Source organism: Loxodonta africana, chromosome 3 (genome assembly GCF_030014295.1).
Source record: "Loxodonta africana isolate mLoxAfr1 chromosome 3, mLoxAfr1.hap2, whole genome shotgun sequence".
Classification (NCBI taxonomy): domain Eukaryota; kingdom Metazoa; phylum Chordata; class Mammalia; order Proboscidea; family Elephantidae; genus Loxodonta; species Loxodonta africana.
This window is the reverse complement of record NC_087344.1, coordinates 67,945,196-68,060,698: the sequence shown is the minus strand read 5'-3', so window position 1 is coordinate 68,060,698 and position 115,503 is coordinate 67,945,196. Positions and strand designations below refer to the sequence as shown.

At 47.4% G+C, this 115,503-nt stretch overlaps 6 protein-coding genes across 10 annotated transcripts; 3 read left to right on the top strand and 3 right to left on the bottom strand.

Moving 5' to 3' along the window:
- Positions 1-8,247: 8,247 nt before the first annotated feature.
- Positions 8,248-32,576, top strand: BSDC1 (BSD domain containing 1). Of its 3 annotated transcripts, none has more exons than XM_010595169.3 (11): positions 8,248-8,296; positions 8,559-8,619; positions 12,300-12,416; positions 14,499-14,666; positions 17,303-17,357; positions 19,373-19,488; positions 19,904-19,972; positions 20,140-20,218; positions 22,588-23,067; positions 29,461-29,564; positions 31,026-32,576. In XM_010595169.3, exons 1-11 carry the CDS (start codon positions 8,286-8,288, stop codon positions 31,056-31,058), a joined length of 1,293 nt encoding a protein of 430 aa, XP_010593471.1. In that variant the 5' UTR covers positions 8,248-8,285; the 3' UTR covers positions 31,059-32,576. The 3 variants fall into 3 exon arrangements, with proteins under 3 accessions (XP_010593471.1, XP_064137714.1, XP_010593469.1); XM_010595167.3 differs by lacking the exon at positions 8,248-8,296 and adding an exon at positions 8,309-8,405; XM_064281644.1 differs by lacking the exons at positions 8,248-8,296; positions 19,904-19,972 and adding an exon at positions 8,308-8,405.
- Positions 32,577-32,585: 9 nt separating this feature from the next.
- TSSK3 (testis specific serine kinase 3) lies at positions 32,586-35,009 on the bottom strand. Its single transcript, XM_003415466.4, has 2 exons — positions 34,580-35,009; positions 32,586-33,837 (listed from the first exon to the last, which is right to left on the bottom strand). The coding sequence occupies exons 1-2, from the start codon at positions 34,722-34,724 to the stop codon at positions 33,176-33,178; spliced, it is 807 nt and encodes a 268-aa protein (XP_003415514.3). The 5' UTR covers positions 34,725-35,009; the 3' UTR covers positions 32,586-33,175.
- Positions 35,010-35,293: 284 nt separating this feature from the next.
- FAM229A (family with sequence similarity 229 member A) lies at positions 35,294-36,018 on the top strand. The gene is made up of 3 exons (XM_003415465.3): positions 35,294-35,430; positions 35,512-35,658; positions 35,896-36,018. Exons 1-3 carry the CDS (start codon positions 35,294-35,296, stop codon positions 35,996-35,998), a joined length of 387 nt encoding a protein of 128 aa, XP_003415513.1. The 3' UTR covers positions 35,999-36,018.
- A 24,024-nt stretch (positions 36,019-60,042) lies between these two features.
- On the top strand, positions 60,043-62,463 carry MARCKSL1 (MARCKS like 1). The gene is made up of 2 exons (XM_003415464.4): positions 60,043-60,316; positions 61,176-62,463. Exons 1-2 carry the CDS (start codon positions 60,230-60,232, stop codon positions 61,686-61,688), a joined length of 600 nt encoding a protein of 199 aa, XP_003415512.3. The 5' UTR covers positions 60,043-60,229; the 3' UTR covers positions 61,689-62,463.
- Positions 62,464-63,206: 743 nt separating this feature from the next.
- HDAC1 (histone deacetylase 1) lies at positions 63,207-101,865 on the bottom strand. Of its 2 annotated transcripts, none has more exons than XM_023554487.2 (14): positions 101,640-101,865; positions 93,833-93,945; positions 74,384-74,501; positions 70,533-70,607; positions 68,849-68,987; positions 68,251-68,392; positions 67,042-67,134; positions 65,657-65,765; positions 65,435-65,575; positions 64,761-64,869; positions 64,535-64,665; positions 64,126-64,278; positions 63,585-63,633; positions 63,207-63,319 (listed from the first exon to the last, which is right to left on the bottom strand). In XM_023554487.2, the coding sequence occupies exons 1-14, from the start codon at positions 101,848-101,850 to the stop codon at positions 63,292-63,294; spliced, it is 1,611 nt and encodes a 536-aa protein (XP_023410255.1). In that variant the 5' UTR covers positions 101,851-101,865; the 3' UTR covers positions 63,207-63,291. The 2 variants fall into 2 exon arrangements, with proteins under 2 accessions (XP_023410255.1, XP_003415511.1); XM_003415463.4 differs by lacking the exon at positions 101,640-101,865 and adding an exon at positions 101,462-101,593.
- Positions 101,866-103,532: 1,667 nt separating this feature from the next.
- LCK (LCK proto-oncogene, Src family tyrosine kinase) lies at positions 103,533-115,303 on the bottom strand. 2 transcript variants are annotated; one of them, XM_010595165.3, is made up of 12 exons: positions 115,194-115,298; positions 114,859-114,940; positions 114,578-114,668; positions 114,204-114,302; positions 113,959-114,062; positions 113,582-113,731; positions 113,138-113,290; positions 112,845-113,024; positions 109,341-109,417; positions 109,098-109,251; positions 108,882-109,013; positions 103,904-106,093 (listed from the first exon to the last, which is right to left on the bottom strand). In XM_010595165.3, the coding sequence occupies exons 1-12, from the start codon at positions 115,296-115,298 to the stop codon at positions 105,891-105,893; spliced, it is 1,530 nt and encodes a 509-aa protein (XP_010593467.1). In that variant the 3' UTR covers positions 103,904-105,890. The 2 variants fall into 2 exon arrangements, with proteins under 2 accessions (XP_064137705.1, XP_010593467.1); XM_064281635.1 differs by having other exon boundaries at positions 103,533-106,093; positions 114,578-114,940; positions 115,194-115,303.
- Positions 115,304-115,503: the final 200 nt, after the last annotated feature.

Below are 115,503 nucleotides of genomic sequence, written 5' to 3'. Positions count from 1 at the left end.
CCAATTCCGACTCATAGCAACCCTATAGGACAGAGTAGAACTGCCCCATAGGGTTTCCATGGAGCACCTGGTGGATTCAAACTGCTGATCTTTCGGTTAGCAGCTGAACTCTTAGCCACTACGCCACCAGGGTTTCCATGTAGTAAGTAGTACACCATTATATGGTGTTTCCACTATATAGATACAAACAAAACCCTTTGCCCTCAAGTCAATTCTGAGTCATAGCAACACTATAGGACAGAGTAGAACTGCCCTATACAGTTTCCACGGAGCACCTGGTAGATTCAAACTGCCTTGGCTCTTAACCTCTACACCACCAGTGTTTCCTATATAGGTAGAGTAAATGTAATGAGCCTCAAGGGCATAGATAATGAAATATAAAAAATATTAGAGATGAGTTTTGGGTATTTATTACTTCTGTTTTTAATATAATTAATATAATGTATTTACTCCTCAGTTTATATAATTTAATTGTTGATAATGGGTGTGTTCAACAACTAACCCAGAATCCAGAAATTTTAATAATCACCTCTAGAAAGCTGGTAAGAGTCGGCTCCAGCACATCACTGAGCTGGAACAGTTCTACTGGCTTATGGGCATGCCCTGTACTGCCTCTGCCAGCAACTTAGGCATTTTCAGTTTCTTCTGGGTTCTGCAAATTGTGTAGCTGGTCCTGCTGCCAACTGTAAGCTGGCAACCCCACAGCAGAACCAGGGTGGACTTGGAACTTGGAAACTCCCAAAAGGTCTAAAAGGATAGAGTCACCCCCCTGGATCACCCACAGCCGGGCTGCCTTCCACTGAGGAAATCCACTCTCTCCAGAGGAGTCAGAAGACATCCTAGGACCTCGTCTGCCAACTCTGCCTGAACTCTGGGAGCCAGCTTCATCTAAACGGAGCCCACAGCACCATCTGGTGACATCCAGGTGTCAGGGCTCCCTGGCAGCCAAAGCCAGGTTTCTTGGAAAAGAAATAACTAGGGTATGAGGGTCAAGGATGGCATAGAATTTACACGCACTCATACTTTGCCTAAGAGCTATAGGAAACCTTAGAGCCCCTGAGCACAATGAAAAAACTGAAGTTCCAAGCAAGCAAGTGACCAGTGCCCACACACCAAGATTAAATCTAGCTCTGCTGACTCCCAGTCCAGTGTTCTTTCAACATGCTGTTTAATTCCGTAGATGCTTAACAACCCTCTGCCACTGCTTTAGTGCTGTGTTAAGTCCTGAGGACAGGGTACGGGGCTAAAACGATAATAATTACCACATTAGGACTTTGTGCCATATGATTACGTGTTTTACTGATTTTATTTGATCCTCACAACAACCAAGATTCATATCCTCCATTTTAAGGATGGAGACGCTGAGGCCTGGGGAAGTTAACTTGCCCAAGACCACATTGCTGGTAAGTGGCTGAGCTGGGCTTGGAAGACAGATCTGCTTGACTCCAGAAGTCATGGCAGTGAAGGCAGCCAGGAGAGTAAGGTGTGGGGATGACTAGCTCCAAGCAAAGACTCCTGCTCAGTCTTAAAAGACCAAGGACCTCATGGGCAAGTACTGTGCTAGGCCTAGAAGTGGAGGAATGAAATAAAGTAAATATGAAGAAAAAGTAGATGCAGTCCCTGCCTGCCTGCAGCGTATTGCCTACACAGGACCTAAGGCTGGAAGAAGTTAAGACATAACATGTGAAGTGTGCAGAAACTTGATTTTATTAGACAGCCTTGGGTTCGAATCAGAGTCCTGCCATTTCCTGGTTGTGTGACCTTGGGAAAGTCATTTCGTCTCTCTGAATCTCAGCTTCTTTATCTATAAAATGAAGATTTTAAATAGCTCCTATCTCTGGAGCTACTGGAAAGATTACACAAGGTACACTGTATAAAATGCTTACCTGTTTAATAAATGGCACTGTTAAACCTTTTAATTGTGGCACTTGGCCACTTGATCATATGATCTGCACAGCACAAATCATTTCCTCATTCAAAAACCTTTTATGACTATTTTCTGCCCATGTATTAGGTTCAAATTTTTATTTCTGCACTCAAGGCTCGCGGGAGTCTAGATGCTGATGACCCTTACGATCTCATCTCCATCATCTCTGATGCCCTTTCATTGTAGCCACTCCAGATTACTCCAAATTAGCCCTGCCTTTGTCCTCACTCTCCTTACATTTGTTCTTTCATTCATTCAACAAATATTGCGTGTCCGTTGTGTGTCTTGGAGCCCTGGTGGTGCAGTGGTTAAACATTCAGCTGCTAACCAAAAGGTTGGCAGTTCAAACCCACCAGCCACGCCTTAGAAACCCTATGGGGCAGTTCTATTCTGTCCTATAAGGTGGCTATGAGTCAGAATTGACTCGACTGCAGTGGGTTTTTTTTTGTTTTTAATTGTGTATCGGTTAAGGAGCCCTGGTGGTGCAGCGGTTAAAGCACTCAGCTGCATACCAAAGGGTCAGCAGTTCAAACCCACCAGCTGCTCCTTGAGACAAAGATGTGGCAGTCTGCATCTGTAAAGATTATGGCCTTGGAAACCCTGTGGGGAAGTTCTACTCTGTCCTATAGGGTCATTATTGTTACTCGATTGGGGTCCGTGCCCTGGAGCAGTTAAGCCAATGAAAAGTACTCAAAGTCAGAAAGAGAGAGAAAGTTTACTATGAGCTGACACCGAAGGAGGGGCCCCAAGAGCAACGCGGGCTGTCCTTTATGGAGTCCCCCAAAAGCAATTTTTTTTTTTTTTAAATTTTTATTAAGCTTCAAGTGAACATTTACCATTCCAATCAGTCTGTCACATGTAGGTTTACATACATCTTACTCCCTTCTCCCACTTGCTCTCCCCCTATTGAGTCAGCCCTTACAGTCTCTCGTTTCTTGCCAATTTTACCTTCTTCCCTCTCTCTCTATCTTCCCATCCCCCCTCCAGTCAAGAGTTGCCAACACACTCTCCCGGGTCCACCTGATTTAATTAGCTCACTCTTCATCAGTATCTCTCTCCCCCCACTGACCAGTCCTTTTCATGCCTGATGATTTGTCTTCGGGGATGGTTCCTGTCCTGTGCCATCAGAAGTTCTGGGGAGCATTGTCTCTGGGATTCCTCTAGTCGCAATCATACCATTAGGTGTGGTCTTTTAATGAGAATTTGGGGTCTGCATCCCATTGGTCTCCTGCTCCCTCAGGAGTTGTCTGTTGTGTTCCCTGACAGGGCAGACATCGATTGTGGCCGGGCACCAACTAGTTCTTCTGGTCTCAGGATATTGTAGGTCTCTGGTTCAAGTGGCCCTTTCTGTCTCTTGGGTTCTTAGTTGTCGTGTGACCTTGGTGTTCTTCCTTTGCCTTTGCTCCCGGTGGGTTGAGACCAATTACTGTATTTTAGATGGCTGCTTGTTGGCATTTAGGACCCCAGGTGCCACAATTCAAAGTGGGATGCAGAGTGTTTTCATAATAGAATTGTTTTGCCCATTGATTTAGAAGTCCTCTCAAACCAAGTTCCCCAGACCCCAGCCCCTGCTTCGCTATCCTTTGAAGCTTTCATTTTATCTCGGAAACCTCTTTACTTTTAATCCTGTCCAATTAGGCTGACCTTCCTTGTTTTGAGTGTTGTCTTTCCCTTCACCCAAAGCAGTTCCCATCTACAGATTGATCAATAAAAAGCCCTCTCCCTCCCTCCCTCCCTCCCCCCTTTGTAACCACAAAAGTATGTGTTCCCCCAAAAGCAATTTTTACATCAGAGCTTATGTATCTTTTTGGCAAGGATTACCTAATGTTTTTAAGCACATAGTCCCCAGATGGTCATATACATCACAAAACAACTATAAGAAACTCTTTATTAAACTAAAGATACGCATGTTGGACATCTGGACTCTAATCTGTATGTTCGTAACAGGCTGAAAAACTTACATAAGAATCTCTCAGCTAGTGGAACTGGCCTGTCAAGTCCAGTCCGACTGAGATAAGGAGCAAGAAAGTTCCAGACCAAAAGCACCAGGCAGCCTTCCTAGCTGCCGTCTTGCAGGCTGAAGGGCATTTCTCAAGAGAACAAAGAAGAGAAGAGAGACCAAGGCCACAGATGCCGAGAGGGCTCTGCAACCCTTTGGAAAGAGACCAATGCAGCTGGTGCAATAAAAACATGCTTTATAGATTACTTAGAGTATCATTATGGGGTTAATTATGTCAAGCTCTCAATCACCCATTTTGAAAAGGAGAAAACATGTTGTAAGGTATTAGGGTCACACTTTGAGTCAAATTGGGCCAGGCACTGTTTTAGGTGCCAGGGGTAGCAGGTGAACAAGACAAACAAAAGCCCCCGTCTTCGTGGCGGTCACATTCTAGTCAAAGGGAGGTAGACAATAATAAAAAGTAAAATATATAGTAAGTTAGATAGCAATAAGTGGAGCAAATATTATGCTGGGCAGAGAAATGAGAGTGCTGGAGGTACAAGTTGCAATTTTAAATAATGTGGTCAGGATCAGTAAGAAGATGACACTTGAGCAAAGATCTGAAGGAGGCAAGGGTTTGAGGTGCATAGATACCTGGGGTAAGACCATTCAAAACAGAAGAAACAGCAAGTTAAAAGGCTCTGAGGAAGGAAAGTAGCTGGAATTTTCAGAAAACATTAAAGTCGCCAATATAACTGGAACAGAGTAACTAAGGGAGCCAGTAGTTCAAGGTCAGAGAGCTTACAGAAGGACAGATCAACTATGGAGGGCTTTAAAGGAGGTTGTGAGGATTTTATCACTTTTCTCCAAGTGAAATGAGAAGACATTGAAGAATTTTTAGCAGAGGTCAGTCATAATCTGATTTACGTGTTCTAAAAAATCACTTTCAGGATGAATTAAGTAATTAAGGATGAATTAATAAATTAAGGTAGGCAAGTATGATGAAATGAAATCCTTTATGTGGCCTTTTGATTTGACTCTTTGGAAAAACAGCTTGAGAGATTTGTCCCCTTTGCCCTAGTTTTCTACCCCAGAGGGTTTGTTACTTTTGTCCAGGTTGATTGACATTTGCTGGGTAAATTGTAAACAACTTGAAGGTTTGATACTTTTTGTCTGGCCCTGGGCTGCAGCCTGCCCTGTAATTGGTCCATTTTACACACCTTGCAGGGATTGGTCAATATACTACAGGCTATGCAAATGAAGTGACTACGGTCCACCAATGGGATTGGTCAGCTTGGGGCCCTGCTGGGCACGCCAGGCCTTGAAATTGACAAGGAGCTAGCTTATATACAAAGCTAACCCCACTGAAATTTCAGAAAGAATAGTTTAAAAAAAAAGCAGAGAAAGGTAAGGAATTGTTTAAAAAAAGTTGTAACATAGGTCAAGGGCTGTAACACTAAAGATAGCAAGAGGTCCAGAAGGGGCCCTAGAGCAGAGCTGGCGATGAAAGGTCTGGAAGGAGCCCTGAAGTAGTCAGTGATGACAGCAGGAACTTGGTATTAGGACTGCAGCTATGAGAGCTGAACAAAGCTGCTACACTGCTTGCGAGCTGGAGAACTGAGTGGGAGAAAAATATAGAACAAAATTCAAATTCATGAAAAAAACCAGACTTAATGGTCTGACACACACTGGAGGAACTCCTGAAACTATGGCCCCTGGAAACTCTGCTAACCCAGAATTGAAACCATTCCCAAAAACTACTTTTCAGACAAAGATTAGACACGCCTATAAAACAAAAGATAACACACATGTGCAACATGCTTCTTGATCAATCAAATAAACGAGACCAAATGGAAAACTGTCCAAAAGCAAGAAGAGAAGGCAGGAAGGGACAGCAACTGGACAAATGAGCATGGGAAACCCAGGGTGGAAAGGGGGAGTGTGATGTCACATTGTGGGGATTGCAACCAACGTTACAAAACAATATGTGTGTAAATTTTTGAATTAGAAATTAACTTGGGACTGTAAACTTTCACGTAAAGTGCAATAATAAATAAAAGAGGCCTGTCCTGAGGGAGGCCAGGAGGGGACCTGTGCTGAACGGGTTGAAAGGAGGCCTATGTGGCTGAGAGGGGGCATACAGGGCCAAGATGCCTGTTTTGAGGGGGCTGGAAGGAAGGCCTGCATGGCCAAGACGGGGATATGTATGGCAGAGAAAAGGGCCTGGTTGCTTGCTTGGGCAAGAGTAGCTGAGAGAGCTGTCCTGCGCTGAAGAAGGGAGGTATGTGCTGCCACTTTAGGGTAGTCTTCAAGAGTTTGCCTACATGCTTCCTGATCCTGATCCCCAGTTGTAGCCTGTTGCTGATTTAATAAACCACTTAATTGTAAGTATAGTCTGTGAGTTCTGTGTGGCCATTGCAACAAATTATCAAACCTAGAAGTAGAGAGTGCTGTGGGAGGGACTACTGGTGTCAGAATTAGTGGGAGGGTTGGAGAGCAGAGGTATGCCTGACCTCGACCTCATAGGAATCAGCTTTGGGCTGATCCTGGTCTGATCCCTGAGGAATCTAGACAAGTTTTGACACTACTACTACTGCAGTACAGCAAGAGCAGAATCGAAGTCAGGAGGCTCTTGCAATTATTCAGGTGAGAGATGATAGTGGCTCAGACCCACATAGTAGCAGTGAAGGTGGTAAGTGATGGGATTCTGGTTTTATTTTAGAGACAGAGCCAACTGGATTTGCTGAGGGATCAGCTTTGGAGTATGAAAGGAAGTGAGGACTCAAGGGTGACTCCCAGGTTTTTGGCTTGAGCATCTGGGCAGACTGAGGTTGACACTTGTAGAAAGTTTGTAGGAAGTTGAGGTAGGTAACATCAGGTGTTTGAGGACATGTTAAGTTTAATAGGCCTATTATAGATCCAAATAGACATAATGAATTTGGTATTCAGAGATATGTGGCTTGGAGAGAAAATTTGGGAGTTGCCAGCACATAGATGGCATTTAAAAACCATGGGGCTTGCCATCATCTGGAGGGTGATTAGAAACAGAGAAGAGGGCCAAGGACTGAGCACTAAGATAATTCAGCATCAAGAGATGGATGAGAAAACATCAAAACACACTGAGAAGAGCTGCTGGTAAGGTAGAAGGAAAGCCAGGAGGGCCTAGTGTCCTGGAGGTCAAGTAAAGAAAGTGTTTCAAGGAGAAGGAAGTGACCAACTGTGTCAGGTAAGATGCTGATGGATCAAGTAAGAGGACTGACAACTGCCCAATGCTCTTGGCAACACGGATATCTGATTAAAGCGAGTTTAAGAGCGAGTGAGAGGAGAGAGGAGTTGCCAACAGTACTACTGTATAAGTAACTCCAATTTTGCTGTAAAGGGGAATAGGGAAATGGAGAGTCAAGAAAGTCGTTTTTGTTTTTAAGGTGGGAAAAATAACACCATGTATGATGACAGGAATAATCCCGTCAAGAGTGGAAAAACAGGCGCAGGAGAGGGTGAAATACTAGAGCTACGACCTTAAATGGACAAGAGAGGATGAGATCTAGTGCCCAGTGAAGAGGCTGGCCTTAGCTAAGTGTATCCTTGTAGAAGGCAAAGTATTTGAGCAGATGCAGTTGGGTTAGTATGTGAGGCGGTGGAAGCGTGTCCTCCTCCTCCAGAAAGTTCTCAGCTCTCAGTCTGCCTATGGAAATCAATCGAATTTAATCTCTCTCCTCCAGGCGGTTCCCGGATTTCCCTTGACCGCTCAGCTCGCGTAGTTCTAAGCTGGGTCGCCGACAGTAGGAGTAACTGAATCTCTGTCTCCCCAATATCCTGGGAGCTTCCCAAGAGGCTGCATCGAAGTCACCCCAGAATTTTTCACCACACACCTCCAAACCCGCGTCCGAAGCCCCGCAATCTGCGCACGGTGAATTAGCCCGGAGAAACCACCAACGCCTGCTACGCGGCAGGTTTCACAAAGGGGGGTGGTGCTAGCCCTGCGCTTTGGGATCCCAACGTTCGAGCTCCAGTCGCGCTCCCTCCCTTCTTCCCCTCTGCTGCCAATTCTCCGCCGTCCAGACAGCTGGCTGATCCTGTCCCACAGCGGCCACCGTACCGGACGTCAGCGTTAAGGATTTCAGGTTGGTGGGGGTGAGGCTAACGCTCGAGGTGGGGCCTAAGGCTGGGGCTGAATTAGGATTAGACAGAGCGTTCGGGAAGCAGTTTGAGGGCGAACTCCGGACGGAGATAGGACCGAACCCCGGACGGAGATAGGACCGAACCCCCGGGGGGCGGGGCCTAATGGAGTGGGGCGGAGACTGGGCCGAGGGCGGTGCCCGTGCGGGGATTGGGCCGAGCGTTCCAGGGCGGTACTGGGGGGCGGGGCCGTGTCGGAAGTCAAAGGTCAGTAAATAGTGGTGATGTCAGGCGGGCAAGATGGCGGAAGGGTGAGCCAGTCGTCCCGCTCCCGGGCGTTGGGGCCTGAGCTCTCCCAGGGTTGGGGTGCTGGGCCAGGGTCCTCATGGGGAACAGGAAATCAGCCCGGCTTGGACAGAGGTGAAAGGGTGGGGTGGAGTCTCAGTGTGAGGGGGCGGGGAAGCGGCCGGCGGAGCCTCGGCCCGCGGTCCACGTCTCGGGGAAACTGAGGCCGGATCGTGGGGCGAGCAGGGTTCGCACCGCAGGGCCGCCAGATGTGTCTGTCTTCCACAGGGAGGACGTGGGCTGGTGGCGGAGCTGGCTGCAGCAGAGCTACCAAGCAGTTAAAGAGAAGGTAAGCCGGGCCGGCGCCCTTTCTCCGGCAGGGCCCCGCGCTGCCTCTGCAGCCTGGTCACCGGCCCTGGCTCGACCAGTGTGAGCGCCGGGCCTTAGGGATGAGACAACCGGAGCACTGCTTTCAGCCCCTGCCGGTGTATGGCAGGACAGACCCTGAAGCAGATCGGTGTGATACTAGCCGGTGTGAAGTAAGGATTATTTTAAAGGCAAGAACGACCCTTTCGTAGGAATCCACAGCAGGGAGCAATTTATTGCAAGTCGAGAAAGTGAGAACTTCGTCTTAGAAGACACGGAATTTGATCTAGGTTTTAAAGAAAAAAAGAATTAATGGTAAAACTTATTACTTTAGTTGTTCAAATATAGAATATACGCCACAGACAGCACACTGACAGGTCCTAAGGGTACAGATGTTAAGAAAACAAATGTAGTTCTGAGTCTTACAAAGCTCACAGTTTAGTGGGGAGACAGCCATTAACCGAATAGTGAAACAAATAGCTGTTTAATTACAATTATGGTAAGTGCTGTGAAAGAAGAGTACAGGAACATGACATCTAGTCTAGATAGTCAGGAACACACCAGGGAAGACCTCCAGGAGGAAGGAACCTGATTGAGTCCAACCCTGCCTAGACAGGACAAGTAGCAAGAACCCAGGCTGAAAGTGAGCATGAGCCACAGACACTAGTACCTGATGGGTTCTGTCATACTGAGCTGTTGGCAGAGGAGGTTAGGGAGGGAGAAGGTTGATGGCCAGAAAAAGGTCCTTGAATTGCTAACTCAGCAATCCCTGTGGGATGAGTGATGCTTGGCTCTGCCAGTGGAGAGTGCCAGTATGTTCCTGTTTCATTCCATGTTGGTTTGTCAAAAACAGCCCCACTGAATTGTGGGAAGAGTTAGTTACTATACTGGGGCAATTCCTGCCTCAGGGTGGACTCCAGGAGGCTTATGGCCTCAGATAAATTAGTTCTCTACTCTGGGAGTATTTTTATTCCTCCCCACCCTGGGTACTCCTGGACCAGCCTCTCACCTACAGCCTAGCAAGTCAGAGACCCTGGGCGGCTTTATGTTGTTGATGAGGACTGAGAGAGGTTTAGTAGAAGAGGTTTAAGCCCCATACGAGTTTGGTTCCTGCTGAGCCATCGCCTGGAAGGAGAGTAACGTTAAGCAAATGTTGAGCCAGTGCCTCTATGTGGTGTCCTCAAAGTTGGTCCTGCCATAACTCATTAAGAATAAAAAGATGGTCAGCTTTTCATTCTTGTCCTTGTGGGACCTCCCAGTTTGAATCGGGGTGGAGGGCGGGGGGTACGTGTTTTTTCTGCCTTTGGCGATTCTTTAGTTGAAAAGAAAAAACTTAATTTGCATCTTTTAGGTACTTTTAGATGAACTTGGGCAAGTTATTTAACGTCTTTAGGCCTCAATTCCTCATTAGTAAAATGGGAATAATACTAATATACCTACCTGGTAGAATCGTTGTGAGGATTAAATGATAATATCTGTAAAGCACTTAGAACAATTTTAAGTACTATTTAAGCATTAGCTGCATTTATAAGTGCTAAGAGTGATGGGGGAACTTCATGGACACTAGCAGTCCATTGTTGCTTCCAGTTTTTCTTGGTCTTTCAGTGCTTTCCTGCCCTTGCTTCCTTCCCTTCCATCCTGGATCCATCGGGATCACTTAACTTCTTAACACACTCAATTCCTTTGTACCCTTTATTTAGGGTACATTGCCCCAAAGACTACAACTCAGAGATAGTGCTATAATCTGCCTTCCTCTATGCCTTACTTTCTCCCATTGGAAGTTGTGTGTGTGTGTGTGTGTGTGTGTGTGTGTGTACCACATACTGGTGGAAAAAGTCACATTGCTCATTGACCCTACCACAGATTCCCCAGCCTCAGTACTAACCCCCCAACAAGCCTGTTCAGTCTCTAATTTGCTTCTCCTCCCCTTACCTGCAGAAACTTTCCCAAAACCTAACTCTCCTGTTAAGCCCCCCATTTTTAGCTGCTTGCCTTTTCACCTCACCTTCTACTTTTTAAAATTTGAAGTCAACAAGCATGATCTCTCTTAACACCCTCTCCCCCTGAAGCCACCACTTACAAACTTATCTGTATTCACACTCAGCTTCATATACTACTTGCTAAATCCAATGGGTAGTTTTCAGCCCTTATCTTCCTGGACTTTTCTGCTGCATTTGGCATTGGTGATCACACCCTCTTTCTTGAAACTTTACTCTTGGCTTTCATGACATGATTCTCTTTAAGTTCTCCAGATACTTCTCTCATCTTTCCTGACTCCTTGGTTCATGAGTTTCTCTACCTCTGCCTGCCCCTTAAAGCCAGTGTTCTGCAGAGCCTTGACCTCAGCCCACTGCTCTGCTCACTCTACACACACTTCCTAGGTGACCTCTGCTTTCCTGTTTCCACCAGTCTTTTCCCCTCAGCTTCAAGTTTGAGAACCGCTTCTCCGGGACAACTGTCCCAGATGTCCCTACATTCTGCTCTGGCATCTACAAAGCTCCCTGTGGCAGTCATGAGCAGAAGGAAGGAGAAGTGTCAGCAGTGCAACCTGAGAGGAGTCCAGGTGAAAGAGCAGGGTGACCTGGAGTAAGGTGGTGGCAGTGTGGATGGAGAGTGTCAAGTAATAAATGATCCCCCCCAACTCCAACTAAGGAGCCCAGAATCTGATAGAGAGGAGCCCTGGTGGCACAATGGTTAAGTGCTTGGCTGCTAACCAGGAGGTTGGCAGTTTGAATCCACCAGCTGCTCCACAGAAGAAAGATGTGACAATCTACTTCCATAAAGACTTACAGCCTTGGAAACCCTATGGGGCAGTTCTCCTCTGCCCTGTAGGGTCGCTATGAGTCAGAATCGACTCAACGGCAACAGATTTGTATTTTTTGGTTTTTTAGTCTGATATGGAGGCATGATTCCCACCCCCAGAGAAGCCCCTGGCTGATAGGTGAGACTGTCCCACTCAGAGACTTCCCCAGCTGATGAGAAGTAGGCAGGCCTTTCCCAGAAGGAGAAACCACCAGAACACTTACTCAGAAACATGCTAATTTAAAAAATGCACGTAAATATCCCCAGTTATGTCCCCAGAAGTGAGAGGACTTGAAGGGGTGAGCCCAGAGATAACCCAGGAAGGCATCCTAGAGTTTCTGAGTATGAAAGAAGACAGGGTGAGACTTAGAAGAGAGCCAAGGGGCTGTGGGCCCAGGCCAAGTGGAGTGCAGGGCAAGAAGCAGGTTGGTTTGACAGGAGCAGATATGAGTTCTGTCCAAAGGAGCTTTCTGGATAAGTAGAACCATGGAGTGGCGGAAAAAGAAGGCCTCAAAGAGAACCTGATCCAGTGTTTCTCATAACTGCTTTCCCCCGCTTTCTTGAATGTAAAAGTCGCACACCTTTTCATGTTATTTGAAATTTGAAACAAATATTATGACTTAAGTGCCTGGGCTGAGACTCAGTTCCTGTTCTCAGAGCAGCAGGAAGCTCTCTTGCATGCTCTGCTATCAGGTAATCCCAGGTCACAGAATTGGGACAAGTGAGCATTGTTTCTGAGCCCAGGCTCCTCCTGTCACTTGCGTTTTCTGTGTGTCAGTCTGCTACTGAAAAAGCACGGGGAACAGGAACAAGGCACGGTGGAGCCAGCTGGCTCTGACGTCCCTCTCTGTCTTCCCATAGTCCTCTGAAGCCTTGGAGTTTATGAAGCGGGACCTGACAGAGTTCTCCCAGGTGGTGCAGCATGACACGGCCTGCACCATCGCAGCCACAGCCAGTGTGGTCAAGGAGAAGCTGGCTGTGAGTACCTCCCACACCCTCCAAGGGACTGCCCCCCCCAGCTTCACCCACCTGGGATCCCGATGTGGGCTCCCAACCTTTCTACAGCTAGGTGATTATATTTCGCCATGTTGTTGTTAGGTGCTATGGAGTTGGTGCCAACTCATAGAGACCCTATGTACAACAGAATGAAACACTGCCCGGTCCTGTGCCATCCTCACAATCGGTGTCATGCTTGAACCCACTGTTGTAGCCACTGTGTCAATATTTCTCCCCATAGGCTCTTATTTTGAAAGATTTGTGTTAAACAAGCTAGGTAATTAAGTATTAACTATCTTTCCCGCTTGTGTATTGTGTTAGCACGTGTTTTCTTTTTAGCAAAGTCATTCATTGTAGACAATTCAGGAAATACAGATTAAAAAAAAAACAAAACTTAGAGACATCCATAATTCAGTCTCCCAGATAACCACTGTTAATTTTTCGGAGTATATGCCTTATGCACACTTTGTTTTTGAAAATGGGACCAACTGAATACAATGTTTCGTAACCTTCTCTTTCACTTAATAATCGTTGTAACTTCATCTACAGTGTCATAAATGGGATGGTAGTCCATTAAGTGGATTTACCCAGTTCCGAGTTTCCTATTTCAGTTTTTTCCATTATTGACTACAGAGCTACAGTGAGCATCCTGATCGCTAACCCTTTGCCCGTTGTTGTAATACTTTCTTTATGTTAAAATATTAGAAGGGCTCATAAGGTGAATACAGTTTTAGGCCTTTTAAAATCTATTATAAAACTGCCCTCAAGAAAAGTTGTGCCAAGTTATATTCTTACTGACCCTTTTTTCAATTAATCAGTCCTCTCATGAGGTGGGAGTTAGGTTCCAAAGTCAGTGTAAAAAGTAAAAATTGTGTATGAGCAAAGATAGCCCTGTAAATGTTAAGGTTCCAGTGAAGCACTGTGTACTGGTTTGGGATCCAGTTTTTCCTTTGGCACTGGAACAGGTTTTAGATTTCTTCATTTAAGCACCAGCTGAATCAGTTACATCGTAATAAGAGGCCATGTTGGAATACGCATTTTGGAGGTTTTGATTTTTTTTTTAAGCCAAGCTTATTTTGGTGAATTCTCTTGTAAAATACTGTCTGCCTGCTAACCAGCTACTGATGAGCGCGAATGATGAATGGTTTCCCCACTGATTGCTCTAAGTCCACCCAGTAGTAGACACACCACTTGTTTCTTTCATTCAGTCATTCCTTTTTTTTTGTTTGTTCAGCAAATCTGATTGTATTTGTACCAGCATGTGCCAGGCACTGTGGTGAGTTCTAGGTTTAAAATGCCTGGGCAACCTAATCAGGAATAAATATTACAGTTTTCTGTGACAGCCTGAGCCTCTCAGTACCCCATCCCTACCGGCTTGAGGGCATCCTGACCAGTGTGGCACAAGCTTTGTCTCCTACTTGCCACTTCCAGGAGGTCCATATGTTGACCCCAGACTGGTCCCAGGTTGACCTCAGGCAAGGCTACTTGTGCTTATCCTGCCCATATTTCCTCAACCTTTTCCACAAAGTATTCTACTTCTGAACAACGATAATGATGAATTATTACAATACTGCAGTTTATTACGTGCTTGTTGTATGCCAGGCACTTTACAGGCTTTATCTCCTTTGTTCTTCACAGTAACCCTCTAAGAGATGTATATTTATGCAAATTATATCAATAAGGAAACAGGGTAGAAAGGTCTCACAACCAACAAGTGATAGAGTTGGGATTCTAGGCCTGACTCCAAAGCTAGTACCTTTTCCACCATTCTATCCATAAGCCCTTCTCCCCACTGAAGTGTCTGTGGCATGGATCCTCTCCTGTTTTTTTTGATTAGCCCGACTAGCCTTGAAATTTTGATGGAACAGCCAATCAAGGATCTCTGCCCTGCCGTACACAGGCCTGCTCCCAGCCCCAGAGATGGGGTGAAAGGTTGTCAGCACTGCCCTGGTCCACACACACACAGTATACCTTCACCCCTGATGCTTCCGCCCTCATACGCCATACCCCAGATCCGATCCTGCCTCTGGGGCACTCGTTTCCTCTGCTGGCTTCTCTCTGCAGACTGAAGGATCCTCGGGGGCAACGGAGAAAATGAAGAGGGGGCTGTCTGACTTCCTGGGGGTGATCTCAGACACCTTTGCCCCCTCACCGGACAAAACCATCGAATGCGATGTCATCACCCTGATGGGCACGCCCTCTGGCACAGCCGAGCCATACGACGGCACCAAGGTATTCACTGAGGGCTTCGCCTGCAGATGCCCACCAGCTCGCGGTTTTAACGTCCAACCTGTACTCACAAAAGCAATACGTGTTCAGCCTGGGGAGTAAATATATGTACATAACTCAATTAGAGAATATGAAAAGCAAGGAGAAGGTAATTATTTCTAAACCCATACTTCGATCACCCGAAGAGAACCACTGATTTCTCCTTGGCGTATAACCTTTCCATTTCTTTTTGTTTGCAAGAGTAAGGTAACGACAAAAGCTTGAGTTTTATTTATTTTTAAAAGGGCACTTTATACATACAGTTTTGTAACTTGCTTTTAAAAAAAGCTTCACAACAGACTGAACGTCTTTCCTAATCACCATCATCTTTAATGACTTTAAAGGTTGCAGTGAGTACAGCATAATTTATCCCACCATTTCCCTAGTGTCACACATTTCACATTTGATTCCTTTCTGCCTTCAGCCCTGATAGGGAAGCTGTGGGAAGGAGCATTTTTGGAGGATACTCTATACATTGGGGTTAAGACTGATTTCCAGTAGAAATAAATGTGAAGTGGGGAGAGTATCCTCAAGAGCACTTAAATCAACAGCCAGGGTAGTGTATTTCTATCTCATTGTATTTTCTCCTCATTCTCCTGTTTGATGTTTTCCCCTAAATTAACAGATTGGCCTTCTTTGTAGCATTTTATCACATTGAATTTCCATTCCAAATGTGCTGATTTTTCAAGCATATTTTTCAGCGCTAGCATTAGCACCACCACTTAGTGGACATTTGAATGGAATTGTGAAATCTTTAAATTATTAGGTTGCAAATGATATCTGTGAACATCACCCAAACCAGTTGGAGAATCTCTAGTGCAGACAGACAGCCGCATTCTTGAGGTGATGCTGAGGAAGGAAGGTGGAGCTTTCTGTTTTCCAGCTAAAGTCTGCCATCCCTGTGGCACCAGTGGGAACACAGCTTACAGTTCACTTGGCAGACTGGCTGTGAAATTAAGAAATTACTAATGGTTTTAATTTGGGGGGGAGCTGTATTATTTCAAAATTTGCCCATGAATTTGGGCTTTATTAGTATGTTTTTTATTTTGTTATGGAGACCATACACCCCAAAACATGCACTAATTCACCAGTTTCTACATGTACCATTTAGTGACGTTGATTACATTCTTCGAGTTGTGCATCCATTCTCACCCACCTTTTCTGAGTTGTTCCTCTCATTAACATAAATTCGCTGTCCCCTAAGGCTCTTATGTAATCTTTCAAGTTGCTATTGTGAATTGGATCCCATATAATCAGAAACCAAACCCTTTTGCTGTCGAGTCAATTCCAATTCATAGTGACCCTATAGGACAGAGTAGAACTGCCCCATAGGGTTTCCAAGGCAGTAAACCTTTATGGAAGCAAACTATTACATTCTTCTCCTGTGGAGTGGCTGCTGGGTTTGAACCTCGGGCCTATCAGCAGCCAAACACTTACCACTTTGCCACAAGGGCTCCTTTGATCCCATATAGATAGCTCTTAAAAGAGCGTAATGGCGTAAGACAGATACTTTTTACTAGTTAAGCTCGACTATTGTTTGGTTTTAAAGAAGACTTCAGGGGATATTTTTGGTTTAAGATTTAAAAATCATCTCAGGGCAATAGCTTTCAGTGGGTCATCCAACCTTTACAGCTCCAGAAAGTCTGGAGTCCATAAGAATTTGAAATTCTGTTCTGCATTTTCCCTTTTTTTGGTCAGGATTCTTCTGTGGAATCTTTGATCATAAAAATTTCAGTAATGGTAGCGAGGCTCCATCCAGTTCTTCTGGTCTCATGGCAAAGGAGGCAGTTGAACTGTTCCTGACTCTCCTTCCTCTGTTGTCCCAGGCAAATAGAGACCAATTGTTGGCCCTTGGATGGCTGCTTGCAAGCATTTAGAACTCCAGGCTCTACACATCGAACTAGGAGGTAGAACAGAGGTACTAAACTTGTTATTAGGCTGGTTACCTGGATGTCCCATGAAACCATGACCCTAAAACTTCAAACCAAGAAACCAGATCCCATGAGGTTTTTGGTTATACATAAGCAGCCTCAGCAGCTCCTCTTTTTTTTTTTTTTTTTGCCACTGTTGTAAATATAGCTATCACACAGCTTTTACCAATTCAGTTTTTGACAGGTGTACAACTTAGTGACACCAATTACAATAATGGGATGTACAGCCCTACCCTTAATCATGCAGTATTTCCATCACCTTTAATCCCCCATTTTCCCCCTCCTTCCCACCCCTAGTAACCCCTAGGAAACTTTGTCTTTTCTTGTCCTTTTATATAAGTGAGGTCATACTGGACTTTGTTAATATATTTTCACTAACACTTCAAATTTCACAGTTCACAAGCATTTCATACCTACAGTTCTGTAGCCTACATACACTGTATTTTCCTAGTTCTCAGAGATAGAACACAGGGTGAAGACTCTTAACCTGGTTCTCCACTCCTTATGCTGCAGTGTTAATTGACAAATGCCCTGTGGGTGTGGCAGCCAAATGGCTACCTGGTTATTGGAGAAGCTGGGTTGTGGTTGACTGGGTACCCTGGCAAAGAGGGAGTGCTATCTATGCCCTGCACCCCAGAATTTACATTCTCTATTTTCTGTTTCTTCTAGGCTCGCCTCTATAGCCTGCAGTCAGACCCAGCAACCTACTGCAATGAACCAGATGGTGAGGGGGCAGGGGTTAGGCGGTGGGCTTATAAGACAGGGAGACCAAAAGGGTCTGGCCTGTGGGCCCTGTTTGCCTCAGGCAGCAGAGGCCAGGTACCACCTACATAGAGGGGCCAAGGTGGGGCTAGGTGCTTTATGCCTGGTGGGATGGATTGATGCTCCCTTTTCCCCCCGAACCCAGGTATCTTCCTTCACCTCTGCAGAGGCTTTGCACCTCTCTTCCTTTATCCCATCAGTTTAGCCTCCTTCCCAGTCCTGCTGCCTCCCTACCATCCTTTCAGCACCTGTTTGCTAAGCCCCATGCTGGGAGCTAGAGATGAGACAGGAGTCAAACCTTCAGACCCTGTCTAGCCCTTGAGGAACTTGCTGCTGAGAGAAATGCTGAATAAAGCAGAGATAGTAGAGTGAGGACCTGACAGAAGGATGGGGATCCCAGAGGAATATCCTTCTGACAGCCAACCAGCCTGAGTCATCTAGGAAGTGATACTTCAATTGGGGCTTTAAGGATAAATTAGAAATAAACTAGACAGAGAAGTGGGGGAGGGGTGGTCAAGCAAAGGAACAGTATATCTGAAGGCCCAGAAAGAACAGGGAGCACTGGCCATTTGGTAAGGCTGGGCTAAGGAGTGTGTGTGAGTGAGTGAAGGACATAAGAGATGCCCAAGGGATAGACTGTGAAAGGCTTTGTGTGCCAGATTAAGCAGTTTGAATTTCATCCTAATAGGCACCAGTTAGAGCTTCTTAACCTTTTTTAGGCAAAGGTTGTTGAAAATGACAAACACTCCAGAATAATGCCCATGAAATTTCGTATGCAGTATGGGGATTCTTTGACCCTTTGAAATCTATAGAATCTAGCTTTAAAAAGCTCTCCCACAGAGAAGTGTTGGATTTTGAAACCTGAGGTGATCAGATTTGCATTTTATGAAGAGCTTTTGAGCAGTATTTGTGTAGCATAAAATAGAGAAGGGAGAGACAGAGAGAGAAGGTAAGGCCAGAACCTAGGAAGTGGCAGGTAGAATGAAGAGGAAGGTGTGCATATGAGACACTGAGGACATAGAATTCACAGTGATTGGGGAAGAGAGGAGGCTAGGATGGCCCCCAGGTTTCCAGGTGGATAATCTGGAAAGGAGGGGAAAAAAAGGAGTTCACATTGGGTTTGTAGCACCTACCTATGTGGGGGTGTCCAGGGGACACCTGGTCCTGTGGATCTGGAGCCCAAAAGAGTGACCTGGGCTACAGACAGAGACTGAGGAGTTGTCAGTGGGAGAAGGGGTTGAAACTCATGGTTTGATGGAGGTTATCTTGGGAGAAAATAGAGAATGCAAAGAAATAAGGGCCGAAAGGAAAAAGAGGAGCCCGTGAAGACTTAGAAGGAGTACCCAGAGAAATGGGAAGAAAATCATAAGAGGGAGAAGCCAGGGGAGGCAAGGGCTTCAAGAGGAAGGCAATGGCTCCCAGGGTCAGAATCTACAGAACAGACACATGAGGAGAGGCAAAATAGAGGGGCCGTGGTGGGGCTAGTGTGTGCCTTATGCCTGGTGGGATGGGTTAATGCTCCCTTTTCCCACCTGAACCTAGGTATCTTCCCCCCCCTCTGTGGAGGCTTTGCTCCTCTCTTTCCTCATCCCATTGGTTCAACCTCCCTCCCAGCCCAGCTGTCTGCATGCCTTCCTTTCAGCACCTGTTTGCTTATGCCCCATGCTGGTGGCTGAGAACAGCAGTTTCAAAGAGGAGGGGATTCAGTAGCCAAGTGCCCAGGGCAAAAAACTGAGCAGGGATGTGAGAAAGTAGAGGCTGCAGCCCCTTCTGAACATCACTTAGGTACCCTGCCCCAATCTCAGTGAGCCCCACCTGTCCCCTTCACCTTTCCTGACCCCCACCCTAAGCCGAATGGCTCTGGAAAAACCCTTAAGCTTTCCTCATTGTCCATGTCCAGGCTTAGGTTTGTTCTGTAGGCCCAGTGTTCTTTCCCCAGGCCCAGGGCACTGACCATCAGCGTCTGTCCCTCTGCAGGGCCCCCGGAATTGTTTGACGCCTGGCTTTCCCAGTTCTGCTTGGAGGAGAAGAAGGGGGAGATCTCAGAGCTCCTTGTAGCCAGCCCCTCGATCCGGGCCCTCTACACCAAGATGGTGAGGGCCCAGCCAGCAGAACCTCAGCCAGCTCCAGGCTTGAGGTGTCGGGAGGTGGGAGGGACATGTCCAGAGTCAGTGTGGGGTCATCTGGCCCAGAGAGCGATGGGAGACCCTGCAGAGCCAGACCAGCTCCATCCCGAGCCAAGAATCTGCCTGGGAGAAGCTGATTGGCCAGGCTGCTGGCAGTCAGAGAATGGTGAGAAATGGAAGGGTCCGCAAGCCTGATGGGAGTTCTTTTCTTCCTCCTTGGCCAAGCTGGGCCAGGAGGGTGGGTCTGGCTAAAACGTTGGGGGGTGGAAGCACTCTGAGAATTACTGCTAAGGCACTTACTGTGCCTGCGATTCAGAGCAGCTGAGAGCAGACCCCACGCCGCCACTCCCAAACTCTCATTCCTGCTCTCCCCTCCCTTCAGGTCCCAGCAGCTGTATCCCATTCAGAATTTTGGCATCGGTATTTCTATAAAGTCCATCAACTAGAACAGGTATGCTGGCCTGGCCTGGGGAGGCACTGCACTCAGCCCTGGGGGAAGCAGGCTGGATTTTGTTGAGGGAAGAAGGGAGTACAGGGTGCTAAGAGTTCTGGTGTCAGGACCAGGGTCTGAGAAGAGGGCACCCTGACTCTCCTGGCTGTCTGCTCCCCCACACTCAGGAGCAGGCCCGGAGGGATGCCCTGAAGCAGCGGGCAGAGCAGAGCGTCTCTGAAGAGCCTGGCTGGGAGGAGGAAGAAGGTAAGCAGTGTTGAGAGGTGATGGGCAAGGAACAGGACCTGCTCTCTGAAGCCTGGACAGACTTGGTGTCCAGGGAAGAGTAGGAAACGAGGACAGTTTTTGTCTGTGAAGAGGATAGGCTGAGCTAACAAGGGAGATGTTCAACAAGACTGGTGGAGTCCAAGGCTTAGGTACAGAAATCACATGTCATTGGACAGAGTCCCCTGCCAGCCCGTGGTCCAGCTACTTCATGGTCACTTGGGAAGCTTTTTGAAAATCCAGACTGCCTTCCTCACCTTCTAAATAAGACTCTGTAGGGAAACTTGTGTTTTCTTTCTTTTTTATTGTACGAATACATATAACCAAACATTTGCCATTTTAACATTTTTTACATGTACAATTCAGTGATATTAATTACGTTTATCACGCACAGCCATCACTACTGTTCATTTCCAGGTGTTTCTGTCACTGTTAAGATTGCAGTGCCCTCTAGGTAGTGCCATCCCTACCCCTCCCACTTGCCCTTGGTAACCACTAATAAGCTTTGGTCTCTAAACATTGGCCAAGTCTAGATATTTCACATAAGTAGGATCTTAAACTATTTCTCCTTTTGTGTCTGACTTACTTCACTTAGCGTGTTTTTAAGGTTCACCCATGTGGTAGCATGTGTCAGGACTTGGTTTCTCTTTATGGCTGAGTAGTACTCCATTTTGTTTATTTATTTACTTGCTTGCTTTCTTTGTTACTGACTTACTTTCTTATTTTCTTACTTGCTCACTTACATATTTACTTTTTTATGTTCTTATTTTCTTGCTTTACTTACATATATACATACGTATTAAAATCACATTTTTCTTTATTAATTTTTATTGTGCTTTAAGTGAAAGTTTACAAATCAAGTCAGTCTCTCATACAAAAATTTACATACACCTTGCTATACACTCCTAATTGCTCTCCCTCTGATGAGATAGCACAGTACTTCCTCCACTCTCTCTCCTCGTGTACATTCGGGTAGCTTCTGGCCACCTCTGCCCTCTCATCTCCCCTCCAGACAGTAGATGCCAACATAGTCTCATGTGTTGACTTGATCCAAGAAGTTTGTTCTTCACCAGTCTCATTTTCCAACCCCTATTCCAGTCCAATCCCTGTCTGAAGAGTTGGCTTTGGGAATGGTTCTTGCCCTTGGGGTAACAGAAGGTCGGGGTCCATGGCCTCCGGGGTCCGTCCAGTCCCAGTCTGACCATTAAGTCTGGTCTTTTTACAAGAATAAAATCACATTTTGTTCATCCATTCATCTGTTGATGGACACTAGAGCTGTTTCCACCTTTTGACTATTGCGATTAGTGTTGTAATGAACAGTGGTGTACAAAATATCTGTGTTCTTGCTTTCAGTTCTTTGGAGTATATACCTAGAAATCGAATTGCTGAGTCATATGGTAATTTATGTTTAACTTCTTGAGAAACCACCAAAATGTTTTCTACAGCGGCACCATTTTACGATTCCACAAGCGCTGGATGAGGGTTCAAGTTTCTCCACGAGCTCGCCAACACTTGTTTTCTGTTTTTCTGATCATAGCCATCCTTTGAAATGGATGGAGTGAAATGGTAAATCCTTGTGGTTTTGATTTGCATTTCCCTAATGACTAATGATGTTGAGCATCTTTTCTTGAGCTTGTTGGCCATTCCATCTTCTTTGGTGAAGTGTCTATTCTAGTCCTTTTCCCATTTTTTGACTGGGTTGTTTGTCTTTTTGTTGCTAAATTGTAGGAGTCAAACTTGTGTTTTTAACAAGCTCTCCTGGTAATATTAATGCCCGGCCAGATTTGCGAGCCACCAGCTGTGGCGGTTTGTTGAGCATTCTCTACCTGGTAGCTCAGCTTCGAACAGTGTGTTGGAGCCACCTGCATGATACAGCAGCATTAACACATTTATTAAGTGCTTAGATTATGTGCCCAGCCTGGACCTATAGCTTACATGCATAGCTCTCACAACTCCATTATCCCTATTTCAAGAATGAGGTAGGTAAGTTGAAGTGACGTGCCTAAGATCATGAACCTAGGATATAACAGACCCAACCTGAAACCAAAACAAACTCACCTTCAGGTCTTAGCTTTCTGATCTATAACACCATCTTGGGTTGTGTTGATGGAAGCTGAGTGCCAACCAAATATGTGCTGGGCCTCATGGGTAGGAGGGACTTTGACAATCGGAGAGTGTCTGGAAGAAGAACAGTGACGGGAAGGGTGTGAGGGAGGGTAAGAAAGCGTGCTATTTAATCTTGAGCAGGGTAAACTTTGGCAGGAATCTGAGGTCTGTCTTCAGAGAGCTCCAACGATGTTCAAGGTTCTTCAAAGTACACTGCGTTTTTTCTCCTACCTTTTTCTCCACAGAGGAGCCTGTGGGCATTTCACCCACATCTCCAAAGGAGGCAAAGGTCCCCGTGACTAAAACTTCCACATCGCCTGAAGGAAGAGCTGAATCCCAGAGCCCCTGTGGAGAAAATCTGGTGATTCCAGTTGAGACTCCAGCAGAGGTGACTCCATCAGAGAGCAGTGAAAGCATCTCCCTCGTGACACAGATTGCCAACCCTGCTGCCTCACCTGAGGCACCTGTGCTGCCCAAGGACCTGTCCCAAAAGCTGCTAGAGGCATCTTTGGAGGAACAGGGCCTGCCTGTGGATGTGGGCGAGACTGGACCTCCACCCCCAGCTCCCCCCAAACCCCTGACCCCTGATGGCCACCCCAGTAGCCCTGAGCCCAGGCCTCCAGCCAGAGTAGAGACTCTGAGGGAGGAGGCACCCACAGACTTACGGGTGTTTGAGCTGAACTCGGACAGTGGGAAATCCACACCCTCCAACAATGGAAAGAAAGGTACGTTTAGAGGCCTGAGCCCAGGGAGTTGTGAGGGAGCAGGGCAGGGAAGAGTTTGCCTCACAAGGTAAACTCGTCTCCTTGTCTGTTGTTAGGATCCTAGGAACCGAATTCCTTCATCTGTGATACAAATGATGGTAGCTGCTATATGTTACTGTATTTCATCAGTTTTAAGATGCACTTAAATTCTTTGAAATCAGGGTACATCTTACACTAGTTGGGGTCTTAAATTCAACAAAAAATGGTTTATTACCAGCCCTGTGCCAAGGATGTTATATTGCATTTAATTTCTCATTTACACCTCACAGCCAGTGAGATCAGTATTATTATCTTCATTTTACGGATGAAGAAAGTGGGACCCGAAAATGTTAAGTAGCTTGCTCAAATTCTTGCAGCCACAAAGTGGCAAGCCCAGGTTCAGGCCCAGGCCTGTCTGACTTCAAGCCCGTACCCATAATTACCACACTATGCCAGTTTCTGTCCTTTTGGACAATTCACCCTTACCCTGTGTCATTAGTGTCAAGGGCCTTTTTCCCAGGGTAACCTTAGGAAAATCATTTAGCTTCCCTGAACCTTCATTAATTATTATTAAATATATAAACGAGACTTATATGTACAGTTCGAAGAATCAAATGAACATCCATGAATATGCTGTGACTCAGCTTAAGTAACAGAGCTTTAGTTTCTTTTCTTGTGTAATAGAATTTTAGACTGGGGACTCTGGCTTTATGTCAAAGGAGAACCTCTCTCACCCCTGTAATTAAAGGACAAGGTGTCCTTCAATAGCTTTGGTGTCAGTTTTTCACCATATCCAAAATACCTCACCAGGGACAGGATTGTCAGCAAGACGTCCCTTCAGCCCCTCACATTCATCCTCTCTTTGCTAACACTCAGTGCCAGTCAAAAGCCCAGAGCTTGCCTAGCAGGTAAGGCCTGGCCTGCAGGTGCAGTGCGGGACTGGTTTGCTGCAGTATATGGGAAATAGGCCCTACCCATCCCTCCCCTGCCCCCCAGTGGAAACAGCAGGGTTTCCAGTTTCCACCACGGTGCTTTCCTTCTGACTCTGATTCAGTGAGGTCATCTATGGGGCTCCTACCTTCTCTTTATGAGACACTGAGTGGGGAGGGGCAAAGGCTGCAGTCTTTATGATGAAGCATGAAGTATATGGGGCAGGCTTGGTGCTAGAGGAGCTCAGAGAAAGAAGGAATCTCTGGGCACCAGTGGTGTTTCCCTGAGAAGACGTCGTATGATAGTTGGATAGTTTGGAGCAGGTGCGAGGGTGTGGTAGTCCAGGCTGAGGGAGCTACAAAGTCCAAATAGTAGAAGGCACAGGGCACACTTACGGGCTGGTGACCAAAGACCACTTTTGTGTACTGTCTCTAGGAAGGGTGGGTGGGTTAGCTCAGAAATAGGATTTACATTAAGAATTTATAATCTTAATCTGTGTTCAGGAGGTTGGACTTGGCGCTATAAAGCAGCAGTGCGTGGAGGCTAAGGGCTCAGGCTCTGGAGTTCAGACAGGACTAGGTTCAAATCCCAGGTTGTTCAGAAGCTGTGTGACTTAAGTTATTGGTCTTTTCTAAGCCTGTGTGATCCTCTATAATTTGGAGGTAGTTGTTTCACAATAGGTTCTCAAGCAGGGAAGAAACTTGGTTAGAGCCCTGCTTTGGGAAAACGATGACGATAGAAAGAGACAATGTTCCCTGAGCACTTTTTATATGTCTAGCTCTCTCCTAAGGACTTTATATGCTCATTACTCAATCCTTATAAAAACTCTATGACATATGTTATTTCCCGCATTCTTTACTGGTAGGAAATTGGAATTGATCACCCATTCAGCAAATACTGAGAAAAGTGTAAAGTGGTCCTTTAGGAGAGTGGGGGAGTAGATGGACCCGACAAGGGTAGCGGGCTTGCAGGTGGTTGGTACTAAGGGCTCACTGAAGTAGTGGTCATGGATTTTAAGGGATACCAGTCAACACCATTGTACTTTTGTCCGGCTACATTCAGTTGCTCAGGTGCAGGCCCAGAGCAGATGGGGAGTTGATTTTGACCAGGGTTCAAGATTAGCCAGGTGAAATCAGTGGAAGAAAAGAAGGAGAGAGAGAGAGAGCCCAAGTGTATGCAAGAAGGGATTGATCAAAATGATGGCTCGTGGAATCTGAGCTGGGTAAGGAAGGGAATGAGGGATAGTGAAACAGTTGGAGGGTTGAAGAATTATGTTCCGTTTGGAATTGGGCTACCGGAGAGGGTGACTCAGATAGCAGTGGTTGGAGCCTCGGTGCTTGAAGTGAGGTTATGGAGGTGGTGCAGTGTATCTTAATCATCCACTCTGCTCCTCTGATGTACTCAGGGTATGTGAAAGGAGGGGCTGGGGATTCAATGCAGGCACCCACAGAAGCAGCTGTAGCCAAGTGGAGGGTAGCCAGGGTCTTGCTAGGACTAGGGTGGGGGCAATGGGACCAGAGTAAAGGGGGTAAACCTTAAAAGGAAGAATGGAGCTTGGAGGCAGTTTGATTCCTTTTCCCTCTTGTGCTCACATCCCAGGAAGACATGAGGCTTGCTCTCCAGGTACAGCAGAGTCTCTTGGGGTGGCCAAGGCAGAAGGTCCCAGGGCAGTCCCTGGCATTGCAGAGCTGCTTCCTACCTGCACTTTGCCTGAAGGTCCATCTGACCTAGGAGACGACCCTGCCCAGCTTCTCTCAGTGAAGACAAGGGGCTGGAGATGGGGTGCCTGATGGGGTAGGCCTGTAGACTGGAAGGCACAGTCCTGGGTGTAAGCCCCCACGTCACTACCTACAATCTGTGTGACCCAGAAGCGGTTTTTGCCTCCACTTCTTTATTGGGGAAGCAGAGATCTAACTAAACAGTAAAGTGAGCTGTGAGTGACAGCACTGCAAGGTTAGTAATCACCTGGGAACTCCCTTTCTGTAAGTTAGCCTCCATCCTGAAGCCTTCATTTGGTGCAGGTCAGCTTTCTGCCCCCTGTACAGTGGAATGGAGATCTCGGTACCTACCTCGCCCGACAGGCAGGATGGTGGGAGGAGGCAGGTGGCAGAAAGAGCCAGGATTCACCTCTCACTCTGCAACTTGAAGCCATCATTTCCTTATTTGAAAAACTGGGACTGTCACTACCCACCCGGGGGGGATGTGAAGTGCTCCAGAGACGCTGACTGATACTCTGCGTTCTCCCCCTGGAAGGGTTTGCCCTGGCATTTAAGGCTGAAGAGAGCACTTCATGTCCAGAGAGGGCAACCTGAGGAAGGAACACGGCCCTAGCCACAGCCAGCTTCTCACCCACAGGAAGCCTGTGCTGGCAGGGGTACCGCCCAAGTGTCCTGGGGTACAGACAGACTTAGGTGAGGAGTCAGAGGAAAGGGTCTTGGTTGCAGCTCTGCTTCTGACTGGCTGTGGGACCATGGGCAAAATAACCCTTAGACAAAACAAGGCCTTTAGAAGAAATCTGGCTCCACTGGTTAAATAGCCACTATGTATATATGTAACAGAGTCCCTGGATGGTACAGACACTTAACACGCTTGGCTGTTAACCAAAAGGTTGGAGGTTTGAATCCACCCAGAGATGCCTCTTAAGAGAAGCCTGGCTATCTCCTTCTGAAAAATCTGCCACTAAAAACTCTGGAGAGCACAGTTCTACTCTGACACACCTGGGGTCTCCATCAGTCAGAATGTACTCAGTTGCTGCTGGTTGGGTTTTTTTTTTTAATACATGTAACAGGTACTTTACATTCCTATCTCTAATCCTAAATATTGTTTCTCACACTGGGCCAAGGTCTATATAGAATCACCCAGGTACTTGTTTATAATGCAGAATTCTAGGCTACCACCTAGACCTGTGCAATCTGAATGGTGGGAGTGGGGAAGAAATCTGCACTCCAGTAAGCTTCTTGGTGATTCTTTGCAGACAGAATGGTTTTAGTCTTATTTTATGAACAGACTGAAGCCCAGAATATTTCCCAAGACCATACAATAGATAAAGCAGTAGGGATTCAGCCCCAGTCAGTTGGCTCATAAGACCGCGCCTGCTCTTACCGCACTGGGGCTAGCTAGGCTGAGAGGGGGTAGTGTGAGAACACACAAGGCACGTGGGAGCGGGGCTTAGAGGGACGATTCAGAGGCGGAGTGCCTGGTGAGGAGCAGGTGGGACAAGAACAGAGATGTTCACAGGCCATCCCCCTGGGGGAGCCAGAGATTCAGTCTTTAAAGATGCCTTTTTTTTTTTTTAAACTATTTTGTTGTTAGTTGCCATCGGGTCAGCTCCAACTCATGGCAACTCCACCTACAACTGAACGAAATGTTGCCCGGTCCTGTACCATCCCCATGATCACTGTCCGTTGTTGTGGACACTGTGTATTTTGAGTGTATTCGCACCTAGGGGGGTTGTTTTCCAGAACTGTATCAGACAATATTCTGTTATGATCCATAGGATTTTCATTGATTATTTTTTGGAAGTAGATTAGCAGGCCTTTCTTCCTAGTCTGTTTTAGTCTAGACTGCTCTGCTAAAACCTATTCACCATGGGTGACCCTACTGGTATTTGAGATACCAGAATCATAGCTTCCAGCATCCTAGCAACATACAAGCCACCACAGTACAACAAACTGACAGAAAGGTAGTGGCTTTGACTATTACAAAATAATATGTGCTCATTTTAGGAAAAAACCACCAAGAAAACTCACCCATGACCCCATCTCCTAGAAATAACTTTTGCTAGTATTTTTGTGGGCATCTTGGTCATGTTTTCTGTATATGTGCATACATCTTTGAGTGTATTTTTACAATGGAATCATTTGTAGATACTGGGAGTTTTTTTTTAAGTAATTATGAAGTTTGCTTCTTAGTTATAATTTTCAGTTATACTTAATATTGCCTGTTAAGAAGTCATACTTAAATATGAATATTTAAAGCAGCGGTTGTCAAACTTGAGTGGTCATCAGAATCACTTAGAGTAAGGATTGGAAACTTCTTCTGTAAAGGGCCAGATAGGAAATATTTTAGGCTTTGCAGGCCATACAGTCTCTGTCACAGTTGCTCAGCTCTGCTGTCGTAGCACAAAAGCAGCCAGAGGTGGTATGTCAACAAATGGGCATGGCTGTATTCCAGAAAGTTTTATTTATAAAAACAGATACCATATAAGATATACCGTGAGGAGTGTGCTCCTTAGCTCAAGTAGACACATGAGACTTTGCGGGCAGCTCCTGTCTGGAGGCGAGATGAGAAGGCAGAGGGGGACAGGAGCTGGTTGAATGGACACGGGAAATACAGGGTGGAGAGGGGTATGCTATCTCATTGTAGGGAGAGCAACTAGGGTAACATAACAATGGGTGTCTAAGTTTTTGTATGGGAAACTGACTTGAATTGTAAACTTTCACTTAAAGCACAATTTAAAAAAAAAAAATTGAACTTAAAAAAAAAAAAAACATGCCAGGCTGGGTTTGCCCCACAGGTTATTGTTTGCCAACCCTTGGTTTAGAGAAGAGGTCCACAGATAATTATTGCATGCCAACTGTGTATTCTAGGTACTTGGAATACATCAGAAAATCAAAGTTTTCTGCCCTTGTAGAGCTTACATTCTAGCTCTTCTGTTATTAAATAATAAACATAATAAGCCTGATTATATGTGTTTTTAGAATGTGATAAATATGGAAATTGAGAGTAGGGGGAATGGTTTGCAATTTAAAATAGGGTGGTCAGGGTAGGGAACATTTAGACGGTGAGATGTAAGCACAAGTGGGAAGGAAGTGAGGTAGTTAGCCGTGTAGATAGCTGAGGAAGTGAGTTCCAGGTACTGGGAACAGCCCATGCTAAGGCCCTAAGGTGGGATTGTACCACCTGGTGTGTTTGAGGATAGCAAACTCAGTGTAGGTAGAATGGAGTGAGTGGGGAGGGAGGAGGTTCACTGTTTATTTCTCCTGGGAGATTTCTGTGGCTCTCAGGGAGTCTCTAGGCAAAGTGCTTCTCTGCTATTTAGTAACCTGCTTGTTCTCACTGAATAGTTTAAGATCATTTACTATGTATGTAAATGTTCTACAGCCTAACTTTTAAAAACTACATAATGTTCTATCATGTGACTATACCATTTATGTATATTAGTAATTCCCTGTCACTAGACTTTCAGGTTGTTTCTAAGTTTTCATCACTATTATGGCACTAGAGTGAGCGTCCTATTGGCTAAATCTTTGACTAAATCTAGGATTTTTCCTTAGATTTCTAAAAATGGGGTCACTGAGCCACTTATTTGAAAGCATAGAATATAAAGACTTTTGATATGTATCTGTCAGGCTCTCTTTAAGAGTGCCTTCACCCCTAGCCCAGCCTCTTCAGATACCTTTCCTCGCCCCTTCCTTCCTTTCATATCGTGGATTGTGGTTCCAGGCTCAAGCACGGACATCAGTGAAGACTGGGAGAAGGACTTTGACTTGGACATGACCGAAGAAGAAGTGCAGATGGCACTTTCCAAAGTGGATGCCTCTGGTGAGGTGAGTAGGCCTAGCTAGCTACAGGGAAGCAAGCCCAGTGATCCCAGGGTCTGAGAACTCTCCCCATCAAGCTTAACTGTGCCCTCAGGGTGGATCCCTTCTGTCTGAGGTTCCAGGCTTCAGGAAGGAAGCAGAAGTCTCTCACTGTGGCCCAGAACAGTTGTTGTCAGCAGGCTCTACTTCCTCCCATCTCCAGGGTAGATGGATGGGAGAGTTCTTGACCTTAGCTATGCGTCAAGATCACTTGAGGAACTACTTAAATATACAGATGCTAAAACCTTGCTGCAGACCTTCTGACTCATGGTCCTGAGGCGTGGGGCCTAAGTAGATTCCTGGCCTTGGAGACAAAAGACCAATGTGATCTAGGGCAAGTCAACCTGAGCATCTGTTTCCCCACCTAAATTATGAGATCGATAATTATAAGACCTGACTTAGAAGCTACAGTGGAGTAATGCATATAGACATGGTAGGCCTTATGCTGGGGACGTGGTAAGCATCAGTGGATGTTAGCAGAAAACACCACAAAACCTATTCCACTTACTAAGTTCAAAGAGGCCTTACTACTCTCGTTCTTCATTACCTCCCAGAATCAAGACTGGGTCATTTCGAATGAAAGCCTGGGCAGTCCAAAGCTCACACAGCTAGTAAGTGACAGGACTGAGGCTCCAGCCCAGACATCTGATTCAAGACAGCATTACTTCCACTGTCACACAAGAACCACATGGTTCCTGCCATCAAGTAATTCTGAAGAGGTGGACAGATTAGAGAGACTTGAAGGGCCTTAGTTTTCATATTAGGAAATTGAAGCCTGAGGTGAGGTAGTGACCTACCCAAGAGTGTATTGCACCTGTGACCTCATGATGCCCGGGCAGGGAAGGCCCATTGCTCCCTATCATGTCGTGGGATCTTGCTGGCGTTTTGTGTCTTTGCAGTCCTTGATAGATCCTGACATATGTTACACCTGAGCAGAATCATTCTATGACCTGTCACCCTAGGGATCACCTAACAGCAGGGCAAGAGAAAATTTCCTGGGGGAGGCTCCAGCTTGGGGATAACGGTGCTGGGCCTAGAGGATTGTGAAGGCCCTGTGAGCTCAGTGCCCCCTTGCTTCTGTCTCTCAGAGCCATGGACTTAACTATCCAGCAGGAGACATTTCTCCTGAATAGATGGACTGACTTGCTTCCTTTAGGCAGGGCATCCCTTTGCAGTGTCCAATGTTGGTGGAAGCATTCCTTTTGGGTCTGAAATGATGAGAACAGCAGACCTACCCTTCAGGCAGAGGACAGCTCTGTGCCCCAGACACAGCCCTTAAGGCTGGTAGTTCAGTCTCCTAGAAGGGCCAGGCATCAGGGCTATCGGAAATGGAGGTAGCCCTGCTCTCAGCAAGGGGGGGTGGGCTTGGGTTTGACTCAAAAGACTAAATATATGTCTGTGCTCCCCATTGTCCCCTCCCATTTGCAGCTGGAAGATGTGGAGTGGGAGGACTGGGAATGAGGGAAGTCAGAGCCAGCACTCTCTTACCCACAGCACCTCTCACCTCTCTCGTCCGCCTCAGCCTGGCCCTGGAAGACACTGACTGAGAATGTCCCCAAACGGCCTCTGTCAACCAGAGCTCTGGGCACAGATTCTGGGTTGCTCCCTGCTGGCTTTTTGGCACCTAGAGGGGACTTCTGCTCACACCTGGGAAGGGGCTCTCTACACGCAAGCCAGGAACTCTTGATTTGTGCCAATCACAGGGTGGCCTAAGTGGGAGGAGACCTAGCCCTCTTACGGAAGAGCCTAGATTTCTCTGCTGAGCACCCACGGTTCCCAGGCACTCCTTCTGGGAAGTCCCAAGGGATGGCTCTAGCTCTTCTGCCTGTGTAGACAGAAGCTAACCCACCAGTCTCTTGGAGTAAGCCAAGACAACACACACTGTCCATCCAGGAGCAGGCAAGGAAGGCTATGCCACCTGCCTTTGGCTAGAAAGGGACAGAGAGCACATTTTGGTTCCCATCCCAGTGCGTGAGAGGCATTCATCTCTGGGAGGTTCTCCTGTCGGGAATCTCTTCCCTAACCCAGGCCTTTTCCATTCCTGGAAAGGTTCCTTGTGGTTCAGAATCTGAAGACCAAACCTGAATTCCCACCTCCTTCCTTTCATCCAGCCCAACCTGGTATGTCCCCAGGCCCTTCCCAGGGCTTCTTCATGTCAGATGCACCCAAGTCCTTAGCCCAGCTGTGCTACCTGCAAGAGTCTGTTCTTGCATTTCTTCTCCTCCCCAAGAAGGGAGGAGGCCACTTCAGGCCCTTTTGTGCATTGCCTGGTGGGATACATTGACCAACCAGCTACCCACCTCGATTCCCCTGTAGCTTAGGACGTAAGCCAGCTACCAGCGGTACAAAGCAGTGATCAAAGCTGAGTACTTACAGATCTGGTAAGTCCAACCCTTCCACCTGAGCCCTCTGCTGCTTGAAGGGATGTGCTGAGGGTGAACTTCTTGAGACATTGATCAGGCTTCTGCAAAAGCTCTTCCTCCTGAAGACAGAGCCAGCCTCTGTGGCTCTCACCCTCCACTCTGGTAAAGCCGCCCCTCTCTCGGGGGAACGAGGGGCCGCAGGAGTCCCTGGAGACCCTGGTGCTTCACGATGCTGCTCTGGTGATTCTTGTACATAACCTGGTGTGTTCATCAATGATTTAAAGGGATCATGGTCAGGATGCCAAGGAGTGGTGGTCGCTTCCACTTCTAACCTTCAATGAGGGGGTGGGATGGAGAGAATGCAGAATCTTTTCTTGACGGGATGGGGCTTTTCTCTTTGTAATTATTTCTTTAGTTTAATTAACCTTTTGGTTGTTTGTGCAATATTATATATTTTAAATTATAATGCATCTCCCCAGAGTATTTTGTAGCCAGGAAAAAAAAAAAAAGATTCTAACAGCTGTTAGTTTTGTAATTATAAAATATGAAAGAAAAAAACTTTGTCCTGAACCTTTTACAGACTTGCCCTTAACAGCATTAAAGAGATTAAACAGAAGCTGGAAGGTGTCTGGGGTTCTGTTCTTACCCCCACAGCAGCTGCATGGAGCCAGAGCAGGACGCACGCGCTGTGCAGGGTGGCTTCCAGGTTGGAGTAGGGAGGGGAGAGTAGGGGCACCCTGGGTCCTGAGGAAGTCCCTAGTCCTCATCCCAGACTCAGCTTGGGTTTTGGGATGAGGAAGGGACCCCACCCCCCACAGGCCTCTCACCAAGACAAGGAGTCAAGAAGCTGTTTCTGCATTCCCAATGCTTCTGCTTTTATTTGGAAAGGACGTTCACCAGCAGTGGTTCCAATCGCTCTTGGGCATTTTTCTCCTCTCCTCTCTTTCCTGTGTGTGTGTGTGGATTCTGGGGTCTATTTTAATTAACATTAAACACCTGTAGGAAAATCACTTGACAGCCACGATAAAAGGGAAGTCTGAATGAGGGCCTTTGGATTCATGAAGATCTTTAAAGGGAAAGAGAAATAAGGCTAGGGAGGGTGTAGGTAAGTTTTAGGATAAGTAAAGTGTAAAATATATATCACCATCTTAGAAGCGGGTTTTTGGGTTTGCTTTCTCCCCCTGCTTTATTGGGGAGGACTTGCCATTGCTTTTATCAAGTGTTTGCTAGCCATGGATGCCAACTAATTTCTTCAATTGAAGGACGGAGAGTCATGTCTGGTTCCAGGAGCCGCTTGAGCAGGTCCTGGCATTCGGCCGAGATGCCCAGATGGGTAGGGAAGGACACCCCCTTCTGCTGCTGCCACAGCATCTTGGGGATGTCTGTGTCATCAAAAGGTAGGCTGGCACAGAGCATGACATACAGGACCACGCCCATGCTCCAGACGTCACCCTTCTTACTGTCGTGAGGAATACCCTGCAGCACCTCAGGGGCGGCATAGGCTGTGCTGCCACAGAAGGTCTGGCTCAGCTCCCGGCGTGACTTAGGCAGCACCTTGGCAAAGCCAAAGTCAGTCAGCTTCAGGTTGAAGCCCTGCAACAAGGCGTTCTCACATTTGAGGTCCCGGTGGGCCACGCCACAGCCATGGCAGTAGCGAATGGCCTCAACCATCTGACGGAAGAGGGCCTTGGCCCGGCTTTCGGGCAGCGGCCCCCCATTCAGCACACAGTCAAAGACGTCTCCTCCCTCAGCCAGCTCCATCACCAGGTAGATTTTCCCATCAGCAGATTCCAGCATCTCATACACCCGGATGATGTTTTTGTGGTCCAGGGTACGGACAATCTGGAGCTCCCGAGGCAGAAATCTCTGGATAAATTCTGAGAAAACAAGGATAGAGATGGGGTATCAAGTCCAGAAGGGCCTAATTCCTCATTCTTGTTTCCTGCTTTCCAACTTCTGCCTGCCTGCCTGCCTGCCTGCCTGTCCACCCCAGCTGGGTCTTGTTGCTTGGCTCTCATTAAGGGTCTTAAATGTGTCTAACTGCTTGCACTTTGTAAAGAATGTTTATCTCTACTATTCTTGTAGTTAATATGTAGTTCAATGGAACTACTCCCTGCCCACCTCAGGGACTGTTAAGAGCAACCCAACATCTCAGATGTCAAAGTGCTTTGGGGAATTTTAGACAAAGACATTGAATCTCAGTTACGGGGCCTGATTTGCCCACTGGGTGGTGAACCAGCCCCACCCACGCAGCCTCCTGACCCATAGTTCTTTCCATGAGTCCTGTCTTCCTCTGCCTGCCTTGGCTTCAGCTCCTGCCCTCTGCTAGCCCTGGCTGTGGCCTCTGCCCATCTCTTTTCCCCTCCTGGAATAGGAAAGGTGGACTCAGGTTCTGCCTCTGAAGATCCTTCACCTCCTGCCACTTTAACCTTGGGCTTTAGGAGGCATGATGCACTTAGACTCCCTGCATCATCTCTTCCCCACTGACCTACCCCAGAGCCGTATCTGGCCTGCTTGCTTTGGTTCCAGACTAAAGGCCAGGGAGGAACAATCCTGGCTGGAGGAAGGACCCACCCACCTCATACAGCCCTCCCTTCCAACACAGGGGCCCCAGCTCACCTTCTGGCCCTCCCATCTTGTCTATAATTTTAATTGCCACTTTTCTTTGGTGTTTTTTGGAAAATGCTTCTTTGACTTTTGAGTAGGTCCCTTCCCCAATGGTCTTGCCCAGCTGGTACCCATTGGAGAGCAGAAAGTCCTCCATGCTGTCTAGCGCCTCCTTCCTTCCTATCACCCTCTCAGCTCATGCTGCCTCCGAGAGGCAGCTCTACTCCACCATCGCCCTTGGCCCGCTTCTTTTCCCCCCAAGGACTTCATCCGCAGCCGCCCCCAGCGCTAGAACATTCTCCGACTGGACACAGCCGCGGGTGGTAGGGAGGGAGAGGGACAGACATTTTTAAACTGCGGCCCAATTGTGATGTAAATGCTGTGTGACCCTTGGCCAAAATGAGCAGTGCCCCTACCTGCCCTCACCACCATCACCAAACCCAGCACCGGTTAAGTCATGGCCGGCCCCCCCCCCGCCCCCGCCGCCAGGCAGTGAGTCGCGGTCCCGCCTCGGGATGTCTGCGTGCGGCCGGGAATGCCGGGCTCCTCTGCGTGGACGCCACCTCGCTGCGGGTTGCCCTGGCCGCCTGCTCCTCCATCGGGCCAAGAGCCCTCCAGCTCCCAGGCTCCCGCTCGCGCCAAGTGCCAGGGCTGCCCGGAGCGGCGGGGGTTCCTCGGCGGGAAGAACGGTCTCTGTGAGGTCAGCGCGCCACGGCCCGGGTCACAATGCAGCCCTCCCCCTCGACGCCCCGGCTCGGACGCGCCGCAGACACCTGCCCGGCTCCGCCCGGACCGGAGCGTCCTCCCGCGGCCAGGGCTCGGGCAGCTGCTTCCAGCCTGGGACCGGCCTCGGCCTCCCGCAGGTGAGCGACGGCCCAGGGGGCGGGCGCGGGGAGGGAGCGGCCGGCGGCCCTGGAGCGGCCTGACCGCCACTCCCCGCGCAGAGCGCCGCGGGTCCTGGACATGAGCGCTCAGGAGCCCCCGCAAGGTCGGAGATTCCCCATTGAGGCTGGAGACTCCCCTGGCCTTGCCGCCGCCCCCGAGTCCCAGGACAGCCCGGAGCCAGTAGCGACAGAGCACAACCCGGTCAGGTGAGCCCGGCGCCCACCCTCCTCGGTCCCCTCCGGCGGCCTGGACCCCCGCAGACTGCGGCGTGTGCCTCGAGCGCCCCCGGCCCCAACCTCGCCCAGTTGCTCCATGCCCCGCCCCCGTCCCACTCTCCATCCCCGGGGCCCCGGGTACAGTCCCCACATCCACACCCGGTCCTCAGGGGATCGCAGGTGCACTCCCCCTGACTCAGCGCCCCCTTCGCGCCCTGCCCTCCCCAGGCCGCTTCGACGCTGCCCCGGTTGCCACTGCCTGACCCTGCTGCACGTGCCCATCGACGTCTACCTGGCCATGGGCGGGAGCCCCCGGGCCCGCGCCACCTGAGTACGCTGAGCACAGCGGCTCCGCGGGAGCCGGGCGGGGACGAGGCCCGCCGCGGGCCACCACGCTGAGGTCGCGCGCGCCGAGCACGAGACAATGATGCACATTTTAAAATAAAAGAATGATGCACATTTTAATAAAGCACAGCATAAACTGTTCTTTCCACTTCGGGCTGGCCGTGTGTATCTATCCGTCGGACCGGGCCCGCCGGCTGCTCCGCCCACCCAGGAACACTGTCCTTCCCACCGCCTCTTCTCCAGGACGCAGCTCTGGGGACCCGCCCTGCCAGGTCCGCCTTCCTCTCGCCCGGCGCCCCGCCCCACTCCCTTCCCATCTCGCGCAGTCTTTCCCCTCGCCCCCGCCCTCATCGTCTCCCGAGGCGGCTTCTTCGGTTCTTCAGTGAAATCCACTTTACTGCGCTAGGCCCAGGAGCCCTGGTGGCGCAGCGGTTAAGTGCTAGGCTGTTAACCAAAAATCTGGCGGTTCGAACCCACCAGCCACTCCGCAGGAGAAGACGTGGCAGCCTGCTTCCGTCCTGTAGGGTTGCTGAGTCGGAATGGACTCACGGCAATGGGTGGGTGCGGGACGCTGGGGACCCAGAGAAGCTTGGGACTGGAGGGGGATGGGGGGAATCAAAGTCGACTCCTAATAAAGGGAATGGCCAGCCATACCAGGCCTATTTAATTCCCCCAGGCTGGAATTAGGTTCTGCCACTTGCTATTTTGTGACCCTGGACATCACTGACTTTGTCTGCCCCAGTTCATCTTGAGCCTTGGTTTCTCCCATGGTGGCAGCACCACATAAAAAGATTGGGAAAGAAGTCTTTGAAAAACTAGTTTCTTAACAAGTGAGGGAACTTGACAGGTGAGGGAACTGTGCCTTGCCTGGGGTCCTTCAGATGATAGATGTTCTCACTGCCCTCAGAAAGATGGAATGCCCTAATCCATTCATTAAAAAAACAAAAATAAACCCATTACCGTCGAATGGATTCCCACTTAAGTGACCCTAAAGGATGAAGTAAAACTGCCCCACTGGATTTCCAAGGCTATAAATCTTTCACCTCTTTCTCCTGTGGAGCTTGGGGGGGTTGAATTGCCGACCTTTCAGTTAACAGCCCAGCACTTAACCACTTCACCACCAGGGCTCCTTTTTAATCCATCCATAGGAGGGCTCCAGTACTCACAGGCTGTGTGGGAGTGGTAACAAGCTGAATGAGCATCAACCACTTTCCACTTTTGCTTTAATAAGCTTGTATCATTTTTATTTAAAAAAAATAATGATCATACAGGCTCACTTTTCTTACCTGTTGCTGTCAAGTCGATTCCGACTTTTATTGATTAATTTTATTGGTGAAGGACCAGCAACATGTCCTTCTGTTATACATAAGGTCATTATGAGTCAGAGTCGATCCGACCATGGCAACTAATAATTATTTTTATATTGGAAAAAATTTATATATGTGTCCCCTGAGCTCTAAGTTCAACCAACCCAACGCTCCTCTCCTAATCCATGTGGGCAGAAGTCCAAGCTCTCCCTAAAGCACTTCAGAATTCCTGGACCCCCCAAAAGGCGTAGCCTTCTAGATTTCCACATAAAATGCTCTCCCAGACAGTTCCAGTGTAGGAGGCCTACTGAAAGAGGGGAGGCTGCTTGCCAAAAAAAGGGGTCGACTCCGAAGTAAGGACTTAGATTTGACTGTTCAGCCTCTTGGTTCTTTAGATTTCTTGGGTCCTGAAAGCCCCTCCACGCCTGCCATTCCCCTTCACTGGGAGAGTCCCCAGCTTTAGACCATAGCGCTAGCTCCTGTCTCCTCTTTCCCTTCACTCCTCTCATCCTCTACTCTTTACCTTCAGACTCTCCGTTTTTCTCCCTATTAAGTGGAGTGATCCAGCTCTTTCCATCCCCAACACCAAACACCACTGCAGGCCCTACTCAGCCTAATGGCATATGCTGCTGCTGTCCAGAACAAAAGAGCTTCCTTCCCCATAAACAGTGCTCAGCCTCCTTAGGAGGCTGTTGTAATTTTTAAAAATTGGCCACTGTGTTGGTAAGGTCTCTCCATTGCAAGCAACAGAAGCTAGCTTAAGCAAAAAAGGAAGGCATAGGTGCAGATGTCTGCGAAGTATATTAATATGGACATTAATCATGGGATTTAAGGAAGAACTGTAGGGACCAGGGCATCCATTGGACTAAAATCAAGCATTCAGCTTCACCAGGACTACCCCGTTTTTCCCCTCTTTTCTGGGGATTATCTCTTCTGGGCAGGGAACAGGACTGAGGGAGCTTAGAAACCCCAGGGAGGAAGAGTTGCTTTCTCCCAGCCTTAGTATACCTATCCCTGGGAAGGACAGTGATTGGCCCTTCTTCAATCACATGTACACCCCTTGGCCCAGTCAGAAATAGGAAACTATAACTGATCAACCAGGTGGCCTACAGGCAGGCTACCCGTGAGGTGGAAGCACTGCCAGGTGATTGACAGCATCACCAGAAAATAGTGAGTAGAGATGGAGAAACATTCCAAAAGGGGGGCCAGGGTGATGACTCTATACTATGGCATGAGAAGCCTTTGACAGTCTGAACAGGAGTCAAGACACAGGGTTCTAGTTCAGGCTTTGTCCCTAATCAGTCAACACCTGTCTGCCAGGCAAGTCTGCTCAGGGTGATTCAGCAGTGAACTTGACAGGTGAACTTGACAGACACCGGCCTTGTCCTCATGGACCTCACATTTGCCTGGTGGGAGGCCTCAGGCAAATCCCTTTTCTCTGGCCCATTTCCTCAGTGATTAAAAAAAAAAAGACACCAGGTCTTCATGGACCTGGCCAACTCCAAAATGTTGGATCCTTCCCATTCTCCATTTTCTGTCTTCTCAACCCTACTTTACTTTAAAAAACATTTATTGTCCCCTCCCACAGGTTTGGTGTGTGAGGGATGCAAAGATTCCAGACACAGATCTTGCCAGTGGGCCAGACTCTGGGGCTAGTTAACTCTAGAATATCCATGGGCAAGGTGAAAGAGCATTCCAGGTGGAGGGAACATTGTGTGCAAAGGCCCTGAAGCAGGAAAGTAGAGGGTTAGTTCAAGCAATTTAATTCAATCAACTTTCACCAACACTTATCTGGGTCAGTCCAAGTACTTGGAACCCAGGCCTGAATTTGACATCACTTGCCCTTGCAGAGCTCAGAATCAGGGGATCCGGGACAGGTTAACAGAAGAGAAGCTAGATTGGGGAGGCCTTCGACTACCAGGTTAAGGAGTCTGAACATTGTTCTGTAGGCAACAGGGAGTGTGTGACAGGCTCCAGCCTGGGGTGTTTCACTCTCCTTTCTTCTCCCCCACTTCCATTCTGTTCTCTGTTTCTTCTTCCTCCTTCCCCCTAGCAAAGCCACTGCCCTGAGCTCTAGTCCTGAGTTCAAGCTCTGACTCTGCTATTTACTAGCAGTGCAACCTTGGACAACTTACTTAGCTTCTCTGAGCCTCCATTTCCACATCTGTAAAATGGAGTTAGTGCCACCTGCCGGAGGGTTTTAGTAAGGTCGCACCAGGCAGGAACCTCATGCAGGCAGCACTTGATGAGCAAGAAAGGCTGTTGCTTCTGCTCCTGCCTTTGACTTCAAGGGGCAGTAGAGAGCCAGACAACCAAGGACACTGTTACCAAGGGGCTGGGTGATGTCCACCCCTGGAGGGAGCTGGGAAAACCCCTCTTGCCTCCCTCTACCAACTTCCAGGCAGTTCCTCTCAGAAGCTTAGAGGGGAGGGGGTATGGGGGGTGACGACACCATTTCAAGAGAATTCCCAGGTGGGAAAGGTAGAGCTGCCTCCCTTGCCTTGGAGGGTAAAGCTGTCCCCTAGACCCCGAAGCAGGACCCCCAGATCCCAGCCTCCTTCCCTGGGCCTACAGAATGGAGAAGGGTCTGGGGAAAGGGGGATACTCTACTCATTGCCTTCCCCAACTTCTCTCTCAGATGCCTTATTAGCCAGCCCCTCCTCTAAGGGACCCCCTTTTAGAAGGAGGGGGCGAAGTACAGATGGACCCCCCCCCAGGTTACCGTGGAGATGGCAGGAAAAGGGTTGCTGCATCACCATGGCAACAACTGACGTAAGCGCTACCCTTTCCTATTGCTCGATATGAGACGGGGGAAGCAGCCACCCCATCCACAAGCATATCTCCCACAAAGCCTCTTCCTCTTAATGAGCCAATCAACGAGGGGGTCGACAGGCTTAATATAGCACACGAGTTAAAAGCACAGACTCTGATGTCAGACAACTATGGTTCAAATCCTGGCTCTGTCTCGTCCTAGTTGTGTGAATTTGAGCAAGTTCCTTAACTCCTAAGTCTCATATGTACAATGGGGATAAATAAACTTCGAGCCTGTAAGGGTTACTGTGAGGATTACATCAGCTAATGCAGGTAATAGGTTGAGGAGCCTGCTCACGTCAAGTGCACAATTGATGTTGAAACTGTCAAGAATCCTGTTCACCACCTTGGGACTTGTCAGGGGAGTGTGGTCCTTCAAATATAGATTCACAGCCTCCAGATGGCCACCAGGACTCCAAGAACTCGCCCCCACGGTTTGAGCATCTCAGGATTTGAGGGTCTCAGGGTAGAGCCAGTGACAGTGGAATTTCCAGGCTCTGCGGAAACCCTAGATGCCACTTTCCCTGAAACCCCATCACATCCGGACTCTGACCCAACTTCCCCTTTCTCCTCTTCTGTGCCTCCTCCCAGGCTTTCTGAGCAGCCTTCTGCCTCTAGAGCCTCTATTTGCTCTCTTTAGGATAAAGGATGGATGAGGGACCATGGGAAGACATCAGACAACTGACTCCAGTAGGATAGTGGATTGGACACCAAAGGGATATGGGTGTCCAGGTCCCAGTTGCCTTCTCCTCACTCGTCCTTGGGGTAGGGTACTGCAGTCATTCTCATTTCCTTCCTCTTCTCCAACCCCTAACCCAGATGGCCACAGTCCCTTCTGCCCCAATGCCACTGCCACCACTCTGAACCGGAGCCATATCACTACTAATCCGGATTACTCCAGCAGCCCCAAACTGGTTCCCCTGCTTCCTTCCTCTCTTGGTTCCTCCATTCCAGAATTATTTTATAAAGGCCTCAAGCCCAGCTGTGTCACTTTCCTATTTAAATCTCATCAATGGCTTCTTCACATCACTTGTGGGATAAAATCCAAAATGGCTGACAAGGCCCTGTGGGGTCTGGCCTCGGGCCACTCCTTCCCTTGAGCTCTCCAGCCACATCAGTAACCTCTCAGTTCCTGGCAAAACATTCTTCCCACCTTTAAGCACACTGCTCTTTCTGCCTGGAATAACTTTCCTCCTAATCCCACTCACCCCTCAGATCTCCACCAATCATAACTTCTCAAAGAGGTCTCCCCTCACCATCCACCTGGCCGCGCACCCATCTATCTCCTCCCACGGCACCCGTTTCTCCCACTGTGTTGCCCCCCCCCACACTTATTATCTATTTCCTGTTCCCTGTTTAATGCATGTCTCCCCCCTCACAGTGTGAAGTCCCTTAGGGCAGGGGCTGTCACATTCATCCTAACATCCCCAGGGCCTAGCACAGGAGCGCTCAGGAGTTCGTAGGATGTCTGTGAATTGGACTAACTAGTGAATGACTGCTTGAGAAATCTACAGAGGAGAGCCCCAATGCTGTGAGAAGGAATAGCAAAGCCACTGGCCTGGCTGGAAGTCGGAGATGGCTTCCCTAATGAATGACACTTAACTGAAGGATGAGAGGCAGTTATCCAGGCAAAGACACAGGAGTGACAAAGGTCCCTGGCTTTGGGATTGGTATGTGCCACAAGTGAACTTAGTACTGAAGACACTGTGCAGAGGACACACACGGCTGCTCTGTGAAAGACACTGTGCAGGGGATCGAGAGTGGCAGCAGGGAGATGAGGAGCCAGGAGGCTGTTGCTACCTCCTAGGCAGAAGGTGAGGGGGCCTTGGACACCAACTGTTGGCAGCAGGGGTAGAGAGAAGCTATGGGATTATATAGGTATGTCCTGGAGAGGGAATCGACTGGATCTGATAGCTGTTTGAATATGAAAAGGGAGAGAGGGCAGGGTCAAGAACCAAGCCCAGATTTGTGCTTCAGGAGACTGGGTAAATGACTGCAATGAGGAACATGGGAGGAAAGGCAGGTGTGGGACACCTATCCTGTAAGGTGGGACATCAGGGAAAGGTATCCACGAGGTAGGTGTGGGCAGGAGGGAGAAGTCTGGGCTCAGAAAAAAGAAGTGAGCCTCTGGCACTGAGTGGACACAGATGAGAGTCCCCTGGGACCGTGGTGAAGGCAGTGAGCACACAATGAGAAATTTGTCATGAAGCAGCACCCAGTAAGACAGCAAGAAAACCAAGAGTGCTGTGTCCAGAAAAGCTAGGGCAAAAATGTATTTCAAAGGCAGCTACTGCTAAAGAGTCAAGTCAGACAAGGACTTGCAAGCATCCCTTAGATTTAGCAGCAAGAAGAGGTCAGCGGTGACCTTGACAAGAGCTGTTCCCGTGAAATGGGGTGGGGGGGGAGCAGACTACAAGGGTTGAGTGAGAAGTGGAAACAGCGTGTGTACACAACCCTTTCAAGAATGTTGGCTGGGAAGGGGGAGCTGGAGAAGGCTCTGGGGTTGAGGGAGAGCTTTCCTTTTTTTCAAAGATAGCAAAGACTAGAGCCTGTTTGTCTGCTGATGGGAAGGAGCCAGTAGGGAGGAAGAGGTTGAAGATATGGAAAAGAGGACTAAAGGAAGGAGGTTCCCCCAGGAGAGAAAAAGGGAGAGTAAATCCCTATATATGGCTGCACAATTGGGGCAGGGGGGGCAAGTTAGGGCCTGTAGCGGGCTCTGTGGGCTCGGAACAGCTGCCCACTCAACTGGCAGCCAGTGTGAGTCACTGGCAGGGGGGCGAATAACCCACACTGGCAGCATGGGAAAGGGAGCCAGGCCAGCTCATTCCTTAGGATCCCCAGGGGGTGGAGGGCAGGGCCCAGCCTGGAGTCAGAGCCCCAGCCCTGAACCCTACACTCTGAGCATGACAAGAGCACAAAAGGGCTTCTCACCCCTTGTAGGGGCAGGCAGAGTAGTAGGAAGCCTGGGTTTTATCTCTGGCTTTTCTCTACTCCTCTCTGAACATCAGTTTCCCCTTCTGCAAAAAGAGTGGGTTGAACCAGATCAAGGGCTTTTAACGTTCTTTGGGGTTAAGGGCCCTTTCCAGATTCTATTTAGATATAGATGTGTGTGTGTGGGTGCTATGTGCAGAGAGTTTAGAGGGTCCTTTAGCCCCAGAAGCACATCCGTGGCCCCCTGATAAGAACTGAACGCAGTTGGCTGAGGACCCTTCTGGCTCTGACATTTAGAGCTCCCCCTGAACAATGGAAAAGGCTCTCAGAAGGCATGTGGGGGGAAGAGGTGAGAGTGCTCCTAAACCGGAGAGCACAGAGGCCTTTTTAGGTGTGGGTTCCGCCTGAACACACGATCAGGGGGGTGTGAGCAGAAGCTGGAGGCCCTGGGTGAGATGAGGGTTTCTCAGTGGGCAGCTGACCTTCCTGATCACGGCCCCCTCTTGGCAGCCTCCGTCAGTCCAAGTCCTCAGGGGTCTTCAGATCCGGTGGCTGGCCTTCCCCGACTAAAGCGGCGGTGGGGGTAGACCACTGACTAGACCACGCCTAAGGGGCCAGATCTGGTCCACCCCCTCTGCCAGCTAACACCTCCTGCTAAAAACAGTCGGCCCGAAGGGACTATGGGCTTTCAGGCCTCCCCCTCCATGTCCGGGCAGGTATTAAAGAGGCCGAGGCCGGGCCAGGCGGGCCGGACATCATGCTATTCACCGAGACTGCCCACTTCGTGGTGAATTTTCTTCTGTCCCGGTGAGGGGGCCTCGGGGCTGGGCGCGGGCGGGATAAAGGGCCTAGGCCCGGCGGCTGGGGAGGAGGAGCCCAGGTTCTTGGGGAGGCTCGGGTGGGGAACTCTGATCCCCCTCCACGTCCCTCTAAATCAGCCAGAAGCCTCGTCCGATCCAAGGCGCCCCCTCCTCCGCGCCCGCCGTGCCCTCCTGGGGTGACCACTGCCCGCCCACCCACCCGCAGGCGGCCCCGAGCCACGCCCCCGCACCGCCTGGGCCAGGAGCTGTGTTTCCGGGGCTGCCGGGGCCTGGCACTGCCCGCACCCGCCGCCCGCCGCAGCAGGGGCGACTACTGGCTGAGCCGGCAGCGCCGCCGCCCGCCGGGAGCTGCCTGGCGCTGGCCCACCCGCAGCCTCCTGCTGCTGCCGGGGACCACCGGCCTGGCGGACGTGCTCTCGGCGCGCTGGCCCAGCCGCTACGGCGTGCGCCCGCCTCACGTGAGCTCGCGGGCGGGGCGGCGGCCCTGAGGAGAGGACGGGCGGGCCTGTTGGGAGGGCGTGGTCTGAAGAAGGGGCGGACCCGCAGGGCCCGGGACCGGCCAGGGGTTGGAGAGGGTGGGCCTGACGATGCCTGGGAGCCAGGGGAGGAGGTGGAGTTGGGAGGGAAGGGCGGGGCCTCAGGGCGATGGGGCGCGGGGAGGGGGCGGGGCGATAAGGAGGGGGTGGGCGTAGAATTGGAGGGAGAGTGAGTCTGCCCGCCCAATGTTCTTTCTCTTCAGGTGGAAGCACCGGTGGCAGGACGTTAACTACCAATTCCTAGGCAAGAGGAAGAGACGTCTAGTGCCCCTGCGCCCGTGAGAGCCGGCGAGGGGCGGGACCAAAAGTGGGCGCGGCTCATGGGGCGGGGCGCGGCTGACGGGGCGGGGCTTCGTGGAGCGGCGGGTCGTGGGGCGTGGCTTAACTGGAGCTGTGGGGGAAGGGCGAGGCCTGAGCGCGAGCTCGGTCCGCGGCGGCCGCGTCTGCTTCCCAGGCGTGGGGACCCACCGGGGTTGAGCCGCAATAGCAGGGGTCCCGCGGGCCGGCGGTGGATCTTTTACCCTTTCCCTTCTGGGACCACCACGAACCTATTTTTAAAAATATTGACAGATTTGACTATGTTAAAAATTTTATTCATCAGAAGGAAACGCTGGTGGCGTAGTGGTTAAGTGCTACCGATGCTAACCAAAGGGTTGGCAGTTCGAATCCGCCAGGCGCTCCTTGGAAACTCTATGGGGCAGTTTTACTCTGTCCTATAGGGTCGCTATGAGTCGGAATCGACCGACGGCACTGGGTTTTTGGTTATTCATCAGACGACACCTAAACAACAGTCACAAACAGGTCTCCTCAAACATGTTAATGCCAGCTTTGTATCCAGGAGTACAGGGACCAGAATATGTCGTCCCCGGCCTAGTGGTGAAGCCGAATGACTGAAGGAAAGAAGACTCAGGGTGGGCCTGAAGGGCAAGGTCGAGACCATCACCCTGTGTGCATCTGGGTGTTCTTCCCGTTTTTGTGCGTCTCTGAATGTCTGTATCCACCTCTAAGCATCGCTGTTTCTCTGTGTATCCCTCTGTCTCTGGTCTCTGTGTCCATTTATTTATTCAACAAATACTTATCAAAGACTTATTTCAGTGGCTTGTGCCAGGTTAATACACTCAGTCAGTCACTGGGTTCACATTAAGGAAATAAACCCTGGTGGTACCTGCCTCATGGAGCTTACACTCTAGTTGGGAAACAAACAATAAAAAGGGGTCAGAGATAGCAAGTGTGCTTTATATGGGGTGTGCAGGGATCTCATCTTGTTTGAGATCTGTCTTCAGTGCCTACAGCAGTACCTGACGCAGAGTTATTGCTGTTGTTAGGTGCCATGGAGTGGATTTTGACTCATAGCAATCCCAAGTGGCCAGATCACCAGCTCTTTCTCCTGCACAGCTGCTGGGTGGGTTCGAACCACTAGCCTTTCTGTTAGCAGTCGAGTGCTTAACCATTGTACCACGAGGGCTCCTGACACAGAGTCGACACTCAGTAAATGTGGAATGAATGCATAGGTTGGTCAGGAGGTACTCTCTGAGGAGATAACTCCTAAACGGAGTCTTGAAGGAAGAGGGGTCAACCGTTTCCAGACCCTGGTAAGAGTGTTCCAGGTGGAGGTAACAGCATATGTCAGGTTGCCCCTTGCCTCTCTGATTCATTCCTGTAGTCTCTCTGTTGCTGCGTCTCTACTTCTGTCTGTTGTTTTTGTGATCTTGGGAGCTGCGGGGCAGGTTTAAACAGGGCCCCTTCTCTGCAGGTGAGTTCACTCCTGAGCAGGCCAACTCTGGCCTAACCAGCCCATCCTGGCCTTACCCCTGGAAGCAACCCCCCACCCCAACCCCGCCCCAGGCCACATCAGTCCCACAACTTCTGGCTTCTTCCCAGGGCAGCAGCCTGGAAGTCCTTCTTCCAGTCTAACCACAGTTCCTGCTGAGGCATCCCCACTCTTTCCTCTCATTCTGACCAGGGGAGCAGAGGGAAGGAGATGCACTGTGCTGAGGCAACCACAGCGCAGTGCTTTCCTCTCATTCTGCCCTGGGGGCAGGGAGAAGGGAATGGACTGGTCCAACGGCAGGTCCTGTCTGGACAGAGTCCAGTTAAGACCAGACAGAGTGAGGGTGGCAAACTCCCTGCAGCCCCAGGGAGGCAAAGCTGAAAGGGGCAGAGAGAATCTCTCACCTTGGAAGTCTCTGTCACATCCAGTTTCTCATTTAATCCTTCAACACTCCATTTTACAAAGACTCAGGCAAACCTCACTTTATAGAAGCTCAGTCAGGCCCAGAGAGGAAAACAGTGACATAAATGGGACACAACCCAGGTCCTTTGATAAAATAATGACAACAGCAGTTAACATTTATTGCACACTTAATCTCTCCCAGATACTGAGCTAAAACTTTCTATGCATTTTCTTCTTTAATCTTCATCACAGCCCTATGAGGTGGGCACCATCGTTATTCCCGTTATCCTCAGACAAGGAGACCGAGGCTCAGAGCCCTTAAATGACTTCCCCAAGGGCACCTAGCTAGTTCACAGCAGGGCTGGTTTGAGCCCGGGCAGAGTGGCATGCTCAGCTACACTCACTGTGCCCCAGAGCTCCAGAAGAGTGTGACGGATGTCTGTTTTCCAGGGATTTGGGCGGATAAGTCTCCGGTTCATCCCATGATGATCCGAGGTGGATTTGTGCCAAGCCAGGGATGAGCAGGAAGATGGCCTGGGAGCCTGTGCGATCCAGCGTCCCCTTTCTGGGGATGAAGATTGTCCATCTTTGCCTTTTCTACTGGGGTCTCTGTGTTTCTGCTCCTTCCTCCCAAATAAAATGCTTTTGCCTCTCTCTGGTTCTGTTCACTTTTGGGGAGTGTTGGTCTCAGTTCTCCCCATTCACGTACCCAGAATTAGAGTGAACCCACGGGGCTGGGAGGGCATCTGGGGTACCCGCTGACCCTCCCGCTGCACCACTGCCACCCATGAACCCGACCAGTGAAGCAGGCTGGATGAACTAGACCTGGTCCTTGCTCTCCAGACGCTCCCAGTGCCATAAGAGAAAGACAGGGACATCGACCAGCTCGGTGAACATTAGTCTTTTTGGGCACAGTGGGTCCCATGGTGGGTCAGGAGGGGCCTCTTGAGCTGAATATTAACATGTGGGCAGGCACTGGGCAGGCGTACAAGAGGAGCAGCCTTCAGGCTGCGCAAGCAGCGTCAGAAGGGTTGGAGACTTTCAGGCTGAAATCATCATCTCTCCAGGGAACCAGGAGACTGGCAGCCAGGTGGGGCTCTGCTGAAACTGAGGATGGCTGGGGCTGGAGCTTCAAAGTCAGTGAAGGCCAGAACAAGGGGTTGGACATTTCCCAGGAGGAAGTGGGAGCCGTGGAATGGTTTAAAGCAAGCAGGGGAGGGAAACGATCCGACTTACGCATTTCAAAGATATTGCTTAAGAGAGAAATAAATCTCATTTCTGGGTGTAGACATCCTGACAAGTATTGCCGACCTGGGTAGGATATGTACAGCGGAATGATGTTAAGGAAGGACAAGGACAGGCCTTGGTAACTGGAGTGGGGGTGGGGAAGAAGGAGCAGTTGGATGACACCCAGGGGACAGTGGCCGAGGTAGGGTCCTGATGCTGAGGGCTGCACCCCAGGGTGGATTAACCAGTAAGCAGGGTACACGGGCTTACCTGTGTTTACTTAGTTGCTAATAGTGCACAATTTCAAAATCAAGATGTGGTGAAACCCGTATGAAATTGTGCACTACAGATTAGTATGTAAACACAGGTAAGCCTGTGTGTACCTTGCTTATTGGGTAATCCGCACCCCAGCACAGCCTGGCCCCATCACAGACTCTCCAGGCTTAGAGCCCTCCCGGGGGCCTCAGAGTCCACTCTGGTGGGCAGCAAGTGGTCTCTGGCTCTTGACTAGCTCCAAGGTCTTGGGGCACCCGTCTCCATGCTCCTCTGACACACCCTCCCACGTCCTATCTGGCACTGTCTCTGGGTCCTGCCAAGCCTCTCTGCAAAGGTCTGGCAGAGGTGCTTGTGGCTAGAAGGAGTCTTTGGTGGCTACCGTGATTCATCCACTCAATGGTCACAAAAACCCCCCTCCCAGCCAGGCCTGCCGAAGACCCTTCCTGGCCCTTACAGGTCACTCAGTCACATATACAGGTAACTAACCATAGGGCAGCCCAACCCTAACTCCTTAATACCCATCTCTCTGGGTGAGCAGACTCCTAGAGCCATCACCGTCCTCCTCCAGCTCCCTGTCCTGACACACAGAATCAGGCCCCATATCTGGTGCTCTCTGCTCCCTGAATGACTCTGGACTTCATCTTCTCCTCTACCTGTCTGCGCTCGCCTGGCTCAGGCCACCATCGCCTTTGTGTGGACCAGTTCAATTACCTCTTCCCTGGGTTTCTTGCCTCCAGCTTTGTGCCCTCCAATCTGGGTCCACCTGGGAGAGTTTGTCTGTGTCTTGTAGGTCCCTGTGGACATCCCAGGTGATCTCCAGAGGCAGCTAGAATTCTAGAGGGAGATCTGGGCTGGAATTAGAGATTTCAGAGTCATCAGCATGTAGATTTGCTCATAGATGCACATAGAAAAGGAGAGAGAAAAGAGAGATCCACCATTTTTTTTCTTTCTCTCCAACACAGATTACTTCCCCAAACCAAAGATCCTAATGACATCCCAAAGGCATCTTGAACTCAGTCTGTACATAACCAACCTCCGCTTTTCCATGAGCACTCTGCTGCTCCTCTAGGCTTCCCTCCATGAGACTTGGCACCTCCTTCCACGCAGTTGCCCCAGCCAGACCCTGGGCACCATCTTTAGTCCTTCTTCCTTCTTCCTCCCAACATCCTTAGTCTTGTCGTTTCTGCCTTCTGAACCCCTCCCATCTCTCTGTCTCCCTCCCCCTTCCATCACCTCTCAGTAGCATTTGATATGGTAGATCACTTCCTCCTCCTGGAAACCCTTCCTTCTCTTGGCCTTAGGGAGCCCCTGCTTCTGGTTCTCCTCCTTTCTCACTGGCCATCAGATGAACCCCCTACTGGCCTCCTCTCAGAGGCTAAATATTGGCAGCCTCCTGGCTCTGTCTTGTCTAGCTGCTCCTAGTCAATCCCATCTTGTCCTATGGTGTCAGGTTTGGAATTGCTCCCTCTTATGAATTGGATTGTGTCCCCTCAAAATATGTGTTGGAATCCTAGCCCCTACACCTGTGGATGCAACCCTGCCTGAAATAAGTTTTACTTTGTTATGGTCATGAAGCCCTATCTGTGTGGGGTGTGTCCTAAACCTAATTACTTCTGGATTGTAAAAAGAATAGATTAGACACAGAAGCAAGCACGAACCTGGGGAAGATAGACGCCACAGTGAAGATTGCCAAGAAACTGAACAACGCCGGGCTCCTGAAGCTGAGACAAGGACCTTCCCTCAGAGTTGATGGGGACTCTTCCGCTATAGCCAGTGGCCTGAATCCAGACTTCTAGCCTCCTAAAAACAAAAAAGCTGTGAGAAAATAAATTTCTGTTCTTTAAAACCACCTGCTTGTGGTATTTCTGTTATAGTAGCACTAAGGAACTAAGACATTCCCCAATTGTTACCTCAAAATGGGGTCTGTCCTCAGAAGTCCAGGCTCACATATCCATGAACTGCCAGCCTGATGTCTCCCCATGGACTCTAATGGACATCTCAGACTAAATGTCCAGGACTGCACCCTGGATCCCCTGATCCGAGAACAGTGCCTCGCTCAGTAAACGTCAGTGTTGGGCCACCCTCTCCCTTCTACCTTAGTTCATGCCCCCCATCCTCGCTTGCCTGGATTACTGCAACACCCCTGTCTAGTTTCTGTGACACATAGCAGAGAAGAAGGCAGTCCAGGCGTAGGGGACTGTGTGTGCAAAGGCAGGAAGGAGAGCGAGGTGAGATTGTGGCTTGGCGGAAAGCCCACAGTGTGTTTTGGGGATCAGACAATGAAAACCTTAAATGTAAAGTGCAGACTTTGTCCTGGGGCAGGAGGGAGTCACTGAAAAGTTTAAAGCTCAGGGGCACGTGTTTGAACTTTCTTTCATGCCTTCATTCATTCATTCTTTCCCTCACTCAGTCCTTCAGTCAACAAATATTTATTGAGCACCCTCTATTGGAAAGTGACCCTGAGATACTGGAGAATAGCTGGAAGAGCTGGACTATTGGTAGAAAGGCCAGTAAGGAGGGTGCTGAAATGGTTTAAGCCCAGGGCCAGGCTAGAGGAGGGTCCTCCTCAGGGAGGTGGTTGCAGAGGTGGAGACAGGAGCCTGACAAGCTGAGGTGGGTGGCATGGTAGATGCAGCCCCTATTCCTGGCTTGGGCAACTGAGTAGATACAGTTGGAGAAGTTCTGAGTGGAACCTAAGCCCAGAGCTATGGAGTATGGGATGCGGAGAGCCATTCCTTCCTCCTGGAGATCTGAAAAGCTCCTCAGGAGGTGGTTTGATCTGGGTTTTAAGAGAAGAGTAGGAATTCAGCAAGTAGAGAAATGGAGAGAGGTATCCTAGGTGGAGGGAACAACATGTTCAAAGGCGTTGAGGCACTCTGAAGAACTAAAAAGCCAGTGGAGTTGAAGCTCAGTGGACCAAGGAGAGAGGAGAGGGAAATGAGCCTGAGAGCTCTATCGATCTTCCCCCTAAAGCATAACCTGGGACCTTGGGGAAGGATCATCTGGAACTTAAGGCCTCACCTCTGGGGAAAATTTATTTGGCTTTAATCAGTTACTTAAATAGTAAAGAAATCTGCCTACCCCCAGAATCCTGAGCATTCTCTTCCTCTCCTGAGACCTCTCTTTAATGATTCTCCAGGGAGACATGCTCTGGGGACCCCTCCTGCACACACACAGCTTTGTCTATCTGCTCCCCACTTTCCTCCTCCCTCCCGTCTGCCCAGGGGGTCGGGAGGCCAGGCCTTTAGTTCTAGTTGATGCTTCCCCAAGATCCCAGATCATGCTTCTGAGCTTCTACCATTAATTTTCTCCTCTCTCTTCTTGGCCTACTGGGCTTCAACTTCACGGGCTTTTCAGTTCTTCGAGTGCCTCAGGGCCTTTGAACATGTTGTTCCCTCCACCTAGAATACCTCTCTCTACTTCTCTACTTGCTGAATTCCTACTTTTCTCTTAAAACCCAGATCAAACCAACTCCTGAGGAGTTTTTCAGATCCCCAGGAGGAAGGAACGGCTCTCCACATCACATACTCCGTAGCTCTGGGCTTAGGTTCCACTCAGCACTTCTACTCTATCTACTCATTTAGCATCCTTAGAACAGCCCAGTCTGACGTCTACCACCTGTTTAGAAGAAATGAAGTGGTTCCCAGACTGTGGCGGAGCCACAGCATTATTCTGGGGTGGTCCTAGAGTCCCATCTCCCCACCCCAGGGCAGGAAGGGAAGAGATGGGAAGGGAATGAGAACACTGTTGACACCACATTTATGTCAGCCCCTGGCCCCAGCCCTTTCTGTCATAATACCCAGGAACATTGTTTAATGCTTTCAGGGTGTTCTTCCCCTCAGGTGCTCGCTTTTAAGAGCTTTATTTGATTGTACTAACCCATTTATCTCACAAGAACTCTACGAAATGTGTACTATTATCATTCCCACTTTACAGGTGCGGATACCAAGGCTGCATAGCTAGGATTTGACAGAGCCAGCCTTTCACGGTGCTACAATTGCCTCAACATGACAATACCTCATTGAACTCTTGTTGTAACAAAGTACCACAATTGTGGTACCTTAGAACAATAGGAATTTATTCTTTCACGGTTCTGGAGGCTAGAAGTTGGAAATCACGGTGCATCCTTGGAAGCCAGGAGCCTTCCTGGCAGAGTGCGGTGCCTCCTGGCGCTTATCAGTGGAGCTACAGAGCTTTGGAACACTTGCCCCAGCAGGGCAGATGCAGGCATGAGGCCTGAAGAGCCGAGAGGCCAAGAAACCATGAGGCAGAAGCTGAAGAGAAAAGGAACACAAGAAGCTGACCTGCCTCAGTCTCAAAAGGTACGCCCTTGACCTCATAGGTTTCAAAGGGTGGAGCCATGGCCTCTGGTGTTCCTAAGGGTGGAGTTGCCACTCGGATGGTTGAGGAGAATGGTGTGCCCGAAAGCAAGCTGAGGGAGCAGAGCAGCTGTCCCAGCGGGCCTGGAAGGTGGAGTTGAAGCCAAGGGCTGAGGGGTCTCCACTCAGAATATGGAGAATGTGGCGATTACCTAGAGCCTAGAAGGCAGTGCCATTGTATAAATTGTCTCAGAGAACAGAGGATTATTTTCAAAGCCTTGAGGGCTAATGTGTTCTGCTGACTTGCTTGGTACCTGTTATGCCTTCTTTTCCTCCAGTTTTTCCCTTTTTTTTTTTTTTTATGGAAATGTCTAGCTTGTGCCTGTTCTGCCATTGCACCTTTGGAAGCAAATAACTTATGTTCTAGATTTTACAGATGAAGAGGAATTTTTGGATTTTGGACTTGCAGTTAAGACTTTTGCTATGATATGATGGGGTGAATATGTTTTGCATGTTGCAAGGATATGATTTTGGGGGGCCAAAGGGTGGAATGTCATGAATTGAATTATGTCCCCCAAAAATGTGTATATTAACTTGTTTAGGCCATGATTCCCAGTATTCTGTGGTTGCCTTCCATTTTGTGATTTTTCTCTGTGTTATAAATCATAATCTCTGCCTGTGGTTAAAGGGATTAGGGTAGGATTATAACACCACCCTTACTCAGGTAGCCTCCCTGATCCAAAGTAAAGGGAGTTTCCCTGGGTGTGTGGTCTGCACCACCTTTTATCTCTCAAGAGATAAAAAGAGAAACAAGCAGAGAGTCAGGGACCTCATACCACCAAGAAAGCAGTACCAGGAGCAGAGTGAGTCCTTTGGATCTGGGGTCCCTGTGCCTGAGAAGCTCCTCAACCAGGGGAAGATTCAGGAGAAGGACCTTCTTCCAGAGCTGACAGGGAGAGAAAGCCTTCCCCCTGGAGCTGACACCCTGAATTTGGACTTGTAGCCTACTGGACTGTGAGAGGATAAACTTTTTTTTTTTTTTTTAAAGCCATCCACTTTTGATATTTCTGTTATAGCAGCACTAGATGACTAAGACATCTAGGAACATTGCTGAACACTTTCAGGGTGCTCCTCCTCTCAGGTGCTTGCTTTTAAGAGCTTTACTTCATTGTGCTAACTCATTTATCTCACAACAACCCTACGAGATGTGTACTATTATCATTCCCACTTTACAGGTGCAGATACTAAGGCTACATAGCTAGGATGGGATGGAGCCAGCCTTTTACTGCTACGAGTGCCTCAACACAATACCTCATTGAACTCTTGCTGTAGCAAAGTACCACAAATGTGGTACCTTGAAAGAACAGGAATTTATTCTTTCAGGGTTCTGGAGGCTAGAAGTTGGAAATCAAGGTGTAGGTGGGGCCATGCTCTCTCCGAAGGCTCTAGGGGAGAATCCTTCCTTGCTTCTTCCCAGCTCAGGGTAGTTGCTGGCAATCCTTGGTGTTCCTTGGCCTGTAGATGCATCACTTTGGTCTCTGCCTCCATCGTCACATGGTGTTCTTCATGTGTCTGTCACTGTCTTTTCTCTTTTTCTTACAAGGACACCAGTCATATTGGATGAGGGCACACCCCATCCAGCATGACCTCATTTTAACTCAATTATGTCTGCAAAAACCCTATTTCCAAATAAGGTCGCATTCACAGGTACCAGCGTTAGGACTTCAACATATTTTTCCTGGGGACACACTTCAACCTCCAACTCCTTGCAACGGCAACCCAGTGCCCCTGTCGTTTGGTTGGTTTGTTTGTGGCTTAAAATAACACAAATTTATTGTTCTACAGTCTGGAGGTCAGAAGCCCAAAAAAGAGCCTTACAGGTTTAAAATCAAGGTGCTAGCAGGGCTGTGTTCCTTCTGGAGGGTCCAGGGGAAATCTCTTTCTTTGCCTTTTCCAATTTCTTCATCCTTAGGCTCATGACTTCATTCTTCCGTCTTCAAATCCCATCACTCCAGCCTCTGCTTCTGTCATCACGTCTCCTTTTTGCGACAGTGCCCCAGTTTTACAGACTGGGCAGAGTCAGGCCTGGTGAGGGGAAGGGACTTGCCCTGAGGTCACCAAGCTGGGAGGTAGCAGTGGTTTGGGGGAAGAGGCTGGATGGGAGAGCTGATGGAGTCCGGCCTGGGTAAAAGGGAAGGAGTGGGATGGAGACTGGATTGGGAGAGAGTTTCAGTTTCCCTTTTGAAGGGACTTCCCCTAAGTGGGGGAATTTTGGTTGGAAACTTGTAAGCAATCTGAATTCTACTGGTTTGGCCACCCCCTCTCCAAAGGCTCCTAGGATCTGAAAAGAAACCAAAAGTTGGGAAGATATGGGGGGAAGAATGAAAGGGACAGGCTCAGGGCAGCCCAGATAAACTGGGTTGAATTTCTGGTGACCTCATCAGGCTTGGGGGGAGGTAAAAAGGAGAGCTGGGATTACAAGTCTGTTTGCTGTTGGGGAAACTGAGCCCCAGAGAGACAGCTCTTATTAGTGGCTGGGCCCAGACCAGTTTATGTGACCACTCCCAACACACGCACACACACACACCCCCCTAGGGGAGGGGAGAGGAGAAGAGGGAAATAAAAGGTCTGAGCAACCTAGAACTTTCAGAATCCCTCTCCTTGTGATTTGGTGACTGGTTGGATGGTTTGGGTCTCACTGAAGGGCTCTTGAGACACTCCAGTGTCTACGCCTAGGTCCGAGGCTCCTGATGGACAGGGAGGCTGCACATCTGGGTCTTGCTGTCAACCAAGTCAGAACCCAAAGCACTCAGGCGCATGAGAAGCAGCAATGGTTCTGGAGAGTCAAGTCCATTTTGGCCCCGGCCCTGCAGCTACCTTGTCTCTCTCTGTTGGCATCCTCGACTGCTGTTCCCAAAGCATCGAAACCCTTTCCCGATGTTTTCACTTGATTTAGGACCACCAGGTTTCCCAGAGCTCCTGAAAGCCACCTCCTGCTAATCCTCGACCCCTTCCTCTGACCCTGCTCACACAAACGCTCATCCTCACTGTGCGTCCGTGTCCTCCTCTGTAGATGGGAACAGGGATGGTGCACATCTCACAAGGGCGTGTGCAGGTAAAGCAGTTGGCACAGGGCTTGGCATACAGTAAGCACTTAATCAGTGCTAGCAGCTATGATTATTATTGTTGTTGGTCATTCCAGCTTTTTAGAAACTCCCCAGTGGTCAAGGTTCTCCATGGCTCTGGGCTTTGGGGCTTTTGTCCCTTCTCTCTGCTGACTCCTTCCCAGGCTCTGTTCTCTCCCGCCCTCTTTCCTCCCACATGGCAGTGCTCCCCACTGCCCAAGGTACTTCTGGGTGACTTCATGAACCACTTGGCTCTGGTTACCGTCTGACTGGCAGCAACCAGAGGCCCAGATTTCCTGGGGTCAGTCCTGATTTAAACTTTCTGTTTATTGTCCCTGTAAGGTTGCTAGCCAGATTTTGGGCCCTAGCCTTTGGCTTAGGAAATGTGAACTCTATGTCTGTGTGCTGGATGGCCCCCTGGATGTTCCCCTCAAGCAACAAGAAAAACAATGCATTGCCATTGAAAGTTGATGCCTATTCATGGCGACCCCATGTGTTACAGAGTAGAGCTGCTCCACAGGGTTTTCTGGGCTGTCATATTTAGGAAAGCAGACCAACAGCCTTTTCTTCTGCGGAGCTGTTGTTGCGTGGGTTCAAACCACCAACTTTTAGGTTAAGTGGAAACCGTTTGCGCTACCCAGGGGTCTTGAATGTTCCCCAGGCACCTCAGACTCAGTGATTCCCTCCCAAGTTCTTTAGTCCTGATGAGCCCGCCTCAGTCACTGGATCCACCTCACCAGCAGTCACCTAAACACAGACATGGACAGAGCCTCATGTCTCGTCTGTCCTCTCCCCGTCCCTGCACCCAGCTACCCAAACCTGGAGCTCCTGTCTGCTAAACCTCTCTCTACCCCGCCTCCTGGCACAGACCATTCGATGTTCCCACTTTGTCCTGCTCTAAGCTCTTCCCCTACCCCTGGCCCACCTACTGCCCCCTCCACCATGCAGCCTACAGGGCCCTTATCAGACCCTGTCTCTGGCTCTTTCCTCTTTCCATAAGGCACTGCCTGTCTCTTCCTTTTAGGCTGGAAAACCCCTGAGGGCAGGGGCTCTGTGTGACTCACCACCACCTGTGTGAACCGAAGAGGGAACTCCAGTAAGTCTTTGTGAATGTGACTCATGTGCCCAACCCCTCAGTGTACAGATGAGTAAACTGAGGCCAAGACGAGAGAGGGCTGTTTCAGTGTCACATAGCAGGAAGAGGCAGACCTGGGGCTGGAATTAAGGTCTCCAGGCCCAGCCAATGCTTCCCAGAAGGAGATGGGGACTTGGGCTGGGAACTGAGCTGTGTCAAGTCACTGTTACTTGGCTCAGCCCAGCATCCTAGGCCTCCACTGGGACCTGGCCTTTCTCTGTTGTCTCTTCCCATCTCTAGGCCTTTGCATGTGTTGGTCCCTCCACCAGAAAGGCCCATCCCTCCACTTCTGACTAGGTGCTGCCTACTCACATCTCACCCAGGGCCTAATCTGATCCCAGCACAGGTCTCTGCTCAGAGGCCTGAAACTGCCCTCCTCTGCCCTCCACCTGGCCTTCTGTCTCTCCTGAGGCCCACGCTTTCTGCCAGGGAAGTCCATTCCCTGCTGTCCATGCTTTGCTAGGTGGGGGCTGGGAGCAGTTCAGGCCAGGCTCCGGTCTTAGCCCTCTCCAGGAGAACTGGGACAGGTGCGAGGGGTTATAAACATGGGGTTTCTGGTCCCTGCAGCTTCCCCTCCCTATCCATCTCAGAGTCACCTGGCCTTCCCTTTTGTCCTTTTCCTGCCACTCTTCTCTAGCAAAGGCCCACATCTCATAGGTTCTGACCACACAACTTCACTGTCCCAGAGAGGCACACGTTGCCACCCATGGGAGACTCACACAAGCATGAAGTAGCCACTCTTCCATCCACACACTCATAGATAGGTATTCTCTCACGTACTCACAGTTACACACCCAAACACCATCAGACAGTCACCAACATGCAGTCCCAGGGACAGGCACACACCCAGAGAGTCACAGAGTCACCAAGAGTCATCAAGCCTCTCCTCACCCTGAATACAGCCAAAGATGCAGACTCATACAACCATAACCCTGCACACCTAGTCACTCACACACAAACACAGGACACCGTTACAAAGTCTCACACATAGACAAATAGAGAGCAATACACACAGTTACGCACAGAGAGAAACAGACATACTCAGTAGCACACAGGCCCCTGGAGACACGGAACAATGGGCGCATTGTCTGGATTGGCAGCAGCTGGGGAGGAAGGAGCTGCAATGTGGACTGAGGAGGCTGTGGGGGCTGCTATGCTATCCCACTCCTCCCCCCAGTATCCTAAGCCTCTTCTCTCTTCTAGAAGCCAGATTTTGCTGGGACTTGGATTTGCTGAGAAACTGGACTCTAAGGCCCCCTCCCCAGCCTTCTGGGATATCTGGGGAGGGGGGAGGGGGCGGCGGTGCAGGGGCCCTCTGTGGGTCTCCCTCCAGGGCTCTGGGGAATCAGGGTCCTTCAGCCCTGATGCTCCCTCCTCATCCTGAGCATCATCCAGGAGTTCGCCTCTGATTTACACAGGGCAGCACTGGGGAATAGGAATCGGGGGTCTTGGGATCTGCTCTTAAGCCCTGAGCCCAGCCCTCCAGAACTCACACACCCACTCTCTGAGCCCTGCCAGCCGGTGCAGGCAGCGCCTGGCAGCATTGTGGGTTCCCTATTGTGGCTGAGACAGATGCAGGTCACAACACCCATCCCTCAGTGGCAGCGGGTGGAGGGGTCATTGTACTGTCATCGAGCTGCAGAGTGGGGCATGGTGTCCCTCCTTGTCCCAAAGCTAGCTCTCCTTGCCCCTCCCTGACCGGGCAGCCCCAGATCTCTTGGAGTCAGGGGGTGGGGGGGGGGTGGAATTCTTTCAGGGAGTTCTTTAGAGTTCCCAGCCCATTTTATCAGGCCTCTCCAAATCCCTTCTGACTCCGAGCTCCTGCTATCTTCTGTGTGCCCCGGGGCATGTTGCTTTCCCTCTCTGAGCCTCAGTGTCGCTGTCTGTAAAATTGGGGGGAGGGATCGCTAATGAAGCTAAGAAAGAGTACTCTGCAGTCTCAGAGTGGGGGAGGAGGCTACAGGAGTGACTACAAAATATAGAAGCCACACCTCCCCCCTGCTCCCCGCCCCCCCACTCTGTGGTCAGGTCTGTGGGGAGTTCCCGATTTCTCAGGCCCTACGGTGTCTCCACACCTCAGAGCCTTAGGTCTCCCAGGAGGCCTTACCCGTGGGAGGTGCTGAGCTGGCCTGAACACAGCTTTTGCAACACTTTGCTTCCTCCAGCCCCCATCCCCTTCCTCCTGGGGGCTAAAGGAGGCAACAGGACACACACATCCAGGACCAGGACTCTGGGGTTCCCACTGGCCTGCCCAGGTCAGGGGAAGAGGAAGTGGCAGAGGACCAGAGTTGGAGAGGCTCCAGCCACCCCAACCCCAGCCCTTCTTCCTGGCTCCCTCATTCTCAGACAAGGTGGGAGCCAGACCGGGCAGCCTTGGGGCCTGTGCTCGAAGGACTGTCCCCAGGGTGGAGAAAGCCTTGGTGGTGTTTTACCCCACCTCTTTAGGACCTGGGGTGTTCTGAGGTATGCTGAGTCCCTTTCTGTGGTTTCTCTGCCTGCACAGGGAGCTCTGAGGTGGGGGAATGTGTGTGTGTTTGGTGGGGGCACCAGACCATAGTCAGACAGGTTGTCAATCTCTTTGAGCCTCAGGCTCCTCAGCTTTCAGGTGGGGATGGAGTTTCCCTTCAAGGTCACAGGCCACCCCCTCCCCACCTCCATGGGTCTTTGTAACAGGTCCACGCTGAGGGCAGGAGCTGTGGGAAAGCTTGTCTGTCCAGGCTCAGCTTGACTGGCCGCCCAGGAGCTGAGGGGAAGGATGCGGCACGAGCCCCACCTCCCTGGCCATAGATGACCCCGAGCAGGTCAGACCCCCCCCTCAGGCTGGCCTTCTCGGACGGGTAGGGATGTGGGTAGGACCTCTAAGCTGTCCCCAGGCCAGAGGGGATTGTAAACGCGGCAGCCCTGCGCTTTATGACCACATTTTCTGGAGCATAACTCAGGGCCAGCCATCTGACGAGTCTGGGCATGTGAGCCCTTCGGAGAGTTCAAGAGGCCGACTGGCAGGGGCTGCGAGAGCAGAACCAAGGGGATGCTAGTGAATGAGGCCGCTCCACGGTGCTGGGCGCCCACCCTGTGAGGTGAGCGGTGGGGTGACGGAGGCTGATCTCCCCTCTTTACTCTAAGACGCCCCCCAGCCCCCAGTTCCTGAAGGACCCGGCTCTCTTCTCCCCAGACCGGACACCTGCTCCTGGTAGTCGGTTAGGGTGGGGGGACCAGACCGCCAGCGTCGCCCACTGCTCAAGTGGGGCTCACGACCTGACCCCGCCTTCGCCCCTCGATTGGGCGCTTATTTAAATGCCCGACCCCGCCCCCGAGCTCCAGGCGCTTATATAGGCGGCTCGGCGGGCGGCGGGCGGCATTCCGGCGCGGAGCAGAGAAGCTGCGGGTGTGGCTAGCGGGTCGCGCGCGAAGCGGGGGTGCAGCTCGGTTTCTCCCCCGACACCCCTCCCCCTCAAGCACGAGCCCCACCCCTCCGCCGGCCGGGTCGACCTCGTCGAACTACCCCCTGCGGCGCGAGCCCGGGGCGGCTCTGGGCGCCCCCAAGCAGACCCCCAGCATGGGTAGCCAGAGCTCTAAGGCTCCCCGGGGCGACGTGAACGCCGAGGAGGCAGCAGGCGCTTCCCCTGCCAAGGCCAACGGACAGGTGGGTGCGCTTGGCATGGCCCGATTCGGCCCGTTCCTCTCGCAGCTCGCCCCCTCTAGGGCCCTGGGCCAAGGCCGCGCGCTTTGTCCGGCCCGGGACACGCGGCGCCCCCTCCCCCGCCCGGTCCCTTTGTTCTCGGCGCCGCAGCCCCCGCGGGCGAAGCAAGGGGAGGGGCGGGGAGGGGGCGCTGGCCGGGCCCCGCCACCTTCTTTGTTCCCGGCCCGGGCCCCGGGCACTGCCCCCGGCCGCCCCGAGTGCAGCGCGGGGAACAAAGGCGCTGCTGGGCCGCGCCAAAGGGGTGCCCAGGGACCGTGGGGCGGGCGCTGGCGGGGAGGACACCCCACCCGCAGAACTCAGCTCGGTGGCCCGCGCGCGGTTTTTTGTTTTTTGTTTTTTTAGGAGGAGTCGGGATGTGAGGAGAGCCTGAGGCGGGTGGGGGGCCGTTTGCACAAAGCCCGAGGCTGGGCTAACAGGCGGCCCAGGTATATTGAGACAGCGCCCGCGGCGGCTTCCCGCCCAATACCATATGGCACGGCTCGCCCGCCTGCCCGGGATCCGCGGCCCGGGGCCGTTCCGAACGCGCGGAATAGAGAGCACGCCCCAGGGGAGGGGGCGGGGGGCCACGGGACCCCAGCGCCTCCTGCCGGCCGTGGCCTCTGCGCGCTCGGTTTCATCGCCTTAAGGGGGGCGGGAGAGACTCGGTGTTTGACGGGATCTCCGGTGTAGGGTGAGGCTAAAGCCAGACTTTCGGGTTGCAGTGGAATCGAGTTGGGGGCCGGGTTGTCTGGAAGGGGTCAGGAGCGGGCTGGGGGAGAGGAAAAGAGCCCCCACCCTCATTGCTGTCTCCTCTGCCCTGCAGGAGAATGGCCACGTGAAAAGCAATGGAGACTTATCCCCCAAGGGTGAAGGGGAGTCGTCCCCCGTGAACGGAACAGATGAGGCAGCCGGGGCTACAGGTGATGCCATCGAGCCAGCACCCCCCACCCAGGGCGCAGAGGCCAAGGGAGAGGCCCCTCCCAAGGAGACCCCCAAGAAGAAGAAGAAATTCTCTTTCAAGAAGCCTTTCAAATTGAGCGGCCTGTCTTTCAAGAGAAATCGGAAGGAGGGTGGGGGCGATTCCTCTGCCTCCTCACCCACAGAGGAAGAGCAGGAGCAGGGGGAGATTGGAGCCTGCGGCGAGGAGGGCACTGCCCAGGAAGGGAAGGCTGGTGCCACCCCTGAGAGCCAGGAGCCCCAGGCCACGGGGGCAGAGGCTAGTGCTGCCTTCAAGGGAGGAGACACAGAAGAGGAGGCAGGGCCCCAGGCTGCAGAGCTGTCCACTCCCTCAGGGCCAGAGAGTGGTCCTACACCGGCCAGCGAGCAGAATGAGTAGCTGGGTGGGGGCAGGTGGGTGATCTCTAAGCTGCAAAAACTGTGCTGTCCTTGTGAGGTCACTGCCTGGACCTGGTGCCTGGCTGCCTTCCTGTGCCCAGAAAGGAAGGGGCTGTTGCCCCCTCCCAGCCACATCCCCTCTCCTCCTTTCCCTCCTGTGGATTGTCCCATCATCCATCTGGTCTTCCTCTTGAGGCCAGTTGAAGATGGTCCCTTACAGTTTCCCAAGTTAGGTTAGTGATGTGAAATGCTCCTGCCCCTACCTCCTTCCCTGTCCTCATTCCTGCAGAAAGCAATTGCTGGTTTTCTCCCCAATTCTTTTCCAAGTAGGTTTTGTTTACCCTGCTTTCCAAATCCCTGAGCCAGAAGCGGGGTGCCTGCACTCCCAAACCCTGAGTATCCAGCCTTCCCCCTGTTGAGTTTTTAGTCTCTTGTGCTGTGCCTAGTGGCCCCTGGGCTGGGGAGGACACTGCCCCTGTCTAGGTTTTTATAAATGTCTTACTCAAGTTCAAACCTCCAGCTTGTGAATCAACTGTGTCTCTTTTTTGACTTGGTAAGGAAGTATTAGGTTTTGGGGGTGGGGGGAGGTCTGTAATGTGAAACAACTTCTTGTTGTCTTTTTTCTTCCCCCTCCCTCTTGTTGTAAATAACTTTTAATGGCCAAACCCCAGATTTGTGTTTATTATTATTTTTTTTCTTTTTCTAACTGCTAAAACCATTCTCTTCTATCTGGTTTTACTGTAACATTTGGAAAAGGAATAAATGTTGTCCCTTTAGTGGTGCTTTTAATGAGTGGTCTTCCGGGGTTAGGGTGAGAATGATGGTGGGAAACTAGTTAACTTCAAACCTCAAGGCAGGGATTAAGAAGAGAGGTAAGTTTGTGGGATTTTTTGTTGTTGAGGATTGCCCAGGCCTTCATGGACACTGGAATGGCAGGAAAGCGGAGTCTGAATCAACCCAGGGGCACTACTAGGAAATGGAAGCTCAGGAGAGTAGAGAAATGTACCATTTTATTACAAAGATTCTCACAAACAGGAAAATAGTATCTCAAAAAGGCAACTAGACTATCCACCTCCACCTGCAGAGCTGGGGAGGGCAGGGGGCAGGCAGTGAGAGTTTCTTGGCTCACTTGGGGCCAGGCTGCAACAGTGGGAAGGTATGAGAAAGGAACAAATCTAAAAATGGCTGATGTTACCTTAAGGAACCTGAAAAGAACGAGGGGTCCCCGAAGGCCCAGCTACCCCTCCTAGAATGCTCAATAAGAATACCTTTCCAAAAGTACTAAGCAGGTACTCTACATTTCAGGATTTAGTCCTCTGACTGCTTAAAAGCACCCTTTCCACCCATACCCAGCATTCTTTATGGTTCAAAACTAACAGCTGGGGGAGGGGGGAGGACAGGGGGCAAGGCAGCAGCTGTAAGAGTTTAGCCAACAGAGCTGCCCTGGGCTAGGCTCAGGGCCCTGGTTCCTGTCTAGTCCCTGGGGATATTTATATTTAATATACTTTTATATAAATACACAGAGAAATAGAAAATATAAACTCTGAGGGGTTAGGGGAGAAACGTGGAGAACTTTGCAAGAAGCCAGAGCTGGAGAGGTCTGCTCAGGCCAACTTGACCTCCTCCTTGACCCTGTGGAGAAAGCAAAGATTGGCATGAGATAACCCACCCTAGAGGCCCTGAGGCAAAGGCACAATGACTTCCATAGAACTGAGGCTGCCCAGGTGATTGCTGGGGGCTAGGGCTTCCCAGCTCTGCCCAGAACTTTAGGGACAGGCAGACTTGTCCCTGAAAGAGGCCTTTGTAAACTGGACCAACTGTCCCTGTACCTCAGAGTGGTGGGACAAAGGGGGTAGTGCTCCAATGCCAGGGAGATAGTGGACTACTCCCTCCTCACCCTTTGGCTTCCGGCTTCTCCTCCTTGGTTTTCTCTTCTTCTGTGACTTCTAGAACACAAGAGTGCAGGAATAGGCAAGGGCAGCCCCTCTGGAAAGACCTATGGGGTCTTTCTTCACTTATCTAAAACCCCTCCCCAGAGTTACTCTTGGACACACAGAAAAAGAAAAGCATCCCAGGTGCTCCCAGTGAGCCCTGTTGAGAACAAACAGGTTGGACCGGTTTTACAACCTGCTAGAGCCTGAACCCGGTGGGCGGAGGCAGCCCCCTGGGAAAGGGCTTGAGTGGTATGTGAGAGCCATGCTCCTGACCACAGAGAGTCAAGTCTGCCAGTCCCTGGCCTTGGAGCTTGGAAGGGCTCAATCAGTCAGTGGAGATGAGTCAAGTTTCATTCTTTTGTGGGCCCTGCCACTTCTAGGAGCTACTGAAAGGCCCAAGGAGCTGGCAGGGCCCGAGTCGGCTCACCCCTCCCAATGTCCTACATAGATTCATCCTCCAGGGCCCGGGGATCGAGACCTAAATCCTGGCCCAGTCCAACCCACCTTTCTTCTCTTCTGGGTCTTTCTCTTTTTCATCCTCTGTTTTGACTCTCTTGGCTTTTTTGAAGTTGGAAGAGTTCTTGCGGCCACCCTCTCCCTCCTCATCGGAGTCAGAGAACTCTTCTTCACAAGCAATTCGTTTGTCAGAGGAACAGACTGGGAGACAGTGGAAGGGTATGAGTAAGAGAGCAGGAGATTATGTCAGGGTATGTGCCCAGCGCTTCTAAGAGACACCAAGAAAAGGAGGGGGAGGAAATGTGTACTCCATAACCTGTTCCTACAGGTACTGGACACAAGAAACTTGGGCTTCTCAACAGGCAGGTAGCTTGGGGAATGTGAAACCAGGAGGGTGAAGGGAAGTCAGAACTGCCTAGTTAAGTGGGAAGTTACAGGCCCTAGGTCTGGGTCTTACTCGAGATGCGTTTGTCAGGGTCCTCTTCATCCTCATCACCGCTTTCCTCTGGAATGGCATCCTCAGGAATCGCCTGCATTTGAACCCCAGGTGCGTGGGGCAACATTCTCAGGTTCTCAAATAGTCTCTGTCTGTGGCAAATGGGAGAGAAGGTGGCTGGGCTCTGGTAAGGGACAAACCAGCACCTGGAATGTCCAATCAAGGGGAAGCTAGGACGTGTACTCACTTGATCTTCTCCAAGTACTCATTAGTGTTCTGGTTGGTCATATTGGAAGGACTGATGTGAAGTTTGAAATCTGGTCCAAAGTATTCAAAGTAGTCATTGTATGGAAGCTCTGATCGGGGCAGGGAAGAAGAGAGTCAAGAGATCAGGCAAGTTTTCCACCATGGGACCTTGAGCAAATCATTTGTAGGTTTCTATGGACCTGTATGCCCATCTGTCAGATGGAGAGAAGACTGCCTCCGAGACAGGGTGAGTATGGACTGCAGTCTTTTTAATGCTATTCTCCTGAGTCCATGCCAGTGAGACAGAGATCACTACTGTGACGAGAAAGCCCAAACTCCAAGTGGCCCCAACTTTAGAAAACCTAAGCATTCTCAACTGCGAGGATACCCTTCACTCCCTACCCCAGTTACCCTACAGAATTAGAGAAATTCCAAAGGTGTAAATAATCACTGATAACTCTGTCCAAACCAGACGCAGGGAGGAACAGTGTCAAAAAGGACTAGGACGGAACTGATGGCTATGGTCTGTCTCTCAATGGCAAAAGTAAAGAAAAGCAGGAGAATATATGGCTTAGTATCAGAAGAGGACATATGACCAACAGGGAAGGAGTTGTAAAGCTAGAGGGCACACGAGCTGGGGCTCTGCCCAGCCCAACCTTGCCCTGGAGCTATTACCGTTAGGGATATCTGTGCTCAGGGCCACAGCTGTTTCATACGTCCAACACCTGGCGACATTACGAATGGTGTAGCCACCTCCTCCCAGCATCAGCATCGGAAGGTTGAAATTCCTCACAAATTCCACACACTTGGAATGCCCTTTGGTGGGAGAAAGGGTGCTAGATTAAAGGAGAGTCCAGCAGAACCCTGCCCACCCATCCCTGTGCTACTTGGTCTCACCTTTGATGGTCAGATTGAAACAACCTAATCGATCCCCAGAGAGGGAGTCAGAGCCACACTGTAAGACGACTGCACTAGGCTGGAACATCTCCATTACTTTGGATATGACCTGAAAGGACACATCCTGGTCACCACTAGCCTCAAGAAAAGGTATGAGAGGTACAGTAGTGGAAAGGGTGGGTGCCAACACTTTCTGTTCCTTTTACCCTTCTGTCCACTCTTACCTTTGCACTCGTAACCTTCTACTCTCCCTCACACTGGGTGATAGAGAAAAGGGAATCCCAAGCTGGGGTTCTCGTTAACCCACTTTCAATTTGTTTCCCAATTTGAAAGGATCTCTAAGATCATTCTAGTTCTAATAACTCTGAACCTAGAATGGCCTCCTTGTCACCTTCCTAAATTTTCCCCTTCTTTCACCATCTGAGCTTCAGTGCCACTTCCTCTAGGAAACCTTCCACACCCTTAGCTGCATCTGCTCTACTCATTTAGTCCTACCGACTTGGAGCCTTACATCGTGAAGACGTGCTTCACTTTTATATATCTTATTCTAACAACGAGATTCTAACTTTACTGAGGAAAAAGATCTTAACTTAGGTTTCTCTGTCACTCCTACTGTTGGGCACATAGTGGGCACTTGGTATTTGCTGAATGACCACCTGACCTCATTAGGTGAATACTCTATGCTGTTCCCTCTGCTGAATGCCACCCCTCCAGCCCCCGCTTCCTTCACATGGGTAAAGCTTCAAAGTTCAGCTCAAACGTCACCACCTCTGTGAAACCATCTCTGACAACCCTCTTCCCACCCCAGCTAGCAGTGTGTCTCTTGCTCCTTTATTTATCCTTCAGAAACAGTACTGACCGCACACTGTTAGGTATGCGCCTACCTCCCCCACCACAGACTGAAGTTTTCAAGGGCAAAGTCTTAGAAATTATTGTATCTAGCAGAGTGCCTGGCCCATGGAAAACACTGTCAAGTATTTGGGATGAATTTTGTTCCCCTAATTGCCAGGTGGGATCAGTCCCTGGAGAAGGACATCATGCTTGGCAGAGTACAGGGTCAGCGGAAAAGAGGACGACCCTCAACGAGGTGGACTGATAAAGTGACTACAACAATGAGCTCAAGCATAACGATTGTGAGGATGGTGCAGGACCAGGCAGTGTTTCGTTATGTTGTGCACAGGGTCGCTGTGAGTTGGAACCGACTCGATGGCACCTAACAACAACAACAATTGACCACATGGCATGTAACCCAGGGCTGAAAGACACCTCATTTCCAACCAGCCTCTACAGTACAGAGAGTCCTCTGAGGTATGATGGGGGGCTTTGCTACTCCTCCCCAAGACCGATCCCCCGTTTGTGCCCCAAGAGATGGACAAGTCACTTACCGGCCTGAAAATGGCCTCATAGGACTCATCATCAATCCCATCTCGGAGCGGGTAGTTAACGGCATAATACTTGCCTTTGCCAGCGCCAATATCCTAATCAAGAGGGACATTGAAGTAAAACTGAAAGATGAAGCTGGGAAGAAGTTCAAGGACGGGGGCTGGAAAGCTAAAGAAAGAGGCAGGGGTTCTAAAAGAGACAAGTGGGGCCCAAGAGGTGGACCAGGACAGAGCAGGGGTCCCTTGGTCAGTACCATTCCCGTCACGAGCAAGTCTAGTTCTCTTCACATCTCTGGATACACCATTGAGCCTGCACTCAAGCTGAGAGCTGTTTATGGGCCAGATACTGCATATCCTACCCCACAGCACAAGATTTCTACCTTTGGATTGGGTTAGAGCTGTCTGGTGGCTAGGTCACAGAAATAACCCCCACCTCCAACAATCTCTCCTCTCCAGAGAGCTTTACTGCTCACCCCTCCACCCGTCACTCTCTCCTCTCTAGGGAGAGGGAGAGGGGAAGCAGAGAGAGAAGAAGAGCTCTTCCAACTGACTTCAAAACTGTAAAGGCTCAGTTTCTCTACTGCTCACCATAGCAAACAACTGAGTTAGTACCACTTTTTCACCCAAGGGCTACTGATAGGGCAAAATGGCTGCTTTTACTGTATTCGTGCTAATGGAAGCAGATAGAACAGTTCCATGAATTAGCTTCCAAGGATACTTATCCTGAGGTCCATGGATGGACTTTGGTTAAGAGGATGTGGCTATTAACCCTTCAGTAACATATGTAAAATTTTGTGTACTCTTCTGGGGACAGTCTATAGCTTTCAGTCATGGTCCAAGGGGAAGGTGACCTCAAAATGTTAAGAACCCTTGATAAGATCCATAAAGGTCCCAACTCCTAGCCATGGGAGATAACCTGATGTTTCTATCCCCAACCTCAAGCCTTATGGGACAGGTGAATGGAGCAACCCAGGTGTGGCCGGGAACAATGAGTCAGGAGACCAACCCTCACTACCCCCGGCCTTATGTTCCATCTCTCCCTTCCCCCAGAATAAGGGAGGGAAAGATACCATAGCTAGTGGCAGGTGCCCCAGGCTGGGGTATGGTGTTCTGAAGCAAAAGAGGCAGGAAGTGGTTTTTGGTGATATGAGATAGAAGAGTTAGAGCTGGCAGCTGAGGGTGAGCTGGCTGGTCCCTGAAGGGAGTTCTCACCCGTAAGTCCCCTGTTCCTGGGAAGTACTCTCCATACTTATGAAAGGACACAGTCATGACCCGGTCTGTGGTATAGAAGGCCTCTTCCACTCCATCACCATGGTGAATATCAATGTCAATATACAGCACCCTCTGGTGATACCTAGGATCAGAAGGGGGTCAGGGGTCTGGGGGCTCTTTGGGGATGGGACGCGCCAAGGGCGCCAGGTCCCAGCTTACCAGGCTGGCTGCCTCCCTCAGGTATCTCTAAGCACCAGAGACGTGGAAACTGGCTGAAGGAAGGTGGAAGAGCGGGCGGGTATCTCCAGAGGCCTGACCAAGCCGACCAAGTCCGATCTTCCTACTCTACAGCCAGGGTCAACTCCAGCCACACTGGGACACTTTGGAGGCAGGATCTGAGCAGTGCCTGCCTTTGATCTTGCCGTGGGCTCAGATCAAACCAAGACCCCGTCAAGGAGAGGATGGCCAGAGACACTCAAACACATCCTAGCCAGCACACCGCTAGGAAAAGCAAACTAGGGAGGCAAGCCCAGGGGGAGAGGAAAGTGGGAACCTGGCCTAAAGTGTTTCTCCAAGAGACAAGGCCAGGTAGGCATACTTTAGCAGTTCCAGGATGGCCAAGACGATATCATTGACGTAACAGAAGCCAGATGCCTCGGACTTCTTTGCATGGTGCAGGCCCCCAGCCCAATTCACAGCGATGTCCGTCTGCTGCTTATTAAGTTTCACAGCACTTGCTGGGTATGGGAAGAGAGAACATAAGCCGGTTACCAAGCCGCTCTCCCCACCCCCTAAAAAGCTCAGGGAACCCAGGGAGAGGTAGGACCTGCCTCTTCAACAGCTATATTGCACAATTCACAAGCAGCCCCTTCCCTCTCACCCTATTCGAATAGGGAGTGGATAAGATATTGGCTACTCTTAAAAAAAAAATGGTTTTTCAAACTGAGAATGGTAACTCCTTAGTAGGCCTTAACATTGATTTAGTGGGTTATGATTAGTATTATATTTTTAAATGACACAGACTAGAATAAAAATAGAGTAACAGTTATGGTAACTACCCTTTTGTGAAACTTTGGCTTCAGATAGGGTGTGTGTGTATATCTCGGATTGCATTTGTAAATGTATTTCTTACTGTGGTTCATGGTTAACAAATTTTGAAAAGCTACCAAGGTAGTGCTGGCTCCAAGTAAAGTAGGTCAGAGAAAAACTACAAGAGAAACACATACCCACGTGTGCAAGCGCATCTGTGGCAGTGTAACTTTAACAGCAGTAAGGACATGGAACAAACCAAATTACCCAACAACAACGACGAAAACCCGTTGCCAATGAGTTAATTCCAACTCATGGCAACCCCATGTGTTACAGAGCAGAACTGAGCTTCACAGGGTTTTTGGCTGTAATCTTTATGGAAGCAGATCACTAGGCCTTTTTTACATGGTGCCACTGGGTGGGCTCGAACTGCCAACCCTTAGTTTAGTAGTCAAGTGCAAACCATTTGCGCCACCCAGGGACCTTATCCAACAATAGGTGACTGATAGTATCAACTGAATCAGATCCATAAAATGAAATAATCATCCATGCAGCCATTAGAAATCATGCTGTAGAAGGATACTAGAAATTTTAAAGATTTACTAAGTAAAAAATGTAGACATAAAACTATATGTATAATGTGACAATTTTTGTAAAATATCGGTATTATATATATGTTATGTCCAAATACATATACATAGAAAAAAAAAGTGGAAGTATAAACACCAAAATGCTAACAGTGGTTATCCATGGACAGTGTGATTGTGGGTGCTACTAATTTTTTTTCTTTGCACTTCTTTGTTTTCTAAGGTTATATCAGAGGGGAAGGATACAATGATCTCGGTAAATACTTGTAAAGAAAGGGTTTAGAGTAACGAGAAGTAACCCAGGAGTTCCTAATGGAAGTAGAAGATATATAGGGAGTATTTTTGACCTCTAAAGGTAATTACTGTCATCTTTTATAAAACAGAAATGATGACACTTCCCATTTTTATGGCACTTTGCAATTCACAAATGGCTTTCAGGTACATTCATCTCAACAACCCCATGAGGTCTTCAGGGAATCCCTCTATATAAGATCTCTTGCTAGGGGAAGACAGTCAAAGACACTCAGTGCAATGAAGAGATTGAACCTGGGGTGGACTAAACCAGAAGGACATTTTAGAGACGTAAGGTAAAAACCTGGAGGGCCATTCTACATGGTCACAGATCAGCCCTACCAGGATGGCGGGGAGGGGATGTATATTCCTTACCCACAGATCCACCAGCAGACAACTGACAGAACTCAAACAGGCCATCAAATACTGGACAGTCCTCACCAACGTTGACTTGAAAGAAAGGTGAAAGGTTAGTCTCCATAATTTCCTTTAGTTGTCATTTAGAAAGTTATGAGCTGATGGAGAAAACATAATTTGGATTCAGAGGTTTGGGTTCCAGGCCAGGCTCTACTATTCACTGGCTGTGTGACTGGGTCAAGTCATTTAACTTCTTTGAGGCTTAGGCCACAAGCAATAATGATATCCACCTCAACCAATTGTAAAGATTAAGAGAAATCTTATATGAGGAGGCATATGGCAAGTACTTGGAAAATGTTTGTTCATTCCTTGAAAGAGGAAAATTTAGCTGCTTCTTCCAGTCTGAATTTGTCCCTGGACCTCTCTCCAGCTGACCAACAAGGACATGAAGGATCTATATAGCTATCACTTGGTGAACACTTACAACGTGCCAGGCACTCTGCTAAATGCTTTAAATATCTGGTCTCATTTATCCTCACACAACCTTCTTTGGTGCCATTTTATAAATGGGAAATCAAGCTCAGAGAGGTGAACTTTTAGTAGTGCTAGAATGCTCTTTCTGTAATACCCACAAGTGACAACTGGAGTAAAGTTATTTCAAGCCTAAAGGGGTAAAAGTACAAACTAGTACATAATGAGGAAACTCATGCAAACAATAATGCAAATGAAATGAAAAAGAAGGGAAGAGAAGCACACCTGGAGGCTGTAACTTGCAGAGTGAGAGAGGAACTTTACTGCTCCAGGTCTCACAGAAAAGGAAAGTGCTAAGACATCAATGGTACACAGGAAGTCAGAGGCAGGAGTGGGGCTTGATTCTTATTCTCTTGCCTCTCTCTCCCGATTACACCCTGCTGTCGTCAACCAAGGTTCCCAAAGTAGGGCAAGGAGGAAAAGCCCTGGTATGAGGAGGGTAGGACAGCCCAGCTTAGAGAATGGTGGTAACTACTTGGGATACAACTGAAGCCGAAGGCTTGCCTTAACCACAAGAGCTACCAACTCTGGCACTGCCCTACACTTAAGAGGGCGCCCTGATTTGGTGCCCTGACAAGACAGGTACTCTGAGGAAGTGTGGTCTGCATTAAGGGAGTGAGCGGTGGGTGGCTCTCTCCCTGACTTCCAGGGTAAACACTGGAAGGCTGTGTCAATAAGAACTTTGGTCCCTGGAGCCAGGCTATTTATCCACGGGCAACTGATCTTCCCCTCTGCTTGCTTCCTCCTTCAGTGGCTTTCGCATGCCTGGGTTTCCAAAGCTTTGACTGAACAACCATTTGGGATGTGGAGCTACCAGGGGAGGGAATAGGTGTTTTAGACATGAGAAAAAAATATTTTTCTTCAGGCCCAAGCCATTATGTGGCCCAAATGGCTGGCCCATTTATTACCAGCACAACAAGCTATTTGGTTAGAAACAGAAAAAGGGTAAAATGGGAGAGCAGACCCTTACTTGGGCTAATCTGTGAGGCTAGGGAGGTCTTTTCTGTGGGTTTTCCCTCTTCCCACTATAAATATTTTTCTCATTCTTAGGCTGGCTTTCCACTGAAGGGGAGCAATATAAAATGAGACATGGAGGAGGAGGGTGGAAAAGGCAGTGAAAAGCATAATGCACAAAGAAATGCATGGGCTTAACCACTGACCTCAGGACCCTGCTCCCCTTGGTGGCGGTGGCAATGGGACTGCGGCAGTAGGAGAGAAGTGGTATGTGATCAAGGAGAGTTTCCCAAAGGGGCTTCATCTGTACTGGTAATATTTTCTTAGGTCAGGTAGTGAGTACATGGATGTTCATTATATTCTTTTTTATACTTCTTGTGTGTTTTTTGTTGTGTGTGTCTGAAATATTTTATAATGTAACATTTTTGTAAACTACAGTGCCCAGAATCAGGAGATTATTAGAGTTCCAGTTTCCATTCTACCAACACTTTGCTGTATGATCCCAGGAAAGTCACTTTATCTCCCCGGGCCTCCCTTTATCCATCTACAAAATAGAGGAGAACTTCTCAAATTTTCACCACTACAAAACCCTACTATCATGTTTCCATCATAAGCCCCATGTTTTGATGGATTATCTACCCCAAAAGTTGCATTTACTCACGTGCCCATTTTCACTAATTAGGTGCTCCGTCAGAACTGCTCATCACAATTCCCAAAGTGACCACAAAGAGTTTACTGAATTCCAGCCAAGGGCAAGGAAATCTAACTTAGCCTATCACAGGTATAGCTTCCTAAGTTAGGTGACAGTAAATACTAAAAAAAGAGCTCGTATCTTCCCATTAACTGTTTCTGCAGATCCCCCCACAAGTTATAAAGTGCTGTGTTAACCGACAACTAACGTCCTTGCCTGCTCTCTCTGTAACTCTATGAATCAGCTTAGTAAAGTGCCTTGAAGCCCTTGGAGAACGTCATCCTTCCTACCCCTATCTTCAGTAAAAGAAAATTTCAGACCTAATTTTTTATGCACAACTTTAGAATGCTGGTTTCAGGAAAACTGGAGCAACTAGGAGCCAAACCTTTATACTCCTCCTAAGGGCCTAATACTTTGTCTGCCTTGACAGATTTGCAAATAACAAAAATAATTAGTCATAATAGCAAAGGTTACTGTTCATTGAGGGTAGGTGCTTTATACATACATTATCTGAATTATCCTCCTAACCTTCCCTGTGAAATAGGTGCTATTATCTCCCTTTCAAAGAAGAGAAGACAAGGCTCAGAGAAGCTAGGAGACTTACTTAAGATTACACAGCTAAATGGCAGAGCTGGAGAATTCAAACCAAGACACCAAAGCTCATTTTCTTGCTGCAATACCAAGCTGCTTGTCTAATAAGCTCCCCCCCGCCCACCCCCAAGAGCAGAGTCTGGTCCCTGGCCTAAATGGATATGAAAGCCCTAAAGCCATCTAGAGAAAAAGTATGAAAGTGCTGCAACATGGAAGGAAAAAAGACTGTGCCAATTCGGACAGCAAATATCTCACCCAGAGAGGGCAGCAGCTCCTGCAGTTGTGGGTGGCAAAGAAACTTAATGCAGTAACTTCAAGGAAGGTCTCTGTGGTCCTGCCACTGTTACAACTGCACAGTCATTATAACTAACAAATAACTTTCTGCTTTGGGAATCAGACCTGTGGCCAGTATCAATAAACAAGTGCCACGGGTTTCTTGATATTTCAAGTTAAACTGTCATAAACTAATCAAAACCTCTTCCAGCCAATGCTGCTACAGATGTTTTATGAACGAGGTCTTACATGCTAAGAGATAATTTCTAAAATAACACAATGTGATAGTTTCTTCCCAAATGTGAACAAAAACTTTTCTACAGCTAAAATAATCTCCACAATTCCTACAAACTGAGTGTGGCTTCTGAGATGGGACCTCTTCTAGAAGAAGTTTCAGCCCCAGGGCAGGGGTTGAATCACCTCATCCCAAAAGATTACATCATTTTGAGTATGTCCTGAGTGGACTCTAAATTCTCAATACTCACAAAAGAAAAATCTGAGGGGAAGTGACTTGCTCAGTCAGAGTCAAAGCTGGGACGTATGTCTCCTCTATCTGCCTCTCAGGTCAATGCATTTTCCCTGACAATAATTACAGTATTCTTGGGAGAGTGCTGTGAATTTAACTGGGAAAAATCTAACTCCTGTTCTTTACAATCAGGAAACAAGGAAAACCACACTTGAGAAAAAAGCATGACTTTGACACCTATGAGAGGTAGAGAAAATCAGGTGCCAGCTAAGGGGAAGTACAGGGAAGGCAGGGTGGGCCTCTCTGATTGAGCAGAGATCCGAATGGGGACTTGAGAATAGGGAGGTAGAAGAATGGACTTACATCTCTGCATCTGCTTACTGTACTCAGACATGTTGTCTGGGCGGATGGAGCGCAAGAATTTAATGTAGTCATCACTGTGGTACTTGGTCATCTCCTCAGCATTGGCTTTGTGAGGGCGCTAGAGGGCAGAAGGGAGAAAGGGCATGTTATTCTTGACTACTGCCAGTCTTCACTCAGTCTATTTTGAATACTTCTGCCCAGCACTGAGCTAGGTGCTATAAAGGATAAAAAGATATAACGGATTAGATTTAGGCCTCAAGGAAGTTACAATGTAGGAAAACAAGATTATCAAAGGATATTTGCTATGAGAAGACCTAGAATGCAGCTCAAGCTCTGTTGCTTGGGCAAGTCACTCTCTTGAGCTTCAATTTCCTCAAGAATGATAACCATATTTATCTCATTCGAAAGTGGTGAGATTGGATGAAATTGTTTAATCACTTTGCAAACTGTAAAGCACTTTAAAAATTGTTAACTTCTTTTTATTATTAAATACAATATAAAATTATGGGCCAAATTGCTCCAAGAGTTCAAGACAAAAGGGTGACTGATGACCGTTGAAATAGATGGAAAATCCTTTATAAATCATCATATCAACAACCTTGATCAATCACATCCTCCCCACTAAAACTTCCTTGATATGGTAATTTCCCAGTCATCCTAAAATTCTGACTCCTCCTTTCCTCTTCTCTTCAATTCAACTTTTTCTCCCATTCTTTAAACATAAGTCATGTTCAAAAATAACCCTTTTCTTTAACTATCAATACTTTATAACCACCACACATCTGTTAGTTTGTCACACTATGGTGGCCTGTGTCTTGCTATGATGCTGAAAGCTATGCCACCGGTATTTCAAATACGAACAGGGTTGTCCATGGTGGAAAGGTTTCAGTGGAGCTTCCAGACTAAGACAGACTAGGAAGAAAAGCCTAGTGATTTATTTCCAAAAATTAACCAGTGAAAACCCTGTGGATCACAACAGAATATTGTCGGATATAGTGCTAGAAGATGAGCCCCCTAGGTTGGAAGGCATTCAAAATACACAACCGTGGACTTGAGCATATCAATGATTGTACCAAGGATCATGAAGATGGCGCAGGACTAGGCAACATTTTGTTCTGTTGTATGAGGTCGCCATGAATCGGAACCGACTCAAAGACAACTAACAACAAACTTCATAAAGCATTTTCACATACATGGTTAACATTTATTGAGAGCTTACTCTATGTCAGGCACTATTCTAGGCATTTTATATGTTATATGATGATCCTCACAATAACCTTTTAAAGTTCATATATTATTATCCTCACTTTGCAGCGAGAAAACTGTGGCAGAGAGAATAGAACTAGAATAGAAACCCAGGGGTCTGGCTCTATGCACTATTTTGATTCTCACTTAATTTAACGAGGAATGTAAGACTGAGACAGGGATACTGTCTTAACAAAAACACCCATAAGTGAAAGATCCATGATTTGGCTCCATATACCAACTTGTATTTACTATACCAACCCCTTTACCCTCTCCCTCTTGGCAATCTCATCAAAGCTTGGCTTTGGCTATCTCCTCTAGACTGCCCAAACTCTAACTCCATCTTGATCTCTGTTCTGAGCTCCAGATTATAATTCCAATGTTTTCTCAGCCAGCTCTACCCAGGAATCCTAGAGGCACTTCAAATTCAACTGGATTCAACATGTTACCTTAACTCTCTCAGGCTCCTTTGTTACTAGTTCTACTAATGATTCCAACATCCACCTGTGTCATCTTTAACCCTGCTATTTCATGCCTTCCTATTTCAATCCATTGCCAGTCCCTTCATTATACTTCTATAATCTTGATTGCATAGGACCCCTGGTGGTGCAGTGGTTAAGAGCTTGGCTGCTAACCATAAGATCGGCAGTTCAAATCCACCAGCTACTCCTTGGAAACCCGATGGGGCAGTTCTACTCCGTCTTATAGGGTTGCTATAAGTCCAGAATCGACTGGACTGCAATGGGTAATCTTAATTGCACCCACTCCTTATTTCTCCTTTTCCCATGTTTCCTATTTTAACCACCATCCACCTAGTTGCTCAAGACAGGAACCTGAGTATCACTCTTGATTCCTCCCTCTCCTCATTCGCTACATTCAACTTTTCTTGAAATTATCTCCAATGTTTCTCTCAAACACGTTCACTTCTGTCCCCAAGCCACCACATTTCTGGCTTAGATTGTGGCAATGATATCCTAACTGGTATCCCAGGCTCAATCTTAACCATTTTGTAACTATTGTTAATCCTATAGCCAGAGTAATCTTTATAAAATATTTCTAAAAACCCTTTGGAAGACTTCATTTTGCCACAAGATCAAGTTCAAACTCTTTGGCCTGGCTTAGAAAATCAGAATAATCTGGTCCCTGCTTGCCTTTTTTAGTATCTCCTTAAATATTTTATGCTCGAGCACAGGGAACACCAAATTCAAAGCACTTATAAAGTCCAGGCACTTTAACTAACCTTAACCTGGTGCTTAAAACAAACAAACAAAAGAAACTGGGGAGCAGAGAACAGCCTTTACACAGCTCTAGCTGATTACCGCCATGAGGGACTTTGGGCGCAATGTTGCTAGATTCTTTTTAACTTTACAAGAGCTAGAAATGCATTTTTTGGGTCAAATCTCATTACTTTTTCAGAGGTTGGCCACTAACATTAAGTTCTTAAAAATATTTTGTGAGTGATGGAAAAATATGGAAATGGATAAAGGTGATGGTTGAACAACATGATGAAGGTAAGTTGTCACTGAACTGTACATGTGAAGAATGTTGAAATGCAAATGTTTTGTTACATAGATTTACCACAATTAAAAAAACAAACAAACAAAAAAAAAACATGGCTTAAACAAAACACCTTCGAGGGCCTGAATTTGGCTCAGTCACACTGTTTTACTTGCAATTCTCCAAGAGAACTTTCTCACCTTTAGGCCTCTGCACATGCTATGGCCTAGAGCTGCTAACCAAGAGGCTGGCAGTTTGAATTCACCAGGCGCTCCTTGGAAACTCTGTGAGGCAGTTCTACTCTGTCCTATAGGTCACTATGAGTTCGAATTGACTCAGCGGCAGTGGGTTTGGTTTGGCTTTTGGTTTATGGCCTCTAACACTGTTCGCTTCACATCCTTTCTTTCACTTGGCTAATTTCTACCCTGTTAGGTTGCAACTGGAAAGTCAATTCCCCCAGAAAGCTGTTCTTGACCCCAGAGTCTCAGTTCAGCACTTCAGTCTCTGAAGTGCTCCCCTGAGAACTCCGTCCTTCCCCTATCGTCACATACACGGAACCGCACAGAAACTGCCTGTTGGTTTGGTCTACTCTGGGAGGCCAGCAGCAGGTCTGTCTTATTCAAAGCAACTAGTATGGTGTCTGGCATTTAGCTGGTGCCTTAATAAATTATTGGGTTATTTTTGGTCTCCTAATTGGTCCTATTTACACCTAGCCTTAAGGAGCCATGGTGGCACAGTAATTAAGAACTACAGCTGCTAACCAAAAGGTCGGGAGTTCAAGTCCACCAGCTGCTCCCCTGAAACTTTATGGGGTAGTTCTATTCTGCCCCATACGCAGCTTCAACCTCTTCTAGGAGCCCTGGTGGCACAGTGGTTAAAGCACTCAGCTGCTAACCAAAGGTCAGCAGTTCAAGCCCAACAGCTGCTCCACAGGAGAAAGATGTGGCAGTCTGCTTTTGAAAAGAGTACAGCCTTGGAAACCCTATGGGGCTGTTCTACTCTATCCTATAAGGTCGCTATGAGTCAGAATCAACTCAGTAGCAACGGGTTTGGTAATGGGTTTGGTTTATCCTCTTCTCATCCTCTTCCATACTGGTGTCACAAATATTTTTAAAAGGCAATACCCTGCTCTAAAACATTCGATGGCTCCCATTTACAAAAGAAAATATTCTAAACTCCTTGACACGACAACCAAGGAACTTTACTAAGTCCTTTTCCAATCTAATTCCCCGTGCTTTCTTCCACAAATATTATACTCCAAACAAACTGAACTCTTCCTCAGCAAGACCTGTAGAACTTCCCACCACATCTGCTCATGCTCTTTCTACTAATTGGAATTAGTCCCTTATCCCAAATCTCTGAAGGACATGGACCAGCCCAAAGCCACATCTTTACAAAGTAAAACCAAATCTGGCTGTAAGAACCCACCTTCATCTCAGGCCTCAAAGTTCCAAGAAATATGATCTCACAGACAAAAATCACAAACCACACAAGGAAACAAGGCATAAGGAGTAAGAGCCCACAGAAACAACAAAAAGCAGAATAAGATCTACAGAGACTTTAGATATGTTTAAATAAAAGAGAATTGCATTGCATTTCTCTATACCAGTAAACAACTGAAAAATACAATTTTAAAAAGATACAATTTACAATAGCATAAAAAATAAAGTACTTGGAAAAATACCTAATAAAAGACATGTATGATCTTTATGCAGAAAATTATAAAATCTTAAATACCCATCAATAGTAGAATGAGTAAATTGTGGCATATTCTATAATAAACCACTACACAGCAATTAATATGAACAAGCTACAGCTACACACAAAATAATGCATACCACTATATAAATTCATTTATATCAGGTTCAATGAAATTAAGTTATATTGTTTAGGGATGCTTCATAGATGGCACATTCTCTCTCTGACTCTACAAACCACCTGGAGCTAGGGCAGATCTCACAGTTTAAAAGGACACCATACTTTAGACTGCTAGCTGCAAGCTTGAGAGTCCACCCAACACTCTCATTTTCACCTTCTGGCTCCCCCTTGCCCTTTGGGCTCAATAATTTGCTGAAACAACTCACAGAACTCACGAACAGTATTATACTTACATTTATAGATTTATTATAGCAAAAGAATACAACTCCCAGGATCATCATAAGGAAGAGACACACGGGCAAAGTTTGGGAGGGTTCCCAATGCAGAGCTTCCATGTACCAAAGGATGAGCAATGCTCTCAGATGCATGGATGTCTTTCACCAACCAGGAAGCTCTCTGAGCCTTCATGTTCCGAGTTTTTACTGGCCTGGCCTGCATGCGACGCTAAATCATGCCACCTGAGGATAGTTGATGTCAGCCTCCCAGGTGAGTCTTTTCTGTTCTGGCTAGTCCCCACTCACCAGCACAAATCCCCAGGTGTGGCCTGGAAGTCCCAGACCAAAGCATCCCAATTACTCAAAGTGCTATTTCTCAGAAACCAAGGACAAAGACCACTTCATTTTGGGTAAAACTAAATTCTTTACCCCACAGATGTATATTTAGATAGTTAAATTATGATGAAGAACAAGGAAGGAATTACCAGAAAAGTCAGATTCTGGTCATCTCTGGGGAGAGGAAGGAAGTTGTGATCAGGAAGGGGCCTATGGAGGTTTATGAACTACCAGCAATGTTCTATTTCTTTAAATAGTTGCTGTTTACATAGATGTTTCCTTTACATAAATTTGTTAAATGGTACATTTGTTTTATGCACTTTTTTACATGTGTCTTATATTTCACAACAAAGAAGCTAAAGAAAACATTTTGTGAGATGTTAAAAAAGACCTAAATATGGGACAACTAGATTTCCAAATACAAAAGAATGAAGCTGGACTCATACCTTATGTCATATATAAAAATTAACTCAAAATGGATCAAGGACCTAAATATAACAACTAAAACCATAAAACTCTTAGAAGAAGAAAACATATGGGTAATGCTTCAGGATCTAGTTTTTGACAATGGGTTCTTAGATATGACACCAAAAGCAAAAGGGCCAAAAGATGAAATAGATAAACTGAATTCCATAAGAATTAAAAACTTTTGTACATCAAAGGACTTTATCAACAAAGCAAAGAGACAACCTACAGACTGGAGAAAATTTTTGGAAACCATATTTTGGATAAGGGTTTAATATCCACAACATATAAACACTCCTAAAATTTAGCAACTAAAAGACAAACAATCCAATAAAAAGTGGGCAAAGGACTTGAATAGACATTTCTCCAAAGAAGATACGCAAATGGCCAACAAGCACATGAAAAGATGCTCAACATCATTAGCTATTAACCAGTTGCTGGTTGAGTTGATTCCAACTCATGGCAATCCCATATGTTGCAGAGTAGAACTGTGTTCCACAGGCTTTTCAAAGCTGTGACCTTTTGGAAGCAGATCACCAGGTCTTTCTTCTGAGGTACCTTTGGCTGGGTTCAAACGGCAAACTTTTTGGTTAGAAGTTAATGCAAATCACTTATGCCACCCAGAAACTCCTCATTAGTCATTAGGAAGATGCAAATCAAAACCACAATGAGATACTGTTACACCCACACTAGGATGGCTATGATCAAAAAAAATGGAAAACAAGTATTGGCAAGGATGAAGAAATGAGAACCCTCATCTATTGCTGGTAGAACTGTAAAATGGTTCTGCTGCTATGGAAAATAATTTGGCAGCTCCTCAAAAAAAATAAACATAGAATTACCATATGACCCAGCAATTCCACTTCTAGGTGGATAGCTAAAGAACTGAAAGCAGGAACACAAATATATACTTGTACACCAATGTTCACTGCAGCACTATTCACAAGGGCCAAATGATAGAAACAACCCAAGTGTCCATCAACAGATGAATGGATGCCAAAAACTACGAAGTTCATAGAAGAAAAAATAGGATCAACACTAGAGGCCTTAAAACACAGCATTAACAGGATACAAACCACAATCAACAACACACAAACTCCAGAAGATAAGCTAGATAACTGGGATCTTCTAAAAATGAAATACTTAAGCTCATCAAAAAACTTCACCAAGAGAGTAAAAAGAGAACGTGCTGACCAGGAAAAAAATTTTGCCTATTACAAATCAGACAAAGGTCTAATCTCTAAAACCTACAAGAAAATCCGACACCTCTACAACAAAAAAGACAAATAATCCAATTAAAAAGGGGGCATAGGAAATGAACAGACACTTCATCAAAGAAGACATTCAAGCAGCCAACAGACACATGAGGAAATGCTCTTGATCACCAGCCATTAGAAAAATGCAAATCAAAACCACAATGAGATACCATCTCACCCCAGCATTATTGGCACGAATCAAAAAAAGAGGAAATAACAAATGCTGGAGAGGCTATGGGGAAATCGGAACTCTTATGCACTGCTGGTGGGAATGCAAGATGATACAACCATTTTGGAAAACAATATGGTGCTTCCTTAGAAAGCTAGAAATAGAAATACCATACGATCCAGCAATCCCACTCCTAGTAACATATCCTAGAGAAATAAGAGTCATCACACGAATAGATATGTGCACACCCATGTTCACTGCAGCACTGTTCACAATAGCAAAAAGATGGAAACAACCTAGATGCCCATCAACAGATGAATGGATAGACAAACTGTGATACATATAAAAAATGGAGTATTATGCAATGATGAAGAAAAACGATGAATCTGTGAAGCATCTCATAACATGGATGAATCTGAAGGGCGTTATGCTGAGTGAATTATGTCAATCACAAAAGGACAAATATTGTACAAGACCACTACTGTAAAAACTCATGAAAAAGTTTACACACAAAAAGAAACAATCTTTGATAGTTACAAGAGAGGGGAGGGGTAGGGATGGAAAAACACTAAATAGACAATAGATAAGTGGTAACTTTGGTGAAGGGTAAAACAGTACACAATACTGGGGAAGCCAGCACAACTTGTACAAGGCAAGGTCATGGAAGCTCTATAGACACATCCAAACTCCCTGAGGGGCCAAACTGCTGGGCTGAGGGCTGCGGGGATCATGGTCTCGGGGAACATATAGCTCAACCAGCATAATGTAGTTTACAAAGAAAACGTTGTACACTCTACTTTGGTGAGTAGCTTTTGAGGTCTTAAAAGCCTGTGAGCAGCCATCTAGGATACTCCACTGGTCTCACCCCTTTGGGAGCAAGGAAGAACGAAGAAAACTAAAGATACAAGAGAAAGATCAGTCCAAAGGACTAATGGACCACATCTACCATGGTCTCCACCAGACTGAACCCAGCACAACTAGATGGTGCCTGGCTACCACCACTGACTGCTCTGACAAGGATCAAATAGAGGGTCCCAGACAGAGCTGGGAAAAATGTAGAACAAAATTCTAACTCAAAAAGAAAGAACAGGCTTGTTAGCCTGAAAAGGCTGGAGAAACCCTGAGAGTATGGCTACCGGACACCCTTTCAGCTCAGTAATGACGTCACTCCTGAGGTTCACCCTTCAGCCAAAGACTGGACAGGCCCATAAAACAAAATGAGACTAAAGGGGCATATCAGCCCTGGGGCAAGGCTAGAAGGCAGGAGGGGTCAGGAAAGCTGGTAATAGGGAAATCAAGGTTGAGAAGGGAGAGTGTTGACATGTCACTGGATTTTTAACCAGTCATAAAACAATATGCGTACTGTTTAATGAGAAACTAGTTTGTTCTGTAAACCTTCATCTAAAGTACAATTAAAAAATGAATTTACAAAAAAAAAAAAAAAAGATGAATGGATAAACAAAATGTGGTATATACATACAATGGAATATTAGTCATAAAGAGAACTAAGTCCTGATACATGCTTCAACATGGATAAAGCTTGAAAACATCATGCTAAGTGAAATAAGTCAGACGCAAAAGAACACGTATTACACGATCTCAATCATATGAAATATCTAGAACTGACAAATGCTTAGAGACCAAAGTTTATTAGCGGTTACGAGGCACAAAACGGAGGAGGGAAAAGGGAAGTCACTGCTTACAGGGCATTGAGTTTCTGTTAAGGGTGATGGAAAAATTTGGAAATCGATAGTGATAATGGTTGTACAGCATGATGAACATAATATTGAATTGTACTGTAAAAAATGTTGAAATGGCAAATGTTTTGTTATAGGTATTTGTACACCAATAAAAAAGACCTAAATAAATGGAGATATACCATGTTCATGGATTTGAAGACTTAATATTCTCAAGATGCCAATTCTCCCCAAGATGATGTATGACATACAATGGGAAAAGAGCCAAGTCACTGTCTTAGAAGAACAAAGTGGGAGGATTTGTGTGACCAGCTATCAAGACATACTATAAAACTACTATAACTAAGCCACTGTGGTATTGGCATATGCATCAACAAACAAAGAAAGTGAACAGGACAGAGAGCCCAGAAACAAACCCACACATACTGCCTGGTACAAAGTAGGTGTTCATTAAGTATTTCTGGAATGAATGAATAAATAAACACTTACATTTGATATATAACAGAGTTGACACTTAGATGGGTGGGAAAAGAATGTAGTTTTCCATTAAAAAAGCCAAACCCATTGCCCTCAAGTCGATTCCAACTCATAGCAACCATATAGGACAGAGCAGAACTGCCCCACGGGGTTTCCTAGGAGTGGCTGGTGGATTCAAACTGCAGACCTTCTGGTCAGCAGCCAAGCTTTTAACCCCTGTGCCACCAGGGCTCCTTTCAATAAATAGGCTGGGATAATACTGTATCTGTATGGAAAAAAAATCACAGTAGATTCCTACTTCACACCATTACTTAAAAAAAAAAAATCAATTTCAGATACAGTAAAGACCTATACGTGAAAGGCAAACTAATAAAACTTATAAAAGAAGCAATATAACTGACATTGAATATATATAACAGAATACATAAAGAACTCATACAGATTAATAATAATAATAATAAAAAAGCCAAATAACCCAAGAGAAAAATAAGAAATAAAATGAGAAGACATTTAACAGTACAAGAAATACAAATGGCTAATAAGCTTATAGGAGAGAGGGAGAGATGGCCAATTTTGTTGGTCATTAGCAAAATGGAAATCAAAAACATAATTATATACCATTTTACACCCATTTGATTGGCAAAATTTAAAGTCTAATACCAAGTGTAGAAAGAGATGTGAATCAAGGTATCTGGAATACATTGCTAGTGGGAGTATAAATTTACTCAAACACATCGAAAAACAATTTGGCATTCTCTTGTAAAGCTCAGTATTCATACATCCTACAATCTAGCACATCCACTTTTAGAGATACAGCCAAAAAAAACTGTTATACATATATAATAAGAGACATGTCAAAGAGAGTTCATTGGAGTACTGCTCATAATATTAAAAAACTAAATACAAATTAAATGTTCAACATAGGAGAATGGATAAATTGCAGTATACTCACATGAGAGAATATTATACAACAGAGAAAAATGAGAACTACAGTCATATGCAAAAAGGTGGACGGATCATACTAACCTTAATAATGTAATGTGCAATAAAAGCAAGTACCAGAAGATTAACCTTAATAATGTAATGTGCAATAAAAGCAAGTACCAGAAGATTACACATAGTATATCCTTTTTATAAAGCTCAAAAACAAGTACATGAATACTATATGTAGTTTAGGAAAACAAACACACACGATAAACTTTTTTACATATGTATAATTTTATTTATTTTGTTGTTGAGAACATACACAACACAACACACACCAATTCAAAGGTTCCTACATGTACCATTTAGTGACATTTGACTATGTTCTTTGAGTTGTGTAACAATTCTCATCATCCTTTTCTAAGTTGTTCCTCCCCCATCAACAAAAATTCACTGCCCCCTAAGGTTCCTAGCTAATCTTTCTAGTTGCTGTTGTTAATTTGATCCCATATAGATAGTTCTTAACAGAGCACAATGCTCAAGGAGGAGAGTTAAGCTAAACTATTTTTAGTTTTAAGAAGGCTTCAGGGGATATTTTTGGTTTAAGGTTTAAAGATTATCTCAGAACAATAGTTTCAAGGGTTCATCCAAACTTCACGGCTCCAGGAAGTCTAGAGTCCATAAGAATTTGAAATTCTGTTCTGTATTTTCCTCCCTTTGATCAGGATTCTTCCATGGAATCTGATCAAGATGTTCAGTAATGGTAGCCAGGTACCATCCAGTTCTTCTGGTCTCTTGGCAAAGGAGGCAGTTGTTCATGGAGGCAATTAGCCACACATCCCATATCCTCCTCCTATTCCTGACTCTCCTCCTTCTGTTGTCCCAGGTGAACAGAGATCAATGGTTGTGCACTGGGTGGCCGCTTGAAAGCTTTTAAGACCCAGGCACTATACATCAAACTAGGGAGTAGAACAGAGGCACTAAATATGTTATTAGGCCAATTAACTGTGATGTTCCGTGAAACCATGACCTTAAGCTTCGAAACAAACCATGAGGTTTTTGGTTGTACATAATCAGCCTCAGCAGCTACTTTTTTTTTTTTTTTTGTCATTGTTGTAAATACACCTACTCCTCACTTATCAACCACCTCGTTATCAGACATTTTGCATTTACAACAATAGTAAAAAAATCTACTATTGATTTTGTCCATTAAAGACATACATATCCAGCAGTAATGAATGCCGAGGTGCGAACCAAGAGTAACACTGGCTGTGATGGTTAAGGTTATGTGTCAACTTGGCTGGGCCATGCTTCTTGGTGGTTTGGCACTTATGTAATGATGTGGTTTGGCAGTTATGTAATGATGTAATTTGGCAGTTATGTAATGATGTAGTCACCCTCCATCTTGTTATTTTCCCATAACGCAGATTTTCACTTAACAGCCTGTTCTTTGGAACTTAACCAAGTCGATAAGTGAGGAGTGGCTATATATCTATCAATTTTTGCCACTTCAACTTTTTACAGGTGAACAGCTTATTGACAGCAATTACAATAATCAGCTGTGCAACCCTACCCTTAACACAATATTTCTATTTCCATTAATCCCCGCCTTTTCCTCTCCTGCCTGCCCCCAGTAACAACTAACAAACTTTGTTCTCTATACATTTGTCTTTTCATATAAGTGAGTGTCTTAGTCATCTAGTGCTGCTATAACAGAAATACCAAAAGTGGATGGCTTTAACAAAGAGAAATTTATTCTGTCATAGTCAAGCAGGTTAGAAGTCTAAATTTAGGACGTCAGCTCTAGGCGAAGGCTTTCTCTCTCTGATGGCTCTGGAGGAAGGTCCCTGTCATCAGTCTTCCCTTGGTCTGGGAGCATTTCAGTACAGGAACCTCAGGTTCAAAGGATGCACTCTGCTCCTGGCGATGTTTTCTTGGTGGTATGAGGTTCCCAACTCTATGCTTACTTCCTTTTCCTTTTATCTCTTGAGAGATAAAAGGTGGTGCAGGCCATACCCCAGGGAAACTCCCTTTATATTGGATCAGGGATATGACCTGGTAAGGGTGTTACAATCCCTCCCTAATCCTCCTTAACATAAAATTACAATCACGAAATGGAGGGCAACCACAGAAAACTGGGAATCATGGCCTAACCGAGTTAATACACACATTTTGGGGGGGGGGGGGGCACATAATTCGATCCATGACAGTGAGGTCGTACAATATTTGTCCTTTTGTGATTGACTTATTTCACGCAGCATAATGTCTTCCAGTTCTGTCCATATTGTAGCATGTAACAAGACTTCATTTCTCCTACTCTCTGAGTGGTATTCCATTGTATGTATGTGCCACATTTTGTTTATCCATTCATCTGTTGATGAGCATTTAGGTTGTTTCCACCTTTTGGCTATTGTGAATAGTGCTGCAATGAATATTGGTGTACAAGACCCTGTTTGAGTCCCTGCTTTCAAGTCTTTTGGGTATATACCTAGGAGTGGAATTGCTGGGTCATATAGTAGGTCTATTTTTAGTTTTTTGAGGAATTGCCATACTCTTTTCCACAATGGCTGTACCATTTTTGCATTCTCACCAGCAACGCTTCCAATTTCCCCACATCCTCACCAACATTTGTTGGTTTGTTTTTTTTTTATCTTAGCCATCCTAGTGGGAGCGAAATGGAATCTCATTGTGGTTTTGATTTGCATCTCTCTGATGGCTAATGATACTGAGCATCTTTTCACGTGTTTGGTGACTATCTGAATGTCCTCTTTGGTGAAATGTCTATTCAAGTTCTTTGCCCATTTTATAATTGGGTTGTCTTTTTGTTGTTAAGTTGTTGAAGTTATATATATATTTTGGTTATTAGGTTCTTGTCAGATATATGGTTTCTGAAGATAGTCTTCCAGTTGGTAGCTTGTCTATTCACTTTTCTGGTAGTCTTTCAATGAACAAAAGTTTTTAATTTTTATGAGGTCCCATTTATTTATTCTGTCTTTTGCTGTTTCCGTTTCTGTTATAATGTTAGATAATCCATTGTTAACAGCTAGGTCTGACAGTGTCATCCCTGCTTTTTCTTCTAAGAATTTTATTAGTTTGGACATTTAGGTCTTTAATCCATTTTGAATTTGTTTTTATGTATGGTGTGAGGCATGGAGCCTGTTTCATTTTTTGCCATGTGGAAATCCAATTTTCTCAGCACCATTTATTGAAGAGACTCTTCTTTCCCCAATGAATGGACTTAGCACCCTTGTAAAAAAAATCAGTTGACCATAGATGTGTGGGTTTATTTCTGGACTCTCAATTTTATTACATCGGTCTATGTGTCTACGCAGGCTGTTCTGATTACTGGAGATGTATAGTGTATTTTCGAATCAGGAAGTGTGAGTTCTTCTACTTTGTTCTTCTCTTTCAACATTGTTTTAGCTGTTCAGGGCCTCTTGCTATTTCATATAAAGTCAAGGATTGGTTTTTCTATTTCTGTAAAGAAGACTGCTAGAATTTTGATCAGGATTGTGTTGAATCTATAGATCATTTTGGGTAACACTGACATCTTAACAATATTAAGTATTCCAATCCATGAACATGGAACATCTTTCCATTTACTTAAGTCTTCTTAAATCTCTTTCAGTAGTGTTTTACAGCTTTCATTGTTTAACTCCTTCACATTCCTGGTTAGATTTATGCCAAGTGTTTTATTCTCTTAGATGTTATACATATGACAAACTTATTTAAAAAAAAAATGATGATAAACACAAAATTTAGAAGAGTGATTAGGGTTGTGGGAATACGGTTGTTTGTTGCATTATTAAAACATTTAAATGAATAAATAAACTTTTTAAAAAGGAAGGTCAGAGAGGGACCAATGATGATTATGAACCAAGGATAATGATTAACCCAATTTTGTGTATCTGAAGTCCAATTTAAAAAAAAAAAAAATTTTTTTTAAGACAACCAAACAGAAAATGGGCATAATACTGCTTGAATAGGAACTTCAATAGGGAAACCTGAATGATCAATAAATATGCAAAAAGATACTCAACCTTACTAATAACTAGGGAAATACAAATTGAAATAGTAAGATACTATTTCATGCCTACCTAATTTGGAAGAAAAACTTATACCTGACAAAATCAAGTGTTGAGAAGTACTAAGAACAACTGCAATTCTTCTACACTGCTGGCACTTGGGAACCAATTTGGCATTATCTATTAAGGCTAAAGATGTGCATATGTCTTGACCCAGTAATCCCACTCCCAGTACATCCTCTAGCGAAACTCTTTGGCATATGTGCTCCAAGAAACATGTTCAAGGATGTTCACATCAGCAGTGTCTGTAATACAAAAACTGGAAACAAACCAAATGCCCACCAATAAAAAAACAGACAAATTATATTACATTCATTTGGCAGTATATTCACTCAACGGAATACTGTGCTACATGCGTCACATGTATGACTCTCAGGAGCATGTTAACCAAAAAAAGCAAGTCACATAATAAACACTGTATGGCTCCATTTATATGAAGTTCAAAAACATGTAAAAAATTTTAAATGTATTGTTTAATACAAACTGGTAAAATTATAAAGAAAAGCAATGAAATAATAGATACTGATTCAGGGCAGAGATTAACTCTGGGGAAGAAGAAAGAAGATGGTATCAGTGAAGGGCATATAGAAGCTTTAGCAGTAATGGGAACTTTCTTTGTCTTAACTAGGTGGTATTAATTGAATTGTGAATCTTTAAGCCTCACATATATTTTAGAAAAATTCTTTCATATCTACTCAATTTTTAATAAAAACATTTTTTTAAAACAAAAGAACAGAAGGCGATGAATAAGGACCCTAGGAATATATAAAATTAGCATCCAAGGCAATAAGAGAGCAGGATTCTTGATTATGTAAACAGAAAGATGCCTGGACGAAAGTAAGAACGTAGTTTCTGAAAGATTAATTATATGTGTTGAGACAGAATGTGAGAGAGGGACCAGAGAGGGTGGAATTGTGAAAAAGACCTCGACATGTGTCCTTCAAGTATAGAGATAGGGGTAATACAGGTCTTTAAAACTCTGTAACTTCTATGAGAAGCCTAAGGAGTTTCTTTCAGGACTGACTACCAAAAGTCATCCATTTCAGGATAGATACCAAGAGGGCTATCTGTGCTCTGGGAAAAAGATGCTAGGATCACAGCCCAGAGAAAGGAGAAGAAAAGGGATGAATGGAGAGAAACACTATTGGGGGAATAAAAAACAAAAACAAAAACAAAAAAAACCCAGATGCCATCGAATCCAATCCAACTCATGGTGACTCATGTGTTGCAGAGTGGAATTGCACTTTCATGACTGTGAAGCACTTACTGATGAAGATCAAAGACTAAGTCTGTAGTATGGATTACACCTGAACATAAAGGAAACAAAAATCCTCACAACTGGACCAACAAGCCACATCATGATAAACAGAGAAAATACTGAAGTTGTCAAGAATTTCATTTTACTTAGATCTACATCAACACCCATGGAAGCAGCAATCAAGAAATCAAACGATGCACTGCACTGAGCAAATCTGCTGCAAAAGACTTCTTTAAAGCATCAAAAAGCAAAGATGTAACCTCAAGGACTAAAGTGCACCTGACCCATGCATGTGAAAGCTGGACAATGAGTAAGGAAGACTGAAGAAGTAGTGCATTTGAATGATGGTGTTGGCAAAGAATAACAAATACACCATGGACTGTCAGAAGAACGAACACATCTGTCTTAGAAGAAGTACAGCCACAATGCTCCTTAGAAGAGAGAATGGCAAGACTTTGTCTTTAGGTACTTGGAACACGTTATCAGGAGAGACCAGTCCCTAGAGAAGGACATCCTGCTTGGTAAAGTAGAAGGTCAGTGAAAAAGAAGAAGACCCTCAATGAGATGGAATGACACGGTGGCTGCAACAATGGGCTCAAACATAGCAATGATTGTGAGGATGGCACAGGACCGGGCAGTGTTTCGTTCTGTTGTACATAGGGTTGCTATGAGTTGTTCCAACTGGATGGCACCTAACAACAACATGGCTGTGAACTTTTGGAAGCAGATCACCAGGTCTTTCTTCTGAGGCTCCTCTAGTGGGTTCGAACCGCTAACCTTCCAGTTAGTAGCCAAGCACTTTACCATTTCCACCACCCAGGGAAACAGGACCAAAGATTCACTCTCAATGAGTCAGAGTAGGAAAAAAGATCATATCGAAAAGAACAAGGTCTAGAGATTTGGGAAAGAGAGATTATACTGGTTTTGGACTAGGAGTTTAACAAACTCCAATCTGGTTGAGTGTTAATGTACCCAGCTTCAGGGATCAAACGGTGATTAGTCCAATTCTGGAAGTCCTATTCTCCTTTGCAGGTAAATGGTCTAAGGATGGCAAATGACCCAACGAGATGTAAGGGGAAGTCTATTGGGAAGCTCCTGGGAAAGATTTTTCTCTTTAATAAAAAGGGAGCAAGCGGCAGAGAAGGACCCTGTCTTAGTTATCTAGTGCTGCTGTAACAGAAGTACCACAAGTGGACAGCTTTAACAAAGAGAAATTTATTTCTTCACAGTAAAATAGGCTTAAAGTCCAAATTCAGGGCGTCAGCTCCAGAGTAAGGTTTTCTCTCTCTGTTAGCTCTGGAGGAAGGTCCTTGTCATCCATCTTCCCTTGGTGGGAGCATCTCGGTGCAGGAACCTCAGGTCCAAAGGACATGCTCTGCTCCCAGGGCTGCTTTCTTGGTAGTATGAGGTCCTCCGTCTCTCTGCTCACTTCTTTCGTTTATATCTCAAGAGACTGATTGCCTCAAGACACAATCCAATTTTGTAGGTTGAGTCCTGCCTCACTAACACAACTGCCATCCATCCTCCCTTATTAACATCATAGAGGCAGGATTTACAACATTTTGGAGAATCACACAGTACCGAGAATCATGGCCCAGCCAAACTGATACACACATTTTTGGGGGGACGTAATTCAATCTGTGACAGATCCATTTTCCCCCTGCCCACTTCCTACTTTGAATGCTACCGTGTGAGGACATGATACTTAGAACTGAGACAACCATCTTGTGACTTCAAGGCAACAAACCTGAGAATGCAATCAAACAGGCCAACCCATGATGGCTAAGCAGGAGAGAATCAGCCTGGATCCCTGATGACATGGCCAAAAAATCCTGGGATCATCTACTTCTAGACTTTTTATTAATGATATTGTTTAAGAAGGGAAGACCAATGCAGAGACACAGACCCTGGAATCAGAAGATCTGGGTTGGAGTCTAAGCTTGTCAGTTAATAGCTATGTGGCTTTGGGCACATTATTTAACCTCTCTGAGCTTATTTTCTCATCTGTAAATTAGAATTGTTATGAGGATCACCTGAAATAACAGGTAGACCCAGGACTGGCACCTTGCAATCTTCAATAAATGTTAAGTTTATTCCCCCTTCACTTGAAGTTTGGATCCATTTTCTAATATCTCAGTATCATCCATGGAGGGTAACACAGTCCCTGGGAAATGACAAAAATCTGCTGAATGAAAGAAGTCAGTCCTGAGGTGATTCCTGAAGATGAGTAAGATTTGACTGGGCAGAGTAAATAATCCTTCATCAGAATGAGGAAGAATCTGATTAGGCTGACTTGGAGGGCTCCGAGGGCTGAGTGGCAGGAAAGGAGGCAAGTTGGGGCCAGATTAAGCAAAAACCCAGTGCTGTCGAGTCGATTCCAACTCATAGTGACCCTACAGGACAGAACAGAACAGAACTGCCCCATAGAGTTTCCAAGGAGCGCCTGGTGGATTCGAACTGCCGCCCCTTTGGTTAACAGCCATAGCACTTAACCACTACACCACCAGGGTTTCCGGGGCCAGATTAGCATGGTGTAAATGTACAGCAGGTTGCTCTTGAAGGTCTTGGTGCTCACTAGTCCACAGCTTTTCTCTTCTACCTCATTCAAGTACCATCTCTTTATTTAAATGCTATCCTGTTTCCACGAGTCCTTGGAAACCTTTGCCACTTTTCATGTTTATCATTCCCAGGTGCCCCTTCACACCTGAAAAAACTCTCTGGTCCCGAGGTCTGTTTGCTCTTCTGTCCACTTTCGCTCCTTGCTTCTCCAGCTGCCTCCACTGACTTCAGAGATACGACAGAAGACTCACCTCCTTTTAGTCTCTGGAATGGTGAGCAAGTATACTGCTGTTGCTTGGTTACTGAAGCTGTCAGCACAGACTTCTAACAACAGACTCTCACGTTCCAAACTTACACAGCAACATGGACCCATAGCCCCTCTTTATTTTCTCATTTGGACTCTTGTAACAACCTCCTAACTAGCCTTCCTGCTTCTATTCTAGTCCCACTGATCAACACCCATGTCTTTCCCAGTGAGTGTTCTAAAATATATGCCTGTTCCTGCCTCTCTTTCTTCTGAAACCCTTCAATTCTTCCTTAATGCCTTCCCAAATCTGTACTGATGTGTTCCGTTTGTGCATAATATTAAAATAAAAAAAAATCTTGGGCCAACATTAAACCTGAAAATTTTTTTTACATAATAATTTTGACTTCCAGTTTCTCTTTTAAAAAACCTAGAATATCAGGCAAAAATCAGCTGGATGAGTTTAAAGGTTCACCCTTTTAAATCTAGTCTATGCTCTCTAGTAACTACGGATTGGCATCTAGTTCAGGCCTAGTCAGTATTTTTTTTAGGCACTGATTAGAGTTTTTGATCCTGGCCCACAGGGATAGATCAGAGTTCCTTTAATATAGCATATACAACCTTTGCTGACCTCTCCAGCTCTTTCTCCCCTCACTCATACCTGTGAACTTTATACTACAAGCAATACCTGAATAATGAACTGTTTATATTTCCATAACACACCATACTGTTCTTACCTCTGCCTTTTTTGCCTAAGTTCTTCCCTTGGCCTATAATGCCAGTTCCCTCCTGAATTATACGCTAAATTCTATTTAGTCTTTAAAACCCTGCTCAGATATCAGCTCTAACAAACATTCCAAGGCTCCTTTTCTCCTTCATTCTTCATTATCTCTAGATCTTGTACATTTTTTAATTGTTGTACAATATAATAAATTGTAGTACAATTTATTTGTTTATATGTGTCTCCTCCACTAGAGTGAATGCCTTCAAAACAGAGTCTCTATCATTTATAGTGCCTGCCACATAACAGTCCTCAATCTATGTTTGATAACAAGTGACTAAGTGGTTGAGAAAATTAGATAATGAATGATACATGGGGAACCAGAGGTGCAGTTAGGGAGAACTAGAGCTCACAGTAACTCACATAGATTTCCATCTTTCGGTAGAGACCATAGTTGAGCAGCAAATTGTGAGTCATGCGGATTCGGTGAGGCTTCATTGGGTGACCTTGTCCATAATAGTAATTTCCAACATCCCCTGAAGAAAAAAGAATGACAGCTTCAGTGACACAGTTAGACACACACTCCCAGGAGAACCCAAGAATTCTTGTACCAAACTCCTAAGCAAGCTCTCTTTCTGGCTCATTTCTAGTCTTTAAGATTCTCCTAAGATACAGCTATCAGTCTCTTCCCATCTGGAGCAAAACAGAATGAAGGAAACCAAAAACTCAAAGAAAAAACTAGTCCACAAGACTAAGTGCCCACACGAACCACGGCCTCTTCTAATCTGAGACCTGAAGGACTAGATGGTGCCCAGCTACCACAAGTGACTGTTCTGACCAGGAACACAATACAAGGTCCCAGATAAAATGGGAGAAAAATATAGAATAAAACTCAAATTTCTAAAAAAGACCAGGCTTACTAAACTGATAGCAAGGAGTGCCTGGTGGATTCGAACTGCCAACCTTTTGGTTAGCAACGGTAGCAGTTCACCACTACACAAACACAAATAAGCCCATGCATACCCTGCTTACTGATTAATTCACCCCTGGCTGATAAAGACGAGCAGAACCCTTAAGACTATCGGAACCCTCAAGACTATTGCCCTAAGATACCCTTTTAACTTGGAACTGAAGCCACTCCTGGAGGTCTCCTTTCAGGCAAATTAATAGATTGGCTTATAAAATAAACAATATCACCTGTAAGGAATGTGCTACCTTAAACAATCAACTACAGGAGAACAAACACTCAACATTTACCCAAAAGCAAAGATGAGAAGACAAGAAGGGGCAGGGAAGCTAGATAAATGGAAACAAAACAAACAAAATGGAAATAATGAGAATGCTGACACATTGCAAAAATTGTCACAGAATAATTTGTGCAGAAATTGCTAAATGGGAATCTAATTTGCTGTATAAACATTCACCTAAAACACACAAAAAATGTTTTAAAAAGATTCTCTTCCAACTTGAGGATAGTAACTTAAAAAAAAAAAAAAATCAGGCAACCCTGATGAGGTCAGCATTTAAAGGATGTCAAAGCCTAGCCCAGTTTCTTCCCCTGGAACTCACAAGTATTAGGATAGTATGAAGGGTTATTTCTGAGCTACTGGGTAACAGCAGCCAGTGAGGAGACTAGCTTACTGTGCCTTACTATACCTCCAAGGATATTCCCGCCCCCAGCAAAAAAATAACCATTACTACTCAGAATTATTACAAGCACAGTTCACCTCTTACATATTGTCACACTTTATGGTATCAAAGCACATTCACATCCATTTACTTACTGGATCCTCACAATAACCCTGTAAAATAGGTAAACCAAAACCCGCTGCTGTTGAGTCGATTCTGACTCATCGCGACCCTACAGGACAGAGTAGAACTGCCCCACAGTCTGCTTTATGTAAGCTGACTGCCACATCTTCCTCCTGCAGAGTGGCTGGTGGGTTCAAATCACCGGTCTTTCGGTTAGCAGCCAAACACTTAACCACTGTGCCACCAGACTCCATTGTAAAATAGGTAGGAACCATTATTCCCATTTTATAGATAAGAAAACCAAACCCACCTCTTACTTGGCAAGCCTTCTAATTGATCCCTCTGCCTTCAATTCAAACTATCTGCCACACTGTTACCAGAGTGGTCTTCCTAATCTGCAGCTCTGGTAACATCCCTCCCCTGCTCAAAATACTTAATGGATCCCCATGCCCTACTGGATAAACAGTAAACAATAACCTTAGTAGCCTGGTATTCAAGGACTTAAGAATCTATCTTTCCAACTTCATCTACTACTACTTACTACCATTCCTCTCCCACAACACACACATTCACTCCCCACTGGTCAAGACTGGAATCGGCAAACTATGGACCTGGGACCAAATCCACTGGCCACCTGTTTTTGTGAATAAAATTTTACTGGAACACAGCACGCCATTAGTTTTTATATTGTCTGTGGCTTCCACATGATATTGGCAGAACTGAGTAGTTAAATAGTTGCAACAGAGGCCCACCCCTATAGTGCACAAAGCCTTAAATATTACTATGTGGCCCTTTACAAGAGCCCTGGTGGCACAGTGGTTAAGGGCTCAGCTGCTAACCAAAAGGTCAGCAGTTCAAATCCCCCAGCTGTTCCTTGGAAGACCTATGAGGCAGTTCTATTCTGTCCTATAGGGTTGCTATGAGTTGGAATCAACTTGACCGCAGCTGGTTTTTGATTTGGGCCCTTTACAGAAAAAGTTTTCCAGCCCCTGCTCTAGACATACCAGATTACTGTCAACATCCTGAACATGGCATTCACCTTCCCACCAAAGAATACCTTGTTCAGACTGTTCCTTCAGCCTGGAATGACCTCCCTTCTCCCATGAGCACAGCTCAAGTCCCAAACTCCTTCCTGATCAGAATGGTCTTTTCCTCCACATGCAATATACATATAGCACTTAACTTTGTTTTGTGTCTGAGTTATTTGAAGGGGCAACGGTAGTTCAGCGGTTGAATTCCTGCCTTCCATGTAGGAGATCTGGGTTTGATTCTTGGCCAATGTACCTCAAGCACAGCCATGACCTGTTTGTCATTGGAGGCTTGCACGTTGCTATGAGGTTTAACAGGTTTTAGCGGAGCTTCCAGACTAAGACAGTCTAGGAAGAAAGACCTGGTGATCTACTTCTGAAAAATCAGCCAATGAAAACCGTAAGATCACATCTGTCTGATCCCATTGTTTATGGGGTCAACATGTCTCAGGGGCCAACTTGAAAGCAGCTAACAACAACAATCTTAGTTATTTACATATATAGTTCTGTACTGCATAACATCCATTCGGGCAATGTCCGACTGCATACACTTCCGTGGTCCCATGAGTTTATAATAGAGTTTAGAAATCTCAATTGGAGAACAGGGCGTAGTGGATGCAACACTTAAGGAACACTTCCAAACCGTGCAATGTCTTCATGAGCATCACAAAGTAGTGCATGTATTAGTTACCATGAACCACTGTATGTATTTAGCTCAAATTTTTAATATAATAGGCTTTATAACAGTCCATTCTTAAGAACGAGTTGTCCATGTGTCTGAAAGTTAGATGTTCATAACCTGAGGACTACCTGTATAAGTGTTCGCACAACCTTCAAATCACATAATGCCCTATTCACAGAATGTATCACGGACATTAAGCGACACATGACTGTATATCTATATCAACAAGACTGGGTACTCCTCGAAGACAAGGATGACTATACCCTGACCATCACAGAAACTCAATAAAGATGCAATAACTCAGTGAAGTGCTCATCCAAGATCATATAGCTAATGAGTAATCTGGGAATCAACTTTTCTGACTCCAAATCCAGTATGCTGAGAGCTACACCGGGGGCCTACTTCAGTTTGTACTTAATCTAGAGTGCTCTGTGGGTCTACTTGGTAGAAAGTTCCTTGAACAGTATCCCAAAATCAACAGGACTACATACCCAAAGACCTTTTCTTAGAGCCCATCAGGATGAGCTTTCAGCACCTAATAGGAAGAAGTTTCAACCTCTTAGGCATAATGGTTTGGTGGCCCCAGGAACAGGCTCTGTTCTGGGGTACAATTCATTTTGGGGAATGCCACCACAGCACTCAAGCCACACTCCAACTCTCTTTGTCATAGACATGGCCTGGGAAAATGAGACACTTGTAAACAGTTGAATGTTTAGAATCTCATCCTTTTCTCTCTCTCTCCCGCTTTTTTTTTTTTTAAATAGACTATTTTTCAGAACAGTTTTAGATTTATTTAAATTTAAAGAAAAGTTGCAAAGATATACCCTGAACACAGCTTCCTCTACTATTAACATCTACATTAGTTAATAGTTTCCCCTATTAACATCTTATATTAATATGGTATATTTCTTACAATTAATGAACCGGTAACAGTAAATTATCATTAATTAAAGCCCGTACTTTATTCAGATTTCCTTTGTTTTTACCTAATGTCCTTTCATCCTCTTCTCTTAATTCTAGTGAAGCCTCTGAAGGTAGGGACCATGCTCTCGGCCAGAGCTGCAAGCCAGTGGCTGCCATATAGTGGCAGTCAATAGGGATACTTGTCTCCAGGGTCCCTCAGAAAACCTTATTAGCCATAGGGATGGGAAGAACAGGCCTTTAAAAGCACTGGCTGAGGCATCCAGGTGCAGAACCAATTTGTGGGCAGTCAGTAGTCACACGGCCATGTGACTGGATTCCTGCTTACTCACTTCCTGGCATGGGCCTTAATCCCTACCAACTTACTTGTCTATCAAGTCTGGATGTGGCCAAGGCACAAACCTGGGGAACTAAGATACCTTATCTAGAAGGCTAAATGAGTACCTGAGGGTGGAACCCTATCCTTTTACGGTTCTGATCAGATGCTGAGAGACTTTATAGGGGAAAAACAGCAGGAAATAATCCTTTTTATTTCGATACTATATTAAACTTTTAAAGAGCTTTCCTTTAACTATTATAACAGAAACTGCTATTCTTTCAGTTTTACAAGAGAGTGACCTAAGGCTCTGATGGATTAAGTGACTTGCAAAGCTTCTGAGTGGCAGAGCCAAATCTGTGTCCCAAGCTAGTACCCTGACTGCAAAACTCACAATTTTTCAAGAAGTAACAAGTCTGATCCTTTCTCCAAAGACTGCAATCTTTCTACTTTCTCTTCTTTTGAATCAAGAGTATTGAGATCATAAAATCCTACAAACGGAAATAGCTCCAGCCTCAAGAGGGCCTCACCACTGCGCAGTGATCTAGATTTATTTCCCTAACTCCCTCTTTCACGACAGCTAATCTCTCTCTTCAAGATTCCTACTCCAGCAGCTGTCCTCCCTCACTCTCAGGAAAGAGAATATTCTCTTCATCTAAGAACGCTCTCAACATTTTCCCTACCTTCTCCTCTTTAAATTTACCTACGTTTAAACTTTTCCTTGCCCCTCACCCTCTTGTCACAAAGGAACTTCCTCTTGAAGGCTCCCGTTTCCATCTTACCTGATCTCATCAGGAACCTCCATCACCACTAGCCACCAGCCTTTCTCTCCTATATCTTAAACCTCTCCCTACCGCCTGGCTTGTTTTAGAATTTGAACACGCTCAACTCCCAGCCACTACAACTCCCCTTTATCAACAACTGTCTCTCCTTGCTCCCTTAAAAAGGATTTAAAAATCCTTAAAAAGGATTTAACTTGATGTCTCCTCTTCACACATCCATTCACTCATCAATTTACTACAATCTAGCTTCTGCCCCAGCCCCTGCCCAGAAACAGTTCTTGCCAACAACTGACTACTCCCTCTCTCCTTTCGATTCTGTAACCCAGCACTTCCTGGTTCACGTACCTCCCTGGTTACTCCCTCTGTGTCTTTATTAATTTATGCAACAAATATTTATTGAAAGCCTACTATAAGCTACATGCTGCTTGTTTGTTTTAATATATTATATGAGAGCCTTCACAACTAGGGGGTTGGGGATACAGAGGTAGGCAAGGCATAACCCCTTTCCTTAAAAGGCTTACTGTCCGTAAGAAATATGAACAAGTAAACGGGCAATTTCAGTACACCGTGACAAGGACTATGACAGAGAAGTACAGAGCATGAGGGGCATTAGACTTCCCAAATATCCCTTTTCCTCTGAATTCCACCCTGGATCCTCTTTTCACCCTATACAACTTCTTGGGTGACTTCATTCTCTCCCATGAGCAAAATTACCATCTATATATGCTGACAACTAAATAAACTATCTTATCATCCCTCTCTTCTAAACTGCAGATTAAAATGGTCAACTGCCTACTAGACATCCCTCTTTGGATGTCTCCAGGTATCTTAACAGATGTTGCTAAAAAAAAAAAGTATCAACTGACATGGCCTTCTCCAACACCCGCCATCAGGTTGCACAAGCTAGAAATTTGGGATCCTTGTTTTCTTCCTCATCCCTGTTGTTGTTGTTGTTGCTGTGAGGTGCTATCAAATCAATTTCAACTCACAGCGACCCCATGGGACAGAGCTGAACATAGGGTTTCCTTGACTGTAATCTTTACAGAAACAGTTCATGAGGTCTTTCTCCTACCAAGCCCCTACATTCATAAATTTAATTTATGCCCCAGAGCGATATTTCTAAGGCATAAATCTGATAGAATTTCAATGAATAAAACTTCAATCGCTCACAAATGCCCTCAGATTTAAGTCTAACTTCCTTGGGATAGCATGCCTGGCCCCTTGTGATCTGATCCCCATTTACTCCCCCAGCCTCCTCACTTGCAACCCTTCCCCCATTCCTGCTCCCTACCTTCTACATTCTGCCCCCAACTCTATGCCTCAGCCTTATATACATATATCTGTTATTTTCAAAGGTGCTGTCCTCTCTCTAAGGAGTCCTGGTGGCACAGTGGTGAAGTGCTCAGCTGCTAACTGAAAGGTCAGCAGTGCAAACCCACCAGCTGCTCCACGGCAGAGAGATGTGGCAGTCTGCTTCCATAAAGATTACAGCCTTGGAAACCCTGTGGGGCAGTTCTACTCTGTCCTAGAGGGTCACTATGAGTTGGAATCAACTCAATGCCAATGGTTTTTTTTTTTTTGGGGGGGGGGTCCTCTCTAGACCCTAAACTTGCTGTAATCTTTGCTTTCCCTGTGCTTGGCTAACTCCTGTTCTTCAGGTTCTGAGACAGCACCTCCTTCCCTGACTCCCCAGGCTGGGTTGGATGTCTCTTTTCTGCTCAACTCTGAGTTTTCCTTTATCCCAGCAGTAATACTGGAGAGTAATTCTCTGTCATTGTCTATCCTTCCCTCTAGATTGTGAGCTGAAGATGGGAAGTGTGACTTGATCATCCCCATGGCGCCAGGACCTAAACGCTACCTAGTAGAGAGTAAGTCATTGACACATTTTTGTTAAAAGAAAAAGTTCGTTTTAACAGGTTGCATCCTTCTCCTTCCAACCCCGGGGGCCCCAACTCCCAGCAGCAATTGCAAGCCCTGTTCAGAGACTGGGGAGAGAGGAAGCTGGTGACCACTAGTTGGCGATTCTCTCAGGACTCTCACTGAAAAGGATGAATAAGGGACAGGGAAAGACCTGTGTATTCTCAGCAGGAATATATGTCCTTTCAACCTTCTCCATCAGACTACCTCCCCCCTCAGACTCAGCCTCCCCTCTAAAAGTACCACCCAAACCCAAACTCTACATCAGACTTCTTCAGAATCCTCCCAAGACTACCTCAGTCCTCGCCCAAACAACTCCCTCTGGCCTCAGCCTCCTCCCTCTGCCTCGACCTCCTTTCCCCTCTCAGCTTCCTGCCTCAGTTTTACCCGCCTTCCTCTCAGTCTCCACCTTCAGCCTCGACCTCCTCTTCTCCTCAGCCTCATCCTCCTTCCTTTATCTGCCTCCTCCCTCAGCCTCCACCTTTTCCTGGCTCCTTCAGCCTCCTCCCTCAGTCGCGACCTCATTCGTCTCAACCTCCTCACTCAGCCTCTCCTCAACGCCTCAGCCTTCTCTCAGAGCTCCTGGACCTAAGCCTCCTTCTCCCGGGTTCGGCCCGGCCCAGGCCCCGCCCCCGCCGCGAGGACAGTGCTCACCGTCGTAGTAGTAACAGACTTTCCTCTTGGTGCCCTGAGTCTGCGCCATCTTGCTCGCCTCCCGTCCCTCCCGTCAGTCGGTCCGTCTGCCCTCCCGCCCGCGGCTCCGCGCAGCGTCCGACCCAGGGGGGAGAAGGCGGGCCTCCACCCCGCTCCGCCCGTCCCCTCCCGGGCTCACCTATAGCCGCGCAGCCCGGGCACCTCTCCAGCCAATCAGCTTGAGCAGGGACGGGCCCGGAACTCGGCAGGGGGCAAGGGCAGCCCTGAGAGGCAGCCGAGGGCCCCCTGGGCCTGTACCAAGGTCGCGACAGGGGGTGGGGGAAACTGCCCGGGGACCGTACCATTAGTCCCGGGGGAGAAAAACAGATCTGTAAACTTCGCTGTCCCATTTCGTCGTTGGAAGAGTGCTTGGAGATCAGAGGCCAATTTTGTAATTTTACAGAGAATAAAATGAGGCCTATAGAGGAAAGAAGAAGTACAGTCAGAATGCTCCTTAGAAGCGAGGATGGCTAGACTTGTCTCACGTACTTTGGACATGTTATCAGGAGGGCCCAGTCCCTGGAGAAGGACGTCGTGCTTGGTAAAGTAAAGGGTCAAGAAAAAGAGGAAGACCCTCAATGAGATGGATTGACACAGTGACTGCAACAATGGGCTCAAACAGAACGAGTGTGAAGTTAGGGAGTGTGAGGTTAGCGCAGGACCGGGCAGTGTTTCCTTCTGTCGCTATGAGCTGGAACCAACTCTATGACACCTAACAACAACATAGAGGAAAAGTGATTTGCCTAAGGTCACCTACTAAGGAAGGGGCTGCACCTGAATTAGGACGCAAGTTTAGAGGAGAGAGAAATAAAATGACAAACTGTCAAGGGCTTGCTGGAGACCAAGTACTGTGCAATAGCTTTACCACACTCTTCTCAGTTATTCCTCATAATAGTTTTGGAAGCGGGCTTTTCATCCCCATTTTACAGATAAGGATAATGAAGTTCAGACCTCTGTGAACTGCTGAGTCACATGATTAATTGTTAAATTTAATTTTCACTTTTACAGAATTTTTGACTACCCACTGTGTGCCAGAGGCTTTGTAACAAAGCGGCAGAAACCTCGCTGGTGCATCGCCCGGGAGGATTAAGGAGTATCTTCACATGGGGTCACCCTGGAGCAGAATCTACTTGAGGGCTACTAGTTTGTTTTTTTGGTTTTGTTGTTGTTGTTGTTAGGTGCCATTCAGTCAGTTCGGACTCATAGCGACCGTACAGGACAGAGTAGAACTGCCCCGTAGGGTTTCCAAGGAGCGGCTGGTGGAGTCAAACTGCTGACGTTCTGGTTAACAGCTGAGCTCTTAACCACTATGCCACCAGGGCTCCCTAATGTTTTTTTGGCTTTAGGCAGGAGTAACCTGTATTGCCCTGTTCCCTACATTAGAGTTTCTCAACCTTGGAGGTATTGGGGCCAGGTAATTCTTAGTTTTGGGGGGCTGTCCTGTGCATTGCATTGTAGGACATTTAGCAGCATCCCTGACCTCTACCCATTAGATGCCAGTAACATCCTCCACCCCCCAGTTAGGACAACTAAAAATGTCTGCAGACATTGCCAAATGTCCCTGGGGCAGGGAAAGCTCAAACCACCCACCATACTCCCCTTGAGAAGGACTGCACTAGATCAATTCATCATCGACTGGCCATTGTTGAAACTGAAAGAGTGAAAAGCACTGTGCTGAGCTATGAAGATAACGACTACAACAACATTAATATTTAATGAGCGCTTACTATGTACCAAGCATTATACTAAGTAGGTAGCTTACCCTTAGTATTACAGTCAATAGGATACATTTTTATGCCTCTTTACAGATCAAGGAGTGTTTGGAGACATGTGTTCTCACTTAGGAACTGCATTTGAACCATTAATTATAAAGGTTACAGGCGATCTAAGACTGGACCTTTCATTCTATTATAAAAATAACAATGAACTAGGGAACAAACTCTATTCCGGGGTCTGCGTTGCTACTTCTTAGCTGTTCTTGGGTGGGTTTACTTAACCTTACTGGACCTCCATTTTCCTGTTGTAAAATGGGGAGGATAAGAATACAAAGTTCACCAACTCTGTGGCGGTACACAGTGTCCAAAACAGGAGGAGGGTGGGAATCAGATGAGATTATGGGTGTGGCAGCACTTTATAAACAGGGGTCACAAACTCAGATGTCTACAGAGCTCAAGTGTTGTTGTTTGGTGCCATTGAGTTGATTTCTACTCGTAGCAACCCCATGTGACAGAGTAGAACTGCACCTTAGGGTTTTCTAGAGTGCAATGTTTACAGGAGCAGATTGCCAGGTCTTTCTACAGCACAGCAGCTGGGTGGATTCGAACCCCCAACCTTAGCAGCTGAGTGCTTAACCCTTGTACCACCAGAGATCAGGTAGGTGATGTAAATGAGTGAAATTTATGTTTTTTTTACTGAGATGCTCTTTGTTTGCATATTTTAAAAATTGGGCCATTTTTCATTTTCGTAAAGAAATATGCCTTTCTCCTACCTTTCTTTAAACACACTGCCATCTTGGGGTATCTTTAATTTTCTCACTTTTTAATGGAGATGTGGATACCAAAAAAAATTAGTTTTCGTGTTTATTATAAGAACAATAACTCGGAGCATGATGTTAAACACTTATTAACACTCAATTTCATTGTCTCAGAGCAAAAGGGAGGGAGAGCTCATACCCCACTTAAACGGGGCAGCCGCTACTTAGCTCCATGAGGGCCCAGAACGGTCAACTCTTCCTATCTTTCAAAAGAAAGCAGAAATCTGAAGTTTTATTCAAAACCTCCCCAGTTTTATACATTGGCTGTTAATGCAGTCAGTTCTCAATACAGTGGTAAGAGACATCCTTTTAAAATGTGATGTTGCTGTTGAGTCAAGATTCCGACTCATAGTGACCCCATGTAACAGAGTAGAACTGCCCCATAGGGTTTTCTAGGCTGTAATCTTAAGGGAAGCAGATCGCCAGGACTTTCTCCCAGAGAATAGGTGTTTGGGTTGAAACCACCAACCGTTTGGCTAGCAGCCCCACTTTTAACCGTTGTACCACCAGGGCTCCTTTTTAAAATGTAAGTCAGATCATATCATAGCTCTGCACAAATCTTTGCAAAGGCTTCTCAAAATGGCTCCTGCAAAGGGCACAAGGCCGAGGTCCTAGGATTTAATTCCCTCTCTCTGGCCACCATTACCGCTCTGAACATGCGAGGCAAACTCCTGCCTCAGACTATCCCCTCAGCTCCTTCAAATCTTTGCTCATATGTCATCTTCTCAATGAGGCCTTCCCTGACCACCTTCTTTAAAATGGCAAACTTTTCCCCAAACATGGCATTCCTAATCCCCTTTGCTCTGCTCTGTTTTTCCCCTAGCACCTTGTAGCATATGATATAATTTATTTATGATGTTTATTGTTTATTGTCTGTCTTCCCTTACTAGAATGTAAGTTCACAAAGGCAGAGATTTGCGTGTGAGTTTTATCAACTGTATATCCTATGAGCCTAGAACAGTAGATGGTTAATACATATTTGTTAAATAAATTAACTAATTCAATTTTTAAAAACATCCTGAAGGTAAATCAAAACATATTCGAGGCCAGATGCAGCCCTTGAATTACTGGCTGTAAAAAAATGCAATTGCCCTTATACAGTGGGAGGGAGGGGATCCAATGACGCACTGGAGGCAATTCCAGGTGGGAATTGAACTGAATCCATTGGGGTAGAGGTGAGGTGTACTGTTCCATTTGAAGGGATTGGGAGAGCCCATACAGCAAAGTGTAGGCACGTCCCCTTGGCCCCCAGCATCACCAGGACTGGAAAAAAGTTCAGATGTTCCCTCAGGGTGTAACCAATTCAGGGTGATCCAGTTTCCCTCTTCTGAATCCCCACTCCACACCCCAAGGACGAGGAGATGGGAGTGGGGAACAGAGACATGTACCACATTCATCAACAAACAGACATTTATTGAGCTCCTGATGTGTGCTAGGCACCAAGGAGGAGCATAGAGAGGTATCAGACAAGGTCCCAGCCCTCTAGGAGTTCTTGCTCACCAGGGGAAAGAAGAGGGAGTGGGGCCAGAAGCTGGTGTCAGTCACGGGCCTCTGTCCTTTCTCTTGTGGTCTCAGAAAGTAGGACAGCCCAGAAAGGGACACCTTCGACAGGTGTCCAAAACATAAAGGCACAGGCCACACATGTACAAGACACATGTGAAGAGCCCACACAAGTACAGGACACATGCACAAAACACAAAATGTGTACGTGTTACATGTGACAGGATTCATGTGCAGAGTGCTTACATGCATAGGTTACATGGGTAAAGCACTGGCACTCTATCTCCCCAAGTCAGGCTGAGAGACACAGGTGGCTAGATGGGGGGAGGCCTTCAGGCCCCAGGGCCATGAGGCCCTTCAAGGTTGTGGTTGGTACTGGCCCTCTGTGGCTGTGAAGAAGTCCTCCAGCACACTGCGCAGGTAGTCGAAGGTGGGCCGATCCTCTGGGCGCTCCTTCCAGCATAGCAGCATGAGGTCATACAGCTCTTCGGGACAGTTGTCAGGTCGCACCATGCGGTAGCCTCGCTCTAGGTTCTGAATCACCTCAGGATTGGTCATCCCTAGAGTTTGATGGGAGAAACAACATCAAGGCTCCAGGCTTTGGAAATCCACAGGCAGGGATAATATTCAGAATATTTAACAGCTGACACGGCGTGAGCACCAATCTGAAATGTCAGTCATGCCACTTGGAGTGCCTGGTATAGCTTAGAGACACTCTGTAACACACATGTTAATTGCGGTGACCTTGGACAAACTACCACATCCCTTTGAGCCTCAGTTTCGTCATGTAGAAAATGGAATAAATAGTAGTTCCTAGCTCACGAAGTTGTTATAAGGATTGAATGAGATAATGCCTATAAAGCACCAAGTATAGGGCCTGGATAGGAGATGCTTCATAAAGGGTAGCTGTGATTATTATTATCTGGTAGGAAAGTAAGAGTGGTCATGGCTCAGGGCAGGATAGGAGCCCACAGCCAGGACAGTGGTGAGTTTCTCTAGCTTTGACAGCAGGCACGTGAGAGGCTGTATCAGGAAGCCAGATGGATCCTGAGCTCCAGCAAAGCAGACCCTGCACGGGGCCGAGAAAGTTCACCAGCCCCCTCCATGATGCAGATGAAATGGTCATTGGGCCAGTTCCCTCCCTTTGCACTGGTCCTGGCCCCTGTAGCAGGCTTCTGACATGCAGACCCTGAGAGGAGCTGCTGTGAAGAACTTCATGGTCACGGCAAAAACACAGCCTCCTGTTTCTAAATTACCCTGTTGGTCTCTAGCTTCTCCTGCAGTCTCCTAAGAGGAGACTGTGATAGGCAGTCCCCAAAGACTAAGCCCTTCTAGGGCCCTGGCAAAATAGAAGTTTTGCTTCTCCAAAGCTTGGGACTAGACCCTAGTCAGTAAAGATCCCTGTCTCTAGGCCCTGCCCCTGGGAGGCCTCTAGCTATGGGTCCCTTATGTTCTAGAGTCAGGACTTTGGAGGACATAGGCCAGGGAACCAAATACACTTGGCTAGAGTCATGGTGGCAAACTGTTGGCTAGTAGGCCAAACCCAGCCCAAATATAGCCCACAGATCTACTATGGTTTGGCCCATATGGTGTTTTTAAACAATTTGAATCAATCACCAGTATTTAGAAATAAGAAAAATTTTTCTAAAAGTCTGAGTTTTGGCCTCTCTGGAAAAACAGGTCTGTTTTTTGGGCCTCCATGTCTTTATGGCAACTATCTGCTGGAGCAGATGCAAGTTCACCAAGGGCGGCATTACTCTCCTTTGTCTCCCTGACCCTGAAGCCACTTGTCAGTTGCCATTTATCATGATGTTTTCACTGCCTTTTTTCTTCTAGGAGAGAAATGCTGTATGGGTTAGCCTCTATGGCACAGTGGAGGAGCAGAAAAGGCCCTTGGCAGGACGACTGAGTCTGGTTACAGCCCCAGCAGTGCCCCTGGACTCTGTGTGACAGTGGGCAAGTCCAGGACAGGAAGGGCCTTCAGGCCTCTCACCTGATTCTAAGGTGCCCTTACCTTTCTAGGAGGAAAGTTTTGTTCATTGCTCTGGGGATGTTTCTGCACATCCGGCCACTATGCTCTGTGACCGCCCTACTACTGTCTTTATGTTCCATTTCCTTTCCCCAGAGCTTCTTAGCAAGTTCTTTTTAAAAAATTCTATCTCTGTCTGGACTGAATTAAGGGGTGAAGGCCTTTGTCCAGGAGATAAAGGGAGGGGTGAGTGAGAGAGGGTGAGAATTAGTTGCTTACATGTCTCTCTCCCTCTCTAAGAAGGCCTGGTGGCACAGTAAGTGCGTGGCTGCTAATCGAGAGGTGATTGGTTCAAACCCACCAGCTTCTTCGCTGGAGAAAGATGTGGCAGTCTGCTTCTGTAAAGGTTACAGCTTTGGAAACCCTATGAGGCAGTTCTACTCTGTCCTGTAGGGTCACTATGAGACAGAATTGACTCAGTGGCAATGGGTTTGTTTGTTTTTCTCTTTAGGTGGAAAGCTTCAGAGGGAAGAGAAGACCCAGGTCCTTGGTCAGTGTTTAGTGAGCACCTACTATGAGTCTGAAGTCCCTGAGTGATGGAAGTGGTTAATGCGCTTGGCTGCTAACCAAAAGGTTAGAGGTTGAGTCCTCCTAGAGATAGCTAAGAAGAAAGGCCTGGTGACCTACTTCCAGAAAATCAGCCATTAAAACCTCATGAAGTCTGGCTCTGACACACACGGGGTTGCCGTGAATCAAATCAACTTGACAGCAACTGGGTTGGTACTACGAATCGGGCTCCTTCACTGGTAGTCTCTTTTTTTTCATATGAGAAAACTGAGGCTCAGAGAAGTCATACAGTGATGGTTAATAATAAAACCTAACACACTTGAGTACTTGCTATAGGCCAGGCGCTGTTCTAACTTCAATGAAGTTTCATAACAACCCTGCAATTCTACCTCACAGAGATGCCGTCAAGGTTAAAATAGTACATGTAAAGTGCTTAGAACAGTAGTTAGCGTGTAGTAGGAAAGAAGGAAAAAAGGAAGTATATGTTCAAAGCCAAACAGAAAGTTAGCATCAGTGGTAGATCTGGTAATAAAAGGTAGGCCTCTTGCCTCCCAGGCCAGATCTACTACCATACTAGGCTGCCATACCAGAACATAAGAAAAGAGCTGGTGTTATTGAAGGAGGAGAGATCCAGAGACAGAGATGGAAGCCAGCTCTGGGAGATGTGGCATCTGTTTGAGGATGCTGGAGTCACACCCCTGAGAGGATGAAGAAGCAGTTAGAAAGTTTCAGACTGGGAATAAGTGAGTGGAAAAACATGAATTGGCTGCCCTTCCCTGTCACCCCTCCCAGTTCCTGCCCTTGGTTCTAACCTGGATAGGGGATACGGCCGTGGGTGACAATCTCTGTCAGCAGGATCCCAAAAGACCACACATCCGATTTGATGGTGAACGTCCCATAGTTAATGGCTTCTGGTGCTGTCCACTTAATGGGAAACTTGGCCCCTGTGGGGAGGCAAAGTGAGGCCACCTGGATCTGCTTGACTTGAACCTGCCAGGCCCCAGACCTCTCTCAGACCCCGCACTTACCCTCCCTGGCCGTGTACTCATTGTCCTCAATGAGGCGTGCTAGGCCAAAGTCTGCAATCTTACAGCTCAGGGTGTCAGACACCAGGATGTTGGCGGCCCGCAGGTCACGGTGGATATAATTCCGCTCCTCAATGAATGCCATGCCCTCAGCGATCTGCAGGCCAGGTACAGGTCAGCAGTCTTGGGCCAGACATCCTTCCCCAGTGGCCAGTGCCCAGGCCCAGCCTTCCCCAGGCTCCTTACCTGAGCAGCCATGTCCAAGAGTTTGTTGATGGTCAGCTTGATGCCTGGGGGGGTCTTGAGGAAATCCACCAGGCTCCCTGTGGGCAGGAGCATGAGTAGTGAGCAGAGCGAGCAGAAGGAGGAAAGATCCTCCGGCAGAACTCACCCAAGTCAACTCAGGGGGAGGCCACCAGACCCTTCTCCCCAGCTGGGAATCTAGAAGCAGTGTCTGACATGTGGAAAGGAAGAATAAGGGGTGTAAATAGAAGGGTGTGTTCTCAGGGTAAGGATGCCCAAGATATGTGAAGGTCTTTTCTGGGCACCTTCACCCTGAGCACAGGAAGGCTGAGAGGGAGCATCTTGTAGGTTTCTTGTCACCAATGGGGTAAAGCCCAAACCCCTCAGCCAGGGATCCAAAGTCCTGCATGGTCCACATTTGTAGCTTCTCCTCCCCTCCCCTACCCCTGCCTCCTTCACCACAGCCACCCTATACAATTTTGAGATTCTTCAGACAGACCACTTGGCTGTCATCCTGAAGTCTTTGTCCATCCCTACCTGCTGAACATTCCAGTTTTCTTTCATGGCCCAGCTCCCCCTTTAGGAAGCCACTCTAGTCCTACCAGGCATAATAAATTACATCATCTTCTGCATTCCTGTGGTGTGCCAGAAACTTCCCATGGCACAAACTCTGTCTTCCCAGTGCCCATTACTAAAATCATGAGTTTCCCTAACAGCAGAAATCTTGTTCACTTATCTAGTGCCCAGCCCAGAGTAAGCAGCAATGACTGTGTGCTGAAGGTATTGAATGGAATATGGAAAGAGATCCTGGGGGCCTTGGGGCATCTCTCGTAGTGGAGGGTGGCTGGAAGAAAAACACTATGGAAGTTGCTAGGATGAAGCCTGTGACCAGTGGCACTTCCCAAGAGATTAAAACCTCATATGAGGATGACAGCATACCTGAGTGTCCCCACTATGGGGCTAAATTAGTCACCAAAAACAAAGGCCTCACCCAGAGGCAGCAAATATGTGGATATATACAGCCATTCCTCTATTGTGTCTGTGACAAATGTTGCTAATCACAGTACTCACTCCAGTGAGCTTCAGAATCCTTCTCAACCCAGCTCTCCAAGCAACTACCAACCAATCAAAGTTGGCACCTATAATGAAACCTACTTGCCATGTCTAGAATCTATTAGCCAATTACCTTTTTCCCTTCCTGAAAGAGGGACAGATCATGTATTTCCAAAGAATCAGAACTAGATAAAAACAACAAATGTGTGATGTAGCTAACATATGGCAGGCACTGTTCTAACTTTCATCCTCACAAAGACCCTATGAGGAAGTTACTATTCCATTATTATCACCATTTTACAGATGAGAAAACCAAGGCAGAGAGAAGGTAAGTGATTAGTCCAAGACCACTGTAGTGCAATTGATCACTTTTATATGGCCTTTCTCACCATAGCCTTGTAACTCTCACGGAATGACTGAGTGGGACTATGCAAAAACAGTGCTTGTGGCCCACCAGGGAGATTGGACAGCTTGCTAATAATGGTGCACACCACCCTTGTGTGGGTGGAGCCATGTAAATAAGGTCAGTTTTGCTGTCCCACTAGGCTTAAAACGAGCCATTCCAGAGGCAGAAAGGGAGGACCTCACTACCATGAAGAAAGAAGAGCTGGGAGTGGAGTGCATCCTTTGGACCCAGGATCCCTGCACTGAGAACCTCCTAGACCCAGGAAACAGCTGTAACACCGGAGATGGCGCAAGACACCGAGAAGCAGTGGCAGAGAAATAGTGGCAGCAGAGGCACCAGGAGACCAGCAGGAGATGGTGCAGCTGGCTGCATGGCCCACAGAATGAGAAAGCTGAGCACCTTTGGGCCCAGGTTTACTGGCAAAGTAGGGTGCCTCTGGACACTTATTGGTGGAGCTAAAGAGCTTTGTAACACTTGCCTGACCAGGCCAGAGGCTGGGCCAGCCCAAGAGGTTTGAGAGGCCGAGAGGCCAAGAACCAGGTAGAGGCCTACTTGTGCGCATGGCCGAGAAGCTGTCCTAACTGAAGAACTATATCTTGAGTTATCCCTGATCCTGAATTTTAACCTGTTACTTCCCTAATAAATGCCAAAACTCTGAGTATGATCTATGAGTTTTGTGTGGCCATTGCAACAAATTATCGAACCCATCAGAGAAGTAGAGCGTGCTGTGGGAGGGGTAGCTGGTGTCACAATTGGTGAAAAGGTTGGAGGGTAGAGGTATGTCTGACCTTCATCTCATAGGAATCAGCCTCGGGCTGATGCTGATGGTGATTCTCCTCTTTCCTTACGAAGTTAGAGGAGGAGGTCAGACGCCACCCCCATGCCATTTTTACAACCACACAACCATGAAGACAGGATTCTAATCCAGGCAGTCAGACTCTAGAGCCCTTAATGACTATATTCTTTCTGGGTGAGCTCATTTAGATTTTCTGCTGTTAAAGCAGGAGCTGCACACGTGGGTTTGCCATGAGTCAGAATCAACTGATGACAACTAATAACACAACGTATTTAGGGAAACTGAGGACCGGAGGTGCTATGGGGACTTAGCCTGGGTCACACAGCAAATCAGTGTCAAAGTGGAGCTTAGAAACTCAGTCTCTGCCTTTCCGGGCTCTCTGTCTAATAGTACAGCCCCTACAGCAACACCTTCCAGGCGAGGGGGAGGGGGAAAGGACTCACCCACAGCTGGAAAAAAAGGGCCTTGGGGCAGATCTAAGGAACCCTGGTGGTACAGGGGTTAAGTGCCTGGCTGCTAGCAGAAAACAAAACAAAACAGAAAGGTCAGCAGTAGGAGCTCACCAGCCGCTTCACGGGAGAAAGGTGTAGCACTCTGCTTTGGTAAAAATTGCCATTGAGGCTGAGTCGACTCTGACCCATAGCAACCCTGTACGACAGAGTGGAATTGCCCCATAGGGTTTCCAAGGCTGTAAATCTTTACCCAGGCAGACTGCCACATCCTTTGCCTGTGGAGTGCCTGCTGGGTTCAAACTGCTGACCATTCGGTTAGCAGCCAAGCACTTAGCCACTCTGCCAGCAGGGCTCCTTCTCCATACCTTCTCCATAAAGATTACAGCCTTGGAAATCCTGTGGGGCAGTTCTACTCTGTCCTATAGGGTCACTATGATTTCCAAACCACTCGACAGCAATGGGCTGGGACAGATCTGTCCTCCCAAGGGTCAGGAAGGACAAAAAGGGGAGAAAAGAAGCTAGGGGCCCATTCAACTCCTGAGATCTAGCCTCCTGAGATCAAGACAGGGTTTTGAAGAAAGCAAAGGAGACTGCAGGTAAGGGAAGATCGAGGCGAATGCTCTTCCAGGCTCTGTCACCGTAGACTGGGCCCCCAGATAATATGTCCGGTTCTAGTCCTTGGCGGTGCGCCTTCAGCGGCTCAGGAAGCCCATCTAGAAACCCTTTATGCTGAGCCAGAGGACAATGCAGAACCCCACCCTCCAGGAGGGGCGCAGGGGACCGCGGCGCCTGGAGCGCACCGTTCTCCATGTATTCCGTGATGATGTAGATGGGCTCCTGGGTGACCACGGCATAGAGCCGGACCAGCCGCTGGTGTTGCAGCTGCTTCATGAGATTGGCCTCGGCCAGAAAGGCGTCGGGAGACATGCTGCCCTGCTTCAGGCTCTTCACTGCCACTTTCGTGTGCCCGTTATAGTACCCTGAGGGAGAAGGGGTTGGGGGAGTCACCCGCTGCCAGTGCACCTGTACTCAGAGCTTTCTGCGGACGCCTCCCCTCCCTCCTTCCCCGGCAACCCTGGAGGGCCACACTCACCCATCCACACCTCCCCGAACTGGCCAGCCCCTAGCCGCTCCACCAACTTCAGCGTCTCCCTGGGAACCTCCCACTCGTCCTCCCACCACGGTTTCTGGGGCTTCTGGGTCTGGCAAGGGCGACTCAACCGCGTGCACAACCCGTCCGGAGCATCTGCGGGGACACGGGAGAAGTGTGAAGGCAGGCCTTGGGTCACCCCACCCAGCGCCCACCTCACCGAGTCCCGGTGTAGGAGAAACGGACTGGCAGGGCGGTGTGGGGCTGTCACCCGACACCTGGGACTGTAGGGTCGGAGACCCCGCCCCACCCACTGGGGGAAATGAAGGAGCACGCTCAGAAATGGGGGGAGGGTAACTCTGAGAGAAACTGGGGGGAGGGAGCAGGCTGGTAGGGCAGAGGAGAAGGGGCCTGGGGCAAATCTGAGGGAGTCCTGGAGTTGCTCACTGGTGTAATGGCGGACCAGTTCATGCAGGCCGGGGAAAGTGATGCGTGGGGAGATGTAGAAGCCGCCGTTGTCCAGGTTACGGATCTTGTAATGTTTCACCACCTCTCCCTGGTTCTGGTCAAAGTCCCGGACCGACAGTGAGAACGATCCTGAACGAATGAATGAATGAATGAACAAAAGAATGCAAAAGAGGGCGGGGTCGCCTTCCCCGAGCCGCGCACGCCACCCATGCCCTTCTGCTCGGGCTCACCCAGGTGGCACCATGCCGCCTCACTGCCCTGCCTTGCCAGCCCGCGACCCCGCCCACTGGGAGGCCCCCAGCCTGAGGTCCCGCCCCCGCGGCCCCGCCCCGGCTGTGGCCCCCCCAACCGCTCACCCACTGTGCTCTCGCTCTCCCGGATCAGGAAGGAGCCGTGCGTGTTGCCCGGCGCCAGCAGCTGCCGCTCCGCGTCCTTGCGGCTCAGGTTCTTGAAGAACCAGCTGAGCAGGGCAGAAACGACGGCTGTCGTCTGTTAGTCCCTTCTTCTTCCGTCCCCCTCAACCAGTCACCACGACTCCGAGCACCCACTCTGGGGTCGCCACATGTGTTCCCGCCCATCCCCACGACAAGCCCCCACTCACGGTTCGGGCTCCAGGCTGTTTGCTTTGGCCACGAAGTTGAAGGGGATGAAGCCTTCCTGGCCCGTGGTCAGAGACTGTGCTTTCCACCACTCGCCGCTCCTGCACCACAGCGGTGGTCAGCGCGGCCTGCCCAGCCCTCGACTGAGCAGGAGACCCTTCCTTTGAGTCCTCAGCTCCACCAGGTCTCCCTCCCCACAGCTCAGCACTCTAGAGCTTCCCGTTTGTTCCAAGGCCCCCCCCCCCCAGCCAATCAGGACCTCAGGGTGTAGCTGGAGGTACCGGGTAACTCTGAGGATGGGGGTCTTAGACCAACAGCCCCCTCCCTCACAGACCCCACTAGGACTGTGGTGGATGGGATGAAGAGGGCACTCAACTGCTCCAAGATGCGGAGCTGTTCGCCCTTCTCGAACCCCAGGTCTCCGTCGTGAGAGGGCTCATAGTTGTGCAGGGCGATAACCAGGTTGTCTGTAAAGATAGGGGGCATCAGGGCGAACCGGCCTGGGGTAGGCTGGGAGCATGGAGGTCGGGAGTTATAGGGCCAGAGACAGGACTGGGGGCAGGAGGGGTCGAAAAGGGTAGAGGGTTCGGAGGAGATGAAGGCAGACAGCCAAGGATCCACAGGCCTCATCTTCCAGGCCCTGCTGGTTGGGGTCACCTTGCAGTGGTGAGGCCGGAGGGATGGAGCCCTCGTAGGTGACCAGTGGGTCCCGCACATCAGAGCCATTCCGCATGGGTAGCTGTGGGGTGGAGGATGAGGGTGGGGTTAGAGAGCAAGAGGCTGGGTCTTATCACTAACTTTGTCACCTATTTGCTGTGTGACTTTGGGAGATTCCCTTCCCCTCTCTGGGCCTCTCTTTTCTGTATACCGGGGTAGATGATCAACTGTGTTATTTCAGGGACCTGTAGTTGTGGTCCATTCTTTCTCCTGAGTGTCCCTGGGCCCTGCACTTCACCTAATTCCCTCACCAAGTCCACTCTCTTGCCTCTTACCATGGCTTTGCTATCCAGTGGGACTATGGGGTAATGGCAGTTCTCACACACATCAATGTTTTCCATCCAGTCATCTTCAGGATTCGAGCTGCAGCTGCAGCCCATGGTCCCTGGGGGAATGGAAAGGGGAGTGAAGGGACTTCACGCAAGACCTGCAGCCCCAATACCAGACATCCTAGGGCGAGGTTGTCAAACCCCCCCCCCCCCATTCACCAGCCACAGAAAATCTGAAATGGTGGGCCCTAACTCCTGACTGGTGCTCTCTTGGAGCTCCAGGGCCACAAACAAAGTCACATAAAGCCCTAGGCCC

What these genes read in the sequence shown, in the direction of transcription:
- MARCKSL1 (XM_003415464.4), top strand. Translation starts at nt 60,230, where the DNA reads ATGGGTAGCCAGAGCTCTAAGGCTCCCCGGGGCGACGTGAACGCCGAG. An exon ending in CTGCCAAGGCCAACGGACAG is followed by an intron (nt 60,317 to 61,175) that starts GTGGGTGCGCTT and finishes TCTGCCCTGCAG; the next exon opens with GAGAATGGCCACGTGAAAAG.
- HDAC1 (XM_023554487.2), bottom strand. Translation starts at nt 101,850, where the DNA reads ATGGGACAGCGAAGTTTACAGATCTGTTTTTCTCCCCCGGGACTAATG. An exon ending in CAGGAACAGGGGACTTACGG is followed by an intron (nt 67,135 to 68,250) that starts GTGAGAACTCCC and finishes CCTCTTGATTAG; the next exon opens with GATATTGGCGCTGGCAAAGG. An exon ending in GAGCACAGATATCCCTAACG is followed by an intron (nt 64,870 to 65,434) that starts GTAATAGCTCCA and finishes TGCCCCGATCAG; the next exon opens with AGCTTCCATACAATGACTAC.
- LCK (XM_064281635.1), bottom strand. Translation starts at nt 114,927, where the DNA reads ATGGCTCTGATGTGCGGGACCCACTGGTCACCTACGAGGGCTCCATCC. An exon ending in GTTCGGGGAGGTGTGGATGG is followed by an intron (nt 113,025 to 113,137) that starts GTGAGTGTGGCC and finishes CTTCTCCCTCAG; the next exon opens with GGTACTATAACGGGCACACG. An exon ending in CACGGAATACATGGAGAACG is followed by an intron (nt 109,418 to 112,844) that starts GTGCGCTCCAGG and finishes TCCTGCCCACAG; the next exon opens with GGAGCCTGGTGGATTTCCTC.
- BSDC1 (XM_010595167.3), top strand. Translation starts at nt 8,371, where the DNA reads ATGGGGAACAGGAAATCAGCCCGGCTTGGACAGAG. An exon ending in TGGTCAAGGAGAAGCTGGCT is followed by an intron (nt 12,417 to 14,498) that starts GTGAGTACCTCC and finishes TTCTCTCTGCAG; the next exon opens with ACTGAAGGATCCTCGGGGGC. An exon ending in AAGTGGATGCCTCTGGTGAG is followed by an intron (nt 29,565 to 31,025) that starts GTGAGTAGGCCT and finishes TCCCATTTGCAG; the next exon opens with CTGGAAGATGTGGAGTGGGA.
- TSSK3 (XM_003415466.4), bottom strand. Translation starts at nt 34,724, where the DNA reads ATGGAGGACTTTCTGCTCTCCAATGGGTACCAGCTGGGCAAGACCATT. An exon ending in CAAGATGGGAGGGCCAGAAG is followed by an intron (nt 33,838 to 34,579) that starts GTGAGCTGGGGC and finishes TTGTTTTCTCAG; the next exon opens with AATTTATCCAGAGATTTCTG.
- FAM229A (XM_003415465.3), top strand. Translation starts at nt 35,294, where the DNA reads ATGCAGCCCTCCCCCTCGACGCCCCGGCTCGGACGCGCCGCAGACACC. An exon ending in CCGGCCTCGGCCTCCCGCAG is followed by an intron (nt 35,431 to 35,511) that starts GTGAGCGACGGC and finishes CTCCCCGCGCAG; the next exon opens with AGCGCCGCGGGTCCTGGACA. An exon ending in ACAGAGCACAACCCGGTCAG is followed by an intron (nt 35,659 to 35,895) that starts GTGAGCCCGGCG and finishes TGCCCTCCCCAG; the next exon opens with GCCGCTTCGACGCTGCCCCG.